Source organism: Monodelphis domestica, chromosome 1 (assembly GCF_027887165.1).
Source record: "Monodelphis domestica isolate mMonDom1 chromosome 1, mMonDom1.pri, whole genome shotgun sequence".
Classification (NCBI taxonomy): Eukaryota; Metazoa; Chordata; class Mammalia; order Didelphimorphia; family Didelphidae; genus Monodelphis; species Monodelphis domestica.
Window position 1 is genome coordinate 348,769,371 of NC_077227.1, and position 129,327 is coordinate 348,898,697.

Here is a 129,327-nt window from a genome sequence, read left to right on the forward strand (position 1 = left end):
TCCTGCATAGTGCTGCCAATGACAAGGGAGGGACTACAGATAAAGCAGGGTCCAACAGATCAAGGGTATGGTCAGGTAGTTTAGGGGATAATGTAGAATGGGGAGTGATTTCTTTGAATTTGAGAAAAATAAACATTCAAATTTTCCAATTATCTTGTGGGTCAGTTATCAACTCATGTGGAGGTGGTAGGGCTATAAAGTACAGTATGACCTCATGGAGGTGATATGGCTATGGATCATGGAACATCATGGTCTTTAAAGAGCTATAATGACACATTACCCAAAGAGCAACAGAGAAACATATGGATGGGAGGAAGCCAACTATGTAATGTTGCCAGTGATGCTTTGTGTACAAGAAGGGGCATAAAAAGATATGAAAGCATATGGTAATTATTTAGTAAATTTTTGGTGACTGACAATGAATGCATGAAAAAGAGGGAAGCAGGTCATATACCAAGAATAAAAGATAACAGAGGAACAATCTGAATGCCATATCGTTATTCCTTGAGACACTGAGTTTGTAACCCATGGGATAGATTATCTGCTGAAGATTTATGACAAAAATAATAGCTAGTATTGATATAGCCCTTTGAGATCTGCAAAGGTTTTTAAAAACATTCTCATTTAAAAATGGGAAAGGATCTGTTTGTACAAAAATATTTATAGCTGCTCTTTTTATGGTGGCAAAGAATTGGAAATTGAGGGGATGCCTATTAACTGAGGAATGGCTAAACAAATTGTGGTATATGGTGGTGATGGAATACTATTGAGCTACAAGGAATAATGAATTGGATGATTTCAGAAAGCTGGAAAGACCTTTGTGAACTGATGCAGACATAAATAAGAAGAAACAGGAAAACATTGTACACAGTAACAATAATATTGTAGAATGACCAACAGTGCTAGATTTAGCTAGTCTAAGCATTACAGTGATCCAGGACAATTCTGAAGGACTTATGACAAAGAATGCTATACATCTCCAGAGAAAGAACTGTTGGAGTCAGATACAGATGAAAGTATGTGATTTTTCAATTGTTCATTTGGGCATACATTTGGGGGTTTGGGTTTTACAAGACTACTCACGAAAATGGACAATATGAAAATTTGCATGATATCACACATATAATCCAGATCAAATTACCTGCCAGCACTAGGAGGGAGATAAGTTCAATCCTGTAACTTGGGAAAATTTGTGTGGAAATTTGTTATTACATGTGATTTGTAAAAATAAAATAAAACTATATCCTCAACAAATTATCTCACTAGCCCATTTGACCAATGAAAAAACTGAAGTAGACAGAGGTTAAGTGACTTGCCCAGGGTCACACATTCAGTAAGTATCTGAGGTCAGATATGAACTTAGATATTCCTAAGGAGGAGGAGGAGGAGGAGGAGGGTAATGTGAATTTCACCCTGTTTCCACATGATTTAGAGCTCCTCACCTTATCTTGAAAGTCTTTTGCTCCAGGTTATGAGTATTTGGTTGACGTTAATTTAAAATATTGTTTTTAGGAAACAATGTGATGTTGCTGGTGGAGTTGTGAATTGATCCAACCATTCTAGAGGGCAATTGGAACTATGCCCAAAGGGCGATAGAAGACTGTCTGCACCTTTGATCCAGCCATAGCACTGCTGGGTTTGTACCCCAAAGAGATAATAAGGAAAAAGACATGTACAAGAATATTCATAGCTGCACTCTTTATGGTGGCAAAAATTGGAAAATGAGGGATGTCCTTCAATTAGGGAATGGCTGCACAAATTGTGGTATATGTTGGTGATGGAATACTATTGTGCTCAAAGGAATAATAAAGTGGAGGAATTCCATGGGAACTAGAATGACCTCCAGGAATTGATGTAGAATGAAAGGAGCAGAACCAGGAACACATTGTACACAGAGGATACACTGTGGTACAATCAAATGTAATGTATTTCTCTACTAGCAGCAATGCAATGATCTAAGACAATTCTGAGGGACTTATAAGAAAGAATGCTATCCATATCCAGAGAAAACTGTGGGAATAGAAACACAGAAGAAAAACAACTGCTTGATTACATGGGTCTAGGGGGATATGATTGGGGATATAGACCCTAAATGAACATCCCAATGCAAACACCAACAACATGGAAATAGGTTTTGATCAAGGACACATGTAAAACCCAGTGGAATTGCATGTCGGCTTGGGAAGGGTGGGTGGAGGGGAGGGAGGGAAACAATGTGATTATTGTAACCAAGGAATAAGGTTCTAAATTGACTAAATAAATAAATTTTTAAAAAAAGAATGTGATGTCTGAGAAATTATGGCAATCGCACCATAGTTTGAGCTGTGATAACAGTATAATTCTTGGACAGTTTATTAGTTGAAGTTCTCCAGGATATGTTGAGGTCTCTGTTTATCATATGGAGATTTGTGGTCTGTCCATTCATAAGGACAGGGAGATCCTAATGTATATATAATTCAAGCCACAAGATCTTGTCTTGTTAGAGACAGTAAAAACTACTTTTCTACAGCCTGCTTTGATGTGTCTTATCCAGTTTCTACCATTTCCTGGTTTGGTCTACAATTGATCAAAAAGTCTGAGCTCCTTGATGACTCTTTGGCAATCCCCAGTGCCAATGACTGGTCCTGAATTGCCCTCATAAACCGCTGTACTCACAGACAAATCCTCATGACTCAACCATTTGTTTCTTTATTGCCATTTTGTTCCCTAGTTTGATGGCTGTTGTTCATGGACAGACTTTTGATCACATTCTTAGATCTTAGCCATGGTGGGAGTAAAACACTTTCAGCCACATTCAACATACCCAGAGGCATTGACCTTTACTGTTGCTCACTGAAGTGTTGCCTTCTTGTTTAAAAAATATTTCTCTTTGGTTTTTTACCTATTTTTCTTGTGATCTACAAATGGCTATCAAACTTCTCCCCTTTTTTTCTATGTGAAGTTTCACCTTTCTCTACTGCCTTAGTCCTGACAGAACTTCCATTTCATTAATATTGAAAGTGTTTTTGTTAGAATAATATTCCAGATCTGTTGAGGCCTGTTTACATTTCTTGAATTGTGCTTTAAGACTGGTGTTAATTGCTCTAAAATATACTCTTCTCTCTTAGGACCATCTTTAGGATGCCAGAAAGTCTCTTGATATATTCAGCTAGAGACTTGTATAATAGTTTTTCTATTCAATGTGTCTTACCTTGGGGACAAGAAGTTATTTGTAAAAATTGCCTTTATTCATTGGTTCAATGTGACCCATGGAGTCAAGCTCAAAGGCTTATATTGTCTTTTTTTTTGGAAGATGATAAGAATTTTATAGAATCCAAATGACTGTTATATCATTGGAGCAATAGCTCATAAAGTCTGTTTAATATGTTGATCAGTGGAGATTTCTAGTTTGACATCATCCAAATACATCAAATGATTAATAAGGTATTTGGGGTCAACTTTCTCTTTAATTGGAAAGTCTTATTTAGTTCTATTAAGAACAGATGCCAATAGATTTAAAGCCAAACGGAAGTATAATGTTCTTAAGTTTCACCTCTGAAAAACACATTTTGGAAGGGAAGGAAAGGGAAAGGAAGGGAAGGGAGGGAGTTAAGGTCAATCATATAACATAGGAAAACTTGTACAGAAAATCAATATTACATGTACTTGGTAAAAAAAAAATATTAAAGTAAAAAAAAAACACTACATTCGATTGTTTTTAGCATCCTTGTGAAGGTGGTGTGTTTGGGAGGAGGGCCTTTTTTTATTTTTTGACATTAAAAAATGTTTTTAAACCCTTACTTTCTGTTTTAGAATTGGTACTTAGTATCAATTCCAAGACAGAAGAATGGTAGGGGCTAGGCATTTGGGGTTAAGTGACTTGCCCATGGTCACACAGATAAAACGTATCTGAGATCAAATTTGAACCCAGGTCTTCCCAACTCCAAGCCTAACTCTGGATCTACTGATCACCTCACTGCCTCTTCAGTATGTATTTTTTAAGTTTTCAGTTTTAAGTTCTTTTCCTCTCTCCACCCCCTCCCCAACTCATGGAGAGGGCAACAAATACAATACTCAATATTCATACAAGTCACACAAAATATACTCCCCTGTTTGCCAGGATGTTAAAAAAAAAAAGAAGCAAGAAAAATAAAGGAAGTGAAAAAGTATGTTTTGGTCTTCACTCAGAATTCATCAGTTCTCTGTCTGGAGATGGAGAGCATTTTTTATCACAGATCCTTTGGAAGCATTGGGAATGACTGTAATGATTAAAGTAGCTGAGTTGATCACAGTTAATCATTGTACAATATTGCTGTTACCATGTACAATGTTCTCCTTGTTCTGCTCACTTCACTTGCATCAGTTCATATGGATTTTCCCAGGATTTTCTGCAGTCAGCCTCTGTCTTTTCTTCCAGAACAATAGCATTCTATTTATACTCATATACTATAACTTGTTCAACCATTTCCCAATGGATGGGTGTCCTTCAGTTTCCCTTTCTTTATGGTGGCATGTTTTAAATAAAGAGTTGTCCATGTAGACATCAAATACTCCTGTATTCTCACCCTACTTGGGACCATTTCATATATTTGATATACATGAAGAAATTTTCATGTGGAGCTAAGCCAATGCTTTGTAATAATCAGCGTAAGTTCTATAAATGTTCTGGAGTTGGTGGAGTAGCTTCATTATCAAATCAATAATCAGTTGTTCCTTTTATCTCAGCAACCTTTTGAACCATCCTTTTTTTTTTAAACCCTTACTTCCTCTCTTAATGACTTTAAGACAGAAGGGCAAGGACTAGGCAAATGGAATTAAAAGATAATTGTCCAGAGTCCCAAAACTAGGAAATATTTGAGGTCAGATTTGAACCCAAGTCCTCTCAACTCCAGATCTGATGCTCTATCCACTGAACTGTCACTGAACCAAACCTTTTTTCATTGAAAATTCTTAATTTAATTAATTAATTTAGAATATTTTTCCATGGTTGCATGATTCATTGAACAAAACTTGTTGCTATAATTTGTTGTTTTTATTTTCTGTCTATAGAATTTTTTAGTGAAACAAGTTATGAATGTTTTGTATGAAAATATGAAAACATAATTGGTAGTTAGAAGAGGTATTTGACATTCTCATATTTTGGTAATAGATATGTAATGCCTTCTGTCAAGAAAGGAGGGATCAGACTTTTGTCTGAGAGAAAAGTGGTAAAGTGTGTCATTAATTCTTGTACTGCTGAAAAACATAAGCCAATAATTATGTGTCTTATTTGGCCTTCCTACTTTCCAGTTTAACAGAGAAGCAAGAGTTTCATTCACCTCCCTTGATGTAATTGTTTTGTCATTCATTATATTAATGGTGCACAATTTTTGCTTACTCTCTCCAGCTCTTTCAAGGAGACACCATTGAACCAGATCCCATCTTTATTTCTAATCGTTCAAGGCTCTCCTCTGTGTCTGGTGTGCTGGATCGTTCAAAGCCTGAGGATTCAAACAAGCAGTACTTTTACTGAAGACATATTCCAATACTCTCCGATAAAAGAAGTTTCCAAAGTGGTTAAAATCATCTCAGGAAAACAAAAACAGATAAAAACCACAGGCAAGAATTCAGTTCAATAAACATTTATTAATCGACTAGCTGCTAGATACTAATATGCCAAGCTCTGGGGTTACAAAAAAGAGGCAAGAAACAGCCCTTAGCTTCAAGGAGCTCCCAGTCTAATAGGGGAGATAACATGTAAAGAAATATATGCGAAGCAAGCTATATATATATATATATATATATATATATATATATATATACATATATATATATATATGATAAATAGAAAATAATTAGAGGAAAGGTAATGGGATTGAGAGACTGGGAAGGTTTCCCAAAGAAGATGGACTTTTAATTAGGACTCAAAGGAAGCTAGGAATATCAGTAGGCAGAGATGAGGAGGGAGAGCATTCCAAGCATGGGAGACAGCCAGAGAAATGCTGAGTGCAAAGACAAAGGATCTTATTCATGGAACAGCCAGGAAGCCAGTGTCATTGGACTAAAGATTACATGGAAGGGAGTAAGGTGTAAGAAGAATGGAAAGATAAGAGGGGTCTCAGTTATGAAGGGCTTTGAATATCAAACAGAGCATTTTGCATTTGCTCCTGGAGATAATAAGAAACCACTGGAATTATTGAATAATCAGATTTGCATTTTAGTCAAATTACTTTAGTGGTTCAGTGGAAAATGGATTAAAGTAGGGAGAGACTTGAGACAGACAACTGACAAAGAAGTTCTGTGAGGTTTCTGGATTCCCCCACACACACACCCTAAAAATTCTCCTTGGCAAAAGGCTCTACAACTGGGTCCCAAATTACTCTGCCTACACTATAACTTTCTTGTTTGAAGTAGTCCTGTCACGTGTTATGGGAATGATGTCAGGTTAACTTGTGTCCCCTGCCCTCAGTTTCACCAGTAATTTGCCCACAATAGTATTCAAGTTGTCTGCTGTATATACTAACTAGATATTGATGTAATCTTCCATTGGCTTTCCACATACCTTCAACAACTCCTCAAGTGGCCTCTGCCACAGTAATGTTTGACAGTTCTCTTCGGGCTTTTCCTTCATGACTCCACCATTCTGCTTGTAGGCTTTCTGTATATACTGTTGTGTGCAGGATCTGAAATACTCTTATTTCTTCTGTCAAATACTTTGGGAAAATTCAGTCATCCAAAATGATCATAAAAGATACTATCATTAAAAAAAAAAAAAACCTTTTACTTTCCATCTTAGAATCAATATCGTGTATTGGTTCCAATACACAGAAGAGAGGTTAAGAGCTAGGCAGTGGGGGTTAAGTGACTTTACCAGGGTCACACAGCTAGGAAATGTCTGAGGTCAGATTTGAACATAGGACCTCTCATCTCCAAGCCTGGCTCTCTATTCCTTGTGCCACCTAGCTGCCCCAGTACCATCATTTTTAAACTACCTTGTTTTGGCATGCAGTACTGGTTGTTAATTGGATTCATGCCATCAAACTCAAAAAAGTTTGTGTCCAGAATCCTAATCTAAAACACAGAAGAAAAACAACTGCTTGATCATATGGTCAATGGGGATATGATTAGGGATGCAGACTCTAAACGATCACCCTAAACCTCCAGGAAGTGATGCAGAGAGAAAGGAGCAGAACCAGGAAAACATTGTACACAGAGACTGATACACTGTGGTACAATCGAACCTAATGGACTTCTCCATTAGTGGCAATGCAATGTCCCTGAACAACCTGCAGGGGTCTAAAAAACACTATCCTCAAGCAGAGGACAAACTGTGGGAGTAAAAACACCGATGAAAAGTAACTGCTTGACTATAGGGGTTGAAGGGATATGACTGAGGAGAGACTCTAAATGAACACTCTAAACCAATCAACCTAGTGAAAACATCAATAATATGGAAATAGGTCTTGATCAATGACATATGTAAACCCCAGTGGAATTGAGCATTGGCTACGGGAGGGGATGGGAGGAGGGGAGGGAAAGAACATGAATCATGTAACCATGGAAAAATATTCTAAATTAATTAATTACATAAATAAAATTTTCCAAATTAAAAAAAACAGAATTCTAATCTAAGTACACTCATTTCCTTTTCCTCATTTGAGATATTGGTGCTATTTTGTTATTAGATATAATTCTGAAGATTACATTATGTCAAGATTTTTAAGGAACTCAAGTGTTTTGACTTTTCTTTTATCAGATTTTATTCATTTTTTTTAACTCTTACCTTCCTTCTTGGAGTCAATACTGTGCATTGGCTCCAAGGCAGAAGAGTGGTAAGGGCTAGGCAATGGGAGTTAAGTGATTTGCCCAGGGTCATCGAGCTCGGAAGTGTCTGAGGTCAGATTTGAAACTAGGATGTTCCTTCTCTAGGCCTGGCTCTCAATCCACTGAGCTACCCAGCTACCCCCCTTTTATCAGATTTTAGTAGCTACTTAATTTCATCTCTTATTTTATCAAATTTAGACTTAGAGATAAAGTTGCCTTGCACTGGTTGTTAGTATACTGTATGTGACTTGGAGCTGAGGGTAGCATGCCAAAGATTAATATGAAACCTTTGTCTATAACTGTTGAACTCTGTTTCCAAATTTATTATATTATAGGAAGGGAGGAAGGGAGAAAAAGGAAGGAAGGAAGGAAGGAAGGAAGGAAGGAAGGAAGGAAGGAAGGAAGGAAGGAAGGAAGGAAGGAAGGAAGGAAGGAAGGAAGGAAGGGAGGAAGGGAGGGAGGGAGGAAGGAAGGAAGGAAGGAAGGAAGGAAGGAAGGAAGGAAGGAAGGAAGGAAGGAAGGAAGGAAGGAAGGAAGGAAGGAAGGAAGGAAGGAAGGAAGGAAGGAAGGAAGGAAGGAAGGAAGGAAGGAAGGAAGGAAGGGAGGGAGGAAGGGAGGGAGGGAGGAAGGGAGGGAGGGAGGAAGGGAGGGAGGAAGGGAGGGAGAAAGGGAGGGAGGGAGGGAGGGAGGAAGGGAGGGAGAAAGGGAGGGAGGGAGGAAGGGAGGGAGAGAGAGAGGGAAAGAGAGAGAGAGAGAAAGAGAGAGAAAGAGAAAGAGAGAGAGAAAGAAAGAAAGAGAGAAAGAAAGAAAGAAAGAAAGAAAGAAAGAAAGAAAGAAAGAAAAGAAAGAAGAAAGAAAGAAAGAAAGAAAGAAAGAAAGAAAGAAAGAAAGAAAGAAAGAAAGAAAGAAAGAAAGAAAGAAAGAAAGAAGAAAGAGAGAGAGAAAGAAAGAGAGAAAGAGAGAAAGAGAGAGAGAGAAAGAAAGAGAGAGAGAAAGAAAGAAAGAGAGAGAGAGAAAGAAAGAAAGAAAGAAAGAAAGAAAGAAAGAAAGAAAGAAAGAAAGAAAGAAAGAAAGAAAGAAAGAAAGAAAGAAAGAAAGAAAGAAAGAAAGAAAGAAAGAAAGAAAGAAAGAAAGAAAGAAAGAAAGAAAGAAAGAAAGAAAGAAAGAAAGAGAGGAAGGAAGGGAGGGAGGGAGGAGGAAGGAAGGAAGGAAGGAAGGAAGGAAGGAAGGAAGGAAGGAAGGAAGGAAGGAAGGAAGGAAGGAAGGAAGGAAGGAAGGAAGGAAGGAAGGAAGGAAGGAAGGAAGGAAGGAAGGAAGGAAGGAAGGAAGGAAGGAAGGAAGGAAGGAAGGAAGGAAGGAAGGAAGAAGGAAGGAAGGAAGGAAGGAAGGAAGGAAGGAAGGAAGGAAGGAAGGAAGGAAGGAAGAAGGAAGGAAGGAAGGAAGGAAGGAAGGAAGGAAGGAAGGAAGGAAGGCTGCAGCCTCTCGATAATTTTACTAGAGTAAGAAACTACCTCTAGAAATACAATTTGGTAGGAATTCCCTTCAACAAATACCAAATGCTAACAATGAGAAGGGAAGAAAAGAATGAGTAGAATATGGTGGTGAAAGTACTGGATTTATTCCACCTGTGTGGTCTTAGGCATTTCACTTTATGTCTCTGCCTCAGTTTCCTCTTTTGTAAAACAAGGAGGCTATATTAGACATCCTGTAAGGACCCTTTCAACCTTAAATCTATTAACTTTTGTGTCAATGGGCACACTCCTATCTTGTAAAGCCATCAAGAGCACTATTTCTGGATCTTCAATGACCCCATTTCCAATAACAATCACGTGTACATTGTATTTAATGGTTTACAAAGCATCTTCCTCCCAATCAGCTATGAGAAAGTATTTTTATCCCCATTTTAGAGATGAGGACGCTGACTCTCAGAGAACTTAAGCAACTCCCAAAGCCTGTAAGTGAGGGAGCTTGGACTCACACCCAGAGTCTCTTAAAACCACCTTTAGGGTTCTTCCCATTGCTCTCCATGTTTCTCAGCCAACCTTCCCAGGGCTGTCCTCTCTATAAATGGGTCCCCCAAATAAAACAAAGAAATGCAAGGCTATAAGGACTTCAGTTAACTTATGGCACTTGAAGCTTTATGGAGGAAAACATCAGAGTAATTGCCAGGTTACTAGCATTGACTTTGAACTTAAGCTATTTCCCCACTCAGCAGATTTTGAAATTCAATTCCACTCCATTGCAGGCTGGGCAGGACTTGGGGGATAGAGCTCCCTCACGCCTGCACTGCGCCCCCTGCCCCCTCCCCCCCATAGCCACACAGTCCCCACACCTTCTCCCTTAGCACTCCCACACCCACCTCAGACCCCTCTATCCCCCTCTATGCCCACGCCCTGTCTATCTTCCCACACACTCCCCAAACTTCTATTGCCCAACACTCGCCCCTCCACCACACCTCCATATTACATATAGACTCTTTCCCATACCTGTCCATTTACTACATCTATATTGACTACGGATGCTCTTATACCCCATACCTTCCCCACACCTATGCCTATTCCTCCAATTCTACTCCCCACACTAAAAAGCACCCACATTCACACCCACAACTGGAGCTTCTTTGCTCTAGAAGAGGGGACAGGTTTAGACAAGGGATGAAACAACTCGGGGCTCCTCTCTAAGCAAAGTCGGGGCTCACATCCCATTTTAGGCAAAAAGGAAAAATAAAGGAAAGAATGCAGGAAAAGCGGCATGAAAGAGGTGACCTTTGAACTCGGACTTGGAACTGAGAAGGGTCTTATTAAGCAAATATGGCAGGGAAAGTCCTTCCCCAGCAAAGAGAGCAAACAGCCCAGCCCAGTTTTGCTTGATTGTGTACTACACGAAGGCCAGTCACTTCTTGGGCTGGGCCAGAGGCCCCTGAAGACTTGGGTAGTGCTGCCTTAAACTACAGAGCATTTGCTAGAAATAATGGAGCCTGAAACTGGGAAGAACTCATAATAAAAAGAAAAAAGGTTGTTGTTTTTTTTTTAAAGGAAGAAAAGACTAGGAAGAATGCTGACTCTGTGAGAGAGGGTTCTCCAGATTCTCAGCTACAAAGCCTTCATGACCCAGACCCACCCCAGTGCCTATAGCGACACCGCTCTTGTCAAACCTGAAACTCTGGACTAGATGCTCAGACCCTGGGGCCCTGCAATAAGACGGTTTAGTTTCTGAAAGGGCTGTGCCAAGGATAAGAGATTAGGAAAAATAAGTATCTTCTCCAAGCCTTAGGGTCATATACAGAGAACTAGATGAGTCCTCCAAGCTCACCTCGGCTAACAACCCCATTATTTTATAACTAAGGAAATGATGGTTTAACCAAGACTACACACAGACGCAGCAAATGTCAAAGGCAGGATTTGATCCCAAGTCCTCTGACTCCCAAACCAGTGTTTTTTATTCTGTGTTATTCTTTCACTATCTCTGTAGCAGAAATGTTCTGTCAGAACAGCAGCCCTGCTGGTTCCTTGGTCTTTTTCTTTACTCCTCCCCTCCTTAGTCCCTGAAATTCTACCATGGACCAGGTCAGTGATCTGGAAAATGGATATGAAATACTGATAGAATAGGGAAAAGAGGGCTCTGGTCCACCGGTGACTCCTGCTTGCTTCATGAGGATGAATCCCAGCAGGACTACCAAGGAAGGCAGCTGGGGGACAATAGTGACCCAAAAGAAGGCCCTGGGGTCCTCCTAACATCACTACAGGCTTGTACCAGTTTCTCCCCTTCAGAATGTCAGAGTTGCTTAGGGCTGAGGGCTATTGGGGGGGGGGGGGAAGCTTGTTTCATGGGTTGTCGTGTCTGAAAAATACCACTTAGTGGCTGGTCAGGTGATGAGCTTTTTTGGACTTAGCTAGGCTGGTCCAGGAACAGTGATAGACACAATCTGTTTGCTTCCCGCAAGGGAGGACTTGAGGACACAGACTTCGAAAACCTGGGCCACGTCCATATCATGATGAGGACTGGTGGAGGTTTTGGTGGAAATCTGAGCTCTGCCCCAACTCCTTGTATTAAATCCCTTCACCTTTGTAGGTCTCATCTTCCTCCTTTGTAAAGTGATGGGCATGAAACGTCCCTTTCAACTCCAGTTCTATGATCCCATGAGCTCACCTTTATTACACTTCCTAGGGAAAAAGTGTATACACAAATACACACACACACACAAACCCTACGTGGACAAGTGACTTTTCCTAATGAGGTTATTTCCTTCTAGAGGCTATTAAAATTTACAACACTCAGAAATGCAATACATCAGGCAGTCATAGAAAATCGGAATCACATAATGTCAGAAACTAGAGGACATCCAGTTACAACTAGATGTTTTCTTTTTGGTTTTTGGTCCATTCATCCATTTATTTTTCATGACATTTACAATACAAATTAAACCACACTCAAAATTTCCTAGAATATGAAATACAATCAATTAAAGGAAAACTTTTAATGTCAAATTCTCTCCCTACTGTCAGATTTTGTTCAAATAACCTTTTAAAAAGAGGCACACTTGAAGATGTGATATCTATGTGTGTATATTTGTCACTAGGATTTTCTTTTTTTAATTGAAAACATTTATTTAATTAATTAATTTAGAATATTTTTCATGGTTTCATGATTCATGTTCTTTCCCTCCCCTCTTCCCCACCCCCCGTAGCTGATACATAATTCCACTGAGTTTTACATGTGTCATAATTGCACTAGGATGATTGTTTAGAGTTTACATCCCCAATCATAAACCCATTGACCCATGCGATCAAGCAGTTGTTTTTCTTCTATACAACTAGATGTTGATACAAAAACCCATACAAGGACTCATTATCCATTTCCTTCCCTCAATATTTGGATATAACCCCATGGCTCTGTGATGAGTCCTCTTTCCTCCCTAAAACTCTCTTAATAATTTCAAGTCTCCTAAGTCTAATAATCATCTCTATGGGACTACTCTCAAATCTACATATACAGTTAGTTCTTACCTCTCTTCTGATTATCAATCCCACAATATTGCTATTGACTCAGAATATCTTTTATTTATTTTGTGCATATTCTCTATGTGCTTGCAGGCATGCATAATGTCTCCCTGTTGTGGGGTGTGTGGGGTGTGAAGGGAGGACTAGACCCTCTGGTGTGAGTGCTTGCTGAGCCCTTTTCAGGGACTCATCCATCTTTGGTGTCTACTTCTCACACAACTCTCAATTGTGTCTCCAAGAAGTTGTAGCACATGTATTGGCCACACACTGGTAAAACTGTCTTGGCAGATGGGTTAAACCGTTTTGAGGGTGAGTGACAAGCCTCAAACCTGTCAATGAGTTAGGGGGATGTCTACCCCAAGCACATGAAGGATTTCCCCAATAGAGTGGATGGATAAGAACAATCTTTTCTAACAACCTTGAAGGTGCTGAAGCAGGAACTCAGTCAGACATCAAAGACTCCAGGGTCATCCACTGACTCCCAGACTGTCAGATGTCCTGATCTTTGTCCAGTCACTGTGTAATTGAAAATATGTTACCCTAAGAAGAACTACATTTCCCTGGAGTCCACTGACTTCCTGTCATTAACTCTGGAAAAGAGAGTGACGCTGATGGCTTTGTGCAACTTTGCCTCAATTAAATCCAATCTATGCACAAATCAAGACATCATCCATGATGTCATTGATTCTCTTCAAAACCACAGGATAAATAATAGCATCTCCACAATAAAATATAAGCTCCCTAAAAGCAGAGACTGATTCATTTTTATCTTTGTTTTGACATTGACTATCAAGGTATTTGGTACACAATGGGTGCTCAATAAATGCTAATTGATTGACATCTCCATCAGGATGTCCCTATAGGCTTCTCACACTCAACAAATCCAAAATAGAGCTCATAATATTTCCCCCTAAAACCAATCCTTCTATTTCACTTTCCTCTTTTGTCAAGGGTACCACATTCCTGCCAGACATCCATATTTAAAACCTAAACATCATCCATTTCCTGAATCATTCCAAAAGGTTTTTGAAAGATGTTTTCTGGAAACTTCAAGGTCAGATTCTAGGTTACCTACACTCTTGTTCAAGACCATGGCAATAGCTTCCTTATGGGTCTCCTTCCATCAGACCTTTCTCTCTCTGATACATCCTCCACATGGCTACCAAATGAATCTGAAGCACCAATCTGACTATGACCTTCATTTGTTTAAGAAACTTCTGTGGTAGCTCCCTACCTATTACTCTTATGATTAAACTACAAACCCTCCCTGGGATTGAATACCTTTTGCATTCTGACTCCATCTTTTTTTCTTCTTTAAAGTATTCTTTCTTTCATCTCCTGCTTTAAAGCCTTTGCTCAGATGGTCCCTAATGCCCAGAATGTCCTACTTCCTAAACTCTAGCTATTGGAATTCCTAGCTCCCTTCAAATTTCCAGTAAAGCTACACCCAGCTTTTTCCAATTTCCACTGTTAGTAATGTTTTCCCCACCCTATTCCCTAAAATTATTTTCTATTTATTCATCTCTGTTCATGTTTTATTTTAGCAAAATATCATCTACTTGAAGGCATGGGATATTTTTGCTTTTGTCTTTATGTCTCTCCTACAATGTAGAGAGTCTTAAACATAGTAGGTGTTTAATAAAAGTTCCTGAACTGCATTGCTCAAAGTTGCACATTAATGAGAGAACCAGGATTCAAACCCCAAGTTCCTGCATCCCAGGTAAGGGTTCATTCTGCTATAGCACAGTGCCCCAGGAGTCCCTCCATCCCCCTCCATCCCATTCCTTTCTCCCTGTCTGGCCTTAGTTTTCCCATACATAAAATGAGCCTGTTTAACTTTAGTTCCTTTTAGCTCTGGCATTCTATGAATCTATGTTTGGGTCCCTTGCAAGGGCAAAGAAGAGTTGAGGTAGGGGGTCAAAGCTATTGCCTGGTAGCCTGCATCCAAGGTTTTAGAACCAACTCAAGCCCTGCAAGGGAGGCCCAAATGTAATTCAATTCACCCACAAGTCTCAATCTCATGGATTTGTCAAGATTTTCTCTTAGGAAAAAGAGCCTAATGCTACATTTCATTTTATCTGTCCTTTTCCTAATCTGAAGCACTCTTCTGTTCCTGGCTTACTCCAGAGACTGTTGGCTGTGCAGTGGCTAGAGCACTGATTCAGGAAGACCTGAGATCAAATGTGACCTCAGACACATTAATTGTATGATCCTTGGCAAGCCAATTAACCTCAGTTTGCCTCAGTTTCTTCAACTAATAAAATGAGATGATAACTGATACACTGTGGTACAATAGAATGTAATGGACTTCTCTACTAGCAGCAATGCAGTGACCCAGGACAATTCTGAGGGATTTATGAGAAAGAACACTATCCACATCCAAAGAAAGAACTGTGGGAGTAGAAACACAGAAGAAAAACAACTGCTTGATCACATGGGTTGATGGGGATATGATTGGGGATATAGACTCTTAAGCGATCACCCTAGTGCAAATATCAATAATATGGAAATAGGTGTTGATCAATGACACATGTAAAACCCAGTGGAATTGCCCATTGGCCATGGGAGAGGAAAGAGGGGAGGGAAAGAACATGAATCATGTAATCATGGGGAAATATCCTAAATAAATTAATTAATTAAATGAAAATTTTCAATTAAAAAAACAAAAAACAAAAAACAAAAAAAGAGATAATAATTGCAGCAATCTTACAGGGTTATTGCTGTAAGGGTCAAATAAGATATTTGTAAAAAAAAAAACAAGAACAAAACAAAATTGGAGGAAGTGCTTGGCACATAGTGGGTGCTTTACAAATGCTTTCCCCTCCCTCCCCCTGCCTATTGAACCCATTCACCAGTTCCCATTTCCTACCAAATAAAGTTCAAAATCCTTAATTCTTCATTTAAGATCCTCCATAATTTGGCAGTAACATCTTTCTCTAGTCATGTCTCTTTCCATGACGACTCTCTATGACCTCTAAACTCCAGTCAGACTAGAATCCTCCCAATTCCCTAACCACACAGCATTTTCCCACAGCCATTAAGTTATTTCCACTCTTACCACCTCCATAAGTGCTTTTGAAAACCTATTCTGTCTTTATTTCCCATCTCTTCCAAGAAGCCTTCCTGGATCCCCCCAATCATAAATGATTCCTCCCTCCTTGGTATCCCCCCCCCCAAAAAAAAACACTTTGTTTTTCCTTTTCTTGTGATTCTGATCACATTATCTTGTATCATCATAATTTGTGCCAGCAGGATCCAGGCTTTGCTCACTCCTTCTTTCTTTGGGCCCAGCACAGCCCAGAGTCTTGGGGAAACCACTCGACCTCCCTAGAGCCTCAATGTCCTCAACTGTAAAATAAGGGGGCGTTGACTAGATGGCCTCTGGGGTCAGAGGATCCATCTATGAGTCTTTTAATTCAATAAACACGTTTGTGGGAAACCACAAGGGACATAGAAGCAGGAGGAGTGGAGCAGGGCTTAGAATTGTGTTTTCCTGAGGTAACTGCCTTTCCCCATCCCCCTGGCCTGCACTCTTATCCCACACCCCTTTGCCCCACCTCCTAATCCCATTCTGGGCTGACCTCCAAGGGAGAGAATCATTAGGCTTGTGGTTTTTTCCTTAAAAGGAAACCAGAGACAGCAGCAGCATTTCCTGTTGGGAAAGGCAGAGCTTCCAGGGGAACTGCCCAAACTGGTAGCTTTCTTCTATCTGGTCATGAGTCACTGGCTGCCCTGAGAACCACCTCCCTGGCCCCTGGCCCTTCTCTAAGCTGCTACAGATGCATTTCCCAGGTCTAGGGCCCCCAAGATGTCAGGCATTGTTTAAAGAATGAGAGGTTCATCTAGGCTAACCCAATAAGGAAAGGCTCACCTACAGTCACACAGAGGAGGAACAGAGTTTCTCTCATTAGGTCATTTCTCAATCCTATCTAACAGCCTCAGTGGCCTCCTGGGCACCAAAGAGCTCTTCCACCATTCGCCAAGCTCCAAGTCCTGCTAGTCAGACCTCGAGCACCACATACACATCAACTGTCAGAGCTGAAGGGACCTGAGAAATCGGGCTTCACCAACATTCCATTTGGAGCCCAGGCAGTCTTTGCTGAAAGGAAAAGTCACCGGACTTTTGCCCTGAGTAAGGATGCAAAACTCGGGACCCAAAAGAATAAAGAGTTTATTAAAGTATATGAAGGCAGCAACACATCCATGGGCTGATCATTGGAGATCAGGAAGGACTTGAAGATGGTCCCAGCTTTTAAATTTTCCTAAAGAGACAAAGATGATTCAGATAAATCCAGGGCAGCTAAAGAGGCTGGACCCTCCCATCTCAGTTCTTCCCCAAGGCAGGAGTACCTGACAATTTCCAGGTACAGATGGGGAGGGGGCGACTTGATTATGTGACAGGTATCAGGGAATATAAAGCTGACTGAGTGATGCCTCCCCCCAACACTGATTGAAAAACAGGTCTGGGAACACTGAGTCATTGAATCAATCTTACTTTCAATAACCTAATAAATCATTTAGTTAGACTGTTACAATTGAGGAAACTGAGGCCCAGAGGGGGAAGGAGTTTACCCCAAAACACACAGTAAAAATCAGCAGAATTTGACCTCAAACAAACCCAGGTCTTCATATTCCAAATCCAAAGTTCTTTCTACTCATGCATTGCTTCTTGACTCCTTCCTTTGACAAATAAATACTGAGGCCTAACAAAGAAAAAGCCAGTTGCTTAGGGTCCCACACACAGCTGGGTTGCAGCAGAACCAGGAAGACCTAGGACCTGATCTCCTGACTCCCATACTAAGGTTCTTTCCCTAGAAAGCATGCCACTTTTCCACTAGGTCAAAACCAGGAGTAAATCAACCATCTCCTCCAATATTTCTGTGGTTGTCAAACCAGAACTAAGTTGCAGCATGGTCATGAGCCAGTCATTGTGGTCTACAAGGGCAGGAGAACTCATCAGAACCAGAACCTCTAAGAGCAGAACAGTGACTGTCAGCTAAATTGAGAGACAATAATTTGTGAGGTTTTATTTTTTCTCTCTCTCCTTTTAAAACGCTTTATTGACATTATTTTCTTCATATCAGTTTTGTTGCCTATCAATCAATAATTATTTATTAAGTGTCTACTATGGGCTAGGCACTGCTACATACTGGAAATACAAAGAACTGAAAAGACAGTCCTCCATCTCAGAGCTCATAACCTAATGAGGAAGACACCATGAAAGCAACTCTGTACATCCTAATGATTCCCCAAAAGAACTCTCCCTTTGTAGCAAATAAATTCAGCCAAGGCAAACAGATCTTCACATTGGCATGATTGGTCTTTCTCACACTGCTTTGCTGGCTCTTCATCCAAGTCATGCCCACCAACTGGAAGCATTGTCCAAGGTTCTATCCTCCATACTATTCCCTTCTCCCTCTCTACTATTTTGCTTAGTGATTTCATCAACTCTCATGGGTTCAATTATCATTACTAAGTAGATATCAGAAGTCAACTTGTCCTTCCCTAACCTCTCTCCCAACCTCCAGTACCAGATCTCCAATTGCCCATTGGACCCTGAAAAACTGACATCCTGTGGACATCTTAAATTCACCCTATCCAAAAGCAAACTGATTATCTTGTCCTCAAACCCTCCTTCTTCCCAATTCTCAGGCACCCAGTTCCCAACCTACATGTCTCTCAATTTTTCATTCTCTTTCAAATTCCCTCCTCCACCATAACCAATCAATTAAAAGGGCTTATCATTTCTGCCTTTATAACAACCCCCTTCTCTCCTCTGACACCACCACCAGCCTGGTGCAGGCTCTTATTACCTCATGCCTGGACTACTGTAATAACAAGCCTGCTTGTGAGTCTTTCTGTCTCAAGTCTCTTCTCACTCCAAACTCATGCCACTCAGCTGTCAAACTGATCTTCCTAAAGCACAGATGTGACCACAACAATATTCTCTTATTCAGCAAACCCCAGTGGCTAGCTCCCTGTTGCCTACATGATAAAACAGAAAATTTTCTGTTTGGCCTTTTTTTTAGATTTAATTTTTTTACACGTGGTTACACTTTTCAATAATCACTTTCAGACATTTTAGAATTCATGTTCTCTCTCTATCTCACCTCTTCCCAACACAGCAGACAATATCATATGGGTTGTACTTGTGTTATCATAAAACATGTATTTCTATGTAACTCATATTGTGGAAGAAGACACATCTTAAGCCAGAGAAAAATCCATGGAGGAAATAAAGTGAAAAATGGCATACTTTGATCTGTATTCAGACTCTGTCATTCCTTCTATAGCAGTGGATATATATATATATTTTTTTTGCAAACTATCTGTTTTATCTCCTTTTTCATCATGAGTCCATTGGAAGTTTCCTAGATCCTTGCCTTGTTGAGAATAATCAAGTCATTCACAGTTGATCATTGTACTTAATTGCTGTTACTGTGTACAATGTTCTCCTGGTTCTGCTCACTTCACTTTGTATCACTTCAAATAAGTCTTTCCAAGTTTTTTGTGATCATCTTGTTCATCATTTCTTATGGCACCATAGTATTCCATTAGAACCCTATACCACAGCTTGTTTGGTCATTCACCAACTGATGGACATTCCTTCAATTTCTAGTTCTTTGCTGTAAGAGTTAAAATTGGTTTTGGTCAAATTAAGAGTTATAAAAAGTTTTGGTCACCATTTATAATAATTTAGAAAATTAAACTATGAGTCTGTTACAGCCTGCGGGCCACATGTGACCCCCTGAGGCCATGCATCTGGCCCCCATCACACTTCCAGAAAGGGCACCTCTTTCATTGGTGGTCAATGAGAGGAGCACTATATGTGGTAGCTCTGCAAAGGCGTCGCTCACATACAGTACTACTTGTGGTGACATAATCCTATGTGTGGCACCTTACAACGAGGCTCTGCGCAAAGGATTATGTGGCTGCACAACAGAAGATGTCAGCGTGGTGAGTGGTGATCTGGGGAAGGGGATTCCTCACTGTGTATACTGCTGCCCAGTTAGAGTTAGAATTAGGTTTTTATAGTCTGGCCCTTCAACAGTATGAGGGACAGTGAACTGTCCCTGTGTAAAAAATTTGGGGACCCATGCTTTAGTAGCCTTATTACAGCAAAGTAGAGATAGTAAAGAGAGAGAAATGTAGGAAGGAGGTAGAAAATTATGCCTAGATAAATACCCTAAGTCCAGATCCAAATGCTTCCAGACTGCAAGTGTGAATCCAAATGTGAATCTCACCAGCCCATGAGAGTGTCTCCAGCCAAACATCTCACCAACCAAAAAAAAAAAAAGTCTGATGCCCCAAAGACTGAGCCTCACCAAAGAGGGCATCTCACTGAAAACAGGAGAGGAGCTGAAAAAACAGTGTCTCCTCAACCCAAGTGAGTCACCAAAGCCAAACTCCTTGAGCCATCAATGCAGAATATCCAATGCAGAATGAAATCCATTACAGAGACACCAATGCCACAGAACCCTTTCAACACAGAAGAATCCCTCCAACACAGAAGTGTTTATTCTGCTCTCCAGTCCTGTCTTTTATAACGTTTTTCTCACATCACTTCTTGTCTCTCTGATTTCTACTTCCTTTCACTGTGGGCTGGTCTAGCATATCTCAGGAACCAATCATAGTTTCTTAATTTGCCTGGGACTGAATTGACTGGCAAGAATTTGACTTTTCAAGTCTCAGTGAGAAAGTCCTATCTTCTACAAGAGACTTCCCCCAGTCCCCCTTAGTGCTAGTGCCATCCCTCTGAGATTATCTCCCATTTATCCTAGCTATATTATTTGTATGCAGTGGTATGCATGCTATCCCTCATGAGATTGTCAAAATCCTTGAGAGCAAAGGCAGTTATTGGACTTTTTTTTTGGAGTGAGGAGGATTTGCATTTCTTTTTATCCCCAGTACTTAGTACAGTGCATGGTACATAGTAGGTGCCTATTGACTTGATTATATCTGAAAGCATGTTTCATTCTACCATTTCTCTGCTAAGAAAAAGGAAGTATGCATTTTCCAGAGTCCTCTGAAGTCACCATACACTGTAGCTGTCAACAGTGAATATGTGATTAGGGCAAATGGCCAGTTCTTATTGTTATTTAGTCATTTCAGTTCTTCCAACTCTTTGTGACTTCTTTTGGGGTTTTCTTGGTAATGATATTGGAGTGATTTTCCATTTCCTTTTCTAGCTCAATGGCCAATTCAGTGCTTTTTAATAAGAAGCCAATGCTATTAGTTAAAGAAGCTGACTGAAAATCTACAACAAATCAGGCCCTTTAAAAGGTCCTTGGTAAAAAGACTTGTGCAAAAATATTTATAGCCACATTCTATGGTGGTGAAAAATTGGAAAATTAGGGGATGCCCTCCAATTGGGGAATGGCTGAACAAATTGTGGTATCTGGTGATGGAATACTATTGTGCCCAAAGGAATAATGAACTGGAGGAATTCCATGTGAACTGGAATGACCTCCAGGAATTGATGCAGAGTGAAAGGAGCAGAACCAGAAGAACATTATACACAGAGATTGATACACTGTGGCACAATTGAACATTCACTGAACATTCACTTCTCTACTAGCAGCAATGCGATGATCCAGGACAATTCTAAGGGACTTGTGAGAAAGAACACTATTCATACCCAGAGAAAGAACTGTGGGAGCAGAAACACAGAAGAAAACAACTGCTTGATCACATGTTGCAATGGAAATATGATTGGGGATGTAGACTCAAAGTGATCATTCTATTGCAAATATCAATAATATGGAAATAGGTCTTGATCAATGACACATGTAAAAACCCAATGGAATTGTATGTCAGCTATGGGAGGGGGGTGGGTTAGAGGGAAGGGAAAGAACGTGAAGCTTATAACCACGGAAGAATATTTTAAATTAATCAATTAAATAAAATATTCCAAATTTAAAAAAAATTAAAAATCAAAGGTCTTTGGTATCACCTGAGACTTTTAATTAGGCAAATACTGACTATCACAGGAGGGTGTGGTTTTCTTAGTCAAAGAATGTCCTGATGCTTTCAATCCATCACTTGTTTGTCTAGTAGAGGAAGATTGTGTTCTTGTTCAGCATGAGTTTATATTATATGATAAGGATAGAAGGGAAGGGTAGAGAGGAAAGGGAAATGGATTTAATGTGGCATTAGCGCTGAGAAATACCTAGATAGATTTCCTTTGAGTTAGACTATTTTAACATAAAGCATACCTATAACCTTCCCATTTTTTCCTTATGTGATTCTCTACCCCTCACTTTCTATTCCTTTTATTTTTCCATTACATATAGCAAAAAAAGTTTAACAATTACTTTCTTACCTTTGGCGATCCAAATTCTCTCCCTCCCCTCCCTCTTCCCCACTTTTTTATTTTACATTTTTTTAAATCAATAGAGGTTTGGAGCATTTTTTCATATGACTATAGATGTTTTTGATTTCTTCATCTGAGAAATGCCTATTCATATCCTTTAACCATTCATAAATTGGGGAATGGCTTGTATTCTTGTAAATTTGTCTCAGTTCACTAATTGTTTGAGAAATGAGACCTTTCTCAGAGATACTTGCAATAAATTTTTCCCCCAATTATTTGCTTTCCTTCTAAACTTGATTAAATTGGTTTTGTTGGTTAAAAAAAATTTAATTTAATGTAAATAAAGTTATCCATTTTATGTCTTATAATGTTCTCCATATTTTGCTTCATCATAAATTCTTTCACTATCCATAGGTCTGGCAGGTAAACTATTCTGTGTTCCCCTAGTTTGTTTTTAGTATCACCCTTTATTTCAATATCGTGTGTCCATTTTTGTTTCTCTTGTTATATAGTGTGGAATGCTAGTATATTCCTAGTTTCTGTCGTACCATTTTCCAGTTTTTCTATCCATTTTTGTCAAATAACGAGTTCTTCTAAAAGCTTGGATTTGGGGGTTTATCAAACACTTGATTACTGTGGTAATTTACTATATAGTGTGCTATTTACCAAATCTAACCCATTGCTCCATCACTCTTAGCCAGTTTCTTATCCAGTACCAAATTATTTGATGATTATTACTTTATAGTACAGTTGGAGATCTGGGAAGGCTAGGCCTCCATCTTTCATTTTTCCCACAATCAAATTCCTTGATATTTTTGTTTGTTCTTCCAGATGAATTTTGGTCCCCCCCACCCTAGCTCTATGAAATAGTTTATAGGAAGTTTGATTGGTATGGTACTGATTAAGTAAATTAATTTAGGCAGAATTGTCATTTTTATTCAGTTAGCTTGGACTTCCCAAGGGCAATTAATGTTTTCAGATTGTTTAGGTCTGCCTTTATTTTTGTGTAAAATGTTTCATAATTGGGTTTATAGTGTTGCTGGGTTTGTTTTGGTAGAATTACCCCTAGGTATTTTATATTGTCTTCAGTTATTTTGAATGGAATTTTTTTTTCATTAATTGTTGGACTTTGTGGGTGGTATGTAGACATGCTAATGATTTATGTGGGTTTATTTTATATGCTGTAACTTTGATAAAGTTGTCAATTATTTCAATTAGTTTTTTAGTTGATTCTTAAAGTATAGCATTATATCATTTGCAAAGAGTGACTTTTTTCCTCATTGCTTTTTCTAATTCCCTCAACTTCTTTTTCTTCTCTTATTGCTGTAGCTAATATTTCTAGTACAAATTGAGTAAGAATGGTGAAATGGGACATAACTGCTTCAACCCTGATCTTTTGGGGAAGGTTTATAGCTTAACTTCATTGCAAATAATCCTTACTGATCATTTAAGGTAGATGCTAATGATAATTTTCAAGGAAAGCCCCATTTATTCTAATTTTCTCTAATGTTTTTATATGGAATGGGTGTTGTCCAGTGGAATTGTTTGTGGGCTCTGGGAGGGGGAAGGGAAGAGGGGAGGAAAAGAAAATGAATCATTTAAACATGGAAAAAATATTTTTATAAATAAATAAAAGAAATGGGTATTGTATTTTGTTCAAGGGCTTTTTATGCATCTATTGAGATAATCATATGGTTTGTGTTGTTTTTCTTGTCAATTTATGGTCAATTATGCTGATAGTTTTCCTAATATTGAACCATTCCTACATTCTTGCTAGGAAATTCTACCTAGTCATGGTATATGATCCTTGTGATATATTGTTGTAATCTTCTTGCTGGTATGTTATTCAAGATTTTTGCATCAATATTCATTAGGGTGATTGATCTCTGGCTTTTTCTTTCTGGTTTAGGCATCAATCATATTTGTGTAATAAAAGGAATTTTGTAGAATTTCTTCACCTATTTTTCCAGAAATTTTATATAGTATTGGATTTAATTGTTCTTTGAATGTTTGGTGGAATTTATATGTGATTTGATCTGACCCTGGAGATTTTTTCTTAGGGAATTAATTGATGGTTTGTTCAATTTCTTTTTTCTGAAATCATCATGTGATTTTCAGTGACACCCATATTGTAGCACCTCATATTTGTACTAAGAGAGTATGGACATCTCCTGACTCTCTGGGATAGATCACTCTTTCCAAACTGCCTTTACACTGGTAGATCTAAGTTCCAGAAAATTGACCACTCACTGTCATGTATTTATATTCAGTTAATCAGTCAACAAACATTTATTAAGTACCTGCTACAATGTTGGGCAGTGTTGTGCTAAATGCTAGGGATAAAAGATTTAAAAAATACAGTCCTTGTCCTCAAGAAGCTGAAAATCCAGTGGGGAAGACAACATGCAAACAAACACACACAAAGTAAATTATATATAGGATAAATAAGAAAAAATTAACATCTAACTCATGCCTGAGTAAAGTCTTTTCAACAGCCATCTTGGCAAGTGATCATCCAACAACTTGAAAACTTATGGAGAATCAGCTGTCTACCATGGCAACTGGTTCCACTATATGGAATTGCCATAAATTTCTTCCCAAGATGGAACTATAATCTACTTCTCTGCAACTTCCATGCTTTAGTGACCCAAAGGGCAAACTTGGGCAAGGGATGGTAGAGAATTCCAGAATGTAGCCTGAGCAAGAAATGAAGCCAAGGATAGCCTGGATACTCTCCTTAAGTTATTGATAAGTAAATAATTATGTTTAAGAACAAAATGTCATCATTTGGTTTGTGTAAACAGAAGCAAGTTGAGTCTTAAAAGGTAAAGTGGGGATCTTTATCTTTATCTTCTCTTGAATACCTGCCCCACATTCTATCAATGAATAAGCCCATTTAAGCTTTAACTTTGGGTTACCTCCACCATTCATTGCCTTTATTCCTATATACATGCAGATGAATGGAGGGAGAGAAAATCATGCAAGTTTTCTGTTATATAAAGTATATTTTATAGAACCTCAACTGGACCTTTGCTGCTGCCTGGCAATCCTTCTATACCTTCCTTATCAATTCACTATCTCACTCTCCATGGCTACTGTTCCAAACCTTTTCATCCTTCCTCAAATCTCCCATGATACTCCCTCCTCCCACTCTCTCAGCTTAGAACCTTGCCTCATACTTTACAGAAAAAAAAAATGAGACCATTAGCCATGAACTTCCTTTTCTCTCCTTTTCCTTACCTATTGCTCAGATACCTTCTGCCATTTTTCCCTCCTTCATCCTTGAATCTCTTCTCCTCTATACTACTTCACTTGGTGATCTTAGCAGCTACCATTTCTTTCTGATGATTCTCAAATCTACCTTTCCTGGCTCACTCATTCTACTGACCTCTAATCTCACATCCCAGCCATCCCAGACCCTCTCTCCTTCCTACCTTCCCAAGTTACAGAGCACAACACCATCTCTTCAGTTCCTTGGGCTTGCAGCCTGGGACGCCACACTATCTCTTACTTGCCATATCCAAGCTATAACCAAGACTACCTACTCCAGTGTTGAATATTCTTGACATATGCTTTGGAGGTACCTTATTGTGGAGAGCCTTTAAGACGGTGTTTGGTTCAATTGAATCAAATGCAAAAAAATTGATAAAATTATAAAAAATTATAGTAAACAATGATCAGAATTGTCCCTTATAGCTATCATATCTTCTGTTTAGTTGTGTGATGATAAATGTGTTGGTTGCTTGTTGTTCTTTGTACTTGAAGAGAACCAAAATGACATCACTGGTGATATATTTTGACTCAAGCACAAATTGAATTTAAGTGAAGCAGAATTGTACAAATTCCTTGACCTCACCCTCTCTTCCAGAGTCACTGAAGTCTGGTGGCAAGACAAAAGTCAAGACAACTGATGATGGCCTGGAATGCAGGGGATGGCCTTGATTTTCTTTGATGTCTGACCAAGATCTAAGCACTCCATAACAGCTGCTTCAGTTGCCTTCATAGTCATTGGAACAAATTATTCTCATTGGCCCCTTCTGCCAGGGGAAGTCTGCCTAAGCCTGTGGTAGACACTCCCCAACTCATTAAAAGGTTTGAGGCCTGTCAGGACCCTCAACCTGGTTTAGCCCTTCTGTTGACATGTTCTTTGGGGTATAATAGCTGCTGTTCATGCTAATAGCTTTTTGGAGCAATAGATGAGAGCTGGAATTAGATGGATATCAAAGGAGAAAAGCAGGTCCGAAAGAGTCCAACAAGGAAGACGTGCTTCCCTGAACATCCTATACAACCCTGGAGTCTACTGTGGAATATCATTGGTGAAAGTCTTCCTATCCTCTTACCTTCTACAAGAGGCCCTTCCAAGTCCTCCATCCCAATTTTTGTTGCAGTCTCTCAAGAAATTTCCTTTTGTTTACTTGTAAATATTTAGCATCCATGTAATTTCTTATGGCAAACTAAAATTCCTAAGGACCAGTACTGTTGTTTTTTTATCTGTAGTAATAGTACTAGATCTCAATGCCTGGCACTTAGAAGGCAACAAATAAATGTTTGTTGATAGATAAATTGACTTAACCCTAGTGAAAGATATCCTCAATATTTGTATAGATTAGTCTCATAATGATTATATATAATATACTTTCTATAAGTAGCAAAAGCTAAATAAAAAATATATGTAATTTTTATGAGATTAAGCTATACATTCATTGAGTGTGTCATTGATTAGGGTTTAATCAATTCATCTATCTGAAAGTGGGCATGTCAATTGGTAGCTAATGTTTTCTCAGTCTCCTTTTTAATGTTTGTTTTGTTTTGATTTTTAGAAAATTTTATTTAATTAGTTAATTTAGAATATTTTTCCATGGTTACATGATTCATGTTCTTTCCCTCCCTTTCCACCCTCCTCATAGCTGACATGCAATTCCACTGGTTTTCACATGTATCATTGATCAAGTCAGTCTCCTTTTAAAAATATGAATATAGTTCATGATCTTTTCCACACTTGGGTCTTCCCCTCCTTAATACAAGTTGTGAACCAATTCTTCAGTGACCTAAAAATTATATTGCCTCCAACACATGCTACCTCTTTTGGTACATGCTCTAATTTGACTATTTTTCCTAATTTTTTCTATCCCATTTCCATTTCCTCTATAGGCATTATTAAGACTATAATATCAGAGTCCAAATGTGTTAGCCCATAATCCCTGAAGGTGAAAAAAAAACTTGTTAAAAAAAACTATTTGCAGATCTTTTTCTATCTTCCATCTGTTTGCTATCTTTTTTTCTAGTTCCATCTTTAAATAACTATGGAATGACTTTGCTTGCTTGGGTCTTGCTTAACTTTCTTTAATATGTTTTTCCCCTCCAAAACTTTTTGTTGTTTTGCAAAGCAATACTGATCATAATCTTCTACCATTTTCTCAAGTTATCAATTAGACAAACAAGTTATATCTTAAACTGGTATTGTTTTGATTTCCATATTTCTATTTTTGGTAAAGAAGTCAAGAATTGGCTGAGTTTTAAGACTCTTGATTTCCTTGCTACTGCCATTAATTTACACTAAATATCTATATGAAATTGCTAAAAACAGGGCCTAATATTTTATCTTCCATATGTTTTCCACTTTTTTGGCATCAATAACTACTTTGCTAGATCATCGTTTTTGTTTTAATTTAATGCCATCTTTTTCACATTTTTATTCCAGTCTTCTCTTTATTTTAATCTCTACTCTGAAAAGTTCATAGCATGTAGACAAATGATTCATAAATGACTCTGCCATCATTAGCAAGTCATTTCCTATTTGTAAAGATGCAATCAGTTTCATTTGTTATGATGCTGTTTATTGCTCACCGTGCCCAGCCCTATCTGATGCCTTTCTCAAGGAAAATAGTCATGACGTATAGCCATGAAGCTTCCATGAAGTCAATAAGCCATTGGCCTCTCTCATTTGTTAGTAATGAATTACATTTTCTAAATTATTTCTTACTGTCCTCGCCCTTCTACCCTTGTACTGAAGACCCATGAGGCAAAGGTTTCATTTTTAATCAGATCTATGATTTCATTGACATTGGGAACTCTCAGTGTAGAAATTCCTCTAGTAATGGAGTTTAACAACTTGTTTGTATTTTGTGTGTTTGCTTGATTATTTGTTTTTGTTGATATTTATTTTTAAGGGGGAAAAAAAGCAACTATGTCATCCTGTTGTTTCATGTTGAAATTATGATCAACTCAGATTCCCAGGCCTTTTCCTAAATAAATTACAAATTAGCCACATCACCTCCCATTCTGGATATGTGTATCTGATTTCTTAAACCTAAAAACAAATTTAGCTTCAAAGTCTAGATGCTACTCAAGTGTTCGTCAGTATTGCACAATAAAAAGGACAAGCAGAAATCCACAAATTCAAGATCTCAAAAGGAGAAAAAAACCTAACTTCTGCATTTATCTAATTGTCAGTGACATGGACTTGGCCTGTGGCTCAATCAACTTCTGGAAATTGAAGGTGTGTGTACATTGAAAAACCTTTAAATACATTTTTGTTATTATCTTTTCTTTTTAGATCATCTATATTTCCTGTTTTATGACTCTCTCAGCCTTTCCCAGAAAGCCATCCCCTGTAACAAAGTATAAGAAATCAGGGGGGGAAATAGTTCAGCATAACTTATTAACACATCAAAAAAGTCCCTGCTTCATCAAAGAAGGTGGTGGAGGTACCTTCTCTCTTCTTAGGAGCCAACCTTGGTCATTATCATTTCAGAGTATTCAGTTCTGATTGTGTTGCTATTATCATACTTTCTATTTTCATTGTCCTATCCCTTATGCAAATCATTTTCTTGGTTCTGCTTATTTCACTTTGAATCAGTTTATCTAAGTCTTTGCTTGCTTTTCTGTATCCGCCAGGATCCAATACTTATTATAACACAGTAATATTCCATTGTATTCTTGTACCGTGTCTTGTTTAGTCATTCCCCAGGTGATGGGACATCCTGTTCTTTTCATCCTCAGAAAGGAGTTGCTGTACCATAGGTACTTGTAAACACCCACAAGAGCCCATTCCAAGGCTTGATTATGTTGTAGAGGTTACCCGGGGCTCTTAAAGCAATGCCAGCCCAGGACAAGTTCTGGCAGGTTCTCCTATGCCCAAGAGGTTTTGAGTGTAGTCCTGGCAACAGACTGGATCTGTTTTTGGAGCACAAACCTAACTAAGTCCTGGGAGGCTCATCACCAGCAGGCTGGCCACTTTGGGATGAATTCTTTGACCATAGCAACCTATTAAACAAAGAAAAATACAAACCATCCCTCAGTCTAGTGCTGGCTCCTTTCTACTTTTGCCCTGACAGTGACAGAGTGATGGAGCAAAGGAGGTTAAGAATCATCATTTTCAGATCATCTATAAACATTAACTTAGTTCTGTTATGCCACAAAATGGGAAATCTTTGTGACAACAAGTAGATATGCTACTTGGAGAGCTATATTCCATCAATCTCCATATTCTTACTATCAATGTAACCTGAAAACAGAGAGTTCTGTTTAAATAGAAGGCTGAGTCAGCTACTCCTTGGAGAGACAAATAAAAGCGTTAGTAGAGTTGGCTTTATTACGTGTCCAAAGGTAACCAAAAACATGAAGTCATGGGACGTTTGGTCATCTTGTATTACTGGGTTTATGATAAAAATATGTAGAAAGACCACTATGAAAACAATCATGGATGAAATAGGCCACTCACCTCCTGACTCAGAGTGCAGAGATATATTTTTATTTTTTGGACATGGTCAATATGGACTTTATTTTTCTCAACTCTATATTTGTTGCAATAGTTTTCTTTTTTCTTTTTTTTCTTTTTCCCATATCAGGGGGAGGTAGAGGGGAGAAAATTTAGGTTTTTGTTAATTTTTTAAAAGAAATTTTAAAAAAGAAAAGAATTGAAGCTTACGTGCTAATATCTAATGCAGGTAATGAAAAGGTTGAGGAAATTCATTGCAGGACTCAATAATAGGTAGCAAGATAGATAGAACACTCAGGGGGACCTAAAAGCAGATATAGCCTTGGACACTTCTGGTTAAATGGCCCTTTCTCTTATGAGAAGTCCTGCCCAAATACATCAAAATCATTGCCAGTAAAAATGGTTTCTAAGCCTAAGAGTCTGACTCCCATAGAGTGAATAGAAGAATGCTTTCTTCCTCGTGGCTTACCATATTATTGTATTTTTATGATAAAAGATCCTCCCTCAATTCCAAGACCAGGTGGAGATTTTTTCTGTCATGGCGGTAAGTACTCTTGCCACTACCCTATCAAAGAGCTAAAAGGCACTGGTTGCTAATCATTATATCACCAAGAATGAGAACTGTGTACATAGCCATGAGCTTATTTTTCATTTTAAATACTTTTCCCAAATAAAAACAAAAAATGCATTTCTATACATACATACAAATGAACACAAAAGGATTCTATATGACATGATGGATCTCCAAGTCATAAAAATATTAACTGTAACAGTTTAGAAGTGGGTAGGCAGGAACAACTTGAAACAAGGCACCAAGAAGATAAAAAGATTTGGTGCCTCAACAAAGATCAGAGGTCATTACAAGAGACAACAGAAATCCCCTGGTTAGTTCTGAGGAAGAGATGATGTCTTCAGGAAGTTACAAAGTCTAGCAAATGCCAAGAGCCACGGCAGGTTTCCCAGGGGTTTGTGGGAACACCAGGAAGGCAGCTTCCCTTCAGCTAGATCCAGACATTCTGATCCTGGTACCAGAGAGTATTGTAGCTGCTAAAGCACCTCTAAACCAGTCACTGTCTCCAGGCCTCCTCAGCTGCCCCATTTCCAGTGGTAAAGAGTCAGAAATTTTCCTCAGGCATCTCCTCCCTTTCACTGTGCTCCCAGAACCTATATTTTAGGGTTTCTTAATCCAGGGGTCACTGAACTTTAGACTGTGACTATGGCAACTTAGGGAGCTCAGTGAACAAAATGGTCAGGAGGACCTGTGTTCAAATTTGACCTCAAATATTTTCTACTTATTTTACCTTGGGCAAGTCACTTAACCCTAATTGCCTAGCCCTTGCTGCTTTTTTGTCTTAGAACTTATACTGAGATAGATGGTAAGGTTTTTAAAAAAAAAAAAGAAAAGGAAAGGAAAGGAAAGAAGAGAAGAGAAGAGAAAAGAAAAGAAAAGAAGGGAAAAGAAGAGAAGAGAAAAAAAGAAAAGAAGAGAAAGGAAAAGAAAAGAAGAGAAGGGAAAAGAAAAAGACTTGGACTTTGCACAACATGAATATATTTCTCTAGTCCAATGGTGCTACCCTCTTCCTTCTCCCCCTTAGCCTCTCATGGAGAGCAACACTCATCTTGCAAAGGTCAAATAGCGGTTGGCTTCTCATATCAAAATCACAATGCAAGCCCCATGGCAGATATTTCTTACTGTGTTGATTTATTTCCTAGCAACAAGGGGCTGCTTGGCTGATATTCAGCCTGAGCACCCTGCCTGATTTCTGGGCAGGGAAGGCAATGACAGAAGGCCTTCTGACTAGGCATGGTGCATGCCAGGGCCTCCATGGGGCAGCCCAAGGCTGTAGTTCTGATTAATCATACATTTTCTTTTCTTTTTTTAGCCCTTACCTTCTGTCTTAGAATTAATACTGAATATTGGTTCCAAGGCAGAAGAGTAGCAAGGGCTAGGCAATTGGGGTTAAGTGAAATATCCAGGGTAAAATAACTAGAAAGTATCTGAGGTCTGCTTTGAACCCTAGCCCTTATGTCTCCAGGCCTGGCTCTTTATCCCCTGAGACATCCATGGAATGGCTTTGCTTGCTTAGGTCTCTTGCTAAACTTTCTTTAACATGTTTTTCCCCTCAAAAACTTCTTGTTTTGCAAGGTAATACTGCTCATAATCTTTCATCACTTTTTCCAAATAATCAATTATAAAAATAAGCCAGATACTTCCGGGTAAACATGGCTGCAATCTAGACGCCACATGCTTCCTCTCCCCAGCACGGAACGAAATAGACTACATCAAAGGAGCATAAAAATCACCTTTGGAGGAACAGAAGGACTATCCAGTACCCCAAAGAGGCGAAGGTACGTGGGGTTTGAACATTTCCACACTATAATAAGGAGGAAAAGCTTGCACAGAAACGTGAACTGAACCACCCTTTCCCCCCCCACCTCCCTCACCAAACCAGAGTGAGCTACCAGAGCGCTCACTGGGACAGTGAGTGAGTGGGGAATGTCTCTGTCTGGGGGGACACACCAGGGTCCTTGGGTTCTGGGGGCTGCCAGGAAACAACATTTCAGGGCGGTTTCACGGGAGAATCCTGCACTGAGCACAGGGGGCCCAGGGAGCTATACTCGGGGCGGTTGCACTAACTAGCAAAACACCAAGGGCAGACCACACACTGATCATCTGGGCGGAGCTGAACACCTGGGCAGTTTGGCTGTGATCAGGGGCCCAGCTCTCTAAGAAACCTCAGAGGCTGGGAAGGACTAGTCTGAGGCAACCTAAATTCACAGAAAACACGCCCACATCACCCAGACCCCAGACCAAAAAAAGAAAGTGGAATAAAACCACCAAAGGGATGGCTCACATGGCCCAAAATCAAGCCTCCAAGAAGAAAGGGGAAAAGGTGACTATTGAAAACTTTTATGGTGGAGTACCCAAGGAAAAGAAGAGAATGAGGATGAAATCCAAAAAAAAAAAAATCAGAACATGCCTCCCAAAAAGGAAACTATCAACAAGCTCTGGAAGATCTCAAACTGCAGCTTACCCAAAAGATGGAAACCTTCTGGAAAGAAAAATGGGAGAAAGAGATCAGCAGTCTGATAGATAAGACTGCACAATTGGAGAAAGAGCGGGAAGCATCCAATAGAAGGGCAGACAAAGCTGAAAAGCAAAACCAGTCCCTAATGACCAGAATTAAGCAACTCAAAGAAAGTGAGATCATAAAACAGCAAGAATAAACAAAGCAAAGTCAAAAAATTAATGAATTAGAAGAAAACATAAAATATCTCACTGAAAAGGTCACAGACTTGGAAAACAGAGGAAGAAGAGACAACCTCCGAATTATCTGTCTCCCAGAAAAACCAGAGATAAACAATAAACTCGATGTTATTCTACAGGAGATTATTGAAGAAAACTGCCCACATGTTCTGGAGCAAGGGGGCAAAATAGAAATAGAAAGGGTTCATAGAATACCCTCTAACTAAATCCCCCAAAAGACCCCCCCCCCAGGAATGTAATTGCCAAATTCAAGAGCTTCCAAGAAAAGGAGAAAATCCTATAAGAAGCCAAGAAGAGGAGCTTCAGATATAGGGGGGCTCCCTTAAGAGTCACACATGACTTAGCGGCTAACACACTAAGAGACCGCAAAGCATGGAACACGATATTTAGAAAGGCAAGAGAGCTGGGTCTCCAACCAAGAATCAACTACCCAGCAAAACTGACTATATACTTCCAGGGGAAAGTATGAGCATTAAACAAAATAGAAGACTTCCAAGAATTTGCTAAGAAAAGGCCAGAACTTAGTGGAAAATTTGATATCCAAGCACAGAAAGCAAGAGAAACATGAAAAAGTAAATATGAAAGAAAGGGAAAAGGAGATAAATCTTATCTTTTTCTTTAAGTCAAACTTTCTTCTATAAGGGCTACAATTACATCAAATTATATATATTAATATGTGGGGAAAATGTTTTGTGTAACTCTCAAAAATTGTATGCATCATAAGAGTAGTTAGAAGAAACATTCATAGGGAAAGTTTGGGGCATCAAGACGATTTGGTGAAAGTGGGGGCAAAGAAAGGAAAAGGGAGGGGGGAAACCATCGATAATACTAAGATTTACTCCAAGAAATAGGGGGGGGGACTTAATAGAATAATCTTTCCCATATAAAGATACACATAGGAAGGGGAGGGGAAGAACTCTCATATGAGAAGGAGAGGAAGAGAGCGTGAAGTGGAATTACTTAAATCTTACTCTCAGTGAAATCAAATCTGAGAGGGAAGAACATCTAGATCCAGTGGGATCCTGAATTCTATCTTATCCAACAGGGCAAGAAAGAAAGGAAAATTAAGGAGGGGGAGGGGGAGGGAGCATAAAAATGGAGGGGCTAGAAAGGGAAGCATATCAAGGGAGGGGACTAGGGGGACTGACCCAAAGTAAATCACTGGTTCAAAAGGATATAGCTAAAGAAGAAAGGTCAGAACTAGGGGAAGATATCAAAAGGCCAGCAAATCCACAAGTGGCAATCATAACTTTGAACATGAATGGGATGAACTCACTCATAAAACATAGACAAATAGTAGATTGGATTAGAACCCAAAACCCTACCATATGTTGTCTTCAAGAAACACATATGAGGCGGGTCGATACTCACAAGGTTAGAATTAAAGGTTGGAGTAAGACCTTTTGGGCCTCAATTGATAGAAAGAAGGCAGGAGTTGCAATCATGATATCTGACAAAGCCAAAGCAAAAATAGACCTGATCAAAAGGGATAGGGAAGGTAAATATATTCTGTTAAAAGGGAGTATAGACAATGAGGAAATATCACTAATCAACATGTAGGCACCAAATGGTATAGCATCCAAATTTTTAATGGAGAAACTAGGAGAATTGAAGGAGGAAATAGACAGTAAAACCATATTAGAGGGAGACTTGAACAAACCACTATCAAATTTAGATAAATCAAACAAAAAAATAAACAAGAAAGAGGTAAAAGAGGTGAATGAAATTTTAGAAAAATTAGTTAATAGACATATGGAGAAAAATAAATAGGGACAAAAAGGAATACACCTTCTTTTCAGCACCACATGGCACATTCACAAAAATAGATCATACACTAGATCACAGAAACATGGCACTCAAATGCAGAAAAGCAGAAATAATAAATGCAGCCTTTTCAAATCACAAGGCAATAAAAATATTGATCAGTAAGGGTACATGGAGAGCCAAATCAAAAATTAATTGGAAATTAAATAATATGAAACTCCAAAATTGGTTAGAGAAGAAATCATAGAAACAATTAATAATTTCGTTGAGGAAAATGACAACGGCGAGACATCCTTTCAAACCTTATGGGATGCAGCCAAGGCAGTACTTAGAGGAAAATTCATATCCCTGAGTGCATATATTAACAAATTAGGGAGGACAGAGATCAAGGAATTGGAAATGCAAATCAAAAAACTTGAGAACGAACAAATTAAAAACCCCCAGAAGAAAACCAAACTAGAGATCCTAAAAATTAAGGGAGAAATTAATAAAATCGAAAGTGATAGAATTATTGAGCTAATGAACAAGACTAGAAGCTGGTACTTTGAAAAAACAGACAAAATAGACAAAGTACTGGTCAATCTAATTAAAAAAAGGAAAGAAGAAAGGCAAATTAACAGCATCAAGGATGAAAAGGGGGACCTCACCTCCAACAAAGAGGAAATTAAGGCAATCATTAAAAGCTACTTTGCCCAACTATATGGCAATAAATATACCAACCTAGGTGATATGGATGAATATTTACAAAAATATAAATTGCCTAGACTAATGGAAGAAGAAATAAATTTCTTAAATAATCTCATATCAGAAAAAAGAAATCCAACAGGCCATCAAAGAACTTCCTAAGAAAAAAATCCCCAGGGCCTGATGGAGTCACCAGTGAATTCTATCAAACATTCGAAGAACAGCTAACTCCAATACTATACAAACTATTTGACATAATAAACAAAGAGGGAGTTCTACCAAATTCCTTTTATGACACAAACATGGTATTAATTCCAAAGCCAGGAAGGCCAAAAACAGAGAAAGAAAATTATAGACCAATCTCCCTAATGAATATAGATGCAAAAATCCTAAATAGGATACTAGCAAAAAGACTCCAGCAAGTGTTCAGGAGGGTCATTCGCCATGATCAAGTAGGATTCATACCAGGGATGCAGGGCTGGTTCAATATTAGGAAAACCATCCACATAATTTACCACATCAACAAGCAAACCAACAAAAATCACATGATTATTTCAATAGATGCAGAAAAAGCCTTTGATAAAATACAACACTCATTCCTATTAAAAACACTGGAAAGCATAGGAAAAAAAGGGCCGTTCCTAAAAATAATAAACAGTATATATCTAAAACCATCAACTAATATCATTTGCAATGGGGATAAACTGAAGCCATTCCCATTAAGATCAGGAGTGAAACAAGGATGCCCATTATCACCTTTATTATTCGACATTGTATTAGAAACACTAGCAGTAGCAATTAGAGAAGAAAAAGAAATTTAAGGCATTAAAATAGGCAAGGAGGAGACCAAATTATCGCTCTTTGCAGATGACATGATGGTCTACCTAAATAATCCTAGAGATTCAACCAAAAAGCTAATCGAAATAATCAACAACTTTAGCAAAGTTGCAGGATACAAAATAAACCCACATAAGTCATCAGCATTTCTATATAATTCCAACACAGCTCAGCAGCAAGAACTAGAAAGAGAAATCCCATTCAAAATTACCTTAGACAAAATAAAATACTTAGGAATCTATCTCCCAAGACAAACACAGGAACTATATGAACACAACTATAAAACACTCTCCACACAACTAAAACTAGACTTGAACAATTGGAAAAACATTAACTGCTCATGGATAGGATGAGCCAATATAGTAAAAATGACCATCCTACCCAAACTCATCTATCTACTTAGTGCCATACCCATGGAACTTCCAAAATTTTTTTTTACTGATTTAGAAAAAAACATAACAAAGTTCATTTGGAAGAACAAAAAATCAAGGATATCCAGGGAAGTAATGAAAAAAAAATACAAAGGAAGGGGGCCTTGCAGTCCCAGATCTCAGACTATCTTATAAAGTAGCGGTCACCAAAACAATCTGGTACTGGCTAAGAGACAGAAAGGAGGATCAGTGGAATAGACTCGGGATAAGTGACCTCAGCAAGACAGTATATGACAAACCCAAAGATCTCAGTTTTTGGGACAAAAATCCACTACTTCATAAAAACTGCTGGGAAAATTGGAGGACAGTGTGGGAAAGATTAAGTTTAGATCAACACCTCACACCCTACACCAAGATAAATTCAAAATGGGTGAATGACTTGAACATAAAGAAGGAAACTATAAGAAAATTAGGCGAACACAGAATAGTACACATGTCAGACCTTTGGGAAGGGAAAGACTTCAAAACCAAGGAAGACTTAGAAAGAGTTACAAAATGCAAAATAAATAATCTGGAATACATCAAATTAAAAAGTTTTTGTACAAACAAAACCAATGTAACTAAAATCAGAAGGGAAGCAACAAATTGGGAAACAATCTTCATAAAAACCTCTGACAAAGGTTTAATTACTCAAATATACAAAGGACTAAATCAATTGTACAAAAAAATCAAGCCATTCTCCAATTGATAAATGGGCAAGGGACATGAACAGGCAGTTCGCAGCCAAAGAAATCAAAACTATTAATAAGCACATGAAAAAGTGCTCTACATCTCTTATAATCAGAGAGATGCAAATCAAAACAACTCTGAGGTATCACCTCACACCTAGCAGATTGGCTAACATGACAGCTATGGAAAGTAATGAATGCTGGAGGGGATGTGGCAAAGTGGGGACACTAATTCATTGTTGGTGGAGTTGTGAATTGATCCAACCATTCTGGAGGGCAATTTGGAACTATGCCCAAAGGGTGATAAAAGACCGTCTGCCCTTTGATCCAGCCATAACACTGCTGGGTTTGTACCCCAAAGAGATAATAAGGAAAAAGACTTGTACAAGAATATTCATAGCTGCCCTCTTTGCGGTGGCCAAAAATTGGAAAATGAGGGGATGCCCATCAATTGGGGAATGGCTGAACAAATTGTGGTATATGTTGGTAATGGAATACTATTGTGCTAAAAGGAATAATAAAGTGGAGGAATTCCATGGAAACTGGAACAACCTCCAAGAAGTGATGCAGAAAGAAAGGAGCAAAACCAGGAAATCATTATACACAGAGACTGATACACTGTGGTACAATCGAAGGTAGTGGACTTCTCCATTGGTGTCAATGCAATGTCCCTGAACAATCTGCAGGGATCTAAAAAATACTATCCACAAGCAGAGGATAAACTGTGGGAGTAAAAACAACGAGGAAAAGCAACTGCATGACTATAGGGGTGGAGGTGATAGGACTGAGGAGAGACTCTAAATGAACTATCTCATGCAAATACCAACAACATGGAAATGGGTTAGAAACAGGAACACATGTGATAACCAGTGGAATCGTGCATCAGCTATGGGATGGGAGAGGGAAAGGGCGGGGGGGAGGAGGAAAAGAAAGTGATCTTTGTTTCCAGTGAATGTTTGGAAATGACCAAATAAAATAATGTTAAAAAAAATAAGCCATATTCAAAATTGGTATTGCTTTGATTTTCATATCTCTGTTCTTGGCAAAGAAGTCAATTAAGAGTTTTAAGACTTTGGGCTTTCTTGTTACAGTAACTGATTTACATTAAATATCTATGTGAAATTTCTAGAACCAGTGTCTATGTTTTTTCTTCCATCTGTTTCCCCCCCTTTTTTAGCATCAATAATTTATTTAAATAGGTCAAGTTGCTATTATTTTAATTTTGTGCTATGTCATTTGTCTCCCAGATTCCCATTAATTTTGATCTCTATTCTAAAAAGTTCGTAGTATGAAGATAAATGGAAGGATGGAGACTGACACAAAGCACACACCTATAGCAGCAGAAGCAGTTACAATAATGGTGGCAGCAGATTTAGGAGTTCACAGCCCAGAGAAGATAAGAGGGTTGGGCAACTGGTCATAATGAAATTACAGGGGACCCTTTCTTGGCAATGGGTATATGTAGCCAGAAAGGCCTGGCAACTCTATTGCACACCATACAATTCTGCACCACAGTTCCAGGGCAGAGAGGAACACCAGGGTCAGTTACCAGAGAGTAGGAAACAATTCTAGGGCCCAGAGAAGTGCTAGTACTTGTGGTTGCAAAGGAGCAAGGGTTCTTCCTGAGTAAAGACCAAAGCACAGTGCCCACACTTCTTCCCAGATAACACCATCTTGGAAGCATTGAAAACTTGGAGATTCTCAGATCTAGCTCTGAAGAAGTAGCACAAAAAGGCCTGAAGCTTGGGATAGTGCTTCCCCACCACCAAATAAACAGAGTCCAACTTTGAGATGTAGTTAAAAAGTCAAGAAATAGGCTAGAAATATGAACAAACAAAAACAACAACAACAAAAAAAGAATAAGGTACAAATCCAGAAAAAAACAATGTGAAAACTAATACACACAAAGCCTCAAAGTAAAAAATTCTAACTGGACACAAGCCCAACAAGATTTCCTGGAAGAGTTTGGGTTTTTTTTTAAAAGACAGTAATAATGGTAGAGGGAAAAGAAATGAGAGTGATGTGAGAAAATTATGAAAAGAAAATTAGTAGATTAGTAAAAGAGGCATAAAACATTTCTGAAGAAATAACTTAGAAAAATAAAATTAGCCTATGGTAAAAAGAGGCACACACAACAAAAATCATAATTAGCTAAATGTAAAAGGAGATACCAAAGATCACTGAAGAAAATAACTTTAAAAACTGGAATTGGGCAAATGGAAACTAATGACTCCTTAGGACACCAAGAAACAAAGTGAAAAGAATGAAAAAATAGAATAAATTGTGAAATAGCTCACAGGAAAAAAATAACTAACATGGAAAATAAATGGAGAGATAATTCAAGAATTATTCAGCTACCTGAAAGCCATAATTGAAATAAGAGCCTGGGCATCATATTCCAAGAAATTATGAGGAAAACTACCTGACATCTTAAATCCAGAAGATCAAATAGAAATGGGAAAAATCCACCAATCACCACCTGAAAGAGATCCCAAAATGAAAATTTCCAGAAATATTATAGCCAAATTCCAGAGTTCTCAGGGCAAGGAGAAAATAATGCAAGCAGTCAGAAAGAAATAATTCAAATATCATGGATCCACAGTCAGGATCACACAAGATTTAGAGCTTCTACCTTAAAGGAGGACAAGGCTTAGATTATAATGATCTGGAAGGCAAAGGATAGCTAGGATTACAACCAAAAATAACCCATCCAGCAAAACTGAGTAAAATCCTTTTTGGGGGGAGGGGGAGGACTGATATTTAATGAGATAGAAGACTTTTAAGCCTTTCTGACATATAGACCAGAGTTGAATGAAAAATCTTACTTTCAAATACAAGACTCAAGGGAAGAATAAAAGAGGTAAACATGAAAGACAAATCAAAAGGGATTCAATAAGGTTAAACTATTTATATTCCTATACGGGGAGATAATACATATAATCACTAAGGACTTTATCATTATTAGGGCAGCTAGAAGTAATCTATAAAGACATAGGGTGCAGATATGAGTCAATAATCTTGAGGTGATCTAAAGAAAATGAAAGGATAAGAAAGAGGGATGCACTGGGAGAAGGGGGAAGGGAGAAGTAGAATGAGGAAATTTCTCTCAAATAAAAGCATACAAGAAAAAGCTTTTGCCATAGAGGGGAATGCATGGGAAAGTAGATAATGCTTAAACCTCATTCTCATTGGAATGAGTTCAAAAGCTAAAGGATATATGTGTATATGTTTACACACACACACACACACACACACACACACACACAAACTTAGCTGGGTATAGAAATATATCTTACCCAACAGTGAAATAGGAGGGAAAGAAGAAAGTGGGGGAGAGGATGACAAAATAGAAGATTAAGGGAGGCAGTGGTTAGAAGCAAAACAGACTATTGAGGAGGGACAAGGTTACCAAAAAAAGAGAGAGAAAGAAAAGCAGAAAATAGGATGAAGGGAAATAGAGTTATTAATCATAATTAAGAATGTGAATCAGATGAGCTCAACCAAAAAATGGAAACAGATAGCAAAATGGATTAGAAATTAGAATCCAACCATATGTTGTTTACAAATGAAACATTTACAACAGAAAGACACAGAATTAAAATAAGGAGATGGCATTCCATTATAATCATATATGATTGCAATGGAATGCTTTTGTGCCATAAGAAATTACAAACAAGAGAATCACAAAATAGCTTGGATTCATATGAAGTGATGCAAAGTGAAGTGAGCAGAACAAGGAGAACATTGTACATAGTAACAACAATAATGTATGATGATCAACTGTGAATGACTTAATTATTATTAACAAGGCAAGGATCCAGGGAACTCTGAGGGACTTATGTTGAAAAAGGATATTCACCACCATAAAAGGAACATTCTTCATTTTATTTCCTCCAAGAAATTTTTTCTCAAGTAAACAATATATATCTTGTTTCACAGGATGAACAGGAAAATATGTATTATTTAATAATATATATATATAATTTACATTGCCTGTAGGGGAGTAGAGGAGAAAGGTAGAAAGGAGAAAGAGAATATTGGATTGCAAAATGTCAGAAAATTAATATTAACCATTTATCATAATTAATTATAATCAGAAAATTAATATTAAAATTTGTATCACCATGCAACATAGAAAAAATAAAAATAAAAAAGGAGATGGCATAGAATCTATTGTGTTTTAGTTGAAGTAAAAAAAAAGGCAGGCATAACAATCATAATCTCAGATAAAATAAAGGAAATTAAATTAAAAGAGTTGAGGGAAACTATGCTTTGAAAAAAGATGCCACAATGAATATATAAAAAATTTTACAGCTACTTTCTCTGCCAAGGACCTCTTTTCTCAAACACAGAGGGAACTGAGATAAAATTTTAAGAATAAGAGCCATTCCCCAACTGATAAATTATCTAAGTATTTGAACAGTTTTCAAAAGAAGAAATCATGGGAAAATGAAAAAATGCTTGAAATCACTATTGATTGAAGAAGTGCAAATTAAAAATATTTCTGAGGCACCATTTCACGAACCTATCAGAAATGGTAAATGCTGAGGCAACAGCAGGCACCATGGGATGACAGTAGCATGGAATGGGAAAGGAGCAGGGGACGGTGGAAAGAAGGGCAGGGACCGGCCAAGATGGCGGAGGACCTTGACGAACTGTTGGATGAGGTGGAGTCCAAGTTGTTCTGTGGGCCCAAATCATTGAGCCCGGAATATCTCGAGAGGCCGTCGGCCAGGGGCACCACAACGAGCTGCAGCAGGACCAGCACCGACCGAGAGATGGAGGACTATGACAAAGACGACGAGGACAACGACGACGACGATGACTTCAGATCAACTAAAACATCATCAAAAGGTGATGATGATCTTGATGGCCTAATTAATGAAATCTTTGAAGAGCCCTGTTTTCACAGAAATCCTGTTAAATTAAAATCTAAATCTTCAAATAACACATCTGTCAGAACTTCTATTCAAATGCTTGGCAAAAGATGCAGTCCAGTATACCTTGGAGGAAGCTCTGCTCCATGTGGTATAGGAACAAACACTGCCCAGAAAACATGTGACCAGTTGCGCTGTACAGCCTGTGATTTTCGTGCTTTGATGACTACATGTGGGATAAATCCTGTGATTATCTGTTTTTCAGGAATAACATGCCTGAATTCAGCAAGTTGAGAGCAAAGATGATAAAGCAGAAAGGCACACGAGCCTATGCTTGCCAGTGTAGCTGGAGAGATATCAAAGAACTCACTGACCTCCGGACTGATCAGCAACTTCGATGGGTTTGTGGTAAACATATCGAGCGAAGTTTTCTCACCTCAAGCCTTTTGTTAGTAAGGAAAGGCCAGCTTTTATCTGAACAGACTCTGGAATGATTTTATGGTTAAGTAAGGAAGACAATTATCATTTGTGCCTCTTGGCAAAAGAGAGTAGATTTATTTGGCTGATTACATTTTACAAATTTCCACAAGTCCAACAGGCTAGGAAAGATAATCAGGATTTAACGCTTCAGAATCATTCTTCTCTGCTTACTCACTAGTATATGTGAGCAGGATCACAAGTTAAACTCTCCCTATTTCTTGACACCCTGATATTTGCCCTCCTATCTGTCTCTTTTTAGACCACATGATGTTCTTCTAGCATCAAATATCTATGAAGTCTTTTTAACAACTACGATAATATAAACTAGAGACATCCAATATAAATATTGTTTGTGTATATAGACATTAAAGAAATGCTAACCACTGCACACAGAAAAGTCCCAAGCCCCTAGCTCTAAACCATATGTGCATTGGTATCTTCTATATCTGTCCAATTTAGTATTGCCAAAGACTATAGTAAGATGTAGCAGAAACCACAGATCGACAGTGAATTTTTCCCCAGCTGATGTTCTCTCATCATCTCTGGAGACATTTTACAGAATTCTCAAGTAAGATTACCCATTTTGGGCATAACTATCCTCATCTTAGTCACCTTTACACTCTCCATTACACTCAGAAAAATATCTTTTGATTGGCCATTTTATTTGTGCATGGTTGTGTTTGGGTATGAGAATTTTTGGTGAACCAAAAACAAATATTAAACAAAAATATATACATAATACATAAATGCAACAATGATATATAGATGCCATTGTTTTCATTTTATAGGCCCTTTTTAGCTTTTGACATATTACAGGAAGTACAGAGTAGTGCTCATGTAACCTTAAATTTGCCAATGGATTATTTTTTAGATGTTGGCTAGAGAATAGAATTGAAAAGAAGCCCAATAAAGTGGCATGTCTTCATGGAAAACTCATTCATAATCCCTCTTACCACAGCCATTAGATTGAAGGGAAGTATTAGACCAGACTGAGATTATCTAGGAATTTCCCAATTTGCTATAATCCAAAGAAATTCCAAAGAATCTACCAATAGGATCCCTAAATACATAGCTCAAGGCATATTAGAACCATACTTTTCATATCACTTTTCTTGGGGGAAAGGGAGTTAGGCTGGGATAGAAGTTTCTTTTACTGAAATTTTTGTTCAAAAAAGTTATTTTATTCAAATTTTGGAGGCCCTTATCTTCATTTTTCTGTTTCCATTAGTCTAGTATACCTGACCTGTGCCTTCAATCCAACATTTTATTGACAATAATATCCCAGTGTCAGAAAAATAGTTTTGAGTTCTCATAAACTTTTTAGTACCGTAACTATTTTGTATCTAAAATGAGGATAAAGTATTATTTATAAATGGATATTTTATTATAGATAATTTGGTTAAAATATGACTTTTAGTATCAATAGAGAAGAAAATTATATCTCCAAATCTTAGAAAAAATAGATTTTAAGCTGTTTTCAGATGTCCTACCATTACTGAATTTAAACATTTTTTGTCTTTATCTAATGTATATCTTGTAAAAAAAAAAAGTAGCCAGTGCACTCAGACCTTGATCCTGCCTCAATAAGATGTCAAAAATAAGATTCATGGTCTATGTATTTTCATATTTTCTATATCATCCAATAAAGGTAGTACTGTAAGAAAAAAAAGAAATGGTAAATGCTGGAAGGGTTGAGGAAAAATAGACTGATAAACTGCTGGTGGAGTTGTGAACTCATTCAACCAATCTAGATAACAATTTGGAACTATGACTAAAGGGCTATTAAATTGTGTCTACCTTTTGATATTACTAGTGTGTAACCCAAAGAGATCAAATAAGAAAGGAAAAGTACCTATGCGACTTAAAAAAGACTGTCTACCCTTTGATCCAGCCATAGCACTGCTGGGTCTGTACCCCAAAGAGATCATAAAGAAAAAAAACAACTTGTACAAAAATATTCATAGCTGCACTCTTTGTAGTAGCAGAAAATTGGAAAACAAGGGGATGCCCATCAATTGCGGAATGCCTGAACAAACTGTGGTATATGTTGGTGATGGAATACTATTGTGCTCAAAGGAATAATAAAGTGGAGGAGTTCCATGGAGACTGGAACAACCTCCAGGAAGTGATGCAGAAAGAAAGGAGCAAAACCAGGAAATCATTATACACAGAGACTGATACACTGTGGTACAATCAAATGGAATGGACTTTTCTACTAGCAGCAATACAATGCCCCAGGCAATTCTGAGGAACTTGTGAGAAAGATGCTATTCACATCCAGAGGAAGAACTGTGGGAGTAGAAATGCAGAAGAAAAATATGTGATCAATCAGGTAATGTGAAGGGATATGTTGAGGGTTTTGATGTTAAAGGATCTCTCTATTGCAGACAGGAATAATATGCAAATACATTTTGAACAATGATACATGTATAACCCAGTGGAAGTGCTTGTTGGATTAGGAAGGGAGAAAAGGGTGGGGGGTACGATTATGAATCATGTAACCATGGAAAAATATTCTAAATTTAAAAAAATATTTGTAGGAATTCCTTTTCTGTGGTACTAAAAAACTGGAAAATTGAGGGGATGCCCGTCACCTGGGGAATGACTGAACATTGTGGCATATGATTGTGATGGAAGTGCTACTGAAACAATGATAAGAATGATAAGAAACAATGAGATAGCCAGGTAGCTCAGTGGGAAGAGAGCCAGGCCTGGAGATAGGATGTTACCTGGGTCCAAATGTGGCCTCAAGATACTTTCTAGCTGTGTGACCCTGGACAAGTCACTTAAGCCCAATTACCTAGTTGTGCCTTGGAACCAATACTTAGAATCAATTCTGAAACAGAAGGTAAGGATTAAAAAAAAAAGGAATTAAGGCAAGGATAAGGATCATGACTACAGTAAAACATGGAAAGATCTATATGAACTTATACAAAGTGAGAAGGATTAATGTATACAGCAATAGCAATTTTGTAATGATGATCAACTATGAAAGAATGAGCTACTTTGGGAGTTGCTCTTAAGATGGGGTCTAGTGCCTTTAAAATGTTTTAATTAGATGCCCAGTGTGGGACAGAATCTCAGCTCAGTAGCACAATTTTCAAGGGGAACTCTTTTAACAGTTTCACCCCCAAATACTCTTGTTAATCTTCATTTTGAGAGCTTTGGTCTTGTCTTTGCAAATTAGCATGTTGACAATATTCTCAGGGAATTACATTCCCCCAAGCCCTACCCTAACAAGTGTTTATCAATAATTGATCTCGTGAATCAGGAGTCTATCCAGATCATCAGGTATTTCTAGCTTGTATTTGTATCTTTGCTTCTTCATCAAAACCCAAGCTTTTTTTTGAATCCTGAGTGAAAAATAAAAACCAGTTCATTTTCCATTAAAAAAGAAATTAGCTACTTTGATCAATATAATGATCCAAAGAAATTTCAACAGACTCATGATGAAAAATGCTATTCACTGCCAGAAAAAGAACTGATGAACTCGAGTGCAAATTGTGTTATGGTTTTCTTACTTTAGTTTTATTCTGGTTTTTTGTTGTTTTTTGTTTGCTTTTCTGGGTAATTTGGCTAATATGGAAATGTTTCTGCATGATTTCACATGTATAACTGATTATATATAACATTGCTTGCCTTCTCAATAGATGAGGGAGAGGCAAGGAGAGAATTTGGAACTTAAAATCTTTTCATGTTAAAGTTTTAAAATAAAACATTCAAAAAATCATGTGCATCCCCTCCTATTGATGGGAATTTAAAGTTCAGAGAAGAAACTTGCCCAAAGACTCATAGCAAGTTTATGGCAGAGCCAGGACTAGGATTAAAGTTTCCTACTTCTACTCTTAGGGTTCTTTCCACTACCTTAAAGGAGGTGACACTCATCACAAGTGTTGGACATGAATGCAAAAGATAGTGAAAAAGTCTTGGTCTGTTTTCTATAATACAAGAATGTCAAGAGAAAGAAAATCAATGAAATACAACTCTGACACTGCAGTGATTTTAGCTAAAGCGGCTTTGTTTTAACGATAGGCAAGACAGCCTCCTGTGTAATTTTGCAGATATGAGATTCACAAGTCTTCTCCTAAAAGTACTCTTCCAAAAAAAAAAAAAGACCTGCTTGCACAAAAATATTTGCAGCTGCTCTTTTTGTAGTGATAAAGAATTGGAAACTAAAGGGAGGTCCCTCAATTGGGGAATGGCTGAACGAATTGTGGTATATGATGGTGACGGAATACTATTGTGCCATAAGGAATGAACAGGATTTCAGAAAGAACTGAAAAGAACTTCATCAACCGATAGAGTGAAATAAGCAGAACCAGGAAAACATTGTACATAGTAACAATATTATGGAATGATCAAATGGGATAGACTGCTATTAATAGCAATACAATGATCTGACAATTTTGAGGGACTTTGGACAAAGAATACTAGCCACTTCCAGAGAAAGAACTATTGGAGTAGGAATGCAGATGAAAACATGATTTTTCACTTGTTTATTTGGGTATGTTTTGGGGTTTTGGCTTTATAAGATTATTCACTTAAAAGTCCTCTTCCAATGCCTCCTTATGGGCTGGAGAATGACTTTGGGATCTTAATATTATGTCAGTAAATATGAAAACAAAGGCAATAAATTTAAAAAAACAAAGAAAACATCAAGTGTTATATATAACATTTTTTAAAAATGACATGGCATATCAATTTGTAGTGAATTAGCCTGAGCTTGAACCCTGATTCATAATTGAGGGCCTCAATTTCCTGTGGAATGGGCAGATTGACATGTGTGTGTATATTGTATGCATAGCTCCTTCCAGCTTTAAATCCTATGAAGTCCTAAACTCGGCATCTAGAATGAGAAGATAAGGAATTAAAGAACAAAAATTACCCCTCCTCAGTTCCACATTACTATCTTTTATTGACATTTGTTGAGCATCCTAACTCCTGGAAAGCACAGTGCAAAGGAAAAAATGCTCTTTGCCCTTAAATGGCTTATACCTTGGCTCATGGTACCAAGGACCTGAGATCATCCAGGCTGGCCCCTCATCCTGCAGAAGGGAAAACAGAACCAGACTGGAGAAGTGGCTGACCCAGATATATAAGCAGAATGTGGTACAGTATTTGGGCCAAACATCCCTCTATTCCAAATCCTTACCATCATGCTATATGTGGTTCAGTTGTGTCCAATTCTTCATGATCCTGTGGACCATACTGTCCATGGAAATTTTACTGGCAAAGAAAATGGAATGGGTCACGTAACTAGGAACTGGCAGAGTCCAGATTTGAACTTGGGTTTTCCTGACTAGGCTGTTTTCTATCCACTGAGGCACTAAGCTGCCTGCTAGACAGAGGTTGTGACTTGCCCAAGGTCATTCATTGGTGTGAGGATAGATTTGAACTCTGGTCTGCCTACTCTAGGCCGAGTGTTCTATCCACTATCTAGCTTCCTCACTGTGCTTCATATAGGATAGCTTTTTTTTTTTTTTTAAAGTTCTTTGGCAGAAAATGAACATTAAATAATGTTTTGCCAGTCTTGTTTCAGAATATGGACACAACGAATGACCTGCCTATCATCTCAAGACTAGCCTAATGATGTGGTGTCTCACCAATGGCAGCTGTTCTACAAACAGTTCTCCCCCTCCTTTGCTCTGGATACCTTCTCTGGCCTTCTCCTATGCCTGGAAGACTCTCTCATGTGGACTTCTTGGCTTCCTAGGCTTAAGTTCTAACTAAAATGCCACCTACAGAAAGCCTTTTTCCAATCCCTCTTAATTCTAGTATCGTCCCCCATATTTTCCTGATTATAGCTTGCTTGTGCAGATATTTATCTGTCGCCCCCCCCCCCCAATTTCCCCACTTGATTGTAAGCTCCAGGAGGGTAGGAACTATCTTTTGCCATTCTTTTTTCTATTCTCAGTGCTTAGCACTGTACCTGGAACAAAGAAGACACTTAATATTTATTGACTAGCCATATTCCAAGGACAGAAGTCTTATCTCAGCAACCCAGAGAACTTTTTTAGCTGGGGAGAAATTGGATCTGGATCACAAGGGATATACCAATGAAGACTTGGGGAAGGTTTGCTTTAACCGTTCCATTTTAAAGGGAAACTGAGGATGAGAAGTAACTTGCCCATGGTCACAAAATGAACAATCAAACCTAGAATCTCCTGACTCCTAGACCTAAACTTTTTCCACCACATTACTTCAATCTTGGACTATAATATGCTTTAAAATACCCATCAAAGAGATTTTGACAACAGTTGGAATGTTCTTTCCCCTCCAAGTTACAGCATATCCCAAGCCTGAGCAAGAAATACAGACACAAAAGGAAAGAAAATTTAACATCCATTTATAGCCAGCAACAAAGCTTCTATCAAAGGCTGCATTTACTGATATATTATATTTTAACTTGACAGTAAACACTTCTAAGATTGTCTTCCCTCTTCTGGACCCCAAGTTCCTCCTCCACAATATAAGGTTTAGGTTAGATGCTCTGTCTCCCAACTCTGCCACTCTATGGTTCTGCAACTAGAACTGAAATATATGCCAGGCACCATGCTGAACACTTTACAAATATTATCTCACTGGATAATAGCAATAGTTAACATTTATATAGTGCTTTCTATGTATCAGATACTCTGTACCAACCACTCCATTTGGGATACCAATAACTATCCCAATTTGATCCTCACAAAAATCTTAAACTGCTTTAACCCCATTTTACAGATGAGGAAACTGGCACAAATACAGGTTGTAACTTGTCCAGTCAAGTCACAAAGCTACTAGTCAAGGCCACACCCGAGTTCAGGTCTTCCCAACCCCAGATCCATGCTATGGTGCCAAGTAGCTGCTTTAGATCTATTCCTGCTAATATTTACCAAGCTTTGTTGAATAGCCCTTCTTGCTAAGATAAGAGTACTCAAAACTGGAATTACTTTTGATTCTCTTGGGTATATTTTCATGTTGGGGAGAAATTTTTACAACTTTATATACTATGTAAGAGAAATGTCTCCTTGTTTAAATGCTTGAGAGATGTCTGGGATACTTCCCCCCTTAGATAAGATCATCTCCCTAGCAAGGTTCCAGAACTTATAACCATTAACTATGTTGAAAAATAATGGGAGATGAATTCCTCTTGTCATCAGAATGGAAAATCTCTACTATATTAAAATGATTCCTAGATCTATATTGCACTAATAGTATATGGCAACCAGTGGCATTTGAATAGGACTGTAAGTTCTTTCCTCAATCACTGGAGAGGCAAAGATGGAGAACAAAGAACCTTGGTCTAGGTACTGGAAGGAGACATCCCCCCTTTGACTAGTCTTGAAGTGATTTCAGATAAGCCACTTTCCCCATCAGGGTCTCTGATTCCTCCCTATTTCACAGAAGGTACAAATAAGGTCATTAAATTACCTACTGACATTCTATGACTTTAATTACCCACATCATGATTTTCACAGGTTGGTTGTTACTTCAGATGCATTTTCTCCCAGAGACAAAAGAACCTTTCGTAAAGTCTTAAAATTATGGGAAATTTAAAAATTCTCTTGGGGAAAAAACCCCTCCAAATATGTTTGAATAGATTTTAAGTGCAGTCTCCAGCCATTCCTCAGTACAATCATGTATGTACTCACACATATATATATACATGTGAATTTTTATCTTTTAATAAATTTGCCCAAATACTGTATGTTTTAAGTAAAGGTTAATTTAGCCAATTAAAATGGGGACAGGAAGTGAGTTGGGGGGGTGGGGGTGGATTGTCCAACAAATTTAAGTTGGCTAGGCATAGTGGATAGTATTGAGCAAGGGGTCAAGACCAAGTCCAAATATGGCCTCAGGAACTCACTAGGAATAGGACCCTAAGCAAGTCATTAAACTGTTTCCTTAAATGTAAAATGAGGTGAAAACAGCTCCTACCTTGCAGGTTGTGAAGATCTGTATTTATAAAGTGCCTGGCACATAGCAGGTGCTTAATACTTATTCTCTATAGATTTCCAAATTTGAAGCAACTTCAAGAGGTCATATCTAATCCCTATCTAAGCAGAAATCCCAACTACAACATTCCCAAAGCACTTCTGGGTTTCTCATTCCCATTCCACTTCCAAACAGCTTTGATTGGGAATAAATTTTCTTAGACTTTGTAAGTCTCTTTGTAACTTAGGATCAGAGGATTAAAAACTTAAAATATGGAAGTAACTGTAGAGATTCCTACCCAGTACAACCCGCTCATTTTACAATTGAGGACACTGAGATTCAGAGAAATGTGACTAGTCCAAATTCCCCACGACCCAGACACGAGACAGGACAAGACACAAGTTCTCAAATTCCATCTCTACACTTCCACTCATTGCTCCCAATTCTGCTTAGAACAAGCAAAAACTTAATTTCTGGGAAAAAAAAAGTTGACATTTACAGTGCTTTGTTTGCAACACACTAGTTTCTCATTTGATTCCTTCAATGTTGTGAAAAGTGGTGTTCTTTTGCAAGATTAAGTGACTTTTAGGGTCAGTCTGAGGGAGGTACCACTCAAGTTCTTCTCCATACCTATATTCTATCCATCCTCAGACTGCCCTCTCATGTCAACAGGACAACTCCTAAAATAATTGATGGTATTCTTACCCACCCCCAATCTGCTTTTCTTTAGAGAAATATCTTCCTTGAACTCCTCAGCATTGTCATGCCCCTGAAAAGCCAGTGCCTAGAAGCAAAATCCCCAGCCCCCATGGAATCTCAACACAGTGCAATCACATCACTTGCCCCAGACACCGCTTCTGGGAATGCAGCCTAAGAGCTCATTGCCTTTTTTGGTTTGCTTTCTTGAGAGGCAGCAGAGAGAACACTGATGAAATGAGACAAAACAAGGTCATCTTGGCTCTGCTTTGTTTAGTGTATTGAAAGCAGTTTGCAAGCTTTAGTTGTGATAGGAATGGATTGATGGGACTACTCTTATTCTACCTCTGGAAAGACAATTATAATTAGTAACTGCAAGGCTAAGCTTTAAGTGCACTGAAACCTCTAGGCCCATTTCCAAATGGGCTACTGTCTAGGTATGCTGACTCTTTAACCCAAGTTAAGGTATATATGTATGCTATCTCGTCCCACAAGATGAGATTGTCAACTATTTTGTCTTCACTCTAAATGAGTTTACACTAGAACAATGCTTTTTACATATAGCACTAAGAACTGAATTTATGGGATTATTCTGATATTAGTATTTAGTAATACTAAATTTCTCATACAAGTACCATTCCAGTTTGGTGAGCTTTCTCCGATTCCCTAAAGCCTTTTCTGCAATACTAAATTTACCTTTAAAGGATCCTTCTTTAAAATAAATCACCTCACTGTTATACTTTTTCTAAGGAAGTTCATATATACACACAATGTGAATAAAATCTTCATTTCTGGGGAATTCACATGTATTCCTTTCAGATTTCTTAATACTAAAATATCATTGATCTTTTTTTAAAAGCCTCAAATTGCCTTGTCACATAGCAAATGGCGAGACTACACCTGGTGATTTATGTATTTCCTCATTCTACCTATTTAAAAATATCTTGAGGCTTTCCATGCCTTGGAGGATTGTGCATCAAAAGTAGATCAGTGTTTTAATATATTCATGAAGGCTCTGAGTATGGATCTGGTGCTTAAGGTTAACTACTTGATTATGCTAGTTGTCAAGACTGGCCTAGATCTGCTTGGATATGCTCATCACCAAACTGGCCAGAGTACAAATTTTTCTCTGTAACCCTCAACCCTCATTTTTCTCAGTAACCCTCAAACCAAGTTTTAGAGGGGCTGTAATTTGCACCACTAGAGAATAGCCATAGATCACATTACAGATATTCTAAGCATTAAAGTAAATGTTAGCACATTGTAAACTGACTTGGATTTCTACAATTACTCAAAAAAGACAGCTATTATTAAAATGGCTAATTCTCTTTTAGCTGACTGAACCAAGTCCATTTGGTACATTTCACTTTCTATTAATAGGTACTTAACTCCAACAGTGCCTCAAAACTTTTTAACTTTGGGGGCAGCTGGGTAGCTCAGTGGATTGAGAGTCAGGCCTAGAGACGGGAGGTCCTAGGTTCAAATCCGGCCTCAGCCACTTCCTAGCTGTGTGACCCTGGGCAAGTCACTTGACCCCCATTGCCTAGCCCTTACCACTCTTCTGCCTTGGAGCCAATACACAGTATTGACTCCAAGACGGAAGGTAAGGGTTTAAAAAAAAAAAAAAAACTTTTTAACTTTATGGAATCTGTGATTTGCGTGTAAATGGAAAATTAAAAAGCTTGTTTAACCATGTTTTGTATGCATTACACACAATATAGTAACAATAGAGGGGCACAATTTTCTCTTAAATGAGGTGTTAGCTTTCTATGTTCAAAATACAAACACAATTATTTTCAGGGAATAACAGAATTGGAAATTTCTCTAAGAAAAAACCAACCTCAACAACTCTGGGCATATTAAACTGTTCCAAAAAATATAAATCAAAGTCTTCCTGGTCCAATTGTTTTAAAAAGAAAAAAAAAATATATATATATATATATATATAAAAATTCCATCAGGATAAAAAGTGTAATGAAAATAAGGCAACAAATTACCTGATTTTAATAGCTAACTCCTTAATAAAGTTTTAGTTTCCCTTTTGTCTTGACTTGGTAGAACTACATCAACTAACCTCTGAAGTCATGAAAATGGTCAAAAACATTGGAAAACCCTAGGCAAGGAATTAGCAGCAATGACTTCAAGTAACTTCTCCCAGTTCCCCTTCATTTGATGATAGTAAGCAGTATTTTTCAGTTGTATTTAACTTGTGACCTTATTCAAGGTTTTCTTGGCAAAGACACTGGGGTGATATGCCATTTCCTTCTTCAGTTTATTTTACAAATGAGAAAAATGAGCCTAACATGGTGTAAGTGCCTTGCCTGAGTTCTGATTTGAAATCAGAATATCTTCCTGACTCTAGGCCTGGCATAAGATAGTCAATGAAGACCGAAAGGTGGAATCCAAAAGTCTATTCAAATCTTGCCTTCGCCAGCTATGTATATAACAACTGTGACAGAACAAGCCACAAAAATCTTTGGGCCTTTTGCCTAAAATAAAATAAATGTCTGAAGTCACATTTGAACCCAGGATCTCCCATCTCTGGACCTAGTTTTCAATCCACTGAGCAGTTGCCCACAATTCACTTATATTTCTATGAATTTAACTGGTTCTTCTAGGATTCCCTTAAACTTCTTTTGGCACTTTCATATTCCTTATCTTTTAATTCTCAGGTATTTTGTATTCCTTCTCTACCATTCTATTCATGTGGCAAAAGTATAAAGTACTATATTCATACCTAAATACATGCTGTACTTTGGAATTCTGAATTAACACACTAGTAGGGATTCAATTGATCAAGCAAGTAATAAAAAGCATTGAGCTACTCAGTGAAATCACTTTTTCAACAAATAGAGAATCATCTAACTGATTTCCTACCACTCAATGGTATACCTGTCTCAAAGAGACTTGGGAATAGATGAGACTTGCCCATTTAACAGACACGAGGCAAGTTTTGTTTTTGAGCCTCACCTTTTTTTTCCCCTGTAAAATTCCTACATTACTTTACTCATAAGGCTCCTGAGATTTTAAAGGATAAAAAGTATAAAAGCAGCATAAAAATATATCTTGGTAGCTGGAATGTATGAGGTGGTAATGGGTGAAAGGAAAAAAAATGGAAGTTGGCTGACAGATCCAACTTTAACGAGCTTTGGTAAAAGAGAAAACCAGGTACATGTAAGCATTAAAAAAATTCAGCAAGGCCTAGAAATAAAGTTATTTTAAAAAACAAAACATTACCTTCCATCTTAGAATCAACACAATATGTTGGTTCAGAGGCACAAGACCAGTAATGGCTAGGCATCAGAGGTTAAGTGACTAGTCCAAAGTCACATAGCTAAGAAGCATCTGAGGCTAGATCTGAAGTTTTTTTCCTATAGCATTACTCTGTTGACATATTTACATGAAATTCAAAGTATTACACCTTCTCTATTATAACCTGTAATTATATCTAACCCAAACCAAACTAGATAACTATTGAGGGCTGAGACAGTACAAATTGCAAATTCAATGTTTCTTATTTAAAACCACAATACACTCTAGATTTTAATGTTACAGCTTAAAAAACAAACAAGGATTGTTGTATTGTTTTCTCTAACTAAAAATTACTATAGCTAAGTTATTTTTCAAAATACATTTACCAATTACTCAGCAAGTCCTCTGATTTGGTGCAGGACTAATTTTAATTATCAGGTGTATTGTTAATGTGGACCTTAAGATTCAAGCCAAGAAATCAAATTGCAAATTACTGGCTCCACCTAGAAAATGGAAGGTAGAATCAATGTGCTCAAAATTAAAATGCATACTAACTTATTTTCCAAATATTGGAAATTTACATAATTTTTTCAAAAAGTACGTTAAAACAAAACTACTCTTTTGTGCTTTGGGGCAAGTTCCATCTGAAAATATACAATAATCTAGTTCTGATACTGTATCATGCATAAAATTGTACACTGGTTTAAGATAAAAATATTTTACATAATCAGAGAGTTTATGTCCTACCTTTTAGAATAAGATATCCTTACAGCTTGAAGTACTTAAAACTAGCTGTCTTCATTAAATCTATTGCCTACTTCATTCCAGACACTCTAGTTTTAGGTTTACAGGGGTTAGTTATAGAGCAATTGCAAAATAAATACTAGGGAAATTGACTTGGCTTACAGTGATTTTTAAAGGCAAATTCAAATATTCCTATGCTTTGTTTAAAAGATATATAGGGTATTCTGTTTTAAATTGGCAAGTAAACTGATTATTACAGTCATTTAAATTACATTAATAGGTAAATGGGCATTTTTCAGAGTTTTGTTTTGTTAGATGTACACTTCCTTGCTTCCCTCATTTAGTCTGAAATAGAAAATGCTACATGGCAACAAGGTATTGCAACTTTTGACAAAAAGCAACAGTATTAATAACATTAAATAAAGCATTAACAAGTTAAAACAAATCCATTCTAAACTGCATCTCTTAGCTGGTTGCAGACACCCTTGTCCCTAGAAAAACAAAAAAACCGCCCAGTATTAACATGGGGTTATTTCATAAGAATTATGTTTAGGTAACAAAAAAATAGTGGCATTTTATGTGGGGGCTGATGGAGAACAAAATATTATTTTGGATTACTTTTAAGCATGTGATAATGGAAAATTAATATAGTGGAACTACACTTCAATGAAAAGCAATGCGGGGGGTATGATGAAAGGTATGACTACCTATATAGGTAGAGTAACAATTTCATTTCAGTGGCAAACACAAAACTTAGGCAGCTTTATAAAGTTCAATATAACTCTAAAACAAAACTAAACCGAGTTGAAAGTACAAACTCAAATAAGGGAGATGACTCAGACTGAATAAACTAAACTCTTGACACTTGTAACACAAAAAGATGCTAAAAATCTTTCCTTTTTTCAGTCAATAGAAAAGGATATGTTAACTTGTCATAAGCTAACCCAAATTAAACTCAAAAAATTCCCTAACATCTGCTTAACAATTACACATATGTTTTTACTTTGAAAAAAATGTATAAGCAAGCAAGTTGGGTAATTCAAATCAGAACTGGTTACTTAAGAAACTCAGGACACTACAACATTATGAACCACTGACCCAATGCATTGTTGAGGGAAAATAACTGAATTTAGTTGTGTATGCTGCTTTCAAAAATGAAGACCATATATATATATAGCACATTCCAGTTTCTTTGCCTCCTTGATGTTCATCTTATTAATATGTGCAACAACCCCTTTTTATCACTAGAAATTTCCATTAAAAAATTTAGGGAGACAACACTATTGGCTAAAGTTTTGTTATAATGGGACATAGGGCAATATAACTAATATGGCAGGGATAATAAAATTCACAGTAAAAACAAACTCCTTTAAAAAGGCATTTGTAGGCCATAAGATCATATCCACAATAATATGGGGAAGAGATAACCAGTCTCTCCCTCGACTTTTATTTGCTTGTTATTTCTAACCAAACAGAGACATTCAAACAATAGTTAGAATGGCCACCTCCCAACATTTTTTAAACAGCACCTCCAATGGGTGAAACAAAGTAGGAATAACCTAGAGTTCAGCTGAGTAAACCATTGTGGAGCCATAAGTGGTCAGGTTGTCCAATTTCAGTGTCTTGTCTTCAACTTGTACCATCATTTTAGTGGAAAAGTATAATTTACATTTTGTTCAAATGAGATTCCTCTCCAGTCAGCATTTGTTAGTACATTCACTGAATTTCAAATTCTTCTTTTGTCAAACTGTGAAGAAAAGGAATGGTAGCTAGTAGATGAATGGGATTCCAGCTCCAGCTGCAGATGGAATGACAATACACTCAGGACAAATACCTACATTTTGATTTACAAAGCTAAACAGTCTTATATCTGTAACTTAATTACAAACACTACACCACAACCTTTTTAAATGGCAAAAATACAAAAAGGTTTAAGTGTTACAAAAATATCTCAGAAAAAAGTGCATAGTCTAAGTGCATAGTAAATGAAAGCACTGGAAAATATTTGCCAGAGGAAGCTCAACTTGGCAAAACCTTTAACCAAGCGAAACTTTTTTCTTTCTTTTTCTTCTTTTTCTTAATAACTGAAACCATACTTTAAAATAGCTTTACGAGACTGATTTCTAGCTAAAATATCAAAGGGTTTATTAATAAAGCAACTAACACCTTAACAAGCCAGAAAGGCTAGAGAAAAAAAGAAACATTACAATAAGCTGACTACCCCCAAAAGCGCATTTATTAAGATGTTTGTAGTATTGAAGGTCTGATATATATACCTTAATGGCTGAATGTGGCAATCATGAAATTATTGCTAAGGCAGTTAAAAAAAAAACTATACTGGAATTAAAGGGCACAAAATAACTAAACCTTAACGTGTAAATTTACAGTCTTAAAGTTAATGTACAAAACACCACATTTACACATAGGCATCTGGTAGCATTTTCAGACAATGTTTTTTTTTAATTTATTCTGACATGCTATAAATGAATAAATTACACTGTTTAAAGGATTACCAGCAATCAGTATTTTTTTTCCTTTCCACTGGGTCAGAGATAGAGAAAAAGAAAACGCGCAAATAAGCTGGAAAAAACACTCACACAGGCTGCCTTAAAGGGCTGGATAGTAATCATAAGAACACCACAGTGTGAGGCAATCTAAGAACAAGAAACAATCTGGTCATAGCCACTTCACAAGAATTTGAAAGAAAATTTCCTGCATTGCAAAACCCTTTAACACTTCCATTTCAAAAGAACACAAATCAGTCCAGCTGTTTAGTCAATGGCAACACTAGAGCTACCAATACCAGGTCTTGCAGTTGCACTACTAGGCATTGATGCAAGAACTTAAAAAAAAAAAAGGCCTTCTCCTCCCTTGAGGAAAAAAAATACAAAATTTATTTTTAAAAAAAAGGGGGGGGGGGGGAAGAGGTACAATGCTAAATCTAAAATGATTTGCAAAGGAATATGACTTAATGGCCATCAAGTAGTCTATTAAAAAAAATTGGGGAGATATTGATTCTATAAATGAATTAGCAAGGCATGCCTTAAAAAAAAATCTCTTCTCTTCACAGAAACAATTTTTAGTTTTTAATGAACTTGTAAACAAAAAAAAAAGCTCCCATTTCAAAATAAAAACAAAATCCCAGGTCATAGATTTTACAGTGATTACATTGATCTAAGCAACTTACATACAGGTTTAGTTGTAAGATGTTATCTAAATTTCTGTGACGAATATGTTGTTTTTCATTTTTATACCAAGAACATTATATTTAATTCAGAGTCCTAAAGATAATCTAGTAGTCACTAAGTTTTTCTTAAATCTTCACTTTTAGATGCTGTTAATTCTAGCACAATAAGCAGGCAGAGTCTTTCATATGCTTAAAACTGGAATCTTTGGTTGCTACCATGTCAAGTTGGCTTGCACACAAAAGCCAACAATTTAAAGAATGTGTAAGTTTACAACTTTCAAACCCCAGAAAGGGAAAAAACCCTAAGAGTACACAATTGTGAACATTTACAATTATCACAACTGTGGTTGAAAACTGTTCATGCCATTCTTCTGAAAGCAGTGTAGTTCAAAATAAAAGGTAACAAAAAATTGGCATATGCACAATTTCTCCACCACTTGTCTGTCAACCATTTAGTTAACTTTTCCACTTGAAAAAATGCAATAGAAAACTGGACACCATGTTTCACTATCTCAGTTAATATTCACAATTACAGCGGCTACAACTCAGGATGCAGCATCACCAACGCTGACCAGAGCCAGTTTATACTGAAATTCAGTTCTTTACACCAAGTAAATGGTTGCCCACAACCACTGATAAGTGTACATATGAACTAAAATTTCTAGATTTGGGGAGTAACAAGTCCTGCTCTGATCATCTGCTCTGCTTCATCTGTTCCTCTTCATGTTTAGAAACCTGTCCAAAAAAGAGACAGAGAAAAAAGAAACAAGTGTTAATTCAAACCAGAAGAGAGAAACTATATATCCAGAGCAGGGGAACTGAAACAAGCTAAGAATGATCTGAGAAATGGATTCTCTCCAGTTAGCCACTGGATCTGCATTCTGAAATTTTAAAAAACACCCTTTCCTAACTGGAGGGCTATCTTGTGTATATTGAATGTGGTGGCTTCTATAGCCAGACAAATCTACTTTAAAGCTACTCCTAGGTAAAGACATTTACTCTGAGGTAAAGTCTAGTAGGGGTCAATTTTCAAACCAAAGGAGTCTTTGATAAAGGTTTAAGTCTAAATTATTTATTGCTTTAACAACTGTAGATTAATTTGCTAATGTTCATCAAACTGGAATAAATCACCTTTACTAACCAAAAAAACCTCATTGTTTCTAATCTTTTTATTCCACTTTTCTTGGCCCAAGGATTCTGATCAGAAAGTTTGGGTTGCATACTTGAAGACGTTTTCTAAAACGTCTGTTTTTCTACTAAATCCCTTAGGACTGAACTTAATTAGCTTCAAAAAACTGATATAACATGTTGCTTACAACTGGTTACATATTTATATTGTCCCCAATCTTTTAATGATCAAAGTACCAGATTTTTATGCCTATTATGTCTCTGGATTTTCATTCAATGTTCAACAAAGTTACTTCTACCTCCAGATAATATTCCAGAAGCCATGCTAGGCAAATGAGCTTACTTATCACTTTTACTAAATTGCAGTTAACTTTTTTTCATCAGGAACAAACATCTATCTTACCTCTTGATTAAACTGCCTTATACTTTCATCTCTAGATTTCCTTTTTTTTCATGGATGTCAATTAGATTCTATATTAGAGGCATTATAAATTCAGCCATTTTTGTGAAAATGCCTCACTGGCCTTTAAAAAGTGACCACTGAAAGAAGCTAGATCAACTATCAATGTCACACTCAAAAATGGATCTAGCAAGTCTAAGCTTTGCATTTCCTACTTTTAGAAAAAACTACATTTTCTAAAACCTCCAACTGTCTTTATTTATGCCAGGAGATTATGAGACCTGTAACACACACATCAATCTAATAATAGCATTTAAGTGATTATTTATTTGCTTTATTTTTTTTAAGCCAGCATTTGGGGGAAGTGATGGACTGCATTTCTTCCTGACATCAACAATCAAACACCTCAAATGAGGATGAATACAGACAGCAGCTTAAATTTCCTCCATGAAACAACTAGTAGTAAAGGCAGAGGAAAGAAACCCAGAAATGCCGCCTGTGGTTCAACTTGTACAACTCCACAAAGTTTGCTCTCAAGTCCACTTAACATGAAAAACACCATTAACTTTTATCTTTAATTCTTTTCTTCAAACATGAAGTAAAATCTCTATTTATAACCACAGGCATTCCTCCCTTCCCAGCCCCAAATAAACCTACATCCTTCAAGGTTCTGCTTATGCCCTACCTCTTAAATGAAGCCTTCCTCAGCCTCTCCAACACAATCAGATCTGACCCTCTAGTCATCTGATTTCTCAATTACTAAACAATCATGTACTTCTATGTGGTATATCTCCTAGTTATTCATCAACTTTCCTCTTTTGCCATTTATCTATTCAAATTTGTTTCTCTTAAGAAAGTTATTGAAGGAAGAAGCAGTATCTATAATATTACCTGGTAGGTATATATTGACTGGTACATACAAAGGCTTTTTTCTTATTTAAATAATTAACTTGAGATAACCTAGACAATTATTTTTTAAAAATATGCTCAATGACATCATTTCAAATAGTTACACAAAACTGTACAATTCAAGATGAACCCAATTCTTTCATGGTCAGCCCCAAAGCTGCAATTAAATGGAAATGACAGATTTTTTAATCTTAAAGCTTGTAGTCATTCTTAAAAATTTCAGTTATAATTTGTCTTTTTTTAAAGGAATCTTATGAATATGTGAAGAAATCTCAACAGTTATACATCCAGAACCTAACACTAAATTAGAAACAGGGCCTTAACTATTTTTGCTGACAAATCATTTGCAATGTAATTAAAGGTTAAACTATTGGTCAATTTTTTTTTTGAAAGGGGAAGAAGGAAGGGAAGGGTCTTTCTTGCTTCCTTTAAAAAACATGCAATCTGCAATTATAAAAGACTTCTATTCATGTAATCTGACCTACTTTGAGAATTATTCTGTGCCAACTAGACTGCTTTCATTAGAGATAAATGTTTAAGGAGGGACCACTAGGTCAGTGTTGGAAGGAGTGGTAGCTAATTCCAGATTCAACTCTTCAATAGGGTCAACAGTAGGATACTCCACTGGATCATCATTCCTCTAGTAAATTATCCTAGGATTTCAGTGGCGCTCAATAAACATTTATTTGGGGGGAAGGGATAGGGGAAAAGGAGAACCAATACGCATATCCACCATATATATAACATTTGGGCTTTGCATCTCATCTTCAAGCATTAAATACTCTCTTGAATTCTTTTTCCAGTTAGCATAATCCTTTATTCCTTGGCTTTTATCTTTCAGTCCAGATGAAGCCAGCAACCTCCTGGCTTCCAAAAGATAAAGGTCGCTTAAAGATGCCATCTTCACGGAAACTTCAGCTAAACTAAGGGCTAAATCCTTTTCCTCCTGGAAACAGTAAAACCAGAGCTTGAAGTTAAGGTGATAGTCCATAAGTCAGTGGTATGCATCTGGCTATTTTTCTACTTTGAAGTTTCTCCCAAACCTGCAAATAAATATTAAAAAAAAAATCAAATTTTATATAAGCTGGTAGAGCCTATAAATATATTATTAGTCTGTGTATATGGAGGTTTTGTGGATGTTCCCTGCACTACAATTTCCCACATTTCCCACTTTGATCAAATCAGAAAAGACCAAAAATTAGCATTTATCTAATATAGCAAGTTTAGAATCCCTTATTGAAAGATAACAGCAATATCTTAAATACACAAATGGGGAGTTTTCCTTCATTATTATACCTTTTTTGGGGTCAATTTTTAAAAACTAATTTTAACAAGTTAAACTACAAGAATTCTAGAACTATAAGATAGTAACATAAAAAATTGATTTAATAGCAATAATGCTACCTTCCCACAGAAACTTTTTTAAAAATCCAGTAGTGGGAAGAGATAAAGGAAATACATATTTCTTATCTTTATAGTTAGGTGTCATAAGTAAGGATTAAAATACAGCAAGTACAACATTTATTTTACTTAGCTCAAAGATGACCACAATAAAACTTAATGAACTTAAAAGCTCTCAAAGCTTTACTATAAGAAAGGTCACCATTTTAGAGATTTGTGAAGCTGTTTTATTTGAAATACCTGTTATACTGACTCCTCTCCCAAATTAGAAGACACTCTGCATTTTAGACCGTTGGATTGATTCCTCTCCCAAATGGAAGCTATTCCACACCATCATTGTATTACAGCAACACTGTACTCCAGTTAGTTATTCGAGGCCTTCTCGCTTGTTATGGAGCTACTCAGAAATAAAGCAATGCCAAGAGTATGAAAAGTTCAATGAGTTTTTGGAAAAAAATGGCAGTTCAAATTCCAATAGATTCTTTGACATTCATCTTCTTTCTTGCTGGATTATTTAGCTCTTTGCAATCCAGTTTTATTGTTCAACTTTTCTTCAGTACGCAGTCACAATTCTTCCAGCACCTCCTCAGATTCAACAGATTTCTTCCTGAGTGTATTATCATTTTCAGATATTGTTTATGTTCTTTCTTTGCCTGTGATTTGCACTATGCTGCTGAATTACCAGTCATGTTCCTAGCAGTAATTGGTGAAGTCAGAAGAAGTTAAGCTAGACAAAAACTGAAGATGATGTCCAGTAGACATTGGAGGGTAAGAAAAGAAACTGATAAGGTAGGCATCATCATGAAATAATATCACTCCATTTATTTTGAATGCCAACATTCTCCCAATGTAGAGAAAGATCACCGTAAGTCAACAAACTATTACATACTTGCCTTTGCTATCTAAACTATAGCAGTATTTACCATAAATGTTAAGCAAATTTAACTCATGCATATACGAACATTAGACTGGAAAGACTTAAGAGATAACAAATGCACACTTCCTACATGAAATTTTTTCACACTTGCAACATTACTTTGAACACTTTTGCCTTTCCTATCAAGATACTGGTAGTTATTACTTGACAATAGAGTGCAAACTCAGCAAATGAATTATATTCTCTCATATTTCATACAAGAATCCAGCTGAAATGTACATTTACAGGCCACTTAGTTTAGTTGAACCTTTCAACTAGTTCAGGGATTTCCTTTATCACCACATAATGGCACTTCACCTCCAAGCATATTCCATTTTTGACAGCTCTAATTTATCTTTACATTATCCCTTATAGTTTATGCCTGAAATCTCTCTCCCTTTAACACTTATCTGTTCTCTGGAACAAAAACTAAATTCTAGTTTCTCTTTCATACGACAATGCTTCAAATAGTTCAAATTGTGTTCATTATTTTTATTCTCTCACCCACAATGGCATCCCAGATGTTCTTTTCTAGGTCAAAACATCCCAAAATTTCTTTACTAGAACTTCATATGACATAGCTAAAAGACTTCTAGCCACCCTGGGTATTCTCTTCCGGACATATCTATGTCTTTGAAAAAAACAATACAGCAAAAAAACAATACAAAAGCAGCTGGTTGATCAGATGAGAACACAATTTAAAACTATCACCTCACTAAATTCTGAACACACATTTCTATTAACTCTGGAAAAAATTCATTATCATTTTTTGGTAGCTATACTACATAGCTAAACTTATACTAAACCTACAGATAACACGAACTCTACTTTCATATTAACTGCTTTAAAAGCCAAATTTCTCCTATCCTATAATAGATATGACTGATTTTTAACCTAAATTTCAAGCTCACATTTACAACTATTAAATGTTATCTTGCTAGTTTCCACCCATCATTCCAGGCTGTTGAGATATTTTTGAATCCACCTTGAATCCAGCGTATTACCTGTTCCTTCTAGATTTTAAGCTGAAAATTTAATGAGGGAGTTTCCTTAATATCTTCATCCAAGTTGTTGAAAAAAATGTTGAACAAAGTCCTGCCTGACATGCATCAAAATAGAGTGTCCCAAAAGCTTTAACCTGTGGTAAACTTTTGGTACACTCTGTATGCCTTTTTTTAAATGTCACAGGTTATCTTATTATTTCCTAACTTTGAAGGTTCTAATAAGGTTGCCTTTCTAAAAATTAGTAGTTAAGTGCTCATACTAATCCATTTTGCATATTCTTTGTTTCTGCATTCACTGTGAAAAAGTAAAAGTTAATGTCCATCAAAACTTAAGTTGACCCTCTTATAGCTCAAAAGCCCTGGTAGACACAAATGTTTCTTTATTGGAAAGAAGCTAAATAGTATATTACATCATAAATATAAGTCATATTTATTTTTAATGCATTTACTGCCTGAATTTCCCTCCTCTGGTTTCTAGGAGGAAGATGAACTGTTTGGGCCCTTTGAATTATAGTGAAGTTTTATCCTGTACCACCCTCAGTAAACTTGTTTTTTTCTGAGAGATACACCCTTATTTGCTCAGGCTAACTGGAATTGATCTTCTAATTATTTCCCCTTTCTTTAGTAAACTCAAGTTTTCAAAAAAATATTCCACTGCTAGTCAAATAAATGTGTTGAAAGAAAAATGAATATGTAACTGAAAAAATTGTATTTACATTTCTTCAGTGTCTTTATTAGGTTTAGGGCTTATAGTTTTACTTTACTGTTTTAAAGACAGTATTAATATTGACAATCCAGCCTCCTTGTCTAAAGGAAGAAGCAAAGGAGGGATCCCAAGTAAGGAACTAAGGAGTTAACCAAAAAATGAAGGGCCAGCCACTCTCAAGCCAACTCTCAACTCTCAAGCTTTTCAGTTTACTAAAACAAAAAACAAAAAACCAACCACTTGTTAAAGAAAAGTTCTTTTCATTTAAAAAGAAAGGCTCTTCTTCCTGGTTAGTGTTTCAAAATGGGGGAAAAAATATGCAAGAGAAGAGACTATTAAGGGAAAACTTTTTTTTTTTAAATCAAAGAGGGAGCAAGATTTGAAAAACAAAAATGTAGAAAGTTAGGATTTGTTTAGTACTTGGGCTTTATATAATAATCCAAACAAACAAAAAGAAATATTGGTAACTTAACCTTTAAAAGTCAATTTTTAAGCTAAAAGAAGAATTCTTATCTTCTGTCTTAGATTCAATACTGCATATTGGTTCCAAGGCAGAAGAATGCTAATGGTTAGGCAAGTTGGGTCAAGTGATTTGCCCAGGGTTCCAGGTCCAAGGTCCCACAGCTAAGAAGTAACTGAGGCCTGGCTTGACTCTCAATCCTTCAATTTTTAAGATTTCTGTTAAGTTTTTGTATTAGCATATTTTAACCACACTATCTAAAACGTTCAGTAGTAGGAAAACAAAAGTCAGTAATATAAAACAATCCAGGGCTTTATATTTTCTTTAGCAAGTCTGTATTAGTTTTGATTTAAAACAATTCAACTTCATTTAGAGAATGTGAAGCAATGAACTGACTATATCCCCCAACTTGCAAAATCTTAAAAATTCTAGGAAATATGGGGAAAAGACCATCTTTAGCATTATATGTCATTTTCTGGTGCCTCAATACTTTGATCATATATATGATATCAATAAAACACAAACACACACACCCTTACCTTCCATCTTAGAATCAATACTGTGTATTGGTTCCAAGGCCGAAGATAGGGGGGGTTAAGTGACTTGCCCAGGGTGACACAGATAGGAAGAGTCTAAGGCCAGATTTGAACCTAAGACCTCCCATCTCTAGGTCTGGTTCTCAATCCCCTGAGCCACCAAGCTGCACCCATAAACAATATTTTACATGAAGGCCAAATATTTTTCCCCACAGACTGTCTTCTCTGAAAGACCAAAGTCAATGTGATGTAAACTCCTTCAGTTAAAAAAAAAAACAAAAAAAATTCCTTTGTTTTCAAACAAATCTTAATGACCATCTTTTTTATTTGGGGGGTGGGGGGGGGGGTTAAGGTAAAGTAATGCATTTTTCAGAAAATTAGCACACATGAATACTATGATTTTTGCAAAAATCAAAGAATTTTAGGGGGAGAAAAGCCCCATTACACAGAAAAAAAATTTTTTTTTTAAAAATAAAACCCTTACTTTCTGTCTTAGAACCAATACTGCGTATTGGTTCCAAGGCAGAAGAGCGGTAAGGACTAGGCAATGGGAGTTAAGTGACTTGCCCAGGGTCACCCAGCTGGGAAGTGTCTGAGGCCCAGATTTGAACCTAGGACCTACCTCCACTCTCTAGGCCTGACTCTCAATCCATTAAGCTACCCAGCTGCCCCCCTACACAGAAAATTTAAAACAATTTTGATTTTTTGCAAAGACATAGGAATTCAAAGTATGCCTAGAATCATTTAAAGTCTATAAATATTGTAGAGAAACCCATATTTTAAAAGGAAAGGACAGAGTTGTTCTTTTTGTCCTGAAAAAGACAGAATTGGGACCAATTCACTAACAATTAGAGTTGTCCAAAAATGGAATGGATTTGCATTAAAAGTTCCCTGTCACAAGAACAATTGTTATTTTATCTATTTATCAGGAGCGCTTCAGAAAATGTACTCACAATAATGAAATCTCTAACTTTGAAAACTAAATGCTTTACAAGTTCTCTCTCAAAGATAGCTAAAGCCTGAATCAGAATGTTCTAGGTTAACTGATATTCCAATCAAATTTGGAGTGTTTAATTTCCAAAAAAGATCTTAGCTAGAACTAACTTTGAATTAATACTGTTCACCTTTTTGACTTGAAAGTTATAAAAAATATATGAAATGTTATAAAAGATTCTGATCCGTCTACAGACCAATGGCAAACTGAAGACTATATATTCTAACTAGATCAGTAACATAGCAATAAAGACATAACATTTAAAAAATCAAACCCCATCACCATTTCCAACAAAGGCCAGCAAAATTTCCAGTAGGCTCCCAAGGAGGAAAAAGAATGCAAAAACGAAGTGGAGCTTCAAAGCAAGCTAACATACTGAGTGTAAATTGCCATATAATATAACCTCCACTCCCTGAAAGTAGTAGGTAAAGAGGAAGACACCAGTAACGCAGCAGCCCCTTCCCCATGAAAATAGGCATTTTCAAGTTGCAAGCTTTTATATAAAGAAAATGCATAGAAGCTTCACAATGAATCTCTAAACTATAACCCAAGTAGCCTGCAGTTTCCTAAAAACCCTTAAATCTGAAATCCCCAAATATTTGGAATTAAGAAAATTGTAAAATAACTAACATAATCATTCAACTCCTCCATTTTAAAGATATATTATTTAATAATGAAAATTCTTTGCAATTAAGAGGCATAATATGAGGAGCAGTTGTAGTAATTCCCCCCATAACCAATGAAATAAATCATGCCCTCAATTTTCCACATTTATTGCCACATTATCAAGCAAAGAAAAAAAATCTTAAAATGGTTATTTTGAATAAAAGACGCCAAAATACCATGCCTAACTAAATCCATTTTCTAAAAGGAGGAAAAAAAAATCAATAAGTATCAGGTCCAGGATTTTGGAGTGAATAACTCATTGATCGCATTCCCAACACCAAGTCATTGTTCTTGTTTTGAAAAGGGGGTTAATGCATAAGTAAAAAGATGTAGTTGTTAAAATGACCCAACATCCCAAGAGAAATGATATAAATATACACACATATTATGAATATATATATATCTATATCTATATCTGTATGTATGGACAAACACACACACACATATATATATACACATATATATATATATATATGAACAAAGACATTTGGGTTTAAAGTTAGTAGTCAAATTTTCCAAGGACGTCTGGTGTTTGTTTTTTTTTAAAAGCAAGAGCCAAATGTGTGTATTTTAAACCACCTCCTTGATCTAACACTGTTATAAATTACTGACCGACCCAAATTGTGCGTTCAAATTTTTCCCGTGTAACGTCACTTGGTTCTTGGCTACTAACCTTTCATGTTACTCTTGGTTTTGTCAGTTTGCTTGCCTGTGGGGGTTTGGGCCTGCTGACCCTGCCCACTGGAAGAAGCTGCCTGCTGGGCTGCTTTCTGCTTTAACATTGTCCAATCAAATGTGTAGTCATACTGGTGGTTCAGAGTCCTAGGGGGAAAAAAATAACTTGTTTCATATCAACGCATGTATACTGTTGTACTCAAACACCAAGAACAGACAATTCATACAACAATCTATGTCTAAGGGCTTGCTAAAGTTTATATTTATGTAATACATTTCCATATTAGAGAACTTGCTGTATCCCATAAACTGGGATTATAAACTGTATTTATAGAACAAGAAAGCCTGTGAGGAAGATATATCTGCATTGCCTAGGGACATGGCAACAAGGATTTAGAGGTTTATCAGAGAAATAAGTAATGCCAGTCAAAAGAACATTTCCTCTTGGTTAGGAGATAGTGTAGCCACCATCACTGGTGCCTTATTTCTATACCTTGTGACATGAAAATAAGAGAAATACAATTTTTTTTGGTCTTATCTCTTGCCATGGTGAGGGAGACCACTTCAAATATAGCTTCCCATATATATAAATATAACCTTTGAGCATTAAAAACAAGAGTTAAAAAAAAAAACAAAACATAGGTCAAACCACAGAATTCAAACTCACATTAAGATAAAGCTAAAATGCCATGAAATAAATATCACAGATTATCCCCCTCACATGTTTGTGATCCTGCTTTTGCCAATTTACATATAGCCATACACACTACTCTTCAAGACAAAATGGGAGATAAAGTACCATGATAGAAGTATATAGAGTAGTGAGAACATGGATATAATCTACACTTGGCTCAGATAAAGACCTAAAGACTATGGGGGCATGGCACTCAGATCCAAGATTTCTGGTTTCTTTTAACTCTATGAACAGCGTTTGTTTCTGAGACTGGAGCCAATGCATTGCAAATCTGCAGTATATTTATACCATCAAGTCTCATTGTCCTGAAAAAAAGTAGAAGCAGCTAACATTTCAAGTAAACATCTGAAAATCTGGACTATGGGTTCTTTAAGAGCTGATAATTTCAAATGCTGTGTGTGTGTGTGTGTGTGTGTGTGTGTGTGTGTGTGTGTGTGTGTGTGTGTAGAATGATTGACAGTAACAATAACAGTAATAACAATAAAAACTAATATTTATATAGAGCTTATGAAGTGCCAGGCATTGTGCTAAGCACTCTACAATTATGATGGCAATAGAACTTCCCTCTAAGCTGAAAATGATGCTGGTAAATATCTTATTTTATGACAAGATTAAAAATTCAGAGCTTGTTTCAATTAACAAGTCTGATCCCCAAAGAGTCCACTATACCTAAACAAAAGACCAAAACTAAATTTAATTCCAAAAAGTATTCAAAGAATGTCATTTTCATTCTCAATCGTGTATTTGTAAAAAGCTTTATAAGACATTTCCACAGTAATCTCATCTGATATTGGCAAGCGGCCCAATGAGACAGGTGGGGCAGATATTTAAAAAGGTAATTTGCCCACTGAAGTCAACAGCTAATAAACAAAGAGCCAAGATTATAAAAAAGTTTCCTGTGTGCCAATCCTAGGCACTTCTATGCTTTTGATTTCCTATGAATTTTGTATTTTCATAAACTATTTCCTCTGAAATCTTGGGAAAGCATTACCATCATTATTTAAATAAGTCCTTTTAAGATTTATAATGTTCTTCACTCTTGATCCTCATCATAACACTCATTTTACAGACACAAGCAAAAGCTTGATTTTATTCAGCTTATTTTGCATAGTACAATATAAGTGAAAGGAAAGGCTAAATTATGATGAAATTTCAGTGGGATGCTTTATCCTCAACAATTTCAAAACTGACCTGAAAAGAATACGAAATAGTTGCCTCAGATACATATAATCTGGTGCTTCTTCAAAGCGTAGTCCACGACAATAGTTTAGATACATGGCAAATTCTGCAGGAAATCCCTATAGGATCAGGAATTAAAGTAAGCAAGTCAAAGAAACATACTGCATGCCTAACAGAAAACATATGCAATTAAACAACAATTAAGTAGGAAATGATGTTTACTATTTTCAAAAGGACTGAAAATATAAGTTACCACCCTAAAACTTGGTTTGCCCACACTGTACAACCAGTTGTTTCCCTGATTACTCCCTAATACTGACTAATTTTTCAACAGTAGAAATGGGGAGATGGGGAGGTGTGGGAAGGAATCAAATTCCCCATTCCCATAAGGAAGTACCCATAAATGTACTTACATATGTAGGGCAAATTAGTCTAAACAGTCTAAAATATGTTAGCATCAAGAGCTATTATATATTAAATATCACCCACACTTGGCCAATTAACTGGAAAGTCAATTAAAATACCACGGCATAATTCCTAGCTGTGTAACCCTGGGCAAATCACTTAACCCCAACTGCCTAGTCTTTACTGTTTTTCTACTTACAGATTCTTAGTATTGTTTTGAACACCGAAAGTAAGGGTTCTCATTTTTTTTAAATTGCATTAGTATAAAACAAATTCATAAAGGTTACTGTCTACTCTTTATAGCATGTTCAAATTTCCATACGTGTCATAATGTGCTTTTCTAACTGCTAATCAATTAAATGCATCCATTTTATCCTCTACTCACCTTACATAAAACTTCAACAGGAGTGGACATCTTCTTTTCACTAATCTTTTCATATTTTTGTTTCTTTGTTGCAGCCTATGGAACATGGAAAATATAGTATGCTCAATTATAAATTATCAAGGGGAACAACTTTAGAGATTAAAAAGCAAATAAAATAAAATGTAAAATTCAGAACATAATCTAATGTCCTATATTCCATTTTGAAACTTATACCAATCTTGACTTCTCTAAAGGATACATAAAAGGACCTCTACTTTTGTAGTTCATTCAAAGCTGCAAGTTTTCAATAATGTACCCATTATACAAAGGCAAATCTAACTCATCAACAGAGTTGCAGGCCACATCAATAATATTCCCCAAGAAGTAAAGATGAAGAGTAAAGGAAACCTGCGTGCCCCAGTCAGAAGAATTCCCCCACTTGTTTACTCCCCAATACTAATTTCTCAACAGCACCAATGGAGATGGGTGTGGGGGAGAAATGAAGGAATTAAACTTCCCATTCCTGAAAGTAAGAACCAGAGATCTACCACTTGATAGATGTACAAATGTACGCAGACTTTTAGGCTCTCAGCCAGAATTTCTTCATTTACAAATAATATCTACTTCAAGGGTTGCCAAGTATTAAATTATATATATATATATATCATGTTCAAGAGATTAACTTAGCCCATACTCCAACTCAAATTAAAAGACAGTGGAAGGGTATAATTTGCCAATGAGAAACAGTTTATGGTCAAGTCATAGACTTCTTAGCTAGAAGGGGGGGGGAGGTGCGAGGGGGCTTTGTGGAGAAGCCCAATATCAGCACCTCGGAGACCACAAGCCCTGCTTCCAATGCACCCTTACACATACAACAGTTGAGAACAACCTAGGGAAAGCTCACAAGACATTTTCAGGAGGTGAAAGCATCACCAGAGCAAAGTGAGCCAGCTTAGCTGACATGGCAAGGCACCATAAGGTATAGTATGAAGTGGCATGGGCTGGATGGGTAAAACCTTGATCATTACATCCCTTCAAATGTGGATAGAAAGCCTGAGACAATGAGACTGAGTCTCCTTAGATACAAAAAATGAGAGCAATTCTCAAGGAAAAAAGTCCTTTTGTCTTTGCTACCCATACCTGTAAGCTCCAAAGCCCTTAGACTCCATAGTTTACTAACCCTTCAGAATTCTCCACTTTCCCAGTGCCCATTACACAAATAAGCCAAATAAGAAAGACTCATCTCTATTCCTGTGCTTTAAAAAGTAAGTCCAGGGCAGCTAGGGGGCTCAGTGGATTGGTTAGGCCTAGACAGGAGGTCCTGGGTTCAAATCTGACCTCAGACACTTCCTTGGCTGTGTGACCCTTGGCAAGCCACTTAATTCTAATGGCCCAGACCAGTGATTACAAACGTTTTAGAGACCTTAAAGACAAAGTGCCCAAACTGCAACCCTCATGCCACATGTGAGCCCCTGTGCTCCCATTTGGGCTGCTGGGCAGAAGGGTGGGTCAGGTGAAAACTTACTTCAGGCCCTTTTGGAGAGGGGGAAAAGAGCAGTCCCCTCCAGCACCAAAGGTTCACCAACATGGCCTAGCCCTTACTGCACGCTCTTCTGCCTTAGAATCAATTGATCCTTAGAAGGTAAGGGTTTAAAAAAAAAAAAAACACCTTAAGAGTACTAGATTTCATAAACCTTTTTTGTGTCAAGGACCCCATTGGCAGTCAGGTAAAATCAATGGACTCATCAAACTGTTTAAGTGTGTAATATATACAATATTGCAAAGAAATTATATTAAAATGTAGTTATAATGTTTAGATGTTCAATATTTTAAAGATAAGTTCATAGATTCCAGGTTATGATTCCCTGCATAGTTAAAAGTATGACCTACCTTTAATCCTTGCCAGGGCAGGCTGGTCCTGTTAAAATACATCAACACATATCCTAGAGACTCCATATCATCACGACGACTAAAGAAAAAAAAAGTAATTTTAGGAATTGTGTGAGTATATACAAACATACATTTTTAGAAGAACATTAGAAATGTTTTCTTACAAGAAAACCTATGCAAATTGGCATAATAAAATAAGAAATTCAGAAGTATGAAAGGAAAAATTCATAACAGGTTTGGTTTTTTTAAAGAAATAACTAGATTGCAAATGGAGAGAATGTTAAGAATTAGTTGCCAACGAACCAACACATTTTCACAATGCTTGATGACTTGACTTAAAGGAGAACAATATAACTTGGAAAAGCAAATCCATTAATGGAAGCTGAAGCACACCAAGTACCAAAACAACTCTGAAAGCTTTGCAAAGAAGCACAATACAATTAAAATTTAGGTATACTCAGTAGTACAGCAAAATAAAAAGTATGAATTTAAGGCTTGTTTTTAAAGTTAATAATAGTTCCTAGAGTACTTTGTAAGTAATAATATTTCTAAGACTTTCCCAAGTAATCACAATCTAAGAAAATTACCTTCAAGTGTATCTGGATTTTAATTTATGATTTTCCCAATACTAAAAACCACCTCATCAAAAAAGGAAACTAATAAACACATATCTATTTAACGTCCTTTGTATGCACCTAAAGGACAAAAATATTCCTATTTTTAAAATGATTGATTTAAAGCAAAACTATTATTGCATAAGAGAACAGAATTAATAAAACATTTGACAAAGTCTCTCATTCTGGTGTGTGGGAAATTAGTGATATAGGCTAAAAAATAGTAAAACTCAGTGGAATTAGTTGAATGGCTAGACTCAAAAAGTCATCATTTTAGTCAATTAATAGTCAAGTCAGTCTCAAGTCTACTTTAATATTTTTACTGAAGAGTCTGAAGAATCCCAAGGACCCAATGAGAGGCAGCACAGGGTAATAGGTAAGAATCTACTTCAGTCAGGAGTCAGACTAATCTAAAATCAAATCTAGCTTTTGACAAATTTGCTGTGTGCCACTGGGCCAACTCACTTTTCTTTCAATGCCCCAGAAGCTCTCCAAACATCACATAACAAAATCCAAAATACAGTTTCTTTAAAAGTCCCTTATATTTAGCAGTCACTGGTCTAGTGTTCAAAAAAGTAATAACCAATAAAGGTATAGATAATGTAATAATTAAATTTGTAGACAAGATAAGAGGAAAGAATGGCCCAACAAAGTGAATAAAGGAGTCAGGATTTAAAAAGATAACAGGCTAAATAAAACACAAGGCAGAATCTATTGAGATGTTATTTAAAAGGTCTATATAAAATCTTGCACTTTGTTTTCAAAAGAATTAAAATAAAAACAACCTCAGAAGTATCACATAATGGGGAATTGGCTAAACAATAATTTATGTGAAAAAAAGTTTGGGGTTTTGATGGACAAAAAACTCAATGATCAACAATGATGCTGGTAGTTAAGTTAATGAAATCTATGGGGTCACAATAAAAGGAATAGTGTCCAGGACCGGAGACAAACGATAATTCTAAGTCTATTCTGGCCCTGGTCAATCAGAGTATTGTGTTTAGTTCTAGGCATACAGGAAAGGGAAGTTGACAAGCTGGTGAATATCTACAAAAAACTAAGACAATAAAAGGTCTTGAAATCAAGTCACATAAGGAATAGTTTTAAAGGTACTGAAGTTAAGTTCAGAAAAGAAAAACTCAAGGAATATATGATACAAAAAATCAAGTTATTTAAAGGATTATCATATGGCATGGGGAACAGACTTTTATTCTCCCTGGCCCCTAGGAAAAAGGCATATTTTGTCTAAAGGGGAACTCCCTTATGTAAGATTCTACCATAACCCAAATTATAATTCTAAATTACTTTATCTTTGAACTTTTAATAAATTACTCAGTATCACAATAATCACTTAGCTGAAAAGGACCTTAAAAGTCTCATTTTGCAGATGAGGAAACTGAGGCAAAGAGAGGTTTAAGTGACTTCTTTAGGTTCATACAATTCATAAGTTTTTGAGATAGAATTTGAACTCAGGTCCTCTACACTCCAAGACCAGTGCTTAGTCTACCACAACACACTAAACCATTTTCCAGTCATATCAGTATCTCTAAACACCGCATCTTAATAATGAATTATAGAAAAAAAGAGTGCTAATTAGATACTAATTCATTGGCATAATAATATAGCGGAGACTTAGCAGATGAGAAAATGGAAGGGAAGATTTGGTGGAGCACAGGAACACGTATAAACTATGAAGTATTATACAAATAAAAGTGTTCTAGACCTACAACTATAAATATTTCAAATGTCAATTCCTTTCTATGAAAAATGCCTCCAACTAAGCTTCCCCTATCAAATGTTTTAAGTGTTGTTTGCACACTTCCTACTACTACTCCCTAAACACCTACTTGGGCCAGCATTACATTTTTCTCTTTAAAATAAGGAGAAAGATGCTTCTCCTCAAATTTTAAGACATATGAAATCAAACATTAAGACAAATGCAAATAGAATACTAGGGGGAAAAATGTCTTAAGAGTTCATATCAGATTGAAAACTGGATGAGACTTTAAAACAATAAAATGGGAGACAAGATTTAAACCCAAATCCTCAAGACTCCATAATCTTTATCTTAATTACTAATATAAGGAAACCACAAATTATTGTTATTCTATAGAAAACAAACCAAATAGCTGAAAGTTTAAAAAAAAAAGTCTGAAAATTATTTTTAAAGCACAGACAGCAAAATAAATCTAAGAAAAAGAATATAGTTGGAACCTTTGGCACTAACTTGTGTGACCTTGTCAAAAAAGACACTACCTCTCTCTTTCCTGGGTCTTGGTTTCCACATCTGGATCTGATTATACCTAAAGCTCTTTCCTTCAGGTTCAAATGTTCAAGGATCCTAAAGACTGGTTGCATTTATAAGGAAACTTTAAATTATATTTTTATAATTACAAACATGAAATATAAATAATGTATAGAGGCAAATGCATCAATTGCAAAAGAAAAGCAATCAAAGTGTAATCAAAGTGCATCTGTACTTTTAAGATTTTGAATCACACAATCCTGACAAGATATTCTTATGCAAAGGGATTTTTTAAAAACCCCAACTAGCAACTGCCTGAATACAGAGGTTGAGGGGACATGACAGAGGATGGACTCTAAATGAACACTCTAATGCAAATACTATCAACAAAGCAATGGGTTCAAATCAAGAAAACATCTAATGCCCAGTGGACTTACGCGTTGGCTATGGGGGGTGGGGGGGGGGGGGGGAGGAAAAGAAAATTATCTATGTCTTTAACGAATAATGCTTGGAAATGATCAAATAAAATATATTTAAAAAAAAAAAAAACCCAACTAACCTTTATTTAACCTTCCTGCTCTGTGAAAGATAGCAGGTACAGTATTTATATGCATCTTTTGTATTCTCTGCAAGGGATATGCTCACATGAAGAGAGTAAGTTAAATATCATAAAACTTCAGGAATGGCTACTATGTGCATACAGCCTCTGGAAAGTAAAGTCAATTTTAACAGTTACCTCTGCTCAATGCCAAGGTGTGCATTGATACTGGCATATCGGGCAGTGCCAGTGAGATTTTTATCTTCTCTGTATGGTATATGTTGTCTTGTTCTGTTGTCTCTGTACTTTTTGGCCAAACCAAAGTCAATAAGGAATAACTTTAAAAAAAAAAATGGAGACAAGTTAGGTTTTCAAACACTCAATTTTAAATCCTTTCTTCTTATTCATCAAATGGTAACCTTATTTCAATGCAAACATTTCAAAATAAAGTATTTAAAGGACAGCTAAAGAGACATATCACAATAAGCTTCTTTACTAGCCTTCACCAATATAAAAACACAACTAGCTCAAGCATTTTGTCATTTGCACTATTCAGCATGCCAAATTCATCTATCCTTTAAATATATGTGGTTACTTTGCTAAATAAGCATGCAGTCTCCTCATTATAAAAAAAAGTATTTATTATTGACATGAGCTAGTTTTGCATAATGCCACGAAACCATAACTATATTTAAATATTTTAAAATCTCATTTATTTCATATATTTTTAATCAGCAGTTTCATTTTACCTAAGGTCATATGCTACTCAACATGCCAAAAACATGATCATGTGAAATAACTTATACATTTAAAAATTAAAATCAATAAACCATATAGCTGCCAACAAAATTTATAGTCCCTTCTGCTATTTCTAATTCAAGGTGACATTATGCATTTATTCAGGAAGTTAAATAAATGCCTAGATATCAAGTTGAGCTAAATTTCTAATGAGCTCTGCTAAGCACTGAAAATGAAATAAACTAAAGACAAAATCAAGAGACTAAATGAACTAAGAAGTCTGTATACTAAAAATTGTTTTGGTATTTAACTGAGTTTAGAATAAAACTCATTAAATGGTATTACAGAAACCTCAAGAAGACAGTGCTCCCTCATTTATTCAGGATCTATAAGGAATGAAGTGTTCTTAAAACATTAAGGAACTGGGGGCAGCTGGGTAGCTCAGTGGATTAAGAGCCAGTCCTAGAGACAGGAGGTCCTAGGTTCAAATCTGGCCTCAGCCACTTCCCAGCTGTGTGACCCTGGGCAAGTCACTTGACCCCCATTGCCTAGCCCTTACCACTCTTCTGCCTTGGAGCAAGTACACAGTATTGACTCCAAGACAGAAGGTAAGGGTTTAAAAAAAAAAAAACATTAAGGAACTATTTTGAATGAAACTCTAAAATACACTGCGTCTATACACATTGTAATGAATATAATTTTATCTCTATGTGAACTCAGGAGGAGCCTGAGAAAGTGATTATTAATGACCTTGTAATAAAATAATGTCTTTAAGGGTAAGTATTATATCAAACAGAAAAAGTTAAATCTCATCAGTCCTTCAGCTATCATTTCTCCCTATTCTTTTATCTTTAGTTGGCCTGAAAAGTAGCTTACCAAGATATCAAGAAATGTACAAAGTAAAGTTAAAAGTTACAATCCTATTGAGTCTATGAAGTCAGGATGTTCTTGAATTATCTTTTTTATGGCCTAAAGGACATGAGACTGGTTAGTAGCTATTCTGGCCACTAAAAAGCCTGTATGTGTTTTGAACAGCTGAGGATGGCAAAAAAAAAAGTAACCACCACTAAGTAGAAGTAATGTTTTCTTTGTTTTACTATATGTGTTTTCTTTTGTTTTACTATAAATGAACCAATAACATTCTTGTTAAGATATAAATGAGTATTCAAAGCTCTCCAAATAAAATTTAAAAAACAAAATTATACTTTATGGTAAGGGATTATAAATGTATTTATTAAATATTGAAAAATAAGGTCAATACCACCAATGAATGTATTTTTCTTTAAAAGAAAACTGACATAAGACCAAAATACTTAAACAAGTTTAAATGAATTTATAAGTAAAAATGATAACTATAATTTCTAAGTTCTGCTGGCAAAATAAAATTCAACGTTAAAAGAATCAAGAACCATGATTTTCTCTCTCTTTGGGCTTCTTTTTACAAAATGAAGTGAATGCTTTTGGTTGTCTTTAAAGTCTTTTATACTTCTAATTTTGCATGACAGAGTATATACATACATACATACATGTATATAAAATCTAGCTATTAAAATTTAAATCCCCCTCTAAGACAAAGTCAATACTAAGAAACATTTTGGGGATGGGGAAACTAAAAGTCTACAGAATTAAAATATTTTATATGACTTCTCCCTTTACTACCACAATATACCAAGCAAGAAGTCGTGTGGAGTAGTGGCTCTGAAGTCAGAATGATTCCAAAGGATTCAAATCCAACCTCTAAAAGATTAGAGTTGTCCATTTGCACTGATAGAGGGAATTATGCAACCGGAATACCCTACATTGGTGAAATAAAGTCAGGATTTCCCCCCAAAAGAAAAAGCTTGGAAGGAAGTATAATTCAACTTTGTAGATGAATTATTCATCAGTTTCATATATGGCTAAGCCATAAACAAATATATGTATTGTGGCAAAGTTCAAAGATACTTTCACAACTTTTATTAAAAATCAGTACTGGACATCTTTTCATATGATAACTACTTGTTATGAGAACATTCTCAATGAAACACGTTGTCTTCCTAAACATTTAAATAAGTTATCCTAACTCCACTATCAGATTAAAATAACTAAATTTCAACTTTGCTAGCAAAAAATAAAGAAAACTTTAAGCACTCTTCTATTTTCTTTACTAAAAATATGCCAAGAAAACTAGATGACTTAAGAAAAATTATCTTAAGTGAAGAAAAGCTGAGCCAGTAAAAAAAGGGGCCAAAATCAAATTATAACATGTTCCTAATCTTTACCTTTCTTTGAGAATCAAATTCATTAGTTTTAGTCTTCCTTTCACACTACTGACAATAAATTGAATGCTTTGCAAATTTAGTAATTCTTTTTTCTTTCTTTCTTTTTTTTAAAATAAAAACCCTTACCTTCTGTCTTGGAATCAATACTGTGTATTGGTTCCAAAGCAGAAGAGTGTTAAGGGCTAGGCAACGGGGGTCAAGTGACTTGCCCAGGATCACACAGCTAGAAGTGTCTGAGGCCAGACTGTTCTCCTCCTGTCTCTAGGCCTGGCTCACAAATATAGTATTCTAAAGAGATTATATGCAATATAAAATATTTTTCAAAATGAGACCAAGGTTCCCACATATGTCAATATTAATACTTCAAAACAAATACAGACATTCCAGAGCTGTTGCTCTAAGACTACTCTAAAATAGTTGTCTTCAAAATACTAACAAATAAAATTATAAAACTAAAATTTAATCAACATTCACTCATTCATAAGAGCACCCTAACCAATTCCCGCTAAACCCACTTCCTCAACTGTTATCTAGCCTTTCTCACCTCACCAAACCCTATCCACTCCACCCAAAAATATAATTCCTATTTATAAGAATGGGACAGGAATTAAAAAGTCTCAGATAATGGTATTTCACTTAGCAAATTATTTCCAAGAAACCAATTCACCAAATATGGTGATATCAGGACATAACACTGTTCTGAAACATTAAGTAATTTCATAGGCCCAGAAGTCTTGAGACTCAATGAAATAAAGACAACACTAGGAAAACCAGGGAGGTAGGTAACCAATAGTAGGTGTCTTAAAAGGATGCCTTTTGATAAACCTATCCAAGGAAAATTAAGTTGGTAATGAAAGCTGGCCAGTGATTTCTAATAACTGCTCATTTAGAGGGAAAATATACATATGCTTTGAATTCTCTTCAAGATGTTATACCATTTTAATAAACTGATGAAAATATGGTGGTCAACTCAATTATCTGCAGTTATTTCTTTTTATCTGAAGTTTAAACTACATCATATTCTTCTTCTACTACTACCACTACCACTACCACTACCACCACCACCACCACCACCACCACCACCACCACCACCACCACCACCACCACCACCACCACCACCACCACCACCACCACCACCACCACCACCTACTACCACTACCACCACCACTACTACTACCACTACAAGTTCATCTCTCTTGTCCATTTTCTTTCATTTCTTGCACATTTTCAAAAAACTAAAAAGTAAAAATACTACAAAATCTTTAAAATTTAAGTCAACTCTTGATTATCTATGCTCATGAACTGGGAACATTTGTATGACAAATATTTGGAAACAACAATATTTAGGAATCTACTTTATAGTTTTTTACCAAGCAAATATACTTTTCTTATGGTCTTGCTTTGTTAAAATTAAATTTTGTTTCTTGGGCATTTAACAGAAAAAAACCCAAAGGAAAAGCTCACCCAAAAGTATTTGGGGGCACTATAAAAAAAAAAGGTTGATCTTAGGATTAAAAATTTTTGTCTGTATGAAAAAAGTGTAATTGAAAACTTATGAACATTCATTTTCTGAGAATTTGGAAGGGGAGAGGATAAAGGACAGTATAGTCAGGCCAGTGTTGTCCATCAACACAGCTAAAAAGAGTTCATTGTATTTAGATTCTCAAGTAGTCTTTTAAAACTGCATGCATAATCATATAACATATGAAAGCCATTATACCTTCAGTTATTTGATTTTTTGTTTTTTGGAGGGAAAAATCTAGTGAAAGAGGCACCTAATTTTGCTATTTACATGCAGTAAAGACTATGGCTCATTTTCTAGTATTCTAAGTTATACTGTTATTTTACTTTTGATTTTTCTTAATGATCAAAACTAGCATCTCATATTTAATAGGGTTATGAATCTTCTACTAGCTTCCTGACTCCTCTCAAGCAAATCAACTTCACTTTTCTGATTGTACCACATAGGGTTATTGTAAGGAAAAAGTAAGATAATAGCTAAAAAAAAAATTGTAGCTATAAAACTGTATTACCAAGATACTAATGTAATATGACTTTTACCAAGGTTACTGGTTCCAAAATATTTACTGTGATTAATAGCCATTTAGTTCCTAAATAGACAAAAAGGAACATAGAACTAGGATCAATCCTTTTACCAGATGCACAAGATTTAAACCATTTACTTACCTGAAATTCATTAAGGTCAGAAATCAGGAACACAAAAGGGTTTCCAGCAGTACTTTCAGTATTATATACATATTCAGATGCAGCTACAGTTAGCAACGTTCCCCCATGCATTAAGATCTACTATTTCAAGTGCCATTTTAATAAACATGGCTATTCTCTTAAGTTCAACCCAAATAATACTCTAATAGTTTTTAATACCAGAACTATATACAGCATTTTCTCATGTAGATAGATGTTAGATATCTAAATTAATCCTATTTATACATACTTTTCTCTAAACTTTATAGTTTAAGCAACAGCCACAAGGAAACATCTTAGTAACGTTACATGTTTGCCAAGTATGTCTGAATAATGCCAACGTAAGAGGTGCTTGAGCAAGGTCTACATTCTCCAGAAATCAAACAAAACAAAAAATGAAACCAAAAAAAAAAGCACATGAATTTGGGGTTGAGGTTGGAATAGGAGACAGTTTCAGACCTGGTTTAATCCTGAGAAAGATGGGTCCTGAGAAGTACTAACAGTCATGCTTCTTTTCCTCTTCCCCACTGGAGATTCTAAACACTAAACAGACAATAGAGGGTGGCAGTGCATCAAACAGGATTGCTTACATTGCAACAATGGCCGGCGCAGACAGGCAACACCGAGGCATCAGAGAAAGAAAAGGGTAGCCAAATGCCATCCTTCTTCCACCAAGCACTGGAGCTTCTCAGTTTTCCAAATAGTGAGAAGAATCATATGCTCAAGAAAATTTGAATCCTAGAAAAAACTTAATTTTAAGTGTCACTGTATATAGTGTCACTGCTGTAAATAGGGATAGCAATGGTGTCATTTGGCTCTATTTTTAAAAATTAAAAAGGAATTTAGTCTTTGCAATCTTTTATACAACAAACTGCCCTTCCCCCAAAAAAAGAATCTAAGGAAAAAAATCTTCAGTAAGGAAGAGGTAGAAGGCATTTAGTCACCTTAAGGTTTATTTTCATAAGCATGCAGGGCTGATTATTGGTAGAGGTGAACAAATTCACCTTTTCAAGATAGGAGCAGTCACTCCTTAATATCAATTCAGAACAATTTTTCATATAATAAATTTGGTTAAAAATAATTTACTTAAAAAAAACAACAAGTTTTTCTATTAATAAAAAGCTACTGGAACAAGATTACCACAGTATCCAGTCTTTATTCAGCTGCTATTAATTATAGCATAGTGAAAACACTAAAAATTATCTACAGACAAAATGCTTTACATTTGGAAGCTTTTAAAAGGAATCAATTTTTAATTTAAAATTTAAGAGCAATATCTGCTGTTTGAATTTTAGTTAAGTATAATATTGCACGCCCTATGCCAGACTCCCAAATCTTTATCCTTTTTATGGCTGTCACTCCAAATAAGAGGACAAAAGACTTTTAAAAGTTCACCATCATGAGAGTAATTTGGGCTTTCTATTACCACATCTATGTGACTAATAAGTTACTTCTTAAAATGCAAAGCAGCATTTTCTGGGCCACTACTCCAATTTAAAGTAAAAACAAGGTACTATATAATGTCAACCCAGCATGACTGTGCAGACAGTGGGTATTAAGAAAGGTAGTAGCCAAGTTAATGGGGACAGGGAAATGAAAGGAAGGGGATTGAGAAATGGCCAAATATGAGGAAAGATTCAGAAATCGACAAAATTGCCAAAAAATTAAAACAAATCATTTGCTTTTTCCTCCAATTGAATTACTATCAGATTTTCTTCTAGGACATTTAAGACCATGATTAATTTGTAGTAAAAAAGTTACTAGCAAGTCAAAAAATATGTAACTTGAGAACAGGCAAGAGTTAAAAACAAGTTACATGTAGATTGATGACTACTGTTAAAAAAGCTGTTTCTCAACCAAAAAAAAAATTTAAGTCTATTAAAATAAGTCAGACCGACACTAACATCTCACACGTTAGCAACCAATTCCATGTCTAATGCTCCAAGTTGGCATTCATACAGGCAAACAAAGGTAAACATTTGCAGCTAGAGCTTAAAAATTCCAAACATTGTGATGACTTAATAAAACAATGGGAATCTTGATTCCAATTAAAAAAAAAATAATGTACAGTTGTCCTGCAGTTGAGAATTTCTATCAGAACACAGCATGCTTAGTGCATTGCCAATGCTGCCTGTCTGCCCGAGCTGAACATTGAATCGGTAAATTAAGCAATTCACTCAACAAAACTAATCATTGAAGAGAAAATTTCTATACGATTACATGGTATTTTACTGCAATCATGCATCACTAAGACCCACTCACCATGGAAGTTCAACAGCTCTCAGAAATATCAAAGTATGAAAGTGATTTTATGGCATAATAATTTCACTCTTCTGAATTGTTTTTTTAAACCCTCCCAACTTAGCACCTGGGCAATTGTAATATACAAGTAAAATTGTCAATTACTTCTGAAATAGGCTCAAGGGTAGCACTTTCATAGCCACAGATTCAGGGGCTAAAGAATATTGATTACCAACCATGCTCAGCCAGCAAACCTTAATGGCATAATGACATTGATGGGTCAGCAGTTTCAGTGCTGGCACAAACACATGTCAAGAAATCCAAAATTCAGAGCCAAAAAGTTAACATCAAATTTTAACACTTACAAAAATATACTGGGGGGCAGGGGGGGAAGGAGACCACGGGCAAAGAGTTTCACTATTATATAATAAGTGAATGGTGGACATAGTAGTTCAAAGTGAAACAACATAGGCAATTAAGATTTCTTTATAAAGCATTTGGACTTTTAGATTAAAATATCTACATATGGGGGGCTAATGAATCTTCCTCTTGGCTTGAAGGAGTTGGAAAACAATAAAGTTAACAAGTTAGGAGTTAACATGATTTGGTCTTGTGGCACAATTTTCATAAGCAATTACAAACAGCTAAATTAAGTGCTACGAATTTCTTTTAAAATCAAATTTTTATCAGAGATTAGAGATATGCTTTGTTCTTTCATGCAAAGAACACTGGACTAACCTTATTACAGTGACGCCCAATACCCATTAGGAAATTATCAGGTTTAATGTCTCTGTGTATAAAATTCTTTGTATGCACAAATTCAATTCTACTGATCATCTGAAAAAAAAAAAAGAACCGAGTTAAAATAAAAGGAACAAATAAACAAATAAATTGGTTTGTCCAAAAAGTTCATAAGTACTATAAGGTATCCCTCACCTCTCCCCCCTTCATTAACCTCTTTTAGGTCCTAAGAACAACATTTTACAAAATTATACAAATAAAGGGAACACAACATTTCTGGGAAAAGTTGCCACTTAAACATTGGTTCAAAAGTTCTTAAAAAGTACAATATAGTATCGTGCTCAAAGAAATAATAAACTGAAGGAATTCTATGTGAACTAAAGGACCTCCAGGAATTGATGCAGAGTGAGAGGAGCAGAACCAGGAGAACATTGTACACAGAGACTGATACACTGTGGCACAATCGAATGTAATGGACTTCTCCATTAATGCCAATGCAGTGATCCTGAACAACCCGGAGGGATCTATGAAAAAGAACACTATCCACATATAGAGGAAAAACTGTGGGAGTAGAAACACCGAAGAAAAACAACTGCTTGATTACATGGGTCAATGGGGATATGATTGGGGATGTAGACTCTAAATGAGCATCCTAGTGCAAATCAACAAGGTCACATGTAATACCCAGTGGAATTGTGCATCGCCTACAGGAAGGACAAGGGGAGGGGAGGGAGGAAAAGAATATGATTTTTGTAACCAAGGAATAATGTTTGAAATTGACCAAATTAATTAAAAAAAAAAAGTACAATATACTAAGTGTAGCTAGGTGGCTCAGTGAAGAATCAGGCCCAGAGATGGAAGTCCTGGGTTCAAATCTGAATCAGATACTTCCCAGCTGTATGGTCCTGGGAAAGTCACTTAATCCCAAATGCCTAGCCCATATCTCTTTTCTGCCTTGGAACCAATACTTAATACTAAGTATTAAGTATTGTAAGACATAGTAAGACAAAAGACAAGTGTTTAAAAAAAAAAACTATAGTATACCAACTGTCAATAGATCCAAGGCTAATATCTTTTTCTATTAACAGTTCATAAGAACATAAAAGGATTTCTTTGTGGTAATAACAAAGACACAAAGCTATTGTATCATAAAAATGACACTTATATCCCCTTAATTTTCATGAGTTTTCCCCTCTTAATGTGGTGAAAGTGAGGGAGAAAGGAGAAAAAAGGAATTGGAGGGGGGGAAAAGAAAGTTCGTAGGCATACACAGTAGTTTTCTGCTTTGTTTTATATTACTTCCACTAATATATTCTCCCATCCCAGTCTGTCATGCTAACTATTCCCCAAATATGACCTCCCATTTCCATGTCTTTGTCCAAATGGCTGAACTCTATTCCGTCCTACTTCTGCCTCTTCCTGACAGGACCTCCTACAAAACACATTTCTAGTGCTTCCTCATATCAAAAGTCCTTTCTTGGACTTCATAGTTATTAGAACTCTCTTTATCTTAAAATATTTGCATATTTTTTATTCTTACTTGTATGTTATAGCTCCCAGTACTAGGTCAGTCTTCATTTCTAAGTTTATATCAGAAAGACAGTTTAGAATAATTTTTTGTTCCTTCCTAGTGGGATATCTTCAGTTTCTATTTTTCATTTGCATGTCTTGAGTTTTTTTAAACTATATGTGTAGATACCCTCCTATTCTTACCATTAAATCTTACCACAAATATCCCCTGAAACTAAAGCTAAAAATGAAAATTCTTTATAATTACCTATTGTAGACTGTATATGAATGATGCTATTCCTTTGACCTAACTTTTCCCTATCAGAGGAAATTTGTTGTCACATTCAGGTCATAAAAATTCCAATTATTGCTACATAATCGACTGGTAGACAAATTATAATTATATATATTTATAAGTTTATGTGATGTTTATTCTTAGAAGTGTATCAATGACCATAATTATTTTTATCAGGACTGTCTCTAAAATACAAATGGGGTGGGGGTAGGGGGGCAGCTGGGTAGCTCAATGGACTGAGAGCCAGGCCTAGAGACTGGAGGTCCTAGGTTCAAATCTGACCTCAGACACTTCCCAGCTGCGTGACTCTGGGCAAATCACTTGAACCCCCATTGCCTAGCCCTTACCACTCTTCTGCCTTGGAACCAATACACAGGATTGTTCCCAAGATGGAAGGTAAGAGTTCTTAAAAAATAAATAGAAAACAAATATGCTTGAATTCATAAAAAGTAAAAATACTTTTAATCTACTGGAAGGTTCCTAATAAGATCTCTGAAAGGTAATGAGTATATTAGAAAAAGCATTTGATTTGTATCAGAAGACTTTTGTCATATATCATCTTTGATCAAATGAAATGATACTTAGCAAAGTAGCTGGCACATATTATTTTAATAAATGCTTGGTTCTCCCCAACCCTTTATTATCTCTGTGAATTTATGCAAGTTATAATCTCTCCGCACTTCCATTCCTTCATCTGCAAAATAAAATGGCGAGGCCACTTTAATGTCTACCTTGTTTTTCAAGCTTATTCATTTTGAACTTATGGAATCTGCAATTTTTATACCATTCTCACAGGACTGTTATGAGAATGAACATAAAAGCTTGTGTAACAGTAAAGTACCCCATAAATATAAATTATCACTCAATTTCACAAGTTTAATCTCAAAACCATCATAAAAATTTTAAATTTAATCTGTAAAATTAAAGTTTAATTTTTAAGATAAAAACATTAGATAAGCTACTATTGATTTAAAGAAATGTTTCCTTCCCCCTTTTTCAAAGTTCAAAAGTTTTAAATTGTCCATTTATTTTACTTTGGGTCATCTCAAAGAAAGCTGAAACATATCTTCTTATCTTCCCCAAACACATAACTCCCCTTAATTATTTCAATACATTTCTCTTTCTTTGATTTAAAGCTCAAAATGCCATTTTTAACTTCAATACCTATCTATAATTTCCAACCTTTTTTCCCCCCAACACTTAAAGAAGCTGAGACTACAAGTCAGTATCTGTTCCTTTCAGTCAGTTTGCTAAGCTTAATAGAGGAGAAATTATTTGTTGATTGGAAATTACTAGTTCCTTTTTTCATGCTGTGACAGATTTGGCAGAAGAGCTTAAAATTTTACCAAGACTTTTGGGACATCTTTTATAGTTCTAATTGTTTTCTACATGATCTAACAGGATCATATTACAAATCAATGACATCTCAGAATTATGCTAAAATGAAGTTCCATTTTATCAATTTTAGTGATAGCTTTGCTTGAAATGTTACATACCTGGTCAGCTAACATAAGTACTGTTTTCATTGTGAACCTGCGAGAACAGAAATTGAAGAGGTCTTCAAGACTGGGTCCAAGAAGATCCATGACTAGAACATTATAGTCTTTTTCTTGACCATACCACCTGTAAAATAAATATAAAAAAAGTTTACTATGAAAAATTACCTAAAAATTTCTATTAATTTTGTAGAGAAAGAATAATTTTATATAAGTTAGGAATAAAATTATCTTCCTTCATTTTTAAACACCGTCTCAATATGAAAGAGGTAGGCAAGATAAATAAAGAACCATCAGAGACCTGGGCTTCTCTTCTACTAATTGCATTTATAAAGCATATTGTTTGCAAAGTACTTTTCTCACAACCACCAGATGAGGCAAAAAAATCTAAGTATTACTCCCAATTTCCACATAAGTTAACAGATTCTGAAGGACTATTTGCTCAGGGTTCTAGGATGGATTGAATCTTAGTCTTCTGACTCCAAGCAAAACATTTCTATCACTATGACTTTATTTATAAAATGAAAATACTTGGGGCAAGTAGTAATTAATTTTAAGTTAAGGTCTTATTTCCTTGAATGTAAATTCAGTTTTTAGTTGAGACACAACTTAAAAAGTCTTAAATAGTATCTTTGATTATTTCTTAAAATAAAATGCTATAAAAATAATTTAAGTTACTGCTCATAACAGTATTACCATTATATAGCAGGAACTGGCTCATATTAAACTAAGTGAATTATTCCAAAAAAGTATTGAGTTCACACAACAGAAATAAATCCAACTATTCTTCTCTGTACCTATTTCAAATAGAAATGTATTGCCAAGGTGTTAAATGAAATGTTTAATAAAACAATTCTGCAAAAATGTTTCTAAAGTCAATAGGTCTCTATGCTTTTAATGAAATTACTATACATGTTTTCTAACTTGTTGATTTCATATTCTCAAATTATCATTAATCTTATACAGTCAGATCAATTCTAGCATAGTATTTAGCACAAAGTAGACTCATGTGTTCATACAAACTGACCTATGACTCAGTAGGTAAATATTCTGAGGAAACCAAAGATAGAGGAAAATATACATAGTAACGCTACTTCTTGTAGTAGCAAAGAACCGAAAATGGGTCCTTCTCAATTGTGGAATAAGGGTAAAGTTCTTCAAAGTAGTCCTTCAAAACCTTCAAAGTCTCATCCTTTTCTAAATCACATGACTCTACAAACACTAACATTCCAATTTTTCCTTAATCCATTGTATTTTATCTTCCTTTTCAGTTATGCTAAAGCATTTAATGGCATTATGCACCCCCTCTCCCTTATTTTTGTTTCAATGTAAAGAATTTCAGTTTTTTTCCTGTAGGCTAGCCTTAGGAATCTATCATTCCAAACACTTTTTAAGCTAATTTTGGCTCAAATTTCCTGATAAGTCTTTCCTGATTTCTCCTTGATACCTTCCAAGGTTCTCTCCAATCTGTCCTGCATATAACTTATTTGTATGTATTATCACCCTCATTTAATACTAAACTTTCTTGCAGCAAGAATGAGTTTCTGCAATTAAAAAATTGAGTACATAAACTATATAGAAAACTGGAGATATGTATATCTGGTTTTTTATGATTTCATGCCCTCCCAATCTAGAATATAAGTGCCATATGAGCAAGAACAAACTCCTGTACTTCCCCACATCACCTAGAACCATACACTAGGATGGTATCACTGAAGTTTACTCTCAAGCCTCTTAATAACCAAGTAGACTCTAGTTATAAGTTGATTCCAATTAAGAAAAGCAGGAATGCAAGAGGACCTCAAGTTTATTCTCAAGCTCACTGTCTATAACATGAGGCATTTATCACAGTAATGGATATAAAGAAATAAAATAAAGTTTATGCTAATCATTCTTTGACTCAGTAATATCATTATAGGCATATAATACCACTGAAGTCAAAGACAAAGGGTCCAAATAAAGTATGCAACATAATATTCAGAGCCTCACTTTTAGTATGGGGGGAGGGGAGGAGGGAGGGAGGAAGGAAGGGTAGTGTGTTTATTAACCATGAAATGGTAGAACAACTGTGATGAATGAATGCAATGGTATATACTAAAGAAGGCTGAATTTGGAGTAACTGGGTCCAACCATCTGCCAATTTTTTGGCTGTGAGGCTGGACAAATCACATGCCTTAAGTTTGACTAGATGACCTCTAAGGTCCTTGCCAGCTCTAACTATCATCAATGAAGATAACTTAGGACAACTTGTCTAAAAACTGGTGGGCAGTGAAATAATCAGAAACAAAAGGCTGTATACCAAATGAAAACATTAAAGGGCAGCAACAGATTAATTGCAATGGAAAATCTTGAGTATGAAGAACAATGATCATACTAATTTCTTTCTTAGGGAGCTTAATTTTGCAGAACTCAATTTTGTTTGTGGAGTCGGTGTGATGTAAGGGCATCAATTCAAATACAGAAAAATAATGCCAAAGTTCTCTAATCTATAAAATGAGGGTTGATTAGGTGACATCTTAAATATCTGGTATAGGTTGTATAACAGATGTGCCACTATAGACAATTGTCTTGACTCCTCTGGGTCTCAATTTCAAAAGTTGTATCATCACAACTTAGGGTACCTTAGTTATCATTATCAATGTTCTCATTCTAACTATGAAGAACCTGAATGCCCAGACATGCGAGGTGACCTACCTAAAATCTGAATTCAACTTCTAGCAAGATGGCTGAGATTTTGTCTAAGCTCCATGTAGGCACTTAAAACAGCTGGAAAGGAACTAGAATAAACTAAAACAACTAAAAGAGAAAATAAATTGACATAAGAAAGCCTCACTGGTAGAAAAAAACTCACAGGTTTTTTGAGATTAAATGCAAAGCACTTTGCTTACTGGGTGCCAGGTTCCACACTAAGCACTGGGAATAGAAAATACACAGACTCTGCCCTAAAGAAGCTTAGAAGGCTGGAACATAAGAGAAATATTGTAATAAGTTGGGAAATAGAGTTTGGAGTATTTTATGCTAGAGGTAACAGGGAACTTCTGAGAGCAAGGAAATACTCCAACAGACATGTGCTTTAGGAATATTGCTGATATCTGTGAGGAAGAGAGATCAGAAAGGGGGTAGTAGATGCAGGTAAGGCCATAAAAGAAAACTATTAAAATAGTCTTGGTGAAAGGTAATGAGAATTTGCCTATGGTGTTGGTAATTGAAGATTTTGTGAAATTAGAATTGCCAAGACATAGCCAAATGATTGGGGATAAGGGGGAGGGGAAAGAGATGAAGGGAAATGGAAAATGAGTTGATGATGATTATGAGGTTGAAAACTGGTTACTGGATAAGTGGTTCCTTAACCAAAAGTTTAGTCACCTAACCTGTCCTCAATTTCTTTCATCTGTCAAATAGGGTTTTAAAGCACTTTTCTCCAAGACAAAAAAGCATTTTTTTCTTTACAAATCAGACTATGTTGTTTATTGAAAAAAATATAACATTGTTCCTGGTTTTCTACGTGTCCTTCAGAAAATTCAACAATTATAACTCTTCCTACCTCAATTTCATGGGAATCATCTCCTACTGTGAAATCCTCCCTGAATTCCCCTACTTATTAATGCCTCCTATGTCCCCAAATAGAAAGTATTTAGGGCAGTCTTTTTTTCTTATTCCCAGTTCCTAGAATAGTGTCTTACAAATAATACATGCCTAATAAATATGTGCTAAATTTAATTACTGATTTTTTTATTCTTGTTCATCTTAGCATCACTTCACACTCAAGTTGCCTAAAATGGAAAATCATTTAAATTCACTCTTCCTTGCCATCACAACTTACTTGAACATATAACTACCAAGTTTCATTCCTTTTTTCATGCCTCAAGAATTAATATCTTTCCATAACTATACTAATTCTGAGAAGTATCTCTCCTCTCAATCCTAGACTATTATTAATAGTTTTCTAACTAGTCTTCCTACTACCAGTCTTTTCTTTTCAAATGTTCAGGTCACCATCCTGTTAAAAAGAAACAAACAAAAAAACTTTTCGTGGGTCCTTTTATTCCCACAAGATAAAAATATGAAAAAAATATGAAATATTTAGCTTGACATTCAGGGATCAACTAATCTTTCCAAATATACCACTTACTACTACTGCCCCACTCTGATTATTATACAATTCTACTTTTCCCAGTCTTCCTACATGGCATGACCTGTTATTCATCTTTCACAGCCCAATACAGGTCACTTCTCTAGTAAAAAAGTTCTTGGAACTAGACTTACTTTTTTTATGTACTCCTACTACCCACTCCTTCTCATCAGTCCTCTTGCTGCCTGGACCAAAGATCATGCCTTTAAGGACTTAAAAGCTTCAGTCCACCTGTCCAGAATGGTGAGTGCTTCACACAGTACACTCTTAGCTGGGTCACTTCAGCTCATCCTAGGTTATCTATATTTGTATCTCCAGCACTCAGTATGGTGAAAGCTTGACATAGGCAATTAAATGGTAGAGAAATAAATTTTCTTCCCAACATTCCAACACATAGTAGATGGTCCTTCCATTGGTGTGATGGTGTGATAGTATTTTAAACTATCTGCACCATACTTTGATACTCATTGTGACATTTTTTTAAACCATTATATACAATGGTATGTAGAATTATTTGGGGCAACAAGTAAAATTTGACAGTTTCATTTGTGACAGCAATAGTTATGCTGTGTGGTAGAATTACTGTTTATCCTTGACCAGATGAAACTGCATCAAGTTGGTTTCGGTGTCATGCCAGTTTCATAGCTATCTTTTGCTGAATTTACTCCAAGAAAATGTACAAAAGTTGCAGTGCTCTCATTCCCCAATAGATAATTAGTTACTAGGTAAGAATAGGCAGTTTCCAAAAGAAATCCAAGCTATCAATAGCCAAATGAGAAATGTTCTAAAATCATTAAAAGGAAAAATTTAAGTGTCTACTTCATACCTATCAGACTGGCAAAGACAACAATAAGAGGAAAATGACAAATGTTGATGAAACTATGGGAAAATAGGTACCCTTAGTGCACTGCTGGTAGATATGCGAAATGGTCATTCTAAAAAAATTGGAATTATGCCCAGAAAGTTAACAAACTGCACATTTGATCCAGCAACATTGGCAACAAGGAATATATCCTAAATCAAAGAAAGAAGAAAAGGATGTGTGTGGAAATATTTATAGCAGCTCTTCTTAAATTTTTATTTAAGAGTATTTTCCCATGGGTTACATGATTCATAGTATTCTTTCCCTCCCCTTCTTTCTCCCCCCCTCCCATAGCCAACAAGCAATCCCATTGGGTTTTACATGTATCACTGATCGAGACCTATTTCCATATTATTAATATTTGCAATAATCATTTAGAGTCTACATCCCTAATCATATCCCCATCGAACCATATGATCAAGGAAATGTCTTTTTTCTTCTGTCTTAAGTCCTTCAGAATTGTCCTGGGTCATTGCATTACTGTATAGTATATCTTTTCATGGTAACCCCAAGCTGGAAGGTAAAGGGGACCCCTTACCTCTGAGCAATGGCTATGCACATTTTGTGGTACATGATTAATGGAATATTATTCTGCCAAATTAAGAAATTATGAAACTATTTCTGAGGAAACTGGGAAGATCTTTATGAATGGATGTCAGGTGAAGTAATCGGAAATGGAGACAATTTATACAATGATAATATTGTGGAGAAAAACTTTAAATACTTTAGATTCTGATAAACCATGGAGTCCCAAAAGAATGCAGATAACACATAACACTCATTTCCTAACAGAGAAGTGATGAAAATTTAAAAGGCAGAAATATATATATGTGAGAGAGAGAGAGAAATGGTCAATGTGGGAACTTTTATTGCTTGACTACTATGCAAGCTATGTATTGAAAGCTCTGTGTATGATTTTTATTGGCTCAAAAGAGGATAAGGACAGATTAACTTTAAAATCACGTTAACCTAAACTAAACTTTTAAAGTTGCAGTTCTCAAAGAGGACACTTCTTTGAGTGTTAATGCTACTGTAGCAACTGCTGAGGTGGAAAAGTCACATGTTTAGAGAAACATGAAAGGAAGATAAATGGATCGAAGAGCAAGAGAAATCAAAAGGAACTGACAGGAAAAAAACTAACCACTGCAATGAAGAAGAAAAGACAGGCCAGTACCAAATGATGATTGGAAAAAGGTAATTTTTATTCCTGAAACCTTTTAATTCAAAGTTGAAGTGACATTCTTCCTAGAAGAGATTTAAGTGAGCCCAAAAAGTCTTTGGGGGGAATTTATATCACCCTAGTGCCAAACATTTCAACACTCTATTTCTCCCATATCCAGCTATTGCTTTCTATTCTTCTTGAGAATATATCAGATTTAGATGAGTCCACAGGGCTCATTAATGCCACCCTAATCATTCTAAAACCTATTTTATCATAGGATATACATTAATCTAATTTATTCAACTTTATTTCTCCATAGTTCCCAAATATAAAAGCCACTACTTTAATGATAATGGCCTCCCTTTTATTCCTTTTACTCACAAAACTTAATGTGTTCCAAAGCCACTTGACATGGAAAATTAGGGGATTGGCTTAAATGTCTATAGTCCCTTCAAGTTCTATATCCAAGATTCCAAGATGTTGATCAAGTCATTGCCACCTTATAAGGATCACTGTAGTGTCAAACAAGCATTTATGCTCTAGTAATTATACTAATTTCCTGACTCAGTTTTCTTCTCAGTTAAATAAGGGGTTTTAAATTAGATCAGTAAGGTGTTGTCCCTTTCTTTCCAATGCTATTCCTAAATTTTCTTTAAAATCTATTTCTCCCTACAGGAACTGATGCAGAGTGAAAGGAGCAGAACCAGGAGAACACTGTACAGAGACAGATATACTGTGGTACAATTGAATGTAATGGACTTCTCCATTAGAGGCAATGCAGTGATCCTGAACAACTTGGAGGAATCTATGAGAAAAAAACATCCACATTCAGAGGAAAAAATGTGGGAGTAGAAACACAGAAGAAAATCACCTGCTTGAAAACATGGTTTGAGGGGATATGGCTGGGGATGTAGAATCTAAACATCCTAATACAAACAGCAAAACATGGAAATAGGTTCTGATCAAGGACACATGTAATACCCAATGAAATTGCAACTCAGTTGCAGAAGGGCAGGGTGGGGCTGGGGAATAATGTGATTCTTGTAACCAAGGAATAATGTTCTAAATTGATTAAATAAATTCAAAAACTGTAAAAAAAAAATAAAATCTATTTCTCACTTTTTATTTCATCTGTGAAAAATAGCTCACATAATGTTCTGGATGATCACCTTATTTAAGTCAAAATATGGATGACATTTTAAATGCTCCTTAGTAATTTTTTGATTGTATGGTAATATCTACAACCAGACAGAGGCTAAAGAGGTTGATAAAGTGGAGCACCTGGAGTCCAGAAGACGTGTGACCCCAGACATGTCTGTTAATCCACCTCATTTTAATAATTTCTAAAATAGGGCTAATAGTACCTATCTTCCAGAATAATTATAAATATTAAAAGAGACAACTGTCAAGAGCTGTGTTAATACCATTAATAGAAAGTATCATGAGCCATGTCTTCCATTTTTATCTGGCTGCTACTTGCAGGAGCTGACAAAAGGCTCCAAAATACTGATGGATTGGCCAAGATATCCTTTCCCAAAAATGAATGCGTGTTTTTCTTTGGGTTTCCATATGTTGATGAAAAAAAAACAACAATTCACAAGGTGTATGATCACTTGTACAAAACTTAATAAGCTGGTCAGTGACCATATTTCCCATCAACTTGAGGTGTGAAATTTAACCCCCTCAAAATTTATTAATAATAAAGGAAATATTTCCAACTTTTTTTCCCTGAGAAAGTGAGTGAAGCTATTGGTCTTTTAACTTTTTTTCTTTCTTTTATCGGCCAAGCAAGATAATAATCTGCACAGAGAAATAAATACCCTCTACCACAGCAATGCCCCTATACTAGGCAAAGGAGAACAAAAAAAGGAAAAATTGCTACAGAACAGGGGTTAAGTGGCTTGTCCAGGATCGCAAAGCTAAGAAGTATCTGAAATCATATTTGAACCCAGGATAGTTTTCATCTCCAGGCCTGGTTCTGTATCTGCTGAACCAGCTAAATAAGCTTCCCCTGGAACAATATTTACCATACCATACTGAACCTAGATAGATATTCTGAAATTGCTATAGAAAATATACTATCTTCATAACCATTACATCAGATATGACCTCAAGCAACAAAGTTTAGCACCATTTCCCTCAATTTCTAGCAGGGAATATTACAAGGAGATATTAAAAAGTAGGTAACAACTTTCGGATTTTTTCAACTGTTTAAAAAAAAAACCTTACTTACTTACTTCTAAAAATGACCAAAAAGTCTTCAAGATACAGAATCACATGGGTTTCTCCAAAAATGAAGGCTAATGCTTTTTGACATGTCAAAAAGGTTTATGCAGAGTAATGCCATAATTGCTTCTTTTCAATAAAGTCTTTGATAACAATTCTACCCAAAAGAAGAAAATGAACTAGATTGTGCCTTGTGACAAGATTATTGTTTAAACTTGTTGTGCAAACAGGAAACATTCTCAAAACCTCACAAATGTCAGTTATTAGACCTATATAAGGAAGGTCTAAAACCAAGAGTCAGTAAACTATATAGCACAACTGTTTTTTTTTTTTTGGTATGGCCAGTCAGCTAAACTGTTTTTTACAAATTTCAATTCTCTTAATGTCTGGATTTGGTTATGACTAGTTTGCTAACCTCTGGTTTAAGCTATGCCTAACACACTCCCCCCCCAAATCACCTTCAAATAAACTTACACAAGTATCAGAAAGCTATCAATTTCCCAATTCTGTCAAGGAAGAACCAATCTTCAGACCAAAAGTACTTTTGTTAATTAATTTTTTAATTTTAAGGGGGGTATTTCAGTCAATGCTTAAAAAAATTAATTCAGACTATTTACTAGCAGGTAAAATATTGAAACTGAAGCTTAAATAACTAGGTGGCATAAGACAGGACTCATTAGAAAAGACCCTGTTGGGAAAAGATTGAAGGCAAAAAGAAAATGGGACAACAGAGGGTCACCCTCTGTGACCTTAGTCACAGAAACAATGAACATGAATTTGGACAGACTTTTGAGAAATAGTGGAGGACATAGGGGCCCAGCACACAATGTTCCATGGGGTCCCAAAGAGGCCAATGTGAATGAACCATTGAACAAGAGTAAAGAAACCCAGTGAACACACTAAACCCTTATTACATTAATGGGCACTAGTCTTTAAAAGGAATAGTATCTATTATATTTACAGCAACATTGCACTGTAAAGTCTAAATTGTGCAACTGTACTATCTAAAGTCCAAGGGTTTACCTAAATATCTTGGTAGATTTGAGAATCAGAAATCTGGCTTCTAAATACATAAAGGGGAACAAGTTGAGGGATTCATCAAACCTAGAGATCTCTAAAGGCCTTTCCATCTGTAAAACACGTACGATCATCCTAAATGCCAAGTAGTCAAGTATATTTATTCTTCCAAGCAAGCAGAAATTTATTATACAATTTTAACATGCAAATCAATTGAATTATAACATTTTTAATTGTTCAAAAATTTTATGAATTATTATTTGACCAATTTTCTTCCAACTGTTTACTGACAAAATTGAATGACAATTGTAGATCTCTCTTAAATCACCAGGATTCTTTGCAGTTAATTATCAATGCTGGAGTAAGGATTATTTTTCTTTTCACAATAAAAATTAATAGTTGTGGATTAATATACAAATAACTTGTTTGTACCTTAAATTTCATTAATGTATAATTTCAGTTCTACCTGTCCTGGAATACAAATATTTAAGTTCTTTAACACCAGAATGCTAACAATTACAGGATTCCTGAATTAATTAGAACTGAAACTGTTTTTTGTTGTTGTTTTTTTAAGGAAGTATTTGTGAACTTCATTCCTCCTGCCCATTATTATGATAAAATATCATTTCTTAAATAAGGCTTTAGTGTCCAATTCAAATGAAAGAATTCTTCAGTGTGTCCCTAAATTATAGTTGAAAATTCTTAGAATAGGTAACCAAGTCATTCATGTCCTATGATCCTATATCAATTTGTCTGCAACAAAATTCCACATCTCTTCATTTTATTTTTTAGTATGTCCCTAAGGTAAATGGCCCATAAAACAATCTATTAGAAAACTGGCAATAAAAACACCGAAGTTTTAACAAAGAGAGAGAGAGAGAGAGAGCTAGGAAGGTAATTTTCTGACTTTCAAATAACTGTTGTTCCATTTCATTATATTGTCCTTTCACAGTGGCCTCTACTACCACCCAACAAGCAAATACAAGGTGTCCCAAAAGTTTTAGCATATTTTTAAACCAGTGGTTCTCAACCTTTCTAATGCCGTAACCCCACAATACAGTTCCTCATGTTGCAGTGACCCCAAACCAAAAAATTATTTTGGTGGCTACTTCAAAACTGTATTTTGCTACAGTTATGATTCAGAATGTAAATGCCTGATATGTATTATGTATTCTCATTGCTACAAATTGAGAGGTTGAGAACCACTGTTTAAATTTTAATAATTTCAAGTACAAAAAAACCCTCAAAGTTAATTATTTAAAATATTGATGTTTTTATTAAAATTCAACTAATCAACTTCTTGAGCTACATATTGCTTTCATCAGCTACTGCTCAGAAACTGAAAAGACTGCATTTAATTCTAGCTATTAAGATCATCCAAAGGTTTTGATCCATATACAATTTTGACATAACTCCACAATAAAATAGAAAGATGATAAGACGGGTGGCCAGGCAAAAAGGTCTCCTGATCCATCTGAGAAAATGTTATACAGAAAATTAAACAAAAATTTTATTATTCAGGGTGAGAAGCAGGAGAGATATGACGGGGGAGAAAATGCAGTCATCCACTAAACTGTCCCAATATTCCCCTCCAATTTAAAATAATGTCTCAAATTTTGTAGTGGCAGAGCCAACAAAAGGTCAGGATAAGACAGTTTTCCAGCATAAGACAACTTAAGAGATCAGCAAAAGGTCTATGACAACAGGGTGGGCACCAACTGGTAGCACACTCAACACAGTTGATATAGGTTCTGGAGATAGCTACAGCAAGCAACAATAGTTTCAGGAGTTCTCAGTTCAAAGACAAGAAGGGTGTAACAATTGTTAAGAAATATTATAGGGGACTCGTTGCTGACACTGAGTACAGCTGGTATGGGTTACAAACTTGGGTGGATGCAACTTGTGGTCAGTCATAAGGAAGCAGAGGACCCTGTCACAGTTCCAGAGCCCAAAAGAATTCTAGATATTGCAGCCATAGGGGAGCAGGGGTCCTCCTTGGGTAAAGATAAAAATGCAGACCAGAAGAGCAATTACCACACCATCTCCCTGGATCACACTACTTTAGAAGCATTGAAACTTGCAACTCCCCAGAACTAGCTCTGAAAACAGCAGCATAAAAAAGCCTGAAGCTCAAAACAGTGAGTCCTCATCCCTAAGAGGAGATACATGAATATAATTTTAAGTTGATACATTAACATCAAGTTCAAGTTTAAGATACAGGATGGAAAAAATGAGCAAACAACAAAAAAAGACCTTGACTATTAAAAGCTACTATAATGGCAAGGAACATCAAGACAAAGTCAGAAGAAGACAACAATGTGAAAATAGCTGTAAGAAAATACGCCCAAAGAAAAATGCTTATTGTATCCAAGCCAAACAAGAATTCCTGGAAGAGTAAAACGGAAAAACTTGAGAAAAGTAATGAGAATGATAAAAGAAAATTATGAAGAATGTTTGGTAGAAGAGACACCAAAAAATACCATAGCAAATAACACCTTAAAAAAAAAACTGGTCTAATGGTGAAAGCACAGAAATCAAACGAAGAAAAATTTCTTATAAAGCAGAATAAGCCAAGTGGAAAAATATAAAAAAATCATTGAAGGAATTCCTTAAAAGGTAGCACCAGACAAGGAAAAAGAGGTACAAAAGCTCTCCAAAGAAAAAAATTCCTTCAAAATTAGAATTGGGCAAGTAGAAACTAATGACTCTATGAGACCCAAGAAACAATAAAACAAAATTAAAAGAATGAAATAGAAAGAAATGTGAAATATATCTCATTGGAAAAACTGATCTGGAAAATAGGACAACTAGAGGAATATTAAAATTTGTCAACTACCTAAAAAGACATGATCAGAAGAACCTAGATATTTTTTTTGAAAATTTTATTTAATTAACTGATTTAGAATATTTTTCCATGGTTACAAGATTTATGTTCTTTCCCTCCCCTTCCCCCCAACCCCCTCCTGTAGCTAGCACACAATTCCCTTGGGTTTAACATGTGTCATTGATCAAAGCCTATTTCCATATTATTAATATTTGCATTAGGATGATCAATTTAGTCTACATGCCCAATCATATCCCCATCAACCCATGTGATCAAGCAGTTGTTTTACTTCTGTGTAAATTCCCTTAAGAACCTAGATATATTTAAAGAAATTATCAAGAAAAACTGCCAATGACCTTAAATCCATAGGGTCAAATAGAAATCAAAAGAATCCACTGATCACCTCCCACAAAAGATCCAAAATAAAAACTTCCAGTAATATTATAGCCAAATTCCAAAGCTCAAGGCAAGAAGAAACTATTACAAGCAGCCAGAAAGTAATTCAAATATTGTGGCAGTAAAGTAAGGATTACTTAAGACATAGAAGCTTCTATGTTAAAGTGGTGGATTTAGAATAATATATTCTGCAAAGCAGAGTTGGGATTACAACCAAGAATGAGTATAATCCATGGGGAGGTGAAGGGAGGCTGGGCAGGGGAGAGGAGGGTAGTTATTAAATGAAACAGAAGATTTTTAAACATTCCTAGATGAAAAGATCAAAATTTAGATGACATTCAAGCATAAGACTCAAGAAAAGCATAAAAAAGTAAACACTGAGAAGTAATCCTAAGAGATTCAATAAGATTAAGCTGTTACATTCTTACAATTATATGCAAGATAATGCATATAATTCCTAAGAACTTTATCATTTTTAGGGCAGTTAGAGGCAATCCTCATGGAGAAGTCAAAGGTATAAATTGATTATATGTTGGGATGGATCTCAAAAAAAAAAATGAAACGATGAAAAGGAGGAATGGACTAGAAGAAGGGAGATGGGGATAGAAGAATGGTGAAAGTGTGCTTACATAAAAGAGGCAGGCAAAGAATTTTTATGGTAGAGGGGAAAATGAGAATGGGGAGTAGCAGGCGATGCCCAAACCTCATTCCTATTAGAAATTATAGCCACTCACACCCACACATGCATATAAATGAATATAAATTATTCTCTCTCCCTCTTTCTCTCCCCTCTCAATTGGGTATAGAAATCTCTAACCCTACCTGGAAAAAAAGGGAAAAGCATAAAAGAAAGGAGAGGTAGAAGCAATTTAAAAGGGAGGACAGATTAAAGGAGAAAACAAAACAGACTTCAGGACATGCTAAAAAGTGAAGGCTAAACAGAAGAAAACAGGAGGGAAAGAAATATAGTTAGTAATCATAACTCTGAAAGTGAATAGGATGACCTCATGTATAAAACAGCAGCAGACAGGAGAATGGATTAGAAACCAGAATACAAAAATGTTGGTTTTACAAGTGACATACTTGAAACAGAAATGTCTTAATGAGATGTTTCAGTTTGTTTCAGTTGAAGCAAAAAAAGGAAAATGGTAGCAATCATGATCTCAGACAAAGCAAAAGCTTTTCAAAATAAACTTAATTAAAAGTGATCATCAGGAAAGCTACAATTTGATAAAAGGTATCATAGACAATGAATATTAATTTTTTTTACTACAAGTTCTTCAGATAAATCCTTTGTTCACACATAATATAGGGAACTGCGTGAAATTTTTAAAAAGCAGACCTATTCCCCAGTTGATAAAGGAATAAGAACTGGCAGTTTTTAGGAGAAGATATCAAAGCTATTTATATATAGTCATATGAAAAAATGCTCTAAATCACTACTAACTGGAGAAATGCAAATTAAAACTCTGAAGTACCACCTCACACCTAACAGAAATGTCAAATGCTGGAAGAGATGAAGAACACTAATGAACTGTTGGTGGAATTAATTGTATGCTGGTCCAACCATTCTAGAGAATAATTTTAAGCTATACCTGTGCGTATCCCCTCTGATTCAAAAATACAACAACTAGGTCTGAATCCCAAAAAGATCACCACCACTCAACTCACCCCCTAAAAAAACAAGAAAAGGAAAAGGACCAATATGTACAAAAATATTTAAGAAGTTCTTTTTGTGGTAGTAAAGAACTAGAAATTATAGGGATGCCAATCAGTTGGGGAATGACTGAATGTTGTGGCACATGGTTACGTAACTATTATGACTAAAGAAATTATGAATATGGTTTCAGAAAAACAGACTATATGAACTGATCCAGGGTGAAGGGCGCAGAACCAGATCTCTGTACACAGCAACAGCAATACTGCAATGTTGATCTGACTTATTCTGCTCAATGATTCAAAAAAATTCCAAAAGACTCAAAGAAAAATGCTATCAACCTCCAGAGAAAGAATTGATGAGCTCTGAATGCAAACTGTAGTTTTCTCATTTTACTTAGTTTTTTTAATGCAATATGGCTAATACGGAAGTGTTTTGCATGATTGTATAATTGATACATTCATTGCTTGCCTTCTCAGTGGGTAAGGAAGGGGTGAGAGATTTGGAACTCAAAAATTGTTTAATTTTAAATAATATTTTTTAAATTTAATTCACAAAAGTAAAGAAATAAATTTAAATAAGCTTTAAATTATTTTCTAAATTACATAGCATTTGTATTTCTGTAGTTATTAAAAGCTTGAAACTGCAATAAGAATTTTGGAACAATCTGTATTAGCTTTAGGTAATAATTTAAAGAATTTTCTACAAGTTTCAAATATTCTTCATAAAGCATATACCATCTCCTTACAGGAACAGCTAGGATTTACTATGTGCAAAGCACTGTGCAAAAACTAGAGATACTAGTCTCTGCCCCCAAGAAATTTACATTCTACTGAAGAACATACAGTAGGAACACAGAAAAACACAAATAAAAAAACTTTAAAAAGTAACTTAAAACAGGGGAAAAGTGCTAATATAACTATTAAAGGAGCCTGGGGGTTACTCAGGAGAAGTGTGTAGGAGGTGCACCTAAAATGTACTTGGAAGGTTAAATTCAGGATTTTTTTAATTTGAGTGAATTCCAAACATAGGCAACCAGTTGTGCAAAAGGCACAGGAGATAAATGTTACATAGGCCAGCCGGATTGGAATAGAGTGATAGAGAATAATATTAAATAACTCTTTAAAAGTATGTGCAAGATTTTATATGTTAGGTTGAAGACTGTTTTATATTAGAGGGAATAAAGAAGGCAATAAAGATTTTTTTATTTGAGGGAGTTAGTTGTGCCTTAAAAATATCAATTTGGTAGCTGTATGGAGGATGGATTTTGAAAGAGAAATGATTAAAGTGAAGGAAACCAACCCTGTTAGTACAATAAATGTGAAATGATTAGTCTATGAAACAAAGTTCAAATTTCCATTCATTAAGCCCAATATTTGAGTATCATTAATTTTTCCACCCTCAAAAAGGACTGCAAGCTTTAAGAGGCAAAGGAGAGTTTAGGGATCATCTTAATCCAAAAGCCCTCAAACATTCTGGTCTCAGAACCTTTTTATACCCTATTAAAATTATTCAGGATCCCCAAAGAACTTTTGTTTATGTGTTTTTTTATTATCTATCATTATTTATCATTACCAAAAACTAAGGGGGATGGGGGCTGGGGAGCTCAGTGGTTTGAGAGCCAGGCCTAGAGATGGGAGGTCCTAGGTTCAAATCTGAACTCAAGACACTTCCCAGCTGTGTGACTCTGGGCAAGTCACTTGACCCCCATTGCCTAGCCCTTACCACTCTTCTGCCTTGAAACCAATACACAGTATTGATTCCCAAGACAGAAGGTAAGGGTTTTTAAAAAAAAACAAAACTAAGACCGACAACAGAAATACCTTAATTTGAAATAGTCCATTACATGTCAATATAAATAACATACTTTTATGAAAAATGGCTTTCCTAAGATATAAAAAAAAAAATTATTTAAGTGTCATGTTTTACATATTTTTGCATCTCTAACATCTAGACTAACTAGAAAAACAATTGGACTCTTCTTTCTGCATTCAATTTGTTGTGACATGTTTGGAAGCACAGAAAGAAAATCTGGCCTCACACAGATATATAGTTAGAAAAGGGGAATATTTTAATAGTCAATTAACATTTTAACCCTAAGGATCTTCTGAAAGGGTTTGGAGCAAGGGGTAGGGAAGACATACTTCGAGAACCACTGATCTAGTTAACACCAATCCTCTATTTTACAGATCAGTAAAAAAAGAAAGGGGGAGGGGGGAAAACAGGAGGGGGAGAGAAAGATTAAGTAGTTGCACAGGATCACATAAGTATTAAAGTAGCATTCAGAACTTGAACTCAGGTCCTCCAACTCAAAATCTAACGCATTTTCCACTAAGAAAATATTGTCTTCTCTTTCTAGATTTGATATTCAGAAACAAAACATTCTTCAATAATTTGACATGCAAATTCACACTAAAACTTTGAGGGAAAATAAAAATTTACACTTCCATTAATAAAAATCATAACCACACTACAATTTAGTATGTAATCTTTAGGAATTGCTATGGTCATCCAATTTCTACCTCGTTTAGCCAAGCTGGTAGGAACTACTCTAAAATTAACTTGGCTAATCTTCAAAGATATATACACAGTCCATCACCTGGCCACATTGGAAAGATCTTCATCCAGTTTGCCAGAGCTCATTCTCCAGAGGAGATATAGTAATCAATAGCCCAGGGTCACCTCCACACAGAGAAGCTAAAAAAGCCATTCAGGCTAACAAAGTCCACTTTACAATAGCTCACAAATTTCCTTTCAATTTAAAAAACATATCCAGTCCTCTTATATTTGAACTTCATTTCAAATTCTCCACCCATAAAATGAGTTTCCAAAAATTGGTTTATAACCAACTAACAGGTACATCCAAAAGCAGGATTTAAAAGCAGAAATTACTTCATCTTGGCCATTCATATAGCACATAGTATTGTGGAACTAAGGTGACTGATCCTGGGTATTTCTATGTCCCTAACTTATTGATAAAGCTATGAGTCCTTCTGGGCTCTAAGGTTTTTTAAATCTGTAAAATAAAAGATGTCTGGATTCTCTCCTTTCCAGCTCTAAACTCGTTTATTTTTATAATTAAATTATTCCATTTTAATCCACAAGTAGAAATTCACCAGGCATCTAGATCTCCAAATCATTCATCTCCTATTAACAGGACCACCATAATTTCTGTCATTTAGTCCTCCATTACCAAGCAAGCATAATAGGAATTCAGAAATTAATTGTCAATTACTGAAAAAAAAAAATCACCTTTCATGGAATATAATTTTTTTAAAAATGGATTAACTTTCAAAAGGATCACAACTATCTGAATCAAAATTCAGAAAATACTTTAGACTTCTAAATTTTCTCACAAAAGGTTATGAATTAAGTGTTGAATACAAAAGAAAATTTAAATTTTAAAAATGAAATTCTTTTATTCCTCACATCAATTTTCATTAAAGATTAACAAGAGCTTTATAGACATTTAAATAGGCTAGCTATTAGCCCATATTCTCAGAAACTTAAGCAACTTGCCCAGGGTCATACAGTATAGCTGAATTTTCAAATCTTCCTTCCTGACTCCAAGGTCCACGGCACCATCTAGCTGCCTTCTATTAATTTCCCCCAAAGACATCATTAAACACTTTAATTTCTCTCTAGCCAGTTTTGAAGTTCCATCTAAACTAGAAATGGATCATCAGCAGATGGTCTTGTTTCTATAGGACTATAAGTAGAAACAGAACATTATGGAAAAGGGGAACTTTCAATCTTACATTTGAATTTTATTAGTTTATTTCTCCCAAATGTAAGTTGATTAATTTCAAATAGGAACAGAGAATAATATCTTGTTTCTGCTCCCTAAAATGAAAGTATTTTTTGATTCTATAAGATTCCCTTCAAATTACAAAATGACCCAAACAGAGAAAAGTGCTATGTAGGCTAGTAATTTACAGATCACATCTAAAAGGTCATCCAAGGCCATCTCAAATGATCTCTATGGGATACCAAAAATTACTAAAGTTAAATTCATTAATTTAAAAAAAAATTACTTCTGTGCTTTCAGAGTGAGAAGATATATAAACACTAATAAAAAGTGTAGAATTTACAAGTCTGGAAATCACTATCCTGTTTAATTGAGCACAATCTGAACAGCTCTAAAACAAAATACCTCAAAATCCTAGAAAGGAAAAGGTGTTTTGACACAGTACATCGAAGTGAAGGCAAATCTTTCTTTAAAAACCTTCCACTGAACCTCTTAATATTTTTTGTTTCATAACCACTACACTACCTTAACCAATTTTGTTTATTAAGCCCCATTTCTCATGGAAATAGTCATACAACTTTGATTCCCATTCATTATAAACTCAGATCTATACCTATGGAACCATAAAATCTTTTTAACTGTTCCTAAAATCCATAAACCTAGGAAGCCAGGTGATAATTTCTCCCAGCCCCACCCTACTTAACTGCCAAGACTCCACCTTAATCAATTACTTGTTTATGATAGGTATCATAAACCTATGATATACCTATCAACCTTCTGTCTTAAAAGAAACTAGATGGCAAGAATCATATATGTTTAAATTCTGTATATATCACTAAAACTCTTATCAAAAAATTCAATTGAGTAGCCTAGCACCACAGAAAGAGTGAAGCAGCATTTAGTCAGTTGGAAGGTCTGGGTTTGAATCCAGATCTAATAATGTCATTCTATGTTCCTTGTGAACTTTGGCAAGTTATCACATTAGGTATCACCAATTTCTGTAAAATGAAGGAACTAGTAGAGCAACTCAAAATCTGATACTGTGAATTCTACAAGTATCTTTAACTTAAGATTATTAAATCATGAACCAATTTAAGAAAAACATCCAGTTTCAAGAGTCTCCTCATCTGAGAAAAATAAAGCCAGTCAGTCTAAAAAATGTAATGCCAAGTCCAAAATCCCACAATATCCTGGAAACTTCAAGAGATAAGAAGGCCCCCAACACAATGAGGGAATTCCCCGTAGAACCTGAACAAGCTTTACACAAAATGTGTTGCAATTGCTCTACCATGGAGACATAGATAGCAGTTTTGATGTTTTAGTTTTATCTTTTTTTGTTGGAGTTTGTGTTATGTTTCAATTTTGTGTCCTAAGTAGAAATTTTGAATTATATTTTGGGTGAGAATTCCAGGCACTCTTAATCATGACTAACCAAACTACATTATTCAAATTTTAAAACATCCTATTAAATTGGGCATGAAGTAAAAGAAATCATGAAACCCTTTTTCACTACTTTTTTTTAAGAAAAGAAATGATGAATAGGATTCCTGTTACTAAATTCCTATTCTGCATTATGAAATTTCACTTTTCAGCCTACACAATTAGGAAGGAGAAAAGAGATATGATTAAATTTGTTTTGTTTTACAGTCAAGTCCTACTCTTCTTGATCCCATTTGTGGTTTCTTGGCAAGGATACTGGAGTGGCTTGACACTTCCTCTTCCAGCTCATTTTACAGAGGAAGAAACTGAGGCAAATAAGATTAAGTGACTTGTGTTAAGTGTCTATGTTAAATATTAACTCAAGTCTTCCTGAATCCAGGCCCAACACTCTATCTGCTGTGCTGTTTCAGGATTTAGATTTATAGCTGGCAGGGACCCCAAAGATCGATTATTCAAATTCTTTCACATTTTTACATGTGAAGAAAATCTCAAACCCCAAAATGATAAAGAACTGGCCAAAAAACAAAGCAAGCTCAAACTCCATGTTCTTTCTATTCCACCTGGCTGCTTTCACCTAGTAAGACAGGCAAAGCAAACATGGGTTGCATTTCATAATAAAACAATGATTACTTACCAATAAAAGCAATTTTATTTTCTTTAAAAAAAAAACTGAGGACTAATGAAACTGGCTATTTAATTTTCTGGTACCTATAGCCTCAGAAGTAATATATATAAAATCAGATCTTTATAACAGGATGTCCATTATTTAATGATCATTAGCTATAATGTAGTCTGTAAATTATGCTTTTAAAAAACCCTGTATGTGTCAGGGAACAGATGTCATTTCATCTTTGGATTTGGTCAAAAAGGATCTTCTGATGAATCCCAAAACAACATTTTATTAAAAAATCTACTGAGTTTTATAGGCAGATGAAGACGAATCAGATTTAACCAACCTTTCCACTGGAAGTTAGCCTAATGTGCAGTTTTACCATAAAGATATAATTCAACAGGTTAATTTATCAAGATGTTGAATGCTGAGTAAGTTTTTCTCTTCAAGAAAACTAAACTAAATAAACTAAGTTGTTTGTGTCCAATTTGCATTAGAGAAAAGAAGTAATCTTCCTATCTTAAAGGCCATTTTGAAGGTAACTGATGAAATTAAATGTGGAAAAAATAGCCATCATATTGACATGGTCCAATCTGACAATTTCACACTGCATCTACTTCAGAGACTACAAATGTGTAGTCATTCTGCCACTCCTAGAACTCCAAAGCTCTATTCTCCTCCATTCCCAGGTACAATCCAGTTTAAAGAGATGAAGGAGTAAGACTTGTCAAGCCAGTGAAAGAAAAGGGCAGGAAAATGGGGTTGAGTCACGTAGATCCGCCATTTTCTGAGCGGAGGAGGAAGACATGTTGGAACAAAAACACAACAAAAGAGCAGCCATTTCCCAATCCAGCTCCAATAGCAACCATAACCGGATGAGCCTGGTCACTGAACTGCACAGGCTAAAGGTTATAAGAAAATCGGACATAACACATACGAACAAGAGTCAACCTCTCCCCACAGAGATCAAGGGAATTGCTCTGTTAGCTCAAAAGCACAAAGGATGCGTCAATATGGATGCCGGTAACCAGAATAGAAATAAAATTTAGACCTAAAAATCATACACTTGTTTTCGTACTGACATGAATTGGGAATTAAAGGAAGCTACCGTCCAAATATAACCAGGGTGCGCCAATATACAGACACTTAAAAGATTATGACTCAAGGATTCCCGAACAAATACACGCGGAAAAAGTCTGATTCAGGTGTTCCCGTTAGATGCCCAGATGCCCACTTTTCCCACATTCTGCCCTCTACGGCTCATCTGTTTCGGGGTTCTTACCGTATGTGGGGAATGCCCACCCCACCTTGAAGAATCTTATAGAGTTTGCTCTCATACAGCAACTGAGGATGCCTGGCCTTCTGAGATTCTAGCTTCACTGCCACTTCCTGTAGGGAAGAGAGGGGATGGCATCAACACCCCTAAGAACAAGTTGTGGGGGAGAGGGGTTTGGAAGGAGTATTGGTATGAAATGTAGACTTTCCAATTCGAACAATCAAGTGAAATAGAGGAGTTTCTTGTTTTCATAAAATGAGGTAATCGACCTCAATAGAGCCTCTTCAGGTCAGTAAGGAAGATGTCCCCGGATGCATAACAAAAACTGCAATAACAATGGAAAAATGGGAAAAGGTTTCCCTTGAAATCAATAAAATCTACATAAGGTGATTTCATTGGGAGACCGAGGAATCAAAAACTATCTTAAATGGAATTAACTAGAAAAGGAGAGAGGTTTCCAGAGGATGTGTCTGGAATCCAAAAAACCTACTTGGTTATATATTAATCTTATTTTTCTGGGTTATTTTAAATGTCGAAAAGGGATTAATATGGCTAGGAAATGTAAATGTTATCGTCGTCACTCTCCCCAGAGCATTCGCAAACATCTCAACTCCTTTTTTTACCTCTCAGGGAAAGGCTAAGCAAAAACTTGGGCCGGGCCTGGCCTCAGTCAGGCCATTTCTACCGAGGGCCTCGGACTAGGCGCTCACGTAGGTGGGAAAGGTAGGGATTGTTCTCAGGATAAATCGTTTGCTTTCCCGCACCCCCACCTCCCAACCCTCTGCACTAGCCACGGGTGGGTTACCTCGCCGTTGGTGACGTTGATGGCCAGGTAGATGTCCCCAAAGGAACCGGACCCGATCTTCCGCACCAGTTTATATTTCCCTCCGACAATGAATTCGTTCTTGGTGCCGCTGCTGCTCGCCATCCTGGCGGCGGGAGGGAAGAGACCGGGACCTGGGAGTCCCGGAACCAAGGGGGAAGGAAAAGGAACCGGGCGGGTCTCACCCACCAGTCGCGAGCTTTCGGTGACCGAAGTTGGGGGCACTCAAGTTGTTCTTTTTTTAAAAAAAAAAAATATTAAGAAAAGAGACTCTCTGGGGGAAGACGACGCTACGGAGTCCCGGGGGTGTCCTGTTGCTGCTGCTGCTGCTGCCGCCGCGCGAAATTCGGGCTTCTGCCTCCTCAGGCTCCCGGGAGGGTCGTGGGGCCAGGCTAGGCAGCTTCTCTCGGGCACCCTCCGCCAGCTAAAAGTCGCGCCCCCTGCAGTTTCGGGACGACGTCTTGAGCCGAAAGAGGCGCAGTGAGTGGGGATGGCCCACCTGCTGCCGGGTCCCGCCCGCTAACACCGAGGTTACTCCGTCGAATCCGCCATCTTGTTCTCCTGGCTACAGCCGACACAAAATGCCCCCAGCCCACAGAAGCCGCTTCTTCACGGCGCAAAGGACCCTGGGAAGGGGATCGCCGGGCGCGAGACACCGTGGGTGACGAGAGGGAGAAACTAGATTGGTGTGAGGCTCGTCTCACGCCGGTAGCGTCAGCCCATCGCCAGAGGGTTTGCGCATGGGCGTAACTCAGGCTGAGCGGGGGGAGGGGCCGAAGAAAGCACAAGACGCATGCGCGCTGCCTCTTCGGCTAGTACCAGGGCGTTTGCCTTAAGCTTAGGGAGTCGTAGTCGCTGCAGTGGCTACAGCCGCCTATGTGGGTTTATGGCATTAGTCATCGACGGTCCCCAGCTAGCCTTGCTCCTTCCCTTCGTCGTTCGTGGGCTCTTGCCCCGTAGGGTGGGCATGACCCATTCAGGCTCCCTTAGCAGCGCCAAGTAGAAGGCTCACGCCGTGGTGCTAGGTTGGCGCAGACTCCCCCCCCCCCCCCACCGGCCTGCTTTGGCCAGGCGGCGGGTTGCTGAACTCCCTAGTCCCGCCCCGCCCTGGGGGTAAAACGACGCCGACTCGGTGCGGAGGTGTGGAGAAAGCCTTCCAGTCTGTCGGGCTATATGGGTGGGGAGCTGCGGCAAGGCGACGATTTCTTTCTAGATTGGGCAGGTGAATCATAGAGTCTGTCCTGCGAGCTGGAAGGGACCTTGGCTACGTCGTAGATCCCCAACCCTCTCATTTTCCATATGGGGAAACTGAGGCCCACAGAAAGAAACTGACTTTCCCAAGGTCAAACAGTGAGTTGGTGACAGCTGCCCTCGGGCCCACGCGGCTCATTTTGAGAATCTTTACTATGTTTAGGAAAGAAATTGGCCGATGAAGTGTAAACCGCCGTAGCTTTATCCGAGTAACTACCTTTAATCCTAAACTCAGGCCCAAGCTTCTCTCTGACCCTTTTATAATCTTTTGTTTCTTCCCAGGTTTTGCCCCGGGCCTAATAATACTAATAATGGCTTGCTTTGTGAGCGCCTTACAAAGGTTATCCCTTTAATCATACCCTGGCTCTCGGCTTCACAACCTGGCTAAGTTCATTGTTCCCACATCAATGGCCTATTGACTGTACAAAATGACCTTTCCGCAGTGTTTGTGGCCTCACTACATCAAGTTACAGCTAGGTGTAGTTCTTGGTCCCGGGTTTTTTTTTTTTCGTTTGTCAACGTGGAAAGCTAGAAATCCCCAGTTTATTTAATTGGGAGGTAGAAACCCCAGGTTTTGACCTTGTCGCAGTAGAGTTTTCACCCTGAGGGAAGGACCCACTTCACTAGACAATGGACATCCTGGTAGTTTGGGTGGGAGTAGCTAATCCCATCTGGTGTTAAGTATCTCTTTTGTCCCAATGGTTTCTCCCCCTAGACTAAGGTCCATTAAAAGGCTCCTAACCCTGGGCTGACTCTTTCCCTTTTGTATCCATTGTAGGGCATCAGCCCCTCACTGTTATTCCTGTCTGGAACTCCTCATTTTCTTACCATTGTAAAGTCAATCAACTGTCCCTCTCTAAGCCCCCAGATCATCTAGAATGGTATATAGGTTTCCCAAATTCTTTTGTTCCTTGGAGTCCATCTTGAGCCTTGGCACTCCCAGGGGTCAGTGACCAGAGTGACCAGAGTTCAATCCTCTGACTCTGCAGTCGAGTGGGGCAGCACCTCGAGGCCTATTAGAGCTGAACCCCTTTTGCCCTTGATTAAAGAGTGATTTTGACTAATAGTTCTGTGTTTTTCTAGTTAACACTTTCTATTTGTTAACAGCAAAAGATTTTAAAATTTTTTAGAAAATAAAAGATGCAGCTATGGAAGTTGTACCTTTTTTAGGAAAAAGCATAAATAATGGCCATAAGTAATGAGTGATTGGAAGATATGGAAAGTCAACAAAACATTATTTGAAATAAAAACTCATTTATATGACTTAAAACAACAAACCTGTGACAAATAATCCCTTTTTACAGTTGAGGAAACAAGTGTCTCAGAGAGTGTCACTTGATCATACAATGGTTTGGGGATAGCATACTGGCCTTTGACTTCAGGAAATGCCCAAGTTTGAATCCAGTTTTATATATTTATTAGTTTTTTTACCTCTGTTTCCTAATCTATAAAAAGGGATAATAGCACCTATCTTCCAGAATGGTTTTAAGAATCACACAAGTTATTACATATAAAGCACTTTGCAAAATCTTAAAGTAATATGTAAATGCTAGTAATTTGTGGGATCTGAATACTGTCAAAACTAAGAGTTGAAATTTTTCAAGACAAGTGCTTTTTCTCTATATCATGTTTCCTCTAAGTAGCTCTGAAGGAATATAATCAAAAGATATTACAAAGATCTAACAAAGCCAATAAAGATTTTAATTTGATACCTGTTTTGCTTCAGAGGCTTTTATTTATTTTTTTTAAGAAGTCTACTAAGTTATCAACTCTTCTGTATGGTACTTAAATAGAGAGGTGCAGTACAATGAAAAAGAGAAAAAGAGCAGACACCTCAGTCCAAATCTTCTCCAACACACACAAATCATGAAAAAAATTAACTTCAGATTTCTCATCTTTAAAATAATATTAGACTACCTCCCACAACACTATTGTAAGAATGTGCTTTGGCCTATGATCCAGCCATAGCACTGCTGGGTTTGTACCCCAAAGAGATAATAAGGAAAAAGACTTGTACAAGAATATTCATAGCAGCGCTCTTTGTGGTGGCCAAAAATTGGAAAATGAAGGGATGCCCTTCAATTGGGGAATGGCTGAACAGATTGTGGTATATGTTGGTGATGGAATACTATTGTGCTCAAAGGAATAATAAACTGGAGGAATTCCATGGGGACTGGAATGACCTCCAGGAAGTGATGAAGAGAAAAAGGAGCAGAATCAGGAAAACATTGTACACAGAGACTGATACACTGTGGTACAATCGAACGTAATGGACTTCTCCATTAGTGTTAATGCAGTGTCACTGAACAATTTGCAGGGATCTAGGAGAAAAAACACTATCCTCAAGCAGAGGACAAATTGTGGGAGTAAAAACACCGAGGAAAACCAACTGCTAGACTACAGGGGTTGAGGGGATATGACTGAGGAGAGACTCTAAATGAACACTCTGGTGCAAATACCAACAACATGGAAATGGGTTTGAATCAAGAACACTTACTGGCTATGTGATAGGTGGGGGATGGGAGGGAGAAAATGATCTTTGTCTCCAATGAATAATGCTCAGAAATGACCAAATAAAATAATGTTAAAAAGAAAAAAAGATTTGTGTGAAAAGAATGTGCTTTGGGAGCAGCTAGGTGGCTTAGTGGGTTAAGAGCCAGGCCCAGAGACAGGAGGTTCTGGGATCAAATATGATCACAGACACTTCCTAGCTGTGTGACCCTGAGCAAGTCACTTAACCTCCATTGCCTAGCTCTTACCACTCTTCTGTCTTCCGCTCTTCTGTCTTAGAAACCAATATCCAGTATTGATTCTAAGATGGAAGATAAGGGTTTAAAAAAAATGTGCTTTGTTGAGTAAACTGTCAATTATTATATAAATGCAAGATATATAGCAGAATGGAATAGAACTGCATCACTGCCAACTAATGGTAATGGTCACTGTCTTAGAAAGTGAGATTTCTCAGGGCAGTGCAATTCACCCTCATTTTAAAATTCTTAAATTTCTAGAACACTGAAGTGTCCTCATTTTCTTTCTCTCTTCAATGGCTTTTCCAAACGCCTAACAAGACATCCCCTGAGGTTCTAATAATAGGATCACCATTTTAGATTAGACCCCGAAGAAACCTTTTAAACAATTTAATCCAGTTTCCCCTTTTTACCAAGGAAGTAACTGAAGCTGAGAGGGGTTAAATGATTTGTCCAAAATTACATGTATCTTGTAAATGTCAGAGGCAGATTTGAACCTATGTCTTCTTGACTTCAAGTTCAGCATTCTAAGATACCATGATGCTTCTCCTTACATTCTCTCCAGAGTAGCTCCATTCTCATGACTTTATTACCTTGATAGCTTATACCTTTCTATATTCCTACACATTTTAAGATCTTCTCTAATAATTCTATTAGGTATATAGTGAAAATTCTATCCATTCATTTTAGAATGCAGGCTGAAAGATAGTGGCTTAAGCATAGTAACCCATAATTTACAGATCCAGAATTCAAACCTAACTCCTAATGTTCTTTTCTACCACTCAGATATATCCAGTTTCATATGCCCTGTTAAGATCTCTCATCTAAACTCCAGTTCTGTATCTCCAATTCTAATGAACATATTTCTCTATATCCATTCCAGATATTACACCTTCTAAAAATCATATCCCAAACCAAAAACATGATCTCCCTATATTTTTTCTTAATTTTCAAGTTTCTGTTTATAGCACCTCTTTTCTTTCACCCATTTTTCTGCTTCTCTCCCCATAACAAAATAATCATTAAATGAAAGACAACATTATGGTAAAATTAGATAATATATGTAAAGTGTTTCACAAACCTTAAAATTTTATATAAGTATTAGTTATACTTGAAAATTTGGGGTCAGTTGAAATCAGTACCCTTAATGCCTAGGCCTGACCCATGCTTATTATGTCTCAGAAAACTTCACTTGACCACCACTGCCCGATCCACTCCTTTATTCTACATTTCAGCCAAACAGACTAATTTCTACTCCCAGACCATTGTCAACTTGAAATCTGGAGACTCCATAGTAATGTCAATCAATCATACTTCCATGTCCTTAGTTCCCCAAAAGATATACAAGTTCCCCAAGTTCTATTGTTCTTCAGAGGAAGCATCTAGCTCTGTGGCTTCTTCCAGTGATATGTTCTCGGAATCCCCAGGATAGTCCTTGGCACTGGACTCTGTATAGTGGCTGAATATTTGGACCTATTCGTCTCCTGATTAAAGTCTTGGTTTTTCTGACTACTTTAGTAGTTCTGTGTTTTTTCCAAGTTAACACTATTCTATCCTTTTTTCACTTCTGTGTATAATTGAAAATCTGTTACCCTAAAAAACTACATTTCCCGGGAACCCATTGACTTCCTGTCATTATGTACTTCCTGTAGACAAGGGATAAATTCAGTGGGGGTGCCTGCTCTAGGCTGTTTGGCTTCCTGGCAAGGATGGTGGTGGTAAGTATGGGGATTTTAACAGGCTGATTAGCTATGGGCACATGGTTTTATTTTGTATCCCTTTTGTTCCTTTATTTCTAATGATCATTAATAAATCTCTTAAAATATAATATTTTATTATTGAGATAAATTTTAATTTTTACATTGATGGCAACCACTAGTTGGAGAAAAAATTCTCAATTTTTTAAGATAGCCTAGATAAAAATTTTTTAAGCCACATTTCTCCTTCCAAGGCTTCTTGCTCCCCTATTCCCTACCCACACCCTTCCTAGCAAACTCTGAGAGAACTCCTAACTCTGTACCGGAACTGCTGCCTTGCTCCTGCCAGTTTGTTGGTTTGTTTGTTGGTTTTTTTTTCTTTCCCCCTTTTTGTGGGTCTCTTGCCCTACTGACTCAGCTGCTTTAGTTTGAGGGACTTAGCCCTGAACTCTTGGCTGAGAAGAGATAAGCCAATTCTCTTGCCTATCTGCTTGACCCAGCATTCCTCTTTCCTCTCTGCTGCCTCTGGCTTTGCTACTCCTGATCCCACTTGCTCCTGCTGCTAAATCCCAGTGGTCTGCTTCTGTTCCTGATACTGCTTGATCCTGCTCCTGCTCCTGCTCAGGCCCCTGGCCCCCAACTCCAACCCTGAACCTGTCTGCTGTTGCTGATCCTGCTGGGCTGCTGATTGCTGCTACTGAGAAGCTAGGAGTCCTTGGAGCCTCTCTCCAGACAGCTGGTAAAAAACCAGGGTGTGTTTTCCTTAGGCAACAATTAGCATCCAAACAGCAGGGGAAGCAAATTGTTCCCTAGCATTTTACCCCATGGGGGAAGGAGTAGGAAGGTTACTCTTCCAAACAAGGAATAAAATTTCAAACATGGCACACCCTATGAAAGAGCAGTGGATTGCCTATTTCAAACAGCTTCCAGTTTTAGGATATTTTTTCTTCCTACCATTCCTAGGTACACTGGTCCTTTTGATTATCTTGCCTAAGATTCATGGGAGAAATTCATCCCCTTACAACCTCTCGCCATTTGGGCCTGCCCAGTCTCTAAAATTCATCCAGTCTGGGATTCCACCACACCATGTTAAGCAAAGAACTCTCCTTCATTACAGGAGATCCCAGAGCTCTGACAGAAGGAATCTGAATGGATAGAGAAGGAATTTTAAAGAGTCTGGAGGTGAAATTTTTAAACCTCTTCAGACTCCATTGTTTTATGAAAGTCTCTGTATTTTATTGTATTTTGCTGATTGTTTTGTTTATGATTTAATTTGGTTGGTTTTAAGTTCATTTATTAATCTGATCAATACTATTCTGTTATACTGAATCATTTCCAACTGTGTTTTAACTATTAGATATATTCTGTTACCTTTCCCCTATTAACTACACTGAATAAAATATCATTGTATAAGCCCATAAAAACAGCTTTTAATTTCCCCATTTTGGCTTTGTTAAGTGTCACATAGAGGATGATGAACTCCGTCAATCTGGTTAACAACCTTTGAAAAATCTAATGAGCTAAATATCCCAAATTGATTTTAAGGGGTCTTTAGACATAATTAAATTTTTTTTTTCTCAATAACTCTGATCATTTTGCCTACCTATGAGTTATTTGTAACAAGAGGTAAAGAATCCATTTTAGTAGCTGAAGAGAAGCACTATTATAATCCCCACCTCCACATTTGTAAAAATGTGAATGGATGGGATATTACAGTCTCATACCAAAGGAGTTGGGAAGAAGATCTCAGGGCATGGTACCCGTGGATGGCTCCCAAGAAGGAACATCTCTCATTTATAACACTTCATCTCACTCTACTCTTCTACCAGAATGACCTAGATTCTTGGTGACATTTTTTTAGATCAAACATCAACAGTTCAGAGGTGTGTGTCTTTTTTTAGACTCCTCTGCAACATTTTTGTAATGATAGCAGTAATAGATTTAAAAAAAACAACTCAACCAAGGTTGAAAGATTGCTATACCTGAAAAACTTGTGACAAGTATACATTAGCTGCTAATGTCATACAGCAGACTCATGTAAATCCTAATGATAGTGGGTTTGTTTGCTATTGTCTTTAAATTGGATAACATAACTTTGGGGATTTTGATACTTCTTGAATGTGCATTACCTGCTATACTATTGTTCTTTATAAAAAACTGTAACTGTGAAAATCATTTGCACTCACACAGTAGATCATGGCCAAGTTTGAAAAGGAAATGGATCTCATTTTTGGTGAGAAACCTTGTATTCTACCTTTTCTTAGCAGATACAGTGTGTCAATGATTATAAGCTATATATTTTTTATTTTTAAAACTTTTTTATTATTGTTTTTCCTTGTATGTGCAATATAGTATTTCAGTTTTGTTTTTTGCTCTCCTTTTTGTAATTGAAGCATGTCACAAGTATTAAGAAGATTTTCTTTTAATTTTTTTTTAATTTTGCATTAATATAAGTTTAAAATACATTTGCCCTAATGTCAATGCATATCCAAAAAGCTTGAGTATAAAAATGATGTCATTTATTGTTTAAAAAAATATGGAACTTTGCTTAATGATTCTGTCTGATTCCAGAAGAAGGAAATACAAAAAGAGCCATTGCACAGTGCCAAAGAAGCACAAAGCTACTTGCAGAGTGCCAATAGAGTACAAAGTCAAAAAGACAAAACCAATCCTATGTGGATGGAAGACATTCTGCACAAAAATCTCAAGGATTAAATCATGTTTGAGACTCGAGGTTGTAGCTGTTTAACATGTGTTAAATAATGCATGTCTTCCTTGTACCACATACTCTATTTCAAATACATAACATCAATTATTCTGGCTCCATCCTGGCTCCCATTTGCTGCTAAAATCTAGTCCCTTTTCTGTCTTTCATAATGTGCAAACTTTCTGTAGTCCTGGCTACTGATTAGTTAAATGCAAAATTGCTTAGATCACTTTAATTGGACCCTGATTCAAGGACCTGTTATAGGTTTATTTTTCCTTTACTTAAAATTTTTACACATAAGACTTTGATAGTCTATATTTCATCCAGATGTTATCTTTTCTCTTTTATTTGGAATTTTTTTTATGTTTTTGATTTCTCTTGCCAATTGATTCGTACACCTCATAACTCAGCCATGCATCCCTACGTGATCCCTATTTTTTTCCAACATCCTCTTCAGGGGGAATGTATTATTATTCTAAAATGCAGAGTTTAAATTCTTTTTGAGAGTAATTTTAAGATAAGAAAAATGCTACCTCTCCAAATCCAGAAAGTGAACTGGTTGGAGAAGGCACCATGAAGATGTTTGCACAGACAACACATTGCACCAGAAGATCCAGATGAACTTTGGGATGTGGTGATTTTAACTGTGTGGTATTGAATTCATTTGTTTTGTATGTATGCTCATGCTGAAGGGGGTCTGCCCCCTATCTGGCTTTTTGTCAATGCGCCTAGCAATCATTGGTTTTGTTCTTTTTCCCTTTTATAACCAAATTAATATAATTTAAAAGTTGATTATGTTAAATGATCAAATTAGGGAGACTGGCCCCTTAAAATTTTCATCAGGGGAGGATGGATAATTTTAAATATTACCCTAAAAATCTACATTTCCCAGGAGTCCACTGACTTCCTGTTATTATGTACTTCCTGTAGATAGGGGATAAATTCAGTGGGTGTGCCTACTTTGGTTACTTTGGCTTCCTGTCGGCAAGCATAGTGATGGTAAGTAAGACTTTAAGGAAGCTGATTATCCATGAGTACGTGGTTTTTTACTTTGTATCCCTTTTATTCTTTTATTTCTAATTGATCATTAATAAATCTCTTAAAATATAACATTCTATATTAATGTAGATTAATTTTTAATTTTTACATCTGTGCCTTTGTCTACACCATAGCTCACTATACTAAATGGTGAGGATACAAATGCAAAAACAAGACAGTCCTTACCTTCAAAGGTTATAGACTAATAGGGGAGATTATGGCTACAGCAGAAAAGTGACCAGGAAGGAGTATTTTTTCTTGAAGTTACCTGGATGATAAGTGGAGGATTAATAGATCGCTATTCAGTAGCAATGATAACATTGATTTTGATTGTGGTTCCTGTCCACAAGCAACTGCTTATATCAGGCATAAACCTCATATAGGAGAATGTGTAAAATAGCATCCTGAAAATAAGAGGGATCAGGAAAGGCTTCATGTTGGAGATGCTACTTATATTTTCTCATAAATCCTCCCCAGGAAGTCTACTTTACATTTATTACATTAAGTTCATACTATGTAGTGTAAGGATAATTTAGGGTCGTGACCTAATCTAAGTTTGATTTTTGGTCACCAGGGGATATCCCAAATAAAATTCCGAAGTCAGTTTGGAAATCTATGGTGGCTTAATCAATATAGAAGGAAGAACTCAAGGAGAAGAGAGAGGAAAAGGGTATAGGATTTCACCCACCTGGCCTGTGCCAGGGGGAGTTCAAAATCCTCCACCACAAGGTTTCTGAAGAAGATTAGAGACTTCTAAGTGGATAGTGTTTGGAAGGTAAAGGAGGAAAAATCAGCCTAAACTCCGAGAGAGCTCAGAGAAGACACCTCACCTGAACTAGGTTAGTAGGTTTCCTCCAGTATGGTATCAAGGGAAACTTACCACTAAACTGGACAATAGCTTCCACCATGCCAAGATGCCGAAAGGCTCAGCACGCTTCCACCAGCCACCTCTCCACCACAAAAGAGGCCAGAGAGAGGAAATGATGTGAAATATATAGATGGTTATTGTAAACCTCAAAATTCCTTAGACTTATAAATGTTGGAAATTTCACCATTGGGATATTTCATACTTGGAAAATTTCTTACTGATAGTCTATTGGAATGGGAACCCCATTGGCATGGGAGGTTCCTTCTCTTCCCTTCTTAAGATTACTTTAGGACAGAAACCTTTTGCTGAACAATGGAAAGGACTTTGACCTATGCTTAAGCATAGAACAGGAATTTCTTTGAGTCATGATTGATTTTAGAATTGATACAATGGAGATACTTGGAATCAATCTCCACCCTATTCAGTCCTAACAGGATTGAGTAAGGGCTGCAGCCTAGATCAAAATTTAATTATTCCAATCTCTACCCTACTCAGGTTAACAGGATTTAGAAAGGGCTGTAGCAAAGGAGCAAAGATTTAATTATTTGAAAATATGACCTTCAACAGACATGTGCAAAGCCTCTGGGCGGTCCTGGGTTAAGCTAGAGCCTGCATTGGCACAGGGAAATTGATGGACAGTGATTGGTAGATGTGAGAACTGAGGGGAGGCAACTTGGATGGTTTCCTTAAAGATCAGGGGGGTCTGGAGACTCGGGGGTGGTTGAGGAGTTGATTGGAGTGGTGGCAGTGTACTCTGAGAAGCTTGCTCTGAAGGAAGCTGAAGGTGGGGGCCTCTGAGACTGTTTCTCCATTTTGGTCACGTGAGTAATAGGGACTGATCTCCTTTCTTTGCCCCAGCTATCTAAGGGTTTGGGCCTTTTGGCCCAGCCTAAACAGAAGGAATATTTAAGCCCTATTCCTTTCTCTCCCTTTTTCTCTCTCTCTATCTCTAATTCCTTTCTTCCTCCTATTGTAATTAAACTCCATAAAAGATTGACTGCAAACTTGAGTTTTCATTTAGGAATTACATAGCTGAATTCCTTGGCGACCTTAAATTAATATATATCAGTCTTTTAAAGTGATTCCCTTGTAACATCACTTCCCTGCATCTCACCTATACCAATGGTAGCTTAAGCTTGACTTGGGACAGCCCAGGGGTCTGTCAGATGTTTCTGATTTGTCATTTGCTAGCACATGTCTATCATAGGCCATCCTCCTAGATACTTAATCCTTAAGTAGGGGTGTAGACATTCCTGATTTTGTTAGGCTAAATAGGGTGGAGTAAACTAAAGTTCACAGTACTAGGGATTCTTCATTTGTATTTCTTAGCATTCCCTAGACATTAGCTGTCTATTTTCTGTCTCCCTCCTTGTACTCCCTCACTTTATTTCCAACCCACCTATTCCAGGTACATATCTCTCCAATGATACGTGCTTCTGTTGTGCAATCCTTCATTTATAATCTGCAGTCTTCTTTTATAATCATAATTTATAATCTGATTGGCAGTGGATAGAGCATTGAGCACAGTCAAGAAGACCTGAATTCAAATCCAGCCTCAGATACTACCTGTGGGATCCCAGGATGTCACTTACTACTGATTTCAACTGTAAAATGTAAATAATAATACCACCTACCTCCCAAAGTTATGATGAAGATCAAATAAGATAAGATTTGTAAAGCACTTAGTATGTGCCACAGGCATTGGGAAACAAAGGGATAAGATCATTTCTGCCCTCCAGCAGCCCATAATATCTCTCTCTCTCTCTTTTTTATTAAACATATTATTCTTTCACATTTAATTCAATACTTTGGACAGGCACTGTTCAAATAAGGTTGTCTCAATCTTTTAACATTATGTTAACATTATACCCAAGCCCTACCATGAAGTTGTAAAAGCCTTCTAATGCCATTTGGCCAATCACCCATTTATAACATTGTTCCTCTGAAACTGCTTCCTTCAGTCACTTTCTTTCACCTTTCTTTTCATTGAATCAGTAATGACTCTAAGTTGAGGTAGACTCAAAAGTGGACAACTTCACAAGCAGCTCATAATCTAATGGAGATATTATATTAAAAAAAATGAAAAGGGTCAGTGTACTATATATCAGGATGTTGGGAATTGATCTGAGGAGGTATGAGTCTCTTAGTTAAATAGTAGAGGATTTGAGAGGAGTTCTCCAATGTTCATCTTCTACCCTTTTCAACTAGAGGGAGAGAGGTGCTCCAGGAGTGCAGTCTCACATCTGCAACTGACTTTTAAACATCTTGAACTGGATGTGACTTCAATATTTTAAGTTCAGCATAAGTAAAATTGAATTTATCTTTCCCTCAACCCTCTCCTCTTCCTAATTTCCTAACCAAAGTCCTAATCATATACTCGGGCTTGAATCCTAGATATCATCCTTGACTCCTCACTCTCTCCCGCCATATTGAAACAAGTTGTCAATTCCTGTCATTTATACCTCCATAACACCTCTCTCTCTCTCTCTCCTCTCTCTCTCTCTCTCTCTCTCTCTCTCTCTCTCTCTCACGCACACACACACACACACACACATATATGTATATATACATATCCCATTTTAGCCTTGACACTGATATCACCTTGGTACATGTACCTATTACTTCATACCTGGACTATTACAATAGTTTGCTGATTTGCCTTGCTTTTAAGTCCCTTTCCCACCTCAATCCATCCTCCTCTTCCCCAAGGCATAGGTCCACCATGTCACCTACCCCTACACACACACACAATTCAATTAATTCCTGTAACTATTGCCTCCCAGATCAAAATGAAAATCCTCAGACTTTTAAAACCTTCTATAACATAACCCCTTCTGTCATGCCAGCTCTTTATTATTCCAGCTCTACGCTTTCACATACCCCTCAATCCAATGACATTGGCCTCCTCATAGTTTCTCAAACAAGCCACTCCATCTCTCAACTCTGGACATTTTCAGTGCCCTTCCCCTATGCCTGGAATTCTATCCCTCCTCGTCTCTGACTCCTAACTTCCCAAGTTGCCTTCAAATCCCTGATAAAGTTCTATTTTCTATAGTCTTCCTTAATCTTAGTACCTTTCCTCTGAGACTATTTTCAGTCTATCCTGTATATGCCTTCTTTGAATATAACTGTTTGCATGTTGTCTCAACCATGAGACTGTGAACTCCTTGAGTATATAGTCTGGTTTTTTGCCTTTATAACCCCAGCATTTAGCACAGTGCATAAAAGATATTTAATAAATGCTTGTTGTTGTTAAGGAAAAACCTCTAGTCATAAAAAGCACTGCAAATATTCCCAAATGTTATGCAGCTGCTCCCTCTCATCTTCCAACTCAATTCTGGACTTAGACTCATAATTCTGAGAGGCCCATATTGGGCTGTAGTCATATTAAGAAAGCCTTTGTGCAATTTACTTTTTGTTATTTTGCAAAAAATGTATATATTTAGTTTGTGACCACAAAAAACAAAGGAGTGGAGTATTTCCCAGTACTATACCCCCATGATGCTCTACAACCTTTTGATTGGTTTGGGGGAAAGGAAGAGGTTAAAATTTTTTTTCTTCTCTCCTCCTCTAGCACTTACTAAGTACAGTACTTATTTGATGGCTATACTGCTTTGTATCCCCAATATATTATCAGTACTGCTTCATATCATAGTTATTCCTTTATCTTTATCATTTTATTACAGTGGAAGTTCCTCAAGGGCATTGACTTCATTCTACATAGCTCTCTATCCCCTATAGTGCCTTGCACATAGTAATACTAATTAAGAATTTATTGAATATATGGAGATTTGGAATCCTCAGTGGTGAAGCCGAAACAGTATGCAACTGAGCAAACTACCCAAGAATGAGTATACAAAGAGAAGAGCAAGGAATATAATAGAAAAGAAGAAGGAGCTTAAAAGGAGCCAAAGAGATAGGAAGAAAGCCAGGACAGTGGAGTATATCAGAGCTGGTTCCTAGGATAGTTGTAACCATTAAGCAAGAAGAAAGGGAGAATGTGACCAGTGCCCAGGTGAAAATAGAAGCTGCTATGGAGCTGTAAGTATGTCACTCAAATTGACAGTTCTAACAGTTGTGACTGAGTCTCCCTCCTCCACCTTATCCTTACACCCAAGTAATTTACTATCTGCCAATTGCTAGATGTACATTTTCACTAGAGGGCTGATTTGCCTTTGAGTACTTATACCTGGCTGCTGTCTGTCTTCTCTGGGACAGACCCCAACTGGTAGAATGCAAACCACCAATTTGTCATAGAATCAAGTACAGTCAGACTTGTGTCTAGGACCTTAGGGCTAATCTAGTTCTATCCCTTCTTTTTACAAATGAAGTGAAGCTCAGGGAAGAAAAGTAGCCTGCCTAAAGCAAAATGCATTTCATTTTGAATCAAAACTTGAACTCTTTCTGCTTTCATGCCCATTGCTTTTTCCACTACATCCACATTTCCACTGGTCTCTAATCTTTATATCACTGACACCAACCACAACCAGCAACCTTTTCCTTCTGCTTCCTCAGCTGATGGTGGAACCTTGTAAGCTAGTCACACCTGGCTTAGGGTCCTATAAGCTAGGTTCCCACTGGCATCCCCCTTGGTCCACTAAAAGAGTTTATTTCCACATGAAGAGAGCCTCTGGTGGAAACAATGCTTACTCTGCAGCAAGAGCTGGCCACTCAGCAAGCTTAGAGTACTGCTTGCCAAAAGCAACTGACCTAGCTCACAAAAGAGAATTCCAGATAGCCTCAGTAAAAATGCTGTGGACTAGGTTACTCTCATTTCCCTTTGAGAGGAAAACAAATGGTTTCAGGAGCAGGTAGATACAAATGAATTACTTCCCATAAATGTAAGAAACATTTAAGAAGTTCTCAGGAAACTTTACAGAAGGCTCCCTAGTGTTCCGATCTAAACCAGATTACTTCTTGTCCAAAAAGACCTTTGTATCCTCATAGTTATTAGAACTAACCATCTATTTGGGTGGCCTCATACCAAGAACCCTTTGCTGAGCTGCTAGAAGGAGTTTTCAAATTAAAAAAAAAATTATATACTTAGCCACAAAAAACATTTAAATAAACAAATGCATCACAAAATTATGTACACACCTGCAAACTCCACCATTGTTTAAAAATATGTAAATTATATATGTGCTAATATAAACATCCTTTGCTTTTGAGTTCTCTTTATATTTGTTTTACTTGGGTCCTTTTTTCTCTCGATTTTGTGGCTTATTTTAAAAAATGTAATCATAGTATATGTTATTCTTATTCTCTTCTCTTTTCATCTTTTCATATGTTTCCCTTATTTTTTATATTTCCATTATTTGTAATTTCCAATAACATAATACACTCAAATATCACAATCTATTTAGTCATTTCCCCCAATCATTGCATTTGTATTATTTCCAGGGTTTTTTTTTTGTCACTATAAACAAAGCTTCCATGAATATTTTCATACATGCACAGATTTTTACCCTAGCAATAATACCCTTAGGGCCTACTCCTAATAATATAATCCCTGGGCCAATGAGCTGAGATATATTTCCATCTCATTTTCTTTTTCTTTTCTTCTTTTTAAAATTTAAACCCTTACCTTCCATCTTGGAATTAATACTGTGTATTGGCTCCAAGGCACAAGAGTGGTAAGGGCTAGGTAATGGGGGTTAAGTGACTTGCCCAGGGTCACACAGCTGGAACTGTCTGAGGCCACATTTGAACCTAGGACCTCCCATCTCTAGGCCTGGCTCTTAATCCACTGAGCTGCCCAGCTGCCCCCTCCTCTCATTTTCTAAAAAACAATTCATGGCTGCTCTAGCAATGTAATATTAGGTTTATTTTTCCATGTTCCTATCAACATTTAATTTGATTCACTTTAGCTGGTTTAGTTCTCAGTTAATATATATTACCAGGGCCATATTTATTTAGATTGGTCCTTAAGCCCAGACTTAGTCTGTTGCTAGGTCCATACTCTTCAAACCAAGTCTTTCCACTGTGGTCATACCCAGTGGAACTTTTGTTTCAATGCCATAATCCCTCAAGAGTGCAGGATTACCTCCATAATATGAGGAGTGTTAAAGTGAGACTTCTGAAGAATATTTATGCTCTCTACACCATTGTTGTCCCACGAGAAAGTTTGATTATGTATATGCTAAGGCTTAGATCTACTCACTTGATGAAGGTGTGTGGGCTCTCCAAATAGCTCTCATATTTAGTTTATCTAAGGTTCTGTTTCATCTCCTTATCTTCTTTCTTATTTATTTTTTTGGTTAGATTAATCTGTTCTACAAGGATTTTATTCAGGAACTCTGGAAGATTTTCCATCTCCTCGATTTGCTGCTTTGGACTTATCCTTAACTTTTCCCTATTACTTACCCTTTATATTAAACCAATTGCTAAGCTTTTTATATTCCAACTTCTATCCTTAACATTGGTCCCCACTCAAAAAGCTTAGTTTAGCCTTTCTGACCCTTATTAGAAAACCCCTCATAACTGGAATACCGGAACCCTTTTCAATATATCCTCCATATTCGTGCCAATTTAACATTGTTGAAACACAAATCTGACCATGTCCCTCCTACTCATCCTTATAACCCCTAAATCAAATATCTTCAAGAATTCCTACTACTTCTAGGATAAAATACAAAATCCTAGTGTTTAAGGCCTTCCATCACTTGACTTCCTACTTTTTCAGTCTTGTTTTATATTACTCTCCTTCAAAGACTCCATTTCAGTCAAACTAATCTGATAATCTCATAAAAGAAATTAAACAACACATAAATGTACTTTAAAAAAAAACCCAGGACTAAATGGATATACAAATTAATTTACTAAACATTCAAAGAACAATTTCATTAGAAATGGAGGAAGACAAGTTCCTACCAACTTCTTTCTTTGAGAGATATATGATTCTAATGCCAAGACTAGAGAAATAAAAAGCAGTGAAAGAAAAATATAGATGAATGGCTATAATAACATTTTAAATTAATTTATAGATTCAGTGGCATAACAAACTAAAAAAAGTTAACTTTGTATAACTAAAAAAAAAAGCCCAAAAGTCAAGAATCTTATGAGAATTAATGGAAAAAAATAGAATGAACAGAGCCCAATAATATTATCAGATCTTAAACTATATTACAAAGCAATAAACTTTGTTACTGATTAAATTTTGATATTTGATAAAACAAAAGACTGCCTACTGGGACAAAAATTGCTGGGAAAATTAGAAAGCATTCTAGTAGAACATAAGTTTAGATCATCATTCATACCGTATACTAGAATAAGCTCCAAATGGATATATGATCTAGATATAAAAGGTCACATCATAAAATTAGAGGAGTAGGCAAGGTGATATTTTCCATAACTATGGATAGTGAAAGAATTCTGGACTGAACAAGGACTAGGGGAAATTATAGGAAGTGAAATTGGCAATTTTGATTATTTGAAATTGAAAAAGGGTTTTTTACAAATTAAATCAATGCATTTAACATTAGGAAGGAAACTGTTAACTAGGAAAAGTCTTTGTAGTGATTTCTCTGATAAAGATCTGGCATCAAAATAAACAGGGAACTGCTACAAATATGTAAGAACAAGAGATATTCCCTAATAGATAAATGGTTAAAAACAATTTCCAAAGAAAATAAATACAATATAAACAACCATAGAAAAAATTCCCAAATAACAAATGAAAATTAAAATAATTTTGAAGTTAAACAGATAACAAGAAAAGGAAAATAACAGTTGTTGGAAAGGTTTGGGAGGACAACCATGCAAATACAATGTTGGTGGAGCTATGAAATGATCCAATCATTCTATAAAGCAATTTGTAATTATACTCAAAAAGTCACTAAATCCTTCAGCCCAGCAATACAGCTATTAAGCTTATACTCCAAAAAGTTCTAGGAAAGATGGAAAGGAAAGGCCCCATATGCACAGATATTTATAGCAGCACCTTTATTGTATTAATGAATTGGAAATAAAGTAGGTTAATTGGGGAATGGCTAAACAAATAATTGAATTTGAAAGTCATGAAATCTTATTACATCATAAGAAATGAAGAGAAACTTGAGAAGACTTATAAAACCAATACAGAATGAAATGGGAAGAATAAGAATAATTTACACAGTGACTACAATGTAAAGGAAAATGACAATGAATACTTACGAGCTATAATCAATAAAATGGCTAATCACAATTCCCAAAAACTTATGATGAATCAGAAAGCAGAGAGATGTCGGACTAGAGGTAAAGAATGAGACATATAATTTTAAACATAGGCAATTTTAAATTTTGTTTTGCATGACCATACAGATTTTTTTTTTTTTAGGAAGGAGGGTTTTTCAAGGGGAGAGGGAGAATTAGGAAGTATGAATAGTCATACCAAGAAAAAAAAGAAAATAGCAGAAATGAATGAGAAAAAAATAAATAAGAGAGCAAAGTTCAGAAGAGAGCACAGAGAAATAGAGAAGTATTAGAACTAGGATGTTAAATTTTAAATATCAAATTTTTAAAATTCACCATACTGTACGTAATAGTCAAAACTTTAAATTCAATCTTCTTTTTCTGTTTTTCTTTGTATAGAGAAATGTTTGGGTTTGGTTTTTGTCAGGTTCATAATAATTAAAATGGAAATTTAAAAAATCAAGTCAGAATCTGTGTGGAGGGTAGATTGAAGAAAGAGATTTGATACTGCAAGATCAATTAGGAGACTATTGCAACAATCCAGGTGAGAGGTGAGAAGGGTCCAAACTAGGGTAGTGCCTATGTGACTGGAGAGAAGAAAATAGATGGAAGACATATTTTGGATAGAGAATTGCTAAGAGTTATTAGATATGAGAACTGAGGGAGAAAAAAATTAAGTATCACTTTAAGGTTGCAAATCTGAATAACTGTAAGGATGATGTCTGCTACAGAAATAACAAAGTTGGGAAGAAAGAAGATTAGAGGAAAGATAATCAATTATGTTTGGGATATATTGAGTTTGAAATGCTTATAAGAACATTAATCTGTATGGAGAGATTGTGCTTGA

General features: G+C 36.4%; 2 protein-coding genes across 8 annotated transcripts; one reads left to right on the top strand and one right to left on the bottom strand.

The window, feature by feature from the left end:
- Nucleotides 1–41,915: 41,915 nt before the first annotated feature.
- LOC103096114 (cilia- and flagella-associated protein 418-like) lies at nt 41,916–42,892 on the top strand. Its single transcript, XM_056811453.1, is given in 2 exon segments — nt 41,916–42,558; nt 42,561–42,892. Coding segments are annotated over 2 exon segments (828 nt in total). The 5' UTR covers nt 41,916–42,008; the 3' UTR covers nt 42,839–42,892.
- Nucleotides 42,893–56,834: 13,942 nt separating this feature from the next.
- On the bottom strand, nt 56,835–111,776 carry CSNK1A1 (casein kinase 1 alpha 1). Of its 7 annotated transcripts, XR_008915133.1 has the most exons (12): nt 109,986–111,776; nt 109,187–109,293; nt 87,831–87,957; nt 84,528–84,626; nt 82,008–82,091; nt 76,543–76,682; nt 72,948–73,026; nt 71,079–71,153; nt 70,301–70,407; nt 68,414–68,562; nt 61,791–62,100; nt 56,835–59,355 (listed from the first exon to the last, which is right to left on the bottom strand). XR_008915133.1 is itself a non-coding variant. In XM_007473853.3 (11 exons), the coding sequence occupies exons 1-11, from the start codon at nt 110,106–110,108 to the stop codon at nt 59,348–59,350; spliced, it is 1,062 nt and encodes a 353-aa protein (XP_007473915.1). In that variant the 5' UTR covers nt 110,109–111,776; the 3' UTR covers nt 56,835–59,347. The 7 variants fall into 7 exon arrangements, 5 of the variants coding, with proteins under 5 accessions (XP_007473915.1, XP_007473913.1, XP_056667430.1 ...); XR_008915134.1 differs by lacking the exon at nt 82,008–82,091; XM_007473853.3 differs by lacking the exon at nt 61,791–62,100 and having other exon boundaries at nt 68,450–68,562.
- Between the last annotated feature and the right edge of the window lie 17,551 nt (nt 111,777–129,327).

Bases quoted from the DNA above. Each gene is read 5' to 3' on its own strand.
- CSNK1A1 (XM_007473851.3), bottom strand. From the start codon at position 110,108: ATGGCGAGCAGCAGCGGCACCAAGAACGAATTCATTGTCGGAGGGAAA. The intron at 82,092-84,527 runs GTTAGTCCAGTG...TTGTCTGTTTAG, and splicing joins TTGGGCGTCACTGTAATAAG to TGTTTAGAATCTCCAGTGGG. The intron at 68,563-70,300 runs GTCAGTTTTGAA...TTTTCCCCCTAG, and splicing joins CTATTTCGTATTCTTTTCAG to GACTCTGAACCACCAGTATG.